Genomic DNA, 108,225 nt, shown 5'->3' with positions numbered 1-108,225 from the left:
ACTCGATTGCACGCTGAACAATATCGTTTGCAACGTTGAATTTTATAGTGCGCAGACATAAAATAACCATGACTGAAGTAGGGGACATTAAATCCATGATTATCCTCCCAATTATCAATATCATCACAGTCACGTTCGAAGGTTCTTTGAAGCATCAATAGATGATCAGGATTATTGAGACGGCCAGGGTACATATACATACGTATCGAATTGTTCATCACCACCAATTCGACGTATTTCCCAATACCTGTATGAATCTTAATGTATGTTGCTTCACAATCATAGAGCTGTTCACAAAATTTAAACGCCCAATAGCGATAGTCAACAATAGGTCTAATATGATACGGCACAACGTCAGCACGGCGAGCTGCACGTGATTCTTCCTCGCTAACGCACTCGTTCCGCAGCCGTCCCAGTTATAAGGAGAATTGGTATTGATAACGACTCTTTGTCTAGCGAAGCGTTGACCGGTTCCGCGTATACCGAGTTCGCGATCGTGAAGAAACTGCACCGGCGATATTTGCACATCCGTCAATTTCACTCCTTGATCTTCTTCACGCAAACCATCGGTGATATCTGTTGTAATACATTCCATTATTAAATCATCGTCAGATTTTGGAGGCTTCACAGATTTCTCTTCAACAAAGAGAAATTTATGAAAAAAAATAAAAACGTGCATAAATGTCGTGCATTTATAAAAAATATTTACTATAAAACAGAAGTTGTATCTTAATTATGTTTAAAACCTAATAACTAACTAAATTATCTTGGTCCCGTTATACCCTAAAACCTCATGTAAACTTATTCTAATTAAAAAAATAAACCGAACACAAATAAATATAAGATTATTTTAAACAAAGTTAATTTGTAAATTTCATTTTCACTCTCACAGGACCATATTATCTTTGCTGGTTAAACCGTTTAGAAGTATACGTTCATTGGTGTACGGTGGATCTGCAAAATTATAAAAAATAAATAAGTACATATATTACATAACAATATATATTATAAGAAAATGTTCACCGACTGTGTTGAAAAAAAGAAGAAAAAGAGAGTGAGAGAGAGAGAGAGAAGGGGGGGGGGAGAGGAAGAGATCTTACATTTTGCGGCGAAAAATGATTCACATTTATTGAAAAAAATGCACAAATTAAAGCAAGCCACAAAATTAAATGATTTTTCATGTATATTATCAACTCATACAAATGTACCGTTTACATCCATGCTCTTAAGACTTACCTAATTGGTACCACACATCTTTACCTCCCGCCTCCGCCCTAGCGGAGTTCAATGCATTACGTATCGCGATCGGAATTACGCAACTCATGCAAAGCGGTGGTTCACCAGTTGCTGCAAAAGAATTTTTAGAATTAATAGGCATTCGATTTTTCAATCTTCTCAGATCTAGTATCTCTTATGGTAGGGAGAATTTTTAATTTTAATTTAAGAAGAAATTTGCGAGATAAAATTATGAATTTCAAATTCTTTGTAATAGTTAAATTCTTGTATTCCATTTGATGTATTTTTATTAAAATATTACTTATTAATGATTAAGAAACTCTTCAAACCTCTTACGTGTGTTTTAAAATTTTTGCAAAGAGATTATCCAAAAGCTTTTCGTATGCGTACATATAGGGAATATTCAGCTCTTGTTACATATTCATGTAGGAAATATTCAAGTTTTGTTTTTATTATAAATGGAGATTCGAGAACGCGAAAGGATAAAGTTTTAGATTTCACCTTTTGAACGAAGAACACCAAATGTGTTGACCGAGTTTTTAAGCAAAGTTATGCGGAAATCCTCGGGAATATCCTTCACTCCTGGCGGTTTGTAATGATAACACATACCCAGGTTCTGTCATTCGTTAATACTCCTGTTTTAGGATCGTACACCAGATCCTCAGAAGTCCAGTATCCTATTCCCATCACGAAAGCTCCTTCCACCTGACCGACGTCGACCTCCGGATTCAAGCTTACCCCGGCGTCTTCCATCAAATCGACCCTCCTGATAATATGCTGGCCGGTTAACAGATCGATTTCAACTTCGGCAATGGTAACACCGTAAATGGAATAAGGCTTGAGCGTATCATCCTGCGTGGGCGCGTACCTGGGTGGGGGTAAGTGTAATGCATCATATTTAATGGAACAGAAAAATTCAAATTGAAATAATTTTGATAACGATATTGTTCAAGTTCATTCAGAGAAAGTACAGATGGGACATTAAGCTGCACAATTTATCGCAAGCTTCTAATTCTTACAAAAAATATGATAATTATTCTTTTCGAATAAAAAGCGGTATCTTTTTTCGGAAAGATGTTAAAGAGTTCGATGACATAATATTTGCGCACAATAACAATGTATTATTATTGTGTTAAATGCAACTTAATAATGCTTACATATGACGCGCGCATAAATCAACATCCTTTAGATATGCAGTAAAAACAAGTTCCTGCCAGCTTGGATTCTTCATATCTTTTTTTATCGGCTCGAGTCTCTTCAGGATTTGTTTACAGGCCTGAATCGTGGCCTAAAATCAATGCAACGATCGTTTTTATTAATCAATTTATTATGCATGAAATCGCGTTATTTTCCGAAGCATTGGAGGCGGATTAAATAGTGTTCTTACATATGCACTGGCCTCGCTAGTAATACTGCCTCCGGTAACCGTATTGTTGGGCGTTATTATATTATTGGTTGGTTTGACGGTGACTAAACTTAGGTCGATACCGAAAGTGTAAGCCGCCACTTGCGCAACCTAAAGAGAATATTATTTTTATTTAAATAGGAATAAAATACAAGCCACACACTAATTAATTATTTGCAAAATGTATAGGTGACTCCAAAGAAATAAAATTATGAACGTCTATAAATAACTCTTTCGAATCCATTTAATTGTGCTTAATGACATTATTAATTATCGTATAAATAATTTAAAAAATTTTATTGAATTTAATCAGGTAAATTAGGAAATAAACTTCACATTTACAACGTACCTTGGTATTTATACCTTGGCCGCATTCAATGCCACCGTGCGTCACGCAAACTGTACCATCGCGAGCGCAGACGGACACCATAGCATTGAACTGACCGAAATATCCGAGTGAATATTTCATAGGTACCAGGGCAATACCCTTTTTCTTCCAGCGATTCTCATTGTTGAACGTCTCAACGGCCCGCTTCCGCATCTCATAATCGGCCGATTTCGACAAATCCTTTATCATGGATTCTAACGCGGCCTTATCCACGTCGTTCATATTAGCCAATCTGACCTTTAGCGGATCTTTTTTCGTCACTTTCGCGATGTGTTCCATTATATTTTCAGTCATGGCCACTCCTTCCGTGGATCCTGGCGCTCGACAGTATGTGTTTGACGGTAAATCGGTTCGCACTTCGTATCCATTGAGGGTCCAATTGTCGTTGATGTAACAACTGTAAATAATTGGCAACAATAATTGTTGACGCGTACAAACGTGGAAAATTAATAAGATTAACAAAGTCTATCAACAAGTTGTAGAGCATTTTAATATTCAATTTTATTTGAGATAAAGTAATTACTCAATCACAAGTAACTATTTTAATTTTCTAAATATAAATACCTTCCGATGTGATGCACTACGACAAAAGCGTGGGGATCGTTGAAGTTGAGGCCGCAGTTGCCCCAATGTTTCGAGTCGAGATGTTGAATAACTCCCTCGTCGTCTACCCCGACTTCGTATTCTTGGCGCGCAGCAACTCTTTTGCCCTGCGATTGCATATTGCTCTCGATAGTCGTGATGAATCGCGCTGGGCGATTCAATTTGTGACACACCAACGCGCAGGTACACGAGACTGCCGCGTTCCGCGAGATTTTTGAACCGTATCCACCGCCGATTCGCCTCACAGAGACATTGATGCTACGATAAAAATTAAATTCAAGCGATTGTTACGCTAATTAAATTTTATTTCCGGCAATCTCTTTTAATTAATTTTTTTTTTTTTAGAAGAGATAGAAGCATGCCCACTTTGATTAATTCCAATTTTACACCAAATAATCTGTTTTATTAACTTTATCAGAACGTTCACCAAAATCCGGTAGACTAATATTAAATTTGTTATGATATGAAGTTTCAGTATTAGGAAAACGTGTGCAAGTACTTCGGCACAGTTTGTGTAAAGTTAGAACTATTAATGATACTCTTTCTTAAGACAATCGCGAGAGATTAATAAATTACCTATTATTTTTAACACCAAGGACATTTGCAATCGATATTTGAATGAGATCTGGCCATTGCGATGTTGGATAGACGTCCATACCGTCCTCCGCAGGAATGCATACGCAGGCCTGAGTTTCCATGGTATAGTGATACTGAGGGCCGGCATGAAAAACGCCCTTTATCGTATGTTTAACATTATTTCCTATAAAATAACAGCAAATGTTAATAACAGGAATGCGATTACTTCAGTATATCATGCGCAATTCTGACGATTAGCAGCAGCTATTTATACGACTTTCCAATTATGCAGATAATATAAATTCCTCAAGTTATATTTTCAGTTATTTTTATTCTTTTTGATTAATAATCGTATGGTCGATAGTTTTCAATTATATCTTCTATCTCGAGTGTCACTTTCTCTACCTTTCTTTTTCGCTGGAACGCTCATGCTATGCATGAATCTGGTCTCGTCTTTCGTGGCGATCGCATCCTCAACGGTTATCACCGGCTTCCTCTTCAGAGTCTCAGTGTATTTGATTTCCACTAACTTTGCGGCTTCATTGGCCAGATTATGCGTCTCGGCGATGATCACGCCGACCGGCTGACCGGCACAGAGTACTTCCTTTTCGGCGAACAACAACTCGTCATTTATCAACATCATCAACTGATCAGCAGCCGAGATACACAAATTCTTGCCAGGTATGTCTTGAGCGGTGAAGAACGCCACTACTCCCTTCATAGCAAGTGCCTTGCTCGGATCTATGCTGTTTATTTTACCATTAGCGACTTTCGTAAGTACGTAAGCGCAGAATACTTCTCCAGGATACGGTGGTAGATCATTGCAATACTGAGCCTCGCCCGATGTTTGCTGGATCGCCTCCAACTTTACCGTAGGCTTGTTCACTGGCCATGTATTTTTGTCCGTGTCATAGTCCTGCGTGCCTGTGATCAGATTTTTTTCGATTAAGTCAAAGCATTTTACAATTTTAAAAGCGAACGCAAGATATATTTTTCAATCTTTAATTTGTTTTATTTTTTATAAGAAAACAAAACGAATTTTTGAATCCTCGTGGACGTAGAAATTCTTAAACAATGTATATTCTCAAAAATTTGACCGTCACTTCATGCCTACCTGAAGAGAGATCTCGTTTTAACATGGAACCTCCACTGCGAAGTTTTGAATTCAAATTCTCCGGCTTGATGCTCAACACAAATTTGTAAAATAAACCTTCGGCAAGAGTCTTGCGAAATTCCGGCGAACCATCCGGCAGCACATGATCAGGTTGCAACTCGTTATGCAACGTTTCCAAGGCTATCTTCAGCACTTGCTTGTCAAGGATAGATTTACCCACCAGCAGTTCTTCTGTCCTTTTCGCGTGCAAGAAATGCTCATTGACGCCACCGAAGATGATGTTAGGCTTCTCTAGCACCTTCGCGTGAAATATTGTGAATATGCTGAACGAGTGACTAATGATAGTGTAATATGTGTAATATAATTCGAAAAGATTTTTTTACCTTGCCGCCGCCGTCGAGTTTGAAGAGGAAACCAGCGTTGATGTGCGCATGGGCGTTCTGAGCTCTAGGCATGATCTTGTAAGATCTGTATTCGTAATCGTCGGATAGTGCTGGTAACGCCACGCTATAGATTATCTTGTGACGCATATCTGTCTTTAAAAAATCCTGCAGCATTATGTTTTAGGAAAAGGGGGTAGAATCCACGAAGTTATTTATACGGCACCAAAATAATATATACTCAGTTACGTAAGAAAATAACTTGGACTTTTCGTGAAAATATGACAGGCGCGTACTCTGCCCCCCCCCCCTGTTTGGTCTACGATTAAATCGCGGCCGTATCTCGCATCGTGGAATGCTGACGCAAAATGAACGCGGGATTTCGCGGTGGCAAAATCTCTCTTCGCTCGACGTGATTCATTCACTGCGTCGTCGCAATTATTGCAACACGTCCAGCCGTTCGGCGCGGCGACGTGTGGACTCGGCAATCATTTTTCGCGGGGTTGAGGGGAAACGATCGCCCATCGGCGACGGGGTGTAACGAGCGGCGCGTGGCGGTCGGTGTCGCGTGGCTACAAATGCGCGCTCAAACATCGCGGCCCAGCGAAAATAAGTCCAGCCTAATTGAGGCGGCCGTTCCATTATGGAGATTAGACTTCAAACGAGGTTTGCATTGTGTAACGTGTGTGTGTGTGCGCGCGCGCGCATGTGTGTGTGTATCAGTACAAAATTACCTTTTTCAAAAAAGGTAAAAAAAGGGCGCCAAGTACACGCGTGGTTGTTACCTCGAAAAAAAAGTGAAATCTTTTAATACTGCGCCAATTACAAAGAGAATATATACCTAAAAAAAAACCAAGTGGTATGTATCTTTGTATTCCTGAGAGTTTTTCTATCAACCCAAGTGGTAATATAATAGTTTTAATTCTCCTTGATAAAATTATAATATTACAAAGAATTATTTTAATCACAAAGAATTAAAGAGGTAACATTATAAAATAAAAATATTTAATTAAAATAAAATAAATAAATTTTTCTTGTAAAAAACTTGGCGCTGCTTTGTCCAAGGTCAACCTAGACAAACTTGCATAGGTGCATATAAGCATATGCATAAAGAGATGGATTGGTCTATTTCCTTTTGCACATATACATATAAACCAATTAATTTTTTATGTTTATGCGCTATGCAAATTTGTCTGGATAAGAGCCTCCGCACAAGACTCTCGTATGATATCGTAGCGTAACGTAACGTGGATTAACGCACAAGAAACGTATCGGTTAGAGCCTCCGCACAAAATTTTCGTATGGTAACGTAACGTAGATCAACGCACAAGAAACGTATTGACGTATAAAGCGTCATCTACAATGGCAGCAGGAGTATACAGTAAGACGTAAGCAGTAAGTTATTGACTAATGGGATTTTTACAATTCAAGAATAATCGACTGTGATTGGTCAATAGAATAGTTTACTGCTTACGTCTTATTGCATACTCCTGCTGCCATTGTAGACGACGCTTAACGCCGTAACTGATACGTTTCTTGTGCGTTGACCCACGTTTCGTTACACTACGTTGCCATACGAAAGTCTTGTGCAAAGGTTTCTAAACCTTAAAAAAGCAGCGCCAAGTTTTTTACAAGAAAAATTTATTTATTTTATTTTAATTAAATATTTTTATTTTATAATGTTACCTCTTTAATTCTTTGTGATTAAAATAATTCTTTGTAATATTATAATTTTATCAAGGAGAATTAAAACTATTATATTACCACTTGGGTTGATAGAAAAACTCTCAGGAATACAAAGATACATACCACTTGGTTTTTTTTTAGGTATATATTCTCTTTGTAATTGGCGCAGTATTAAAAGATTTCACTTTTTTTTCGAGGTAACAACCACGCGTGTACTTGGCGCCCTTTTTTTACCTTTTTTGAAAAAGGTAATTTTGTACTGATATCATGCGTTTTGTAGTGTTACGCATCCTCTTCTAAAAAAGGCATGTCGTCCATACGATCTATCGAATCTATCGAAATATTGTTGTCGCTTTTCCGCTTTTCTCGTCCTGCTGCCGAGAGAGAGAGATCATCCTATAAATACTAAATAAATTATATACATGTATAATATAAATATAAATAATTTTAATTACACACACACACACACACACACACACACACTATCTGTCACGTATACTATGTTTACGCGAGCGTTTTACTTCCGTAGTAACTTATACGATAATTCCTCCACGTAAATGGAGATTCTGTAGCAACTTATGATAATTCATCCCGCGTAAACAAGTAATGCCGGGATTACGATGAATTTAACGTAACGGGACGCGACGGACGCGAAGTAACGTAACGTGAACTTAAGAAATTACGATCGCCGTAACGTGAAGCAGCGTGCATTTCAGAAATGATTTGACAGCTTGGTATGAATAGAAGGTTAAGATTATGGTTATCTTTAAATTACGGCGATCGTAATTTCTTAAGTTCACGTTACGTTACTTCGCGTCCGTCGCGTCCCGTTACGTTAAATTCATCGTAATTCCGGCATAAATTATCGTAAGTTACTACAGAAGTAACGCTCGCGTAAACATACAGTTTGACAACTTTTACAAGGCAGCATATACGTACGTGTTTGTACGATTTTGTAGATACACCTTCCTTCTTAAAGATCTCTCGGCATCAGCTCTTTACGGTCAATACTTATATATATTTCACTATCTGTCACGACGCGGCAACGGTCACGACTATCACACACTTACACTTATCCTTTTCTAGGTTGTAAAAAACTGTCACGCACTGCGACAGTGCACGAGTGCTCTCTCGTGTCAAAAATGGGAAAGTGACACACCAGCCGCCATTTTTGTCCGACGTGGACGTTTCTTAAAAAAAAATTTTCCACATTTGGTCTTTGCATTGCAATATCTTCGCTCGTAGGGCACGTAACGAAAAAAAAAGACTCTTATTTATAAATCAAACCCCAAGCTATCGATCGAACCTACTTAGAAGTTGATCCGTTCACTCGTTATTGAGATCTCAAAATCTCGGATACTCGCAACTCATGCGTTCGCGTAAAAGAGTCACGGTGCGTCTCGCTTCGCGCGTACTTGGCGCGAGACACTACCGTGTCTCTTGATGTATGTGTGTGTACGTATGTGAGATTAATTAACCGTAAGAAATATTGTAAAAAAAATAAAAAAAAATAAAAAAAAAGGATGTTAATTGGAAATTGTAAATTTGTTTGACAATTAGAAAGAGAACGATTTTGTGGTCCCTGTTATATTATCGAGTTTTGTTATCAAATGCGTCACACGCATTGCATATGAGCGCCGTTACGTCAATGGCGACGTTCGATCTGTAGCAAATATTTGCAAAGCCGACACGTCACGGCCATTCGGCACGCAATGAATACATTTGCCTGTATATAATTGCAATACTTAAAGCGGGCCATCGTTGGCACCTATTGTACTTAACACTAGAACTACCGACGATTAAAATTATGCACGACATTTATTTTTTTTTTCTTTCTTTCTACTCAACAATGGAGTATTACGACAATCTGTGCAAAATTGAATGGTCATTACGTCGTACGGCTCGGTTACATGCTCTCGACGTTCACGTATGTGCTCACCAGTGTCTGGTGAAGCGACCATACACGAATAACACAAGTTATCTGAGCCGTATTCAAAATAAAAATAAATAGCGCAACACTTCGTACGTCCATCCAACGCTAAAAATTCGGGACGCGACACTATTTTTTTCACAATTTCTCTACGGTTATTGTCTTCATCGCTGTTATAGGTGCTGTCCGGCGACAACGGACGATCCTCGTCGGATGAATCTACATCCATTGTTGCCTCGAAATTATTGTTCACTGTTTTTTGAAAAAAATGTTTTTTTATACCGATTACTTGACACAAGAACTTCAGCCCCAAGTATCAACTTTTAAGAGCCGCGATAATGTTTTTTTCTTATCGTGTGCAAATCGGGCACATATTTCGCGGAAATATCATAAACAATGATTCACGACATCTTGAACAATACCGGCTTTGCGTCGTTCCGCGTCTCTCAACGAAGTGTTTTAGGCGAGCGTACATGCCGAAATCAAGGTCCTATAGAGCAACCATACATGAAGCACATAGTGCAAGTGCACCACCCGTTGAATAATAAAAATATATTACGCAATGTTTTTCACGTAAATTTAACACTATTCTATCGATGACTTCTTTATGATTGTTGTCTTCATCACTGAAGTAGTCACTGTCGTCCGTTAACTCGCGATCCATATCGGAATTATTGTCATCTCCTTTATCGTGAAAAATATTCTTCTGTATTGAATACTTGACACAAAAAACTTCACCCTCGAATATGAACGTTCGCGTCGCGAAAACTAGCCGAAGACTGATCCACAAGATGTGGATCCATAATCATCCTGGCGACAACGGATGCTATGCGTTCGTATAATTATCGTTAGACATATTTTGTTTATACATTCCAGCAGCCGGATATCGGCGCTCGCATTTTGTAATATGCCGCGCCATAACCGAATACCGCCGCGACGGTTAAATCGTAATCGGCAGCGGCTTTTCCTAGAAAAAAATATGAAAAAAACTCCGCAACGGATAAATCGTCATCGGTGACAAATTTTATCAATTGTTTACCTCGGCTATTTTATCTTTAAGGTGATTGGGCCATCAGAGCATGTCAAAGAAAAAAATCTGATTAAAAAATATGTTGTAAAGAAAACCTAAATACACTTAAATTTGCAATTTTTAGAAGATCTGACGTCTAGTTTTTGAGATATTAAATCTCAAAGTTGGCATTTTTAACATAGGTTTACGGGAAATTGTACCGGAAACATACATTTTTCGAGGATTTCACTCACTATCTGTAAAGACACAAGTTCAAAAAACTGAAAATAGTATTGTTTGATTCTTTTAGCACTTGTTAAGTGCTAAAACAAAACGACGTTGACGTGTAATAAGTCCGAAAATTCAATGAAAACTTGATGAATTGTCGCGTTTCTTGTCGGCCCTTCGATCAGCTGTACGCGACGTGAACATGTGGCAACGTCGCGCCGTGTATATATATATATAGTATAAGAGCGGAAAATTCACATTCAAGGTATTTACACTTATTTGAACAATAGATCACCAAAAAAACCGTAAATAAAAATTTATTTATTTCTTCTTTATCTTTTTTTAAAATAATTAAGTAATAAATAAAAATTTTTATCTTTATAATAATTCAGCGCAAATTTTATATTTTAGAACATGTAGGAAAAAACTAAAAACTGTTTTAATTTTCTTATTATTTTGTAATGTTACAGATTAATTTAGGTTCAGAAAACCATTTATAAAATACATGCAAAACTGGAAAGAAAGTGTCTTTTTTAGTACAAAAAAGTAAAAATAAAAATTCTGATCTTATTAACTTTTTTCTGAAATTAGAAAGGTTGCTTTAAATTGTTTATCAATTGTTTTTTTACGAAAAAATGCAAGAAAATATTTAAAAATAATCGAAGATAACTTTTTAGAAAATAATCAAAGATATTTCGCCAAGAAAATCCATCGTAGACATAAGTTGCCAATCACAAAAACATTTTTTATTTGTGCACAGAAACTAAAAAATAAAACAGCATATAAAATAAAATACATACATTTATATAAAATAATATATATTTATATATTATATAAATTTATATAAAATACATACATATAGAAACATAAAATTATAAACATTTATATAAGAGAATATATATAAAAAGATATATTTTTTTAATTATTAGATATTGGATTTTGAAATTGTTTTAATTTCTCGGCTAAAGCATTTATTATTGCCTTGTTGGATGTAACTCTCGGACCTTTCTTTTGTCCAACATTTTGGCTCAATAAATTAGTGAGTCCACCTATACCAGACGTGGAATATATTTGTTGAAGATGTTCCAAACGAATCCCTGCTTTTGCTATTTTGGAAATCATGTTTGGGGAGATACCGACCTTGCAGTCGTTACAATTTTCATCACTTTTTTTAAGTACCTGCAATGAATTCATAGCAATCTTCAGTTCTAATTTTCTCTGTTTCGCATCTAGAATGAAAGTAACGGAGAGTGTGTTGTCTACAAACTCGCTCATTGAGATATTAATTGCATCGTTGTTTATCAACATTTGTAATACTGATACGTCAATAGCAGCATCGTGTGCTCCTTCTATTACTTTTTTACTAAGATAATCCTCAGCAAGTGCGGTTTGCGCAAAACTTTTTTTTTCAGCTTTTCTGTCTAATAATTTCGACTTAAAAATTTTTAATGTATCAGCAAAACCATTGACAATTGCCATGAATTCAGCTAGCAGCTGTACTTCTTGTATCAAAAGCAAGATTATGGGAGCATCAAAAGTATGTCCGTTGTGCGCTGCTAATATTATGCTTGGACTAATGGAGCGTAAGAATGCAATAAATTCATTTATTGCATTTTTTGGTGGGACCGTTGGTACTGGGACAGAATTCTTATACATAATTCCGTCATGAACTACGAGTCCAGTTACAGCCGATGCACCTGCAGAAAACCTACAAGTTGGCATTATATAGACATTGAAAATTTTGTCATCTGACTTTGCGGCTATTTGTACAATTTGATCATCCGATCTGCTGAACCCAGTAGTTTCAATATCGAAAATGACTATCTTCGTATTTTCATTAACTGCAGGGCCTCGAATTCCTGCAACTGAATCGTCGAGACAACCTATATCTAATTGCGCTTCACAGTTTGACTGATATGTGATACCTTCTTTTCTTTCGGTAAGCAATGTTTTTTTTAGGCGATTTTTAAAACGGGCACGACGTCGCCTTTTAAAGTCAATGGTTTTCATTTTAGCATTTTGCAATTTTCTCATTCTATCCTTTTGGAGCCTATATTGTAACGATTTGTTTTTCAATGGAGAAAGGCTTGATTTTTTATAAACATTATCAACATACACAGTTCCTAAGTTTACTTGGCATATAGCCGATCCTACTCGGAAATCATTAGAACTAGAGCTACCGTAGTGTCTCGCTTTTGGGGCTTTGCTTGCGATAACCATGTTACAATTTTCGTTTAACTGGCTCGATCCACATGGAGCTAATTTGTCGGCGTCATTCGCGAATTGTTGAAATATTGATGTAACTGAAGCTTTTAATTCATCCCCAGTTAAAGGTTTACCATTAGGAAGAATTTTATGTTTAAAATTTACAGGATCAACATTGTAACCGCACCATGAGCCGCATTTTTCATGGTTACCGAAAGCATGAGGTACTATATTTAGAATGGACTCTTTCGTAGCTTCTACTTTTCCTTTGTTAGTCTGAAGAACGCAACGAAACACGTATCGAAAGTATTCTACTGTAGTAGAAGACATTTTTTTCAAAGGATACAGAAATTTCGCCAATTTCTTTGTTGCATGGTTCAGGTCAGTCCATTTTATGACCTGCCTACCCAGCTCTCTGCGTACACTTGCTATTGTGCATGAATCTTCGTCCCCTATAAGAGTTTTTAAATATACATTCTCGGCATCAAATTGTTTATTTTTTGTAAATATTTCGACTGCCATGTCGGGTTCCATCGCTTTCGAACTGCCTTCAAAATTACGACGGCAGTCATGATCGGTTTTACTTCCAATTGAACAATATCTGCAGTTCTTATTTCGTGTAGCAAATCCAATGCATAAGCCGCTGTAATGTCCAAAAACGGTTCCGTGCCCTGTCAAGCTATTATATGATCGACCGGATCCTTTCTTTTGCCATCCAGCATCATAGGAAGCAGTGATGCCGACTGGTCCTTCGGAAGAAAGTACTACGTGCATATTCTTATTTGGAGATTTGAAACCACGATTTAATGATTACCTGGCAGACAATTATCCTTGGAAACTTGAGAATTCTCAGCAGTAGTCACTTCGACGTGTTGATCGGAGCTAAACATACCTGGTGTACTTTCTACGAGTACATTTACATCCTGAGAACTGAAACGCGAAAATATAAAACAGCAAATTATCAAAAATAAATTTAAAAACTCATAAGTAAGCAAATCGGTTTTAATACCATTTATCAAACAACAAAGGTATTGTATAATTCTCATACATATCACTGGATATTTTAAAACGTCTACTACTAAAAGTAAAAATATAATTTTTACTTAAAAAATAACATTACATTTCATGTTACATGGCAAAAGTTTCGCGGACAACGCACTTGCTGCGGACTATTTTGCGCTGAGAATTATTTTGTGCTGAGGATTATTTTGTGCTGAGGACGATATCTAATAAATAGGAATGTATTTATATAAAAGGATATATATAAAAGAATATCTTCTTTTATATATGTATATTCTTTTATGTAAATGTATTTTTTATTTTATATATTGTGTTACATATTCTTATAGACTATAGTAAAAATATCGACTTAAAACTTTCTTTTAATGCTATAAATTAACGGTATGAATTAATGCTATAAATTAACGCTATGAATTAATACTATGAATTAAAATATTTTGTAATCATTCTTATTGCTATATGCGACAAATGTAATTCTCTGCAAATGCTCTTTATCAGTGTTTTTTCGGTATCCTGATAAATCATTTTCCGATATTGATGCTAGATATTTCTCAAGGTCTGACTGACAAGAGTTGTAGATGCCTGGACACTGTGTATTTAATAATTATCAATAATAATAATCAATGCCATATTTTTTAAATTATAATAGATATTATTTAAAATAAAAAATGTAGAGTATTACCTTTCGTTCGCAATAGTTAAAGCTTTTTCTATTTTGAGAGCTTCAAGACAACTTTCTTTAGCTACATTTTCTATGATAGATCCAAGGATTCTTTCGTGCCGCTTTATTAAATTGTGGTGAACAATCGGTACATTGATTGCGGACAAGAAGGTGTTACAATGTGTTACACCAATACCACCATCTAATATTGCTGTAAGAAATAAATAAAAAATGAAAGAAATTTGTTAATACTTATATTATACATATATAAGATAAATATGACAAATGGAAATAATGTAGAATGATAAATACCTAAAGCCGCTTTTAAATTGATGTGAAATTTGCAACTTGAATTCTCAACATCGTATGTTGAACTTTGTACTTTATAGATGGTACTGCATTGAAAACATCTTATGTCGAACGTGCTGGCAAGGCCAATTATATCTTCTCGAACAATAAATCGAAATGAAAGTGGCAAGTTGCATTGCTGACACCACATATCATTTCCCAATTTCGTCAAGTCGACAATACGTCGACCAAGATCAGACAAGTATGTACTTGATTTCTTAGTAACTTGTCTCTTTTTTTGAGCTTTACTAATATTGTCCTTCCACAATATTATTCTCTTACGAGCAAATCTCCCATTATGCCGAAATTGTTTATCTTCCATTATTTTTCGATCAACACATAACCTCACTCGACACAATAACCTCACATGACACTGGCAGGATGGCTGCCTACGCGATGAGATGCGATGTTGCCACATTTCTTTTGTACAAATGCCAACTGAAGTCAAATCTTAAACTATTTACATTTATCAGTAGATGAATTGATACATGATCGAATGAAAAGTTACATTATAAAACTAGTAATTATACAAGTGTTTAGAATATATGCATAAAAAGGGTTTTTCTTAAAAAAAATTTAGACCTTATATCGACTCATACGGTACGTGGCCCAATCACCTTAAACCGTCGTCGGGCCATCGACGCTCGCTTTTGTAGTGAGACGCCGTAACCGAATGGCGGCTCGCATGTTCTAGAAGGGTGAGATCATTGCAGAGTCAAGTGTCTAACTCGCTGTTTTGTTTATATTCGCTGATAAAATTCCAACAGCCGAACGGCGCCTTTGCAATACCCCCGCGCCGATAAAGTGACGACACCCCCCCCGCGGACCACCCTCGGCGTAGAACGCGGACACCTACCCCCCCCCCCTCTCGGCGGTACCCCTTGTCAATACGAGATATGTTTATTAATATTTAATAAACATGTCCCGACACGCTCGCTGACCCCCCCCCGCTCTCCCTCACCAACGAGTTGTCCTCCCCCCTCCCCCTTCCCCCTCACCAACGAGTCGTCCCCCTTTCCCGGCAGACCCCTCGCCCTCGAGTCCTTCCCCCCGCCCCGCTCCCCCCTCGGAGCTCCCGGGGTAAATCTGTCACTGTTTTATCTACTTACCACGATGCCACTCATTTCGGGTTTCGCGTCTCTTGTCTCGCCGAGTGCCGAGTCTCGAGTTGGCCAATTGACGATGCGCTATACGTTACATTTGCGTTTATATTTACAAATTTTAATTTTTATATTTATAAATAAATATATATATTAGAAATTTATAAATATATAAAGATTGCAAATATAGTTAATTAAATAAATATTTATAAACTTAAAAATTAAAATTCGCAAATGTAATGTATTAAAATCACGGTTCTATACATATGCTTTTCTATCTAAAAAAGTCTTACATTAAAAACCTTTACTTTAGCATAATAATATTTACATGTAATATTTAAATGCATACTAATAATTATATTATTAACTATGAGAAATAATTGTAGTTTATAATGTTCTTTTACTCTTATTAAATTTATTTTACCTATGCATGTTCAATTGGCCAAATTACGGCTAAATTACAAGCAACAACAAAAGGATATTGGATAAAAATAAAAACACTTTATTAAATAAACAATACACATGAGTAACATTTTGACTGTACTTATTATAATTAGTCTTTTCGGAACGGATTACTATGAATATAAAAGAAGAAGATAAATTTTAAAACATGATAATGTTTAAGTTAACATACTAAAACATTAAACATTAGTCTTGTAACGATGCACCCCCGAATATGCATCGTTCCGGCGCAAACACCTCGCCAAAGCCACCCCGCCGACCACCCGCGGGGTGAAGACCGGGCACAGTGTGCCCATAATTTTAATAAGTAATATTAGGAAGTCCGCGAACGGACTTAACGCGGCAACCGCCTCACTGCGCCGAGCGGTGCCGAAGGTGGCCGAACACCGCCGAACGCGTCGGGGCTCGGGGCGCCGTAACAACCGATCGTTCCGCCGCACCGTCCCGGCGCTCGCGATCGCCGTCGCTACCCCCACCACGCCGCGACGCCGCCGCGACGCGTATATAAGCCCGGCGTCGCTGGCACAGAGCGCGATTCCCGATCACCCGTCTTTCCGACAACACCGATCCTGAAATCCTGCACCAAGCCAGTCCAAACGGAAGGTAGAGCGCCTCTGGCATTCTCTGTCTTCGCCGAGTGTGTTTTGCAAAGGACCAGCTCCTCTCTATTAGCCAAAGCTTTCTGGATGTTTGCATTAAGCCAGTCCGCACGTAAGGTAGAGCGCCTCTGGCATTCTCTGTCTTCGCCGAGTGTGTCTCGGCTAAACGACCAGCTTTGCGCAGTTATCCGAATCACCCGAAGCCTGTCCGGACAAGAGGATAGAGCGCCTCCGGCATTCTCTGTCTTCGCCGAGTGTGTCTCGGCCGGCGACCCGCTTCAACCGCATTACCCACGCCTCGCGATCCATATCGCCGCCGCGCCTCGCGCCATTTTTCCGCGCTCCGGGCCACGCCGACTGGGAAACCGGCACCATCCGGACCGATACCTACCACCACGCGATCCGGCCCACGCGACGAACGAAAAGCGCCGGCTCCGCCCCGCACATACCGCGGCCGAACCAACGACGCCTCACACGCACGCCCAACCGTCGAAAACCGCGCGGACACACGCGAGCGAACCCCGCCTGAGCGGTACACGCGTGCCGACCCCTTGCAAATGTCGCGAGGGTATATTGTGAAATAATAAACGTTACTATTGTCAGTTAACCGAGGCACGACTTCATTTCGCTAACCTCGCCACCCGTCTGCTTCTCCGCACCTCCTTCGAACCCAGGCCCGCCGCGAGCTAGATCCGCGCTTCAAAGTCAGGTTGTTTTAGTCTACTAGACTAAAACATTAAACAATTTCCTAATAATATAAACAAAATAAACAATAATCCAATTAAATCACAAATATAAAAACGCCGGAGTAATCGAATGAAACCATGACAAGATAAATTTTATATTTATATATTGAGTGATAAAATCTCTTCCGTCAGGAAGAGAATGTAAACAATTATTAACGGGGGTATTCTGATTTAAAATATTTTTAAAATACATATTTTTCAGGAGTTTTTTATAGGAAAACAAAGAAAGTGAATAACGTTAAACTTTGCATGTTCTCTTCATCTTATTTTAAAATTTTATTTTTATTTAAGTAACAAAAATGCTTTTCTTTTTTGTTATATCCTGGTCATTAGAAATGACAGACGGTGTGAATAATTCTAGGTATTTGAAACACAAAAAGCTAAAATTTTCTTATTCTGCAGAAGTGTGGCTATTGTCTGAACAAGAATTAAATCAATATTTTTATTCTGTGTGTGTAAAAGCGGCTTTTTTATTAACAATAATATAACTTTTTTTCAAAATTTTATTAGTAATTTATTAAAAGAAAAAACTAATAAACAATGTCTATTCTAGTTCAGACGATAGCCATCACTTATTTTAAATAAGAAAGTTTTTGGTTTTTACATTTCTGATATTTAGAACAACTAGAATCATTTACTTCATCTCTCATTTACGTCTTTTAGTGATCAAGATATAACATAGATAAGAAGAATAGTTTTCTTATTAAAATATAAAAATATATTTTTAAAATAAGATTTAAAAAACATGCAAAGTTTAACTAGTCCGGTCAAATTCTACATTCAAGGTTACAATAATTCCGATAGAGCCAAAAATTCGTACGAATGTTTGGAACACCATTATAAATAAACTGTGAAAAGTCCCCATACATCCCGTGCCTGGAAAAAATTTTATTCAAGGTCAAAGGTGGCAAAAATGGGTTTTTTGTGTTTTTCAGCCGAATGGTAAGTTTTATCATAAAAATTGCTTAAACAATAATTGTAGATCGTGCAATTATCTATAATAATTGTCTCTATACTTTTTTCTGTAAGAATCACCGTTTCCGAGATATAATCATTCAAAAAGTTGAAAAACGGTGTTCTTCATAATATGCACACGTTTCCACGCCACCTGTGAGGTAGTGTACTTGACGCGTTTTTTTTAACGTGGTTTCCCCGGTAGGCCTATTCCACGAACTATTGTGACCGTATTTAATTCAGCATTATACTATTTAATAATAAAAAATGGAAAATGTTAAAAATAATGAGAGGTGTAAATTGTAATGAATTGGGTTAAATTATTGGTCTGATTCATAACCATCAAATACTTCTGCATCTTCTTCTTCTTCTTGTTCTTCATGTTGTTCGTCTTCTTCTTCTTCTTCTTCTTCCTCTTCCTGCTGAGTGCAAATAGATTGTTCCAAGAGCGATTCATCAGATGTTTCCTCGCTGATATTGTATGAACCCTCTTCTGATGGCGATTCAACATTGGAACACGACTGGCCTTGACAATTAGTACATGCTAATGAACAAAACAATCCAACTTTTTTACAGCCGCATTTAGCATTACATCCCTTTTTACAATTGCAAAAAATTGTGTTGAGAAGTTTTTCCGGTGCAGGTGGGAGTAAAGTCTGGATTGGTTCCAATGTATTGTCGATCAACTTCCAACCCCAGTCCTTTGGATCTAGTTGATTACCAAGCCACACTTGAACTTGATAATATACCCGAAATAGATGTTGTTGAGCAGAAGCAGAGGTTGGAGGAAGACAAGCTAACTGCACTCGTTTTTTGTTACGAGTATTTCTTACAAAACATACGTAGCGGAACTTATCTAAGCAGGTAATTTTTTTTGAAGCTCCGTAGATGGAAAGAAGAAAGCGCATTCCATTGGTGATTACTTCTTGTGGAGTAGAGTTGCTATTTTTAAAAACTTCAGCACAACCAACAAAATCTTGTTTCTCAAACATTTTCAGAACTGATTTTTCATTTGAAAAATCAGTTGAAAAAATCGAAAAAATCAGTTGAAAAAATCGAAAAAATCAGTTGAAAAAATCAGTTGAAAAATCGACCCTCGCCACGCGGACAATTGAATGGGAGGCAGATGTTGCTCAAGGTTACACTGGCGTAGAAGGTGGAGGGCTGACTCGATAGACCGATAGAAAGCTATTGAAACTTGTGTTACAGCTCCAGTGATGTATGTACGCGGCGTACTTATGCATATTATGAAGAACACCGTATTTTCAACTTTTTGAATGATTATATCTCGGAAACGGTGACTCTTACAGAAAAAAGTACAGAGACAATTATTATAGATAATTGCACGATCTACAATTATTGTTTAAGCTATTTTTATGATAAAACTTACCATTCGGCTGAAAAACACAAAAAACCCATTTTTGCCACCTTTGACCTTGAATAAAATTTTTTCCAGGCACGGGATGTATGGGGACTTTTCACAGTTCATTTATAATGGTGTTCCAAACATTCGTACGAATTTTTGGCTCTATCGGAATTATTGTAACCTTACCCCTATTTTTTGGGCTAATTTGACCGGACTAAACGTTATTCGCTTTCTTCGTTCACCTAATTAAAAATTCCTGAAAAATACCTATTTTCAAAAACCTTTTCCGGCTCCAGTCGTGCTCAACTTGTATTCATGCTTAAAAAGAAAAATTTATTTTACTAAAATTAGGGCCAAAGCACATATGATCGAAAGTCGTAGTCGTGGACGTAAGTAACGCACAAGCTTTGGCGTATCCTAATCTGTCAGGTCGGGGACTACGACCGTCGTATACCGTTACGCCATGTTATGTGCTTTAACCCTTTATTGTTTATACATATACAAAATATTACATATAACAACTAAAAAATAAGAAGTTAACATTACGCGTGAGAACTCATGCGGCGTTGCCAAGTAATAACTGACGCCTCTCCTCTTCTGTCATTCCTGAACCGAGCGAAAAATTCATCAAATCGCGTACTTTACACAAGTATTTCTCGAAAACGCGTACCGCAAGGGTATTGACACTTATCGCATATTATTTCTATTTTTATGGTTTATATACTAGTTTTTCAAAAACATTTAGAGAAAACTTTTTTCACAATTCATTATAATGTCTGTTTTACAATAGCTCGGAATAGGAATTCCATGTTAAAAGTTGAAACTTTGAAGCTCAATATCTCGATTTTTAATACCGTAAGAGGTACTGAAATTTATACCACGCATAAAGCACACCTAAATTAATGTATATTCACAGTTTAAAAAAAAATCTAGAGAAAATCGACTTTCCGAAGAACGTCCTTAAGATCTTTTAAACCAGAATACACCCTTGTAATTTATTATTTGTCATTAACATATTGTTATTAATTACATACATATAAGTGTGAGGAAGCATATGGTACAAAATAATTTCAATATTCAAATTATTGTAATAATAAAGAAATCAATTATTTACATTTTCTACTGTGTGTGTGCGTGTGTGTGTGTGTGTGTGTGTAATATTATTGACAAGTTTTTTTGCACGTTTACATTTCTTTTGCAGATTTTTTACACGCTTAACTTTTACAAGTGTGATGTCAAATACAGACAAGATTTTTATTTATCTGTTATAAGCGTGACTTCAAATACAAGATTTTGATAATCAAACGTTTAACATTTTCAATCTGCAAACGAGTGACCAGCAATATTATCCACAGCATGTAGTCTTAAAATACTACGATTTTCTCTAGAAGTACTACCGTATAATTTATTCTGCGACATTACGAATTTCTTCTGCAACAATCATATAAAATATTGAACAGTTTTCTTGAACAATTATAACAACATCTGCATGCTCTTGCATCATTAACCCTCCGAGGCCACACCTCTTTTTTTAATACGCCCCAGCCACACGCGTGTGAATATGAAAATCCAATTTGTATTTCTAAACATCGTGAATATTATTAATTAAACAGACATATTTTACATTTAATTGTGTATTTTTATGTTGTGAATTTTTTATCACACACAAACGTCTTGCCGTTGATTATTATTGTCATTAAGCTTTTAAAAAATAATATTTATCATATTTAGAAAAACAAATTGCACTTTCATACTCACACGCGCATTAAAAATGCATTAAAAAAATTTAAAATATATTTTAAAAATTAAGATAAGTTTCTGTCTCTATATATAAACTCTTTCTTCCAAGTCTGTCAAAATTTTTTGAAAGAATAACATTTGAGACAGCATTTTCTTTAAAAAGAAAAATAAACATTTTTTAATAGGATTATTATTTTAGAATGAGAATGTGAACAATACCTTAACGAATTAATAATGCAAGGACATACAGACGTTACAACCATTCGAGGAAACTGTTCAACATTTTATGTGTTGCTGCAGAAGAAATTCGTAATGTCGGCGGACAAATTATACGCTAGTGCTGCTAGAAAAGATCATAGTATTTTAAGGCTACATGCTGTGTAGATGATATTGCTTGTCCCTCGTTTGCAGTTTGAAAATGTTTGATTATTAAAAACGTTTGATTATTAAAATTGTTCTGTGTCGTCGTAAATTTTTTACGATTTACGTCGTGGTTTTATATATTGTTTATTTCACTGTTCAAGTACAAGTTTACATGTCCATACACGTTTAGATGCACTGTAATATGCATGTGTTTTCGCGGCACTGTGTCTTATGCACGCACTCGTGATAACGTCTCGACGTCGCTTCGGGATCGCGATAACGCCTCGAGGCTATACTCGGATCGCGACAACGCCTCAGAAACGACTCGGATCACGACTGCTCTTCGAATGATTTACGTAATGTGTTCGATTGTGGACTATGTCCTTCGACCGTCTCTGACTAACTGACTCGTTTTCCGCGGTATCCGCACCCTCCGCTCCTGCGTTGTTGAAAAATTAAAAGTTTTCTCGATTGGTGGATCCTAGATCCGCCCACTTATTCGCTCGTCCCGACCAATCAAGCTATTCGTCAACCGCTGACTTGTTTTGACGTGATAGAGACGGAGATAGCGGAAGCCGCGGATCGAGTTCACAAGCGCCGAAAACGTCTAATGTTATGCCGCCTTATTTTTATATTAATATTGTGCATGTGTGCACATAAGTGTAATATTACAATCGCATGTTCGCATATTCGTATATTCGCGTAGTCGTGCACGACCGCAACAAAAATCTTGCATTCGAAATAACGCTTATAACAGATAAACAAAAATCTTGTCTGTATTTGACATCACACTTGCAAAGAAACTATAATTGTCAATAACATCACGCATACACACACAGAAGAAAATGTAAATAATTGATTTTTTTATTATTAATTATTACAATAATTTGAATATTGAAATTATTTTATATTATATGCTTTCTAATACTTATATATGTATATAATTAATGTTGGAGAAAATCCTGTATACGACTCGCCATCCCGCGAAAAACGATTGTATTAAAACCGTATTAAAAGCTTATATGAATTTATTAAGAATCTTATTAGAATCGAATATGCAAATCAATTATAATTTAAATATGTCATATTTAAATCAAATTAAAGTACCCCATCTTATTTAATTTATATATGGATTAAACTGGACCTTGCTTTGTTAAAATATGCAAAATCAGCCGCACAAACCAAAAGAAATGCAGAGTTAATATGGTTTTAATTTGCCAAATGTGGATTAAATATGGTAATAAATTCAAAATTAATTTGTTAAATATAATCATATAAGTGTCAAATATAATCATATAAGTCAAATATAATCATATATAAGTCAAATATAATCATATAAGTCATATATAATCATATAAGTCATATATAATCATATAAGTCAAATATAATCATATAAGTCAAATATAATCATATAAGTCATATAAGTCAAATTTGTCATATATAAATGTTATTTGATCTTATTAGAATTTTATATAATTTTGTTTTAAATTTAAAGTTACACCAATTTAAACTTAAACAAGATTATATAAAATTTTATTTTTTAAGCGTGCTACTTTATTATAAGAGTAGACTTCACGATATAACTGATACAAAAATTGTGTCGTTCCGAGACAGTGTCGTGTCTTCTTGATACCGTTATCTTATAACACTCTTTGTCAAATTTTAATTACGAGAAACAGATCACATCAAATGCCATCTATCGGATACTTTGAGATGCAATATTCTGATCTGATCATATAAAATCTTATATGACTATATTATTTTTTTTTTAATTTGAATCAAATATTTTACATGTTAAGTTCGACAAATAAAGAAACAAATTTTACCGCAAATATTATTTAAACATTATTTAAACAAAATTACGTTTTAATAAGAATCAAATTAAAACCAAAGGGCCTAGCGGAATAAGCATGTGAAATTGGCCCTTGATCATACAGAGCTGACATTAATGTCACAAGTTAGTACCAATATGATAAAACTTTCCACCAAACATTATTTTAAAAAATCCACTTTTTTATAAGTTATGCAGGGAGAAAGTAAAATAAAGAAATGTATTTTTCTCGAAAACCACTTGACCGATCTTGATGAAAAAAATATATGTTATGTAAACTAATAAAACTAATTAACAAAAAAATGTCCAAAATGTTTGTCAAAAAAAAGACCAAAAAAAATTTGAACTTTTTAATATTTTTTTAGGGTGATATTTTTTAGGTACTTCTTTGAAATTTTTACGAAAATTTCTCTTAAAGTGTCCACTATAACATATATTTTTTTCAATTTTTTTTAAATGGTGGAACATAGTTAAAAATACGAAACAAAAAGTCGTGTTTGTTCGACCCGACTGGCCAAATAATAAATATATTCAAAATTCACAACGTTTCGACCGCATTTTCGGTCCTTCTCAAGTGATTCAGCTATGCATCTTCAAAAACCGCGTACAAAATATCGATTACGTCGCTGACATCGTGCCCTAACCACATCATGCACACGTAAAGCTAAAAAAGTGAAATAAACTCACGATAGTCAAAAAGATAAAAACGTTCAGAAGTCATAAAATAAAAAGTAAGAATACAATTGAATTGTTGAGTTAAAAATAGTTAAGTTATAAATAGTTAAGTTATAAATAATGTACAAAGTAAAATGTAAGGCTTACATATTCTGTGCGTCAAAACGGAAAGTGAGAACGGTAGCGCAGAACGAAGAAACGTCGTAAGCCATAACTGCGAACACATCCGTACAGCGTGACAGACGAAGTCATACTAAATGACCGATACAATAAATAGATGTGTTCACAGGTGGAAAACGAGCAGAACAAAAGTGTAAATTAAGTGACGCCAATCAAACGGTTGTAATTCGCGGGCAAACTTTCTGTGTCTTTTTGAAGATTGATTGCGCAATCGCATTTTTTAATAAAAAACATCTCAGAGATTTCACGTTTCTTAAAGTGTCGCTCCTTATATAAAATTTTTGGTTGTTGCTAATTAAAATCGTGGTTATGCGTGAGACGGTGCTTACTAACAACAGAATGATTATCGCTGTTCTTCCTAATATCACAAAAATGTTCCTTAACACGTGTCTCTAGGTGCCTTTTTGTTTGACCAATATATGCAGCGTTGCAATTAGCACAATCAATCTCATATATCAACTCCGTTTGCTTAAGATTCGGTAGCGTATCCTTCCCCCTTTTGATAATACAATCCAACTTTTTCGGAATGGTGAGGAGAACCCTGAATTCTGCATCGCGCATTGTACGGCCAACACCGTCACTGAGACCCTTAATATACGGTATAGTGATAAATTTTCGAGGATCCTGGGCTACACTGTTACTGCTAGAACTATTATTATTATTATGACGTGTCTGTAGCTCGTTAAGTCTGATGTTAATGTACTTGTTAATTAATTTTATTGGATAACAATTATTTGAAAGGATCTTTTTTATTTCGATTAAATTAAACTTATGAAACCGTACGTCAGATAAAAGAATAGCTCGGTCAACAAGATTACGTATGATATTAGTTTTGTATTTAAGAGGGTGATTCGAAAAATAGTTTATGTATCTCCCCGAAATACGAAAATTGTAAGCGTCGCGTCACTCCGGCGCACCAGTGCAGTGCCATTCCGCGTAGCGGGTGTTCGATGTAACTTATTTACTAGCACATATGTACGTCTGTAATTAGCTTATAATATGTATACTTTTTAATTTTTATAGTTTCCAGAGTTTACAACGTGGAGGTTGCAGTACGGTTTTAAACTCCTTATTGGGGGCTTTTTTAACGTGAGTCCCCTCGCCTCTCACTATATTTCCGTAAAATCGGGGTGCTTTTTTAACGTGAGTCCTCTCGCCTTTCACTACGTTTCCGTAAAATCAGGGTGCTTTTTTAACGTGAGTCCCTTCGCCTCTCACTANTTAACCCAAAAAAAAAATTTGGATAAGGGGGCCCTTTAAAAAGGGGCATACAAATTTAGTGAAAAAAATAATATTTTTGTGTTTTTTAAAAAACCTTTTTTGATTCTTCGAAGGTCCCGGTTTGTGTTTTTCGGTCCAACCAGCTTTTAATTAAATCAATTGGTCTTTCTCCCCCTCCCTCCCTTTTTTCCTTCTTTTTCCCCCTCTCCTTCTTTTTCTTCTCCCCTTTTCCCCCCTTTCCCTTCCCCTCTTCCCCCCTTCTCCACCCCCCCTCCCCCCCTCCCTCCTCCCCTCCTTACCCCTTCCAACCCCTTCCTTGAAAATAAAATTTAATGGTGATATTACTTTTCTGATTAAATTTAAGAGTGTTTTGAGACGGATAGAAAACCGCGTATCAGTTCGAAAAAATTTGGGAAATATAAAAAAAAAATCCCCACATGAAAACATTTTTTCAGAAAATTTCGTGCTAGGACCATCTAGGGACCTTGCTTTTTTTTAATTGCTTTATACAAACAGCGGTCTTGTCAACCCTTAAAAATCCCAATTTAAAAAATTTTTTTTTCTTCTTTTGTATTTTATTTTGAACTGCAAATGTTTTTTTTTGTTTTTTATATATCCCATGTGTACAATATGTACAAAAAAAAATATTTAGTAAAAAAAAAATTCATTAAAAAACAAATTTTTAAATTTTTAAAAAAATTTTTTAAATGTAAAACTTTTTCCCAAATTTTAAAAAAAAATTTTTTTTTATGTTAAAAAAAAAACGTTTATTAAACTTTAAAAAAATAATATTTTTCTAAACTTTAAAAAAAAATATTTTTCTAAAAACGTTAAAAAAAATTTTTTCAAAACCCGGAAAAATTTAATTTTTTTAAACGTTAAAATAATTTTAAAATTTTAAACTTAAAAAACTTTTTTTTTAAATGAAAAAAAGGGAATTTTCCCCCCTTTTTTTTTAAATTTTTTTAAAAAAGGTTTTGAAACCGTTTTTAAATTTTTCTTAAAAACATTTTTTAAATATTTTTTTCCCTGTTTGGGGGGGCATTTTGGGGGCCCCGTGTTTTGGCCTTTTTTTCTACTTAACCCTTTTTTGAAAGTCCCAAAAAAAAACCCAAAAACCCTTTTTTTAGGGGGGCTTTTATTCTTTTTCTGTTTTTTTTTAACCAAAAAAAATTTTATATGAGATAGGGGGTTTTTTTAAAAATTGGGGGAAAGGGGGAAAGGGGGGGAAAATAAAAAAATTTTTTCATGCGACTTTTTTTTTTCGATTTTTTTAAAAAACTTAAACGAACTTTCCCAAATAACAGTTAAAAAACGCAGTTTTCCCAAAAAGGTGTTTAAATTTTTTTCCCCCAAATTTTTTTATATATTATATTTCAAAGGTTTTGGGGGGTCAGATCTCTCGACAAAGCACAAAGGCAGGTTTGAAAAATTTTCGGGGGCCCCTTCCGGTTTTTCTGGGCATTTTAATAGGGCCCCCCCTTTGGGGGGGGGGGGTTGGGAATTTTTTTCCCAAAAACTTTGCTTTTTTTCCTCGTTTTTTTGGGGGAATTTTTTTTGAGATTTTTTTCGCAAAACCCCCGGGGTGTGAAGAGCTTCAAAAACCCCCTTTAAAAAGGGGGTCACTCCTGGGGGGGTTTTTTTCCCGGGGTTTCTTTTTGCCCCCTTTTTTTTTAAGAGGGGAGGGTTATCCCTTTTCTCATTCAAATAAAACAATTCTTCGGTGAAGATTTTTTTAAAACAACTTGACCATTTTTAATGAAAAACAATCACAGGGGGAGGGACGGGGGGTTTTTCACCCCCCGGGGAAAAAAAAAGGGGGGGAGGATAGGAGGGGAGTTTTAAAACGAAAAAATTGGGGTAGGTACAGAAGAATTAAATAAAAAATTTTTTTTAAAAATGTTTTTTTTTTTAAAAATTTAAAAAATTTTATCTCAAAAATTTTCTCTTTTTTTAAAATCTCGTTTCTTAAAACCCAAATTTCCAAAAAAAAACCCCCTTTTATAATTTTTTTAAAATTTAAACCAAAAACCCTAAAAAAAAAAATATTTTGGGGAAAAAAAAGGGGTTTTCCCAAAATTTTTAAATAGTTGATTTTTTTTTTTTTTTGGCCCCAAGAGAAAGCCCCATCAAAAAACCCAGGGTCTAATCAACGAAAAACCCCCTTAAAGTTTGAGCTTGTGAGATAGATATGTTTTTTTGTCATTGCCTGGGGGTTTAAAAAGGCTTTTTGGGAAAAACCCCCCCAAAAACCCGCCCCCCCCTTCCCCTGCCCGGGTTTTTCCCCCCTTTTTTTGATTTTTTAAAAAATAAAAGGGGCCCCCTTTTTTTCCCTAACCTATTTTTCTGTTTTAAAAAATTTTTTATGGTTTTTTAAAAATCTCTGCTCTCTCGATTTTGTTTGATACTAAACTCTCCCCCCCGGGGGATCCCCCCCCTTTTGGCCCTTTTTTTTCCCTTTTCCCCCCCTTTTTTTTTCCCGGTTTTACTATTTTTTTTGTTTTTTTCTCTTCCATTCTTTTTTTTTTCCCCCATCCGGATCTTTTCCCGCTTTTCCCCCCCTCCCTTTTTCCTTTTCCCTTTTTTCCTCTGATTCCATTTATTTTTTTTCCCCTTGGGGTTTTTCCCCTTTTTGGGGTTTTTTAACATCCTCCTCCATCTCCTTCCCTCTTTGCCCCCTTTTCCCCCTTTTTCCGTCGACCCCAACCTTTTCTATTTTTTAAAAAATGCCGTTTTTCCCCTTAAAAATTTTTTCCTCTTTTTTTTTCCCCCCCTTTTTGGGGTCCTATGGCCCTCTTTCCAAAAAAATTTCCCCCCCCCCCCCCCAAACCCTTTCCCCTTTTCCCCCCTCCAATTTCCCCCCCGCTTTTTTTTTTTTTATCCTTCTTTCCTCCCCCCTTTTCCCCCCTTTTTAAACATCATTTTTTTTTTGGTCTGTTCAATTGTTTTTAAAACCCTTTTTCCCTATTTTTTGGGTCCTTTTTTCCATTATTACCCCCACTAGCTCTCTTCTCTCTGGGGGATTTTCCCCCCTTTTTTTTTTCCATATTATTCTTTATTTTTTTTCCCCTTTTTGCTCTTTCCTCCCCTTATTTTCTTTCTGTTTTTAGCCCCTCTTTCTCTTTTTTTCTTTTTTTCATTTTTCTGGGGGGGAAAAACTTTTTTTTGATCCCTTTTTAAGTTACGCCATTCGGCGTTTTTTTTGCAATTTTTTTGCAAAGAGTTTAGGCTATCTAAAAAGGGGTTTTAAATTTTTTAAAAAATTTCCAAAAAATTTTTTTCCCCGAGAAAAAAAAAATTTTTAAAAAAGGTTTTTGTTTTGGGGGGAAAATGAAAAAACTGAGATCCAATATTTCCAAAAAATATAATTTATAATAATTGGTGTTTTAGTAATCACAACCCCCTTTCCCCTTTTAAAAAATTTTATTTTTTATAAAACCCCCCTTTTTTAAAACCTTTTGCTTTTTTGGGGGTTTTTTTTTAAAAAAAACCTTTTTTCCCCCAAAAAAATTTTGGGGCAGTTCCCTTAACGTAAGTGCTTTTTTAAAAACCCCTTTCCCCAAATTTTAAAAAATTTTTTTTTTGAATTTAAAAACCGAAAATTGCTTGCTGTCAGACAAAAACCGTTGAAAAAATTTTTCATGAAATATAAATGCAATTAAAAATAAAAATTGGGAAAAAACAAAAAGTTTTTTAAAAAACCCCAAAAATTTTTAAAAAATTTAAACTTTTAAAAAATTTTGACTTTTTAATATTTTTTACCCCCTTTAAAATTAATTTTTTTTTTTATTTTCCATAACCCTCTATATTTCAAAGTTTTTTTTTTTTTTTAAATTTTTTTTCCCCCCCCTTCTTTTTATTTGAAAAAAAAATTTTTGGGGGAAAATTCCCGGCATTTTTTTGTGATGGAAAAATTTCTTTTTAAAATTTTTTTTACAGGGGGTTTTTAAAATTTAATTTTTTGGGGTCAGGGAGAGGTTTCCCCCCCTTTTAAACTTTCCCCCCAAATGGCCCCATTCTTTTTTTTCCCCCCCTTTAAAAATTTTTTTCTGGGGGGGCTTTTTAATTTTTTCCCCAAAAAAATTTTTCCCCCCCGGGGTTTTAAACGAAAAACCAAAAACAAATTTCATCACCTTTCAGGGGGAACCCCCCCATGTATCTCATAAATATTTTGTATGTCTTCTCCTTGTAGTCTATCGGTTTTAATCCCTTTTTTTGGGGGTCCAAAAATTTTTTTTTTTTCCCCCTCACCCCCTGTTTTTTTTGGTTTTCCCCCCTTTTTGGTCCGTTTTTGGGTCTGAAAAATTATTTTTATTTTTTTTAATTATTTGGACTAATTCCAAAAAAAAAAATTTTTTCCCCCTTTTTTTTTATTTTATCTTTTTAAAATTCTTTTTTTACTGTTTTATAATTCTTTTTTTTTTTCCCCACTTTTTGTTGCAAAATTTTGTAAAAATTTTTGGCATTTTTAAAACTTTACGGCCCCCCCTTTTGGGGCCCAACCTTCTTATCTATAACGTAAACCGAAACCTCAGATGATACCTATTGTTGATTTCTTAAAGAATTTAGAGTTTATCTTTCTTTGTTTATAATCGCGGATATAGGTTTTGAGTTTCATTGTGGGTAATTGTTTTAGTCTTAATTTCTTTAATTTCAATCTCAGGAGCAGAGCAAATATTATTGTATGTTGCTGTGATGGTGCTTAATTATAATTTGGGTACGGTCTATCATTTGTGTCATATGGCGCACCGACAATCTCATTGGTTGCCGATAATTCCTTGTTACTTCTGTATGGATTTTGCATATAGGTAACGAAAGATGGTTGAAATTGTACAGAAGTAGGTGTTGCCGCCGTATCGGCATATTGGTAAGCTTTTGGTGTCATTTCAGAGTAAAAAGGAATTTGTAATGTCTTGTGCTAGCTTGGCTCTGCCGTGCTGATCATGTTTATATTTGTGATTTCCTGTAACATACATAATTGTTGGATCCGTAAATAAGTGGGACTAAGTAATCGGATATAAAAGTATATAATTGTATTTCGTAAGCGGAGTACAGTTATATGCGTGCGCGCGTGTCAGGCAGGGAGTTACGTCGAGAGGAAGACCGGATGTCGACGGCCGTGTCGATGCGCGGGGCCTTGCGCCGAGCGCGTACTTTCGGCTCGGCCGGAGGATGGATGTATGTTTTTTAAAACGACTCTGAAGCTTCTTTCTTGCTTCAGCTTGTATGTATGAAAGGCAGTGCTCCTCTCTCGAAGTTCTCTGACGATAGTGGAGTATGCCTGGGTTGTTTTGGGTTAGATTTTGACTTCCTCGGCTTTTAACATCTTTATCTCGTATTCATCCTTGACACAGTCATTAAGCAACCCCGTTAAGGGCTTTATCTTACAAACCCGGTCCACGTAAATAGGAGGTGGCTTTGGGTCTTTTTCTTTAGATTCGTCTGTGCTCGACTACTGATTTACATCTAACACGGCAAATCTATTGCTGGTTTGCACCGATGAGCCCAGCCAATAGGAGCTGAGTTTAGTCTGTTTTAAATTCCTTGGGTGCATGTCTGGCCTACTGCGTGGTCTTTTTTTCTGTAGACTTCTTCTCATTTATCCTCCAGTTCTATAGGAGGATCCGTTTTGTTATTATTTATTCCCTTGTTAGGTTGGTGCGTACTAAAGTTTGTTGGAAAAATCGCAGGCGTGCTGGTTGACGGCGAATCATCATGATTTGAAGTGGAACGATGGAGAGGTAAATTACGTTCGGGCGAGAATGATCATCCGACGCGCCGTGTGCGACGAGCTGAACTGCGAGACGCTCAAGCTCGTCTACGTAAAAGGCGCTGAAAAGAAAGGATGGCTGGAGGAGATTCTCGGCGACGCCGTCGGTGAATTCAACGCTAAAATCGAGTCGATGGATGTCGAATACGAGGATGTATTAACGAATACGGGAGGTATTTATTCTTCTGTAGGTCCTTGTATACTGTACAGCTTTTGTAATTGGCCGGGTGATTTTTGTTGCAAAGGATACATTTTACTTGATCCGATCTACCCTCTCTGAGGCAGCTTGCAGTGGCGTGATCCCCTGCGCATTTCACGCATCTAGGTTTTCGATAACAGAAGCTACGAGTATGGCTGTATTTCTGGCAGTTTGCGCACTGTGGGATCTGCCTTTTAGGCTTTGGAGCCTCAAAAGCTATGCGGCAATTTAAGAGGTGTCTTATGCTGTAAATTGTCTTATTTTTGAAGTTTGGCTTAAGGTCTATAAAAAACATGGCCAAAGGTTTTTTGAGCCTATCTTTTACATTCCATATGTTGGTTACCTGGTGACCCAGGTCTTCAATTGTTGTTTTGAGCTTAGTAACGTCCGTCGATGGATATATGTTTTTTAAAATGACTCTGAAGCTTATTTTTTGGTTCAGCTTGAGTAGGCATACTATAGGGGATTCAGAATCAGGCGCACTTGACGGCGGGTCGGGGGCAGGAAGCGGAACGCATGGGGGCCGCCGTAAGCGGTGGGCGAGGGGATGGCGTCGGCAGACGGGGGCCGCCCCGCCGCTGCTTTTCTAACTCAGGATAGTGGGGGGAAGCGAGGGGCGCCACCACTCTCGCGTGGCACGAGGGGGCGGGCCATTCCGAATTCCCCCTCTAGGTCAATCGCGGAGTCATTCCCCATCGAGGAAGAGCACGGCGCAGGACTGGCAACATCAATAGCGATGTTAACTGATCGTGGCTTCCCTGCTTTTGGTCTTATACCATATGAGCGTCTGCGATGGCAATAATGTACGAACAGGCAGATAATCATGCCTAGTCCATAACGCTTCATGAAGATACAAGCGAAGTAGCAGAGTGTAAGTATACCTCTCCACCACAATAAATCGGACAGAACCGATGGATGTTGAGCCGAGGCAGAGACAAGCTCAGATTGGAGGACGAGCTGTCTATTCTGAACCTCAAGCTGTTGTCGCTGAACGTCAATCTGACGCTCGAGTATCTTCAGAATGCCACGCTGGATAGAAAGCGCGTCATATGGATCCACTGCATCATCACGATCAGCGAGTGTGAAACTTGTCACACTAATCAAAACACACATAATTACTGTGTTGCGCTGCATTTTGACGAACCCCACGTATACTAACAAGGCGCGAAGCGCAGCCGGTTGTTAATAAAAGAAAGATGAGAGAAAGAAAAGATTGTTAGATACGTCAGCAGCGCACAGTAAACTGTGCGAGGTAAAGAATAATAGATATCGACCAGGGGCGTGATGGTCGACTCTCTACTTTAGCGAAATCAGCCAAATTAAATTCCCTTATCTCTCAAAGCTATTTCCAGAGAGTTATATGCTGCCCTATTGACATCCGCCGAGCGATAAGCGCGAACTAACGCATATCCTCGCGCAATTGTATCGTCAGTTTGAAGTTTGCGAAGGTTATATTTTAATAATAACTACTGAAATCTACATTGCAATAATCGTACAGACAGAAACAATTTCAACAACGTACGCGACATTTCCCCGTCGTCGTCGTCGGAGATCGTCTCCGTTTGCGTGATCGCGGTTATCTCTCAAAGCTATTTCCAGAGTTATCTGCTGCCCTACTGACGCGCGAGGCGCCCCTCCGCGGATGGATCCCCCGTCGCGACGGCGGTGCGTCGGTAATCGATCGTCGTCGTCTTAATATCTGTAGCTCCCTACGCAGAGGAAAAAAAGGGCTGTTGTAGGACTAGACAGTTTAAACATTCCTGTTTTCCCACGATCGCGCTTATAAATCTAACCCAAAAAATCCATTGTATATTCTTTATTGTTTAAAAAAAATATAATTTTAATAAGAAAAAAAGAGGTCCTCTTCACGGCTGTATCTTGTAATGCCCCCATGGTAGAGTGTCGTACGAGTCGGGAACGACGTACCCTTGTCGTCGTACGGGCTGAGAGCGAGTTTCAACTCGGACACGGTGTGTACTTCGTGTGCAGTCGAACGAATACACGACTGACGCCTAAATTGCCCTATCGCGTCGTTCAGACAACACACGTAATCGTCGAACGTTATCGTTCTCGCGACCACGTTTCTCTTGATGCCCTTTATTTTCTTCGTGTCGCTCTTATCCTCGACCCTCAAGGCGTACATTTGCCATAACTATAAAGCTATATCCACACAAATTTGCATAAGCCCATAAACATAAGCATAAGAGAATTGATTGGTCCATATGAATGTGCATAAGGAAATAGACCAATCCGTTTCTTTAAGGTCTATCCAGAAAAACTTGCATAGGTGCATAACCATATGCATAAAGAAACGGATTGGTCTACTTCCTTATATGTACACATGCATATGGACCAATAAAATCTCTTATGGTTATGTTTATGCGCTCTGCAAGTTTGTCTGGATTGATTTTTATGCATATGGTTGTGCACCTATTGCCCGTTCTAAACTGGAGGATGATCCTACTTTCGGCAACAAGAGAATACAAGGTATTTAAATACAAAGTTTATATATGTATTTTAAAAGATTTAATCGCATCGCAAAGAATTACAGAGGTAACAATACAAAAAATAAAAATATTTTATTAAAATATATAAATTTTTCTTGTCAAAAAACTTGGCACTGCTATTAAATCTTTTAAAATACATATATAAACTTTGTATTTAAATACCTTGTATTCCCTTGTTGGGTTTAAATATTTTAGTAAAATATTTGTATTTTGTACTGTTACCTCTGTGTAACTCTTCATGATTCAATCTTTTATTTCAATCGAAGAAAAGCAGTGGTAATATTATACCTCGAAAAAACCTAAGTAACAAGTGGTAGACGTAATCTTTGTATTTCGAAAAATATATGTTCTCTGTAATTGGCGCTGTAATTAAAAAAGAGATATCATTTCTTTTTTGTAATTGTAATAATAGATCACTTGAAGCGCGACTCATTTTTGATAAGGTAACGTAATTTTGTGATGTGCATCACTTGAATTATAATTTTTTGGAAATAAAAATACTATTGCTTAGATTTTTTCGAAGTATAATACAACCACTTTGTTTTTTTTTTCGAGGTAAAGATACTACTGCTTAGGTTTTTTTGAGATTTTTCGAGATACAAAGATTACGTCTACCACTTGGTACTTCGATTTTTTTAAGGTATAATTCTACCATTGTTTTTTTTTTTAAGGTAACAACATATACACTACTATGCGTGTACTTAGCGCCTTTCTTTACCTTTTTTTTTTAAAAGGTAATTTTGTACAGATTATATATTACACGGTACGTAAAGTGCTAAATGGAACTCTACCACAAATTATATACTGATCGTTTAAAGCTTCATATATTAATTACGTTTTCCACAAGGTCTTAGTTCGCGTATCGTTAAATGTCTGTAATTAAACGCAGCTAACATACAACTATATTACGGGATTATTATTTGCTTCGAATTTTAATACCGCCTTAGTAGTCGTGCGATCGAGTCTACACGAAAGAATGTATGTACATAAAGAAGTCGTATATACATATAAATTTGCGGAAATCGCTGTATTTGTTTTCTATTTGCCGTTTGCGTTCATCGCCAGGGAGCTTTTTTCGGAATTCAAACGCTCAGGATCACCCCATTATATGGGCCAATCGCGTGTTTTCGTTATTGCGCGCGTAGTAGTTTCGGCAAGTACGCCGCGCCCCGCGCCCGGCTGCGCGTCGCGTAGGAATGTAAGGGGTGGGGAACAGTTCCCAGTAGGGATGGGCGATTTTGTAGAAAAAATCGATATCGAAAGAATCGATAAAAACGAAAAAAATCGATACGAAATAATCGATTGTTGCAAAAAAAATCGAAGAATCGATATATCGATTATATACATATATATATATATATATTTTTTTTTTAATATTTACAAACGGCAATCAAAAACTAAAAAAGAGAACCGTTTAAAAAACTAAATTATTTTTATAATTTTTTAATATTAACAGTGTTAATTTAACACTGTATTAATTTAACATCTACATAAAATGGTATTTGAAAAGAAATCAACTTTTTGATATAAAGTTCATTTTATTTTCATCGCTGAACAATTTTAAATATTTTAGAAATTTTTTTTGTTATTTGTCTATTGTTCTATCATTTCCTTACCAATCTTACCATATATTTCTTCAGATAATTTGAATTAGTATTGTAATTTGCCGTTTGTAAATGAAAGTGGTTCTGGAAAGAAAAACAATTGATTATTTCCGATGATATATAGAAGGGAATATGTATAATTAAGGTACATGGCAAAGTAAGTGTGCCCATGATAAAATTCATACTTGACTTGACTCGTACTCACTTAGAAAATCATCAATTTGAAATAAAAAAATCAAACAGCAGATTTAAGGTCACCAATATAAAAAACAGAATAAAGGAAAAGGAAAATTATGCCAGTATGTATTTCTTTCTAATGAATAAGTACATAGTACAGTGTTTTTGTAAAAAAAAAAAACCAACAAATGTCTGAAATGCAAATGTGATATTCACATTGCACATTGTATAAAAAGAAACATTGCACACATTGCACGTTGCATAAAAATAAACATTGCACACATTGCACTTTGTATAAAAATAAACCGAGAATAATAAGAATAAGAATATATATAAGTCAAGGTAACAGTAATATATATAAGTAAGTAAGTTAAGTTATATAAGTAAGGTAAGTAATATATATAAGTAAAATGAAAAAATTGGGAATGAATAATGAGAGTCTAAATGCAGAAAAATTCTTTATTCCAATTTCCATTCTTCTTTTGAAAGAGATCCCAGAAATAAGAGTCGATTCAAGTGCTCACCCGTTAATCGATTTCTCTCATTGCTCTTGATGTCACCAGCCTCGGAAAATTTCCTTTCTGATGGTACAGAGGTACTAATAATACTGACGTATTGCCAGTTCGTACAGCGTTGGAAACGATTGCTTTAAGGATTTCCAATGTTGAAATGGATCGTAATGTCGAGCAATTACCGATTGCTTTAAATATTGTCTTAATTCATGGGTAAGATGTTCATCTTTCGTACTCTCATCAGTACTCTTTGCCACCATATCGTCATGAGCCTTCCAAATAGTTTCATTAGAGTCTTGTTGAACTGCAGATCTTTTTTCTTGAATTTTTTTCCCACCAATCGATTTCATTTCTTTATTGATTCGTTCCACAGCAGCAGCTGCTGCACGGGCATTTTGAAAATCGATTCGTTTGAATCGTGGATCAAGTATTGTAGGGACCGCAAGAATCTTATTATTTTCAACATTTTTAAATTTATCTTGAATCGATTCAAGGAGCTTTTTCTGAAAAGAACTTCCGTTGTTTGTTGAAGGTTTAACTTGTTTAATTGATAGTGTCATACAGTGAATGATTGGTATAAGTATAATAGTACTGCAAGTAGGATATTTGCTGCCACTGATTTCTTTAATGACACATTCAATTGGTTTCATGAGAGACACGACTTCCTGTAGGACTTCAATTTGGCTATGAGTTAACATATCTGGAATGTCTGATTTTTTGCATTTCAAAGTAACTGCATAAACGTACTGCTGCAGAGCGAGAAATCTCTCTAACATGTAAAGAGTGGAATTCCAGCGAGTCGGAACATCAAGAATAAATTTCAAGACGGTTCCCTCTGTCTTCCCATCAAATATTTGTAACCGTTTTAACTCATCTGTAGCCACAACACTTCTTCTGATAAGCACGACAATTTTCTTTACTGTAGCAATAATATCGTTGATCTCTGGCATATCCTTTAATATTTTAGGTACAAGATGAGACAAAAAATGAGCAAAACACCAGATATGTCTTTCAGAGCCCACAACATTATGTACAGCAGCTTTAATATTTGCTGCTCCATCACTGGTGATTGCCATAATTTTTTTTCGATCTAATTTAAAATCATCAATGACAGAATTGAGAGACTCCGTGAGGTACTCTGCTGTATGATTTGTATGCAGTGGAAAGACTCCCAAACATCTATTTTTCATTACAAGATCTTCAGACAGGTAATGAATGGTGACACCCAGATAGCTTTGGAAAGTGCAGTCTGTCCAATTATCACATGTTAAAGTATAGGACAAAGCTTTTTCAAGAGTGGATTTATAACATTCTTTTGCTTCAACATAGCGATTATCCATTAATTTAGTTAGAGTCTTTTGATCAGGTATACGATAAAGTGGAGCTACTATTTTTATCAAAACCTTGTGAAACCTTCTTTATTAACTATGGATAGTGGTTCTTTGTCTTTGGCGATCATAAACATTAGTGCTACAGTAATTTTGTCAGACCATGCTCCTCCTTCTGAAAATGATAAACGAGCATTCGACCATTTGACTAACCTAGACTTATTAATTGTTTGAAATTTGTTACAAACCTGCGAAAGAATTTGCCCTCTCAAAGGTTTCGTCGATTCGGGGTAACTTGCTCTTCTGAAACAAATTTTAATATATTTTTTTATTATGTATTAAAAATTAGGACTGTTACTTTTTTAAAGCTTCGAAGCTTTAAAGGAACGAAGTTTCGAAGGATCGAAGTTTCGAAGGTTTTCGAAAAAACGAAGGAATCTTCGAAGGAACAACAAAGCATCAAAGGTTCGAAGTTAAAAAAAAAAAAAAAAAAAAAAAAAGTTGAATCGTAAACTATCACATTTCTATATGTATATATATTAATAATTGCATCTTTAAGCTTATTGATTAAATGAGTTTTGATAAATGATAGCATTTATCTCATGTATTTACTAAATCTAGAATTTATTGGTACTTACCTACAGTATCTGATGATTATAGTTCACGAAAGAGTACATTTTAATGAAAAACAGATCACAGCGGATGTACTGAATGGTTTCACACGCGCGGATAGGAGATAGGAGGATAGGAGAGGAGAATTACGATACAATTGTATGTACAGAAGAATTAAATCAAGAATTTTTAAAAATGTATTTTAGATCAAGAATTTAAAATTTATCTCTCTCATCTCTCTATTTAATCTCGTTTCTTTAACGCAATTCCAAATTAAAAGTCTTTATAATATTGTTTAATTTAAGCACCATACACTGAGAAAAAAATACTGTTGTGGAATCACGAGGTTCCAAAAACATAAATAGTTGATTCTATTTTAGTTGACCCAGCGAGAAATGACCCATCGAAATAACCCATCGTCTAATCAACGTCGAAATCATGAATAGTTTGAGCTTGTGAGATAGATATGCTTTATTGTCATTGCCTCTCGGCTTTACAAGGCGTTTTTACGGAACGTACCCAAACCGTTACATACTTTCTGCTCTCCTGTCCTGTCCTCTTTTTGACTCTATACAATCTAAAGGGGTCCGCTTTTACATAACCTACTATCTGTCTTCGTAAAATTTTATGGTCTATTAATCTCTGCTCTCTCGACTGTTAGATACTGACTCTATACCCTCCAGGATGCCTCCCTTGGCTCGTTCCTCCCCCTTTTTCTTCCGGTCTTACTAGTTCTTTTGATTTTTCTCTTCCATTCCTTCCTTCTTTCCCATCCCGGATCTCGTCCCGCGTTTTCCCTCCCGACTTCCTTCCCCTCGTTTCCTCTGATTCCATTTACTGCTTCCTTGGTTTCTTTCTTGTCGGTTTACATCCTCCTCCATCTCCCTCCCTCTTCGTCCCATTTCACTTCCTTTCCGTCGATCCACAGCCTTCTATTTGTTAATACTGCCGATCTTCCTTTTGATCTTTTCTCTCTTGCTTTGTTTACCAGCTTGTGTCTATAGGCCCTCTCTTCCATTGAAAGTTCCTCATCTACCCCCACTTCCCATCTCCTCCATATTTCCCCGCTTTTTTTGATTATCTCTTTCTTGTCCTCCTCCTCCTTCAGCTCCATAAACATCAGTTTGTTTTTGTCTGCTTCAATTGCCTCTACTACTTCTCTTACCGGGATTATTCTTCCTGTCACTCTTTCCATTATTATCTCCACTAGCTCTCTTCTCTCTCTCGGATCTTCCCCTCTTACTTTCCTCCATATTATTCTTCTTTTCTTCCTTTGCTCTTTCTCTCTATTTTCTCTCTCTGCTTTTAGCTCCCTCTCTCTCTCCTCTTCTCTTCTTCTTCTTACATCTTCCTCTATGTCTTCTGCTATTCGTCGCGCTTTTTCCTTCTTGTGCTTGCTTTCCTTCTCTTTGCTTCTGGCTTCTCTCTCGTTTTTATATCTCCTTGCCTCGTTTCTTTCTTTATATTCTCTGTCCTCTTCTCTTTTATTTGGTCCATCATCACTCTTTCCAACCTCTTTACTTTTTATCTCTTCTTTCCTCTTCCTTTTCTCCTTTTTATTTTCTTCCTCTCTCTCTGCCTTTTTCCACCAGCTTTCTCCCCATTCTCCGTCGTTCCATCCTTCCACGTCACTTTCTTCTTCCTCATCTACTGCCCTCTTCCCCCTTACCGCTCCGTCGCTGTATTCCCTCGCCTCCTCTGTTTCTCCTTCCCATCGTTCACTGCTCTCATCCGATCCTCTTTCCTCTGTCTCGTCCTGCCCCTTGCTCTTTTCGCTCTGCCTTTGTCGTTTTTCCAGCCTTTCCATTTGTCTTCTCATCCCTTTCATTTCTTTTTTTATTTCTTTGTTCTGTCGATCTATTTTCTGTCCTACCTCCCTTATTTTTTTTATAACTTCTTTTATCGAATCCATCTCTTCCGTTCTCTGCTCGGTCCTCGTCATCCTCTCTTCTCCTGTCACTACATTGAAATTGTTAGTGCTTATGCCTGTCCTTCTATCATTACCTGCCTCTGTTCTTCCTCCCCGCTTTCTCTTCCCTTTTTATCTACATTATTCACTTACTTTCTGTCAGCCTCTCCTTCGGTACGTTCCTTTTTCTCATTTTACTACTATTTCTACTTCTAACCTCTCGCTTATGTTTATCTCGTCTTCCGCGCTTTCCATCAGTGCGCCAACACCATCGCCTCTCCTTCAGGTCTGCCATCCCTGCCCGCTTCCAGCGCCGTCTCTCCTCCCGTCTTCGCTCTGCGCGCGCGCTTTCTCGGCTCGTATCGCTCCTCTTCAGGCCTGCCAGCTCTGCCCGCTCGCAGCGCCGTCCTGTCTCTTCTCCCAGTCTCGCTCCGCGCGCGCGCTCATCGCTCAAGCCTACACCGTTGCTGCGCCTCGACGCCCCGCAGTAGTGCCAACCCGCTCTTTTGGAGGGGCCGGCCCCCCGCGCCGTCTCGGCCGCAGCCGGTGTTTCCGCGTCTTACGCCCTCTTCTCTCACCGTTCTCGTCCTGCACTGCCGCCTTTTGATCGCGTTCTCGCCAGCACGCCTGCGCGACCCTCCGTCTCCATCGCTCTCCTCCCCTCCTTTCGCTTTCCCCTCAGCCCTAACCTATTCGTCTCTTCCTTCTTGTGTCTTCTCGTTCTTTCTTCCCTGACCGTTCCGCACGTTCCCTTCAATTTCTCTTCTTCCTTTATGTTTCCTCCGTCGATCCCATCGCTCCCCCGAGGTCCTCCTTCCTTTTCCTTTCTTTTACTCCGTTTTTCCTGCGCTTCCTTCTATGAGCCGTCTGTTCACAAAGAGGCGTACCAATCGTCCCCCCCTATCACGTGGCTGTGGTACATTTCCCGCTTGTTCAACTGATTGATGAAACGAAGAATCAAGAGGAAGCATTTGACTTTCTACAGAAGGACCCATATCCCAAATTGTTGAAGCTGAAGTGCTAGGTCTATCACGTGGCTGTGGTACATTTCCCGCTTGTTCAATTGATTGATGAAACGAAGGATCAAGAGGAAGCATCTGACTTTCTGCAGAAGGACCCATATCCCTAACCATTGAAGCTGAAGTGCTAGGTGGTTTTTCAAATTTATTTTTCATATCTACGTACTCTTTAAGTGTTTGGACGATTTTCTTATAATCCTTGCCTGTGGACTCATATAAATATATGGTAGATGTTAAATTCTCAGGTAAATGAATATTAGAACTTTCTTTGTTTATATATAAATTAATTTTTATTTCATTTACTGTCGATTTTTTTGGGGCTTTAGGTTTCAGATTTAAATATAGTTTAAATCGCCAATTTTTCCATAGGCCATCGTTTATTATTAAACATAACGCTTCCCACATTTGATTTATTTTCGACCACTGTTTTTGGTCTTCTTTATCGGTCTTTTGATATAAAATATAGTTTTTAATCTCAAAATGCTGCAACATATCATTTAGATATGCCAGGCATTTCGAATTGTTCTTCACAAACCAGTAAAAAAAAAGATAAAGAATTTTTACTTTATATACCCCAAGGGGCCTTAAAGGGCATTTTGATGGGACGTACCCAACCCTAACCTCCAATTCATCCACTACCTTACTGTTTCCTCCTTTGGACCAACGGTTTAACGTCTCTTCCGAAAGACGGAGCCTAGTTTTTTCCGCATCTTGCACGGAGGGGCGCGGTTTTTCGGAAAAAAACTTTTCCATGTTACATGGCTCTAGTGGACTCGAACCTGGTTCCTCAGATTACGAGTCTGGCGCTCTACCACTAGACCACACCGCCGCCCTTTCTTCACAAACCAGTATATATCTCTATTTATGGAAAAGTTCTTCAACAGGTTTGAGAGCTTGCCTAAAGCTCCTTTTTCGCTGGATAAACAGCAGCTTTCATATTTACCGGATGTCCTGTACAGTAAATGAATATAATTATTTGTCCCTGCAGGCAACTCCATTTTGCAATCTACTGTTGTTGTTCTGATCCAACTCAAAAGATTTAAACTATCGAACGATGCTCGGGCAATCGACGATGTACAAGAGACAGACGTGACGAGGATCGAGGCACAATACGTTTGAAACGTCTGCCGAAACGTTACTCTAGTTTGAGCTTGTGAAAATATCGTTTTGTTACCACGTAAATGTAATTTTTAAAAAAGATAAAAAAAGGCCAAGTACACATTTACAACATTATTTTATATTTATTTATTAATAATACGCGAGATTCACTTATGTGTGCAAGTTTAACGCCTATTTGTTTCCTATTTATTGAGTATAATTATGTATTTTTTTTTATATTTAAAGGCGCACATTATATGTCATCAGTTGAAGTTTGTTTGACCGAAACGGTCGTTTATTGTGTAGGAGATTTAGGGCCGTAGGGCCGGTATTGGTAGGAGATCGGGGAAATTAGCGTAGTAGTGGAGCAGTCGTGGGGTAGCAGCCTATGTGCTAGGCGTGTGAACGAAGGATCCCGCAGAGTTCGAGTCCCGCGCGCGGTCGACTCCGTTAAATTTTTCCGTCCTACAACTGGAAGTTTTAACACGATATCGTATACACGGTTTGGCGTGAAAACGTGAGCTTTTGTTACCGTAGAAAGAGAGAGAAAGAGACTAAAAAATCTCGAGGTTTTCCGTGTACATGGATTTTCACGTAAATTTAACATTGTACTTAATGACTTAACGCATTCTCATCTTTCGATGTCTTCTTTTTATATTTGTAAAGGGTGTATAGAAGGAATGATGTCTAGATTAAGGGCGTACATTTCGATGATGCGTGAATAAGAAACTGCAAAGCTCTGGCTTTCATTTCCGCTTCACAAAACCGAATTTTGTATCCGTACTATCATTATTTATAATTTGTGCGTGGCCGACGTTACTGCACATGAGCGTGAATAATAAATTACATGTTATCTTTTTTAACCCTAGGTATACACAGTTTTTATTTCTTATTATACACTGGGGTCTCGGAGACCTCTTCCATAGTTGCTATCGTAATTTCAGAAATGGATATATTTTAGTTTATTTATTTTTCAATTGATCGATCAAGAATCGATTGAAGGAATAAGCTCATAATGTATAAAAGTTGATAGAATTAAAGAATTCCGAGATATATATACGGGTAAAAAGAAAAGAATATATGATATGGGACAAAAGTCCAGAAACGCGAAAAAAGAAGTAAGGCTGGGGTCTTGGAGACTTGACTGTGTATACCTAGGATTGACAAGCTGCACTGCGCTGCTACATTCTTGATAGCAAGGAAGAAATCGATATAATTAATATTTTTATTTAAGAAACTATATATGCAGTACACATATTTTTATCATAGTCGCTAATATAAGTATAGATTACTAATGTAAAGGGGAGTTTACACACGCAATGATTAGTGGCCCCAATTGACTAACGTTAGTAAAAATGCAAGTGTAAAAACTTGATACAAACTGGCACTAGTAATATGGCGTTTACGGGCGGTTATTGGCCAAAGCATATAATTTCAAAATTTGAGGTTATATGCTTGCAGTCATTTACTGTGTGTTTAACAAATGTTAAATATTTTCCATATTATACGCCAATCACTATGTAAACACTTGTGAGTTTGCCAGTCGGTTTCTGGCGCCAATGAATGCCAGTCAGTTGGCGCCACTAATCATTGCGTGTGTAAACTCCCCTTGAAATAAATATAAAAAGAAGTCAGTTGTTGCCTTGTTTGTACACGCATTAGTCTAATAATTTTTTTATTTGAACGTTGTTGGAATATTATTAAATTAGAGAATCTTAAAATCTTGAATTTGACTGATCAATATTCAGCGGAAAGACAAATGCGTATAATAGATGAGAAGCAAATTTTTGAAGAAGTTTAGGATGTCTTTACTGAGATTACCCGGAAAAGGAACAAACAGTATCTGAACATTTTTACTTAATTCTCGTCGAGACCGTGAACGTGTTAGGACATGTTTTGTCCAAAAAAATTTTTGAAGATTGTTGATGAAATTAACCGTTTTTGTTTTTAAATATTAATTGCTTTTGTTTTATCGGATCAATTTTGTATTTATATATTATCATCGAATGGAATAATGGCTGATTTAATCCCGAAAGGGAAAGTGAGTCAAAAAGCATAAGAAGACCGTTTTTATCTTCATCAAGGTATATCAAGAGCTATTTTCGAACACATATTGAATCTACTGTACTTGACCATACATAAAGAATTGACGGATTTATGCATCTTTCTAAGATCATGGATACGATAAAGTCTCCATCGTTTTCAGAAACAGATAAATATTTAGTTTAAGTGAATGTTACGTGTCAAACTGGTTCCCAAATAAGTGTAATGAATTTTATATACGTACTAGTAAAACATTTAGCGGTTCATGTACCACTACTATAATGTATCCGCCGGAATCAGCTTTATCAAATTTTATTTTGGGTGATATATCAGATAATTAGAATCTCGACATCTATGTTTCAATATTATTCGACAAATACACTTATAATACATTGCAAGTTTGACATTTTTATGCTTTAATAAATAAAATTATATGTATAAATTTATTATCATCTACAGTGGTATTTATGACCGTTGAATTTGAATCTAAGGATGAAAAATCAGTGAAATTTATGGTAAGAGAAGAATAGTATGTTATATCAAAAGAATTTTGTTGTACGCCACTAACAGTAGCTATTTTAAGAATATATATTTTACACATGAGGAAAAAGAGAAAGTTATAACAAATGGATTAACAATGCGTAATGAGTTAATATTTATTTTAACTACCTCAGTAGATTAGTGTGATTATGGCATTTAAAATTATGTAAATATTATTTGTTACGCTATATTCCCTTCTGTGAATTGTGGCAGAAACGACAAAACGTTAAAAATGCTTAAATAAATGTTTAATTCCTTTTTGTGCAGCATGAAATCTTACTTCATTACGAGAAGGATTATTCGCCTCTTCTGACAGTAGTCACAAGAAAAATCGTATTTTTTTTGCTCTATTTAAAGCTGATGTTTTCGAAAAAACCAGTCAGGTTGAAAACAATATTCAGCACGAATATGCGTATTGTATTAAGAGAAAAGCATAGAGACATAATGAACTTTAGTACTTCTGTTGAATTATTACGCTTTCGTAACTAAAAAACAAGAGATTGTCGAAGCTTTGACTACGCATACTTTCTTATTTAAAGGATATGCTATTTTGCAGTTCATATAAAAATGCCTATTTTTATACTGTCATCATTCTTTTTCTGAACTGCAAACTCATCCATGGACACATTGTTGTTTCACGAATCTCATGTGTTGGCGTTGAACGATTCCCTTTAAGGGTTCCAAGCTCATTGAGGCATGCAATTATCTTTCACTTTAGCCGGGGAGTCGAAGTTGGCCGGCCTTGCAACGTGGGAGAAGCGGAAGCGATTCCCGTCACCGCTGCGAGTCGAGCCCCGGCGCCGGGCACATGCTTGAACCCCGTGCACTGCGTTTGACACGGATAGATATCTATTCACGAAATAACGAAATAAATTATTACTATTTATTTCTATTTTAATTTGACACGGCTACTGGGGGCAAGTCTCGTCGAGACCGTGGACATGTTCGGACGTGTTTTCTCCTGAATAATTTTTGAAGATTGTTGATTCAATTAGCGCCGAGTTTGAATTGAATTTTTCGAGTCTGTATTCATTATTTTTGACTTGTTCTTGGCCGTTAAGTGATCCCCAGGGGGATTAGGTGCCATAACATTTACAAAGAAAAAGAAGGCTACTGGGGGCTACGGTTACTCGTGCGTCAAGAGGCGTTAATCGTTTTTATACCCGATAACTGGCGCCTACTTTCGAGGGACCAGCTACGCTCTCACTGGGTGCCTCTGCACTGACCGAGTCACTACTCTCACATTGTGCACGTAGTGCTCGGGCCATCCGAGAACCTGATGGGCGTGAAGATTTATTTTTTGAGTTTTTCATATTTACTGCGTGTTGGGGAGCAAACGGATTGACAGCCGAGAGTTTCCTAGATAACCGTGCCTTTTCTTGGCCCCACACCTTACCATGGACAGCAGTACTTGGGCTCGTATCACTACAGGCCCTCAGAGGCGTAGTCAGATCACCATTGATGCTATTTGGTTACTGCAGAGCGCGCCGACCAGCCGACATTAGATCTTGCGACCGAACCGTATTGAATCGGAACAGCCTTACATTCCAGCGAGACTACTGGAAATTGGGCGCATGACTTTGACTGGGAGAGGCTATATATTTGCATCACCAGACCAGTAACTGACTCTGACTCTAGGTCCAAAGAGACTCGTGCAGAGAATCAAGGGCCTAAGAGAGGCTGACTTCTTCGATACAATGACAGTGCCCGCACCAGCGTAGTTTTCAGGTCACTCGGATCTTCGGATCTTAACACGGATCCGCCACTTTTTTTGCGCTCGTTTCTGCCACAATTCACAAAAGGTAGTAGCCTTTGAGAATCACTATTTCGTGGAACGATCACGACGGGCGTATAGCAATTTTGTTTTGCTTGTTCACGTTCAACGGCATCGCGATCTCGGTTGAAACATTACGACTTGGCCTAGCGCCGCGTGTAATCCGGCAGAACCAAGAATCGGTGCGGTCATTTCCAAGTGGTTAATACGAGATGAGCGGCGGTAATGCCGACTTAATGCGATCAAACGAGTTCACCACCACTGTTCTGCAACGTGGACGGGAGCGAGGCCGCCGTGCCATGGTCAGCGTGATTACCGGTAGTAGGTCCGACCGAGAGAACGAGTACGTGTATACGCGATCGCGTACTTAACGCGGATCGGCGAGCGACCGGTCGGTTGGCTGCGGGTCCGGTGCACGGCCAACGGTGCCTCCGATCACGTAATCTGACTGATCGTTTCCGGTTTCGCCGGCGTGAACTCGCTTCCAGTATTATGGCCACGCGAAGTAATGTTAGACCATCTCCGCCCGTTCGCCGAGCGGGCGCTGATGATACGCCTCACTCGTCATACGTAAAGGCACGGTTCACTTGTGACGATCATCCCGGAAAGATTTACCGGCAGGAGAGTATTAGTTTAAATTTTATCCTTTAATATTTAATAGTGTAGAGACAACTATACCATTTATGATTTAAATAGAGTATAAGACTAATGATTGTATGTGTATAGAATAATTTGTAATTAATTGTATAATAATTGCAAGCCGTTTTATCATAATTCGCCGTATAGAAAAAGAATTGTTTCGTAAAATTATACATTTCTATTTTAAATAGAAAAAAGTTACGCACGTTGCATGTAACTTTCTTTAACTTTTTAACCCTAGAGGCCTGTGTACATAATTATGTACATTAAAAAAAAAAAAACTAAAAAAACTAAAAAAAACTAATTTTATCAGGGACTTTTAAGACTATCTTATAAATTATAACATTTACTCCAATGGGATCGATGTGTGGCCCCTAAAGGTCCGTACTTGATGCAATAAATATGCGTTTTACTCATTTATATTGTTTACGATAATCTTATTGTTACATCTTTAATACGCGTATATGTCGATGCTGCGAGATTTATATCAATATTACTCGTATAACGAACTCCCTCCGTGAATGTATCTCCGATTTAAGATGATTTTAGTATTCTCAACGTAAATGCGTTTGTTAGAAATTCGCGGTTGACTTGTGACCGCCGGGCGTTAGTATACTTTGCCTGTTGCGTTTCGCCGCGAAACCGAAAATGGCTAATAGAATAGCTGGCATACCTATACAAGTATTGTTAGCGCCTAACCGCTGCACTTTGTTCGCTTTTGAAGGAATGCACGCGCGTGAGCTCGTGCACCATTCTGACATTGCAACACAATGCGCAGTGTGTATATCCCTTAGGGATCCTCGTGACCGGTTTGCCGGAAAGAATCGCAAGTCTGTATATTTCCCTTATTACCTGTAGCACAGCGTGACCTTGCGATCTCGTAATATCAGGAATTGAGCGCTAGCCGAACGAAAAGCATTAGAACTCTTCAACGTGGATTTACACGGTAATTATATGGAGTATATTTTGAAAATATTGCTAATTCTATGATTCTAAGACCACAATTTGATCGATAATTCTTAAATTATAACTTATCGGAAATTGATTCAAAAATAATTTTTTCAAAATCTTTTTAATAGTTAATTTCACGTAAGTTTTATTAGAATTTCAAAATGTGAAGAGTTGGATTTAAAAATATAAAAATCGAAAAGGTACGAAAGAAATTTGCATCTTGAGACAACGTTTCTCTTAAAAAACTGATCTTAAATTAATCTTAAGTTTTTAAATGAAGGAATTCGTAGAAAGAGACAGTGATGGTTCCAAGACAGTTCATACTTCTCAGTAATATAACAAATTTAATGAAAATTAAAATATTTTAAACGTGTCACTGAGAGAGATGAAAATGGAGGAAGAAGACACAATAGAAATGTATCAACAACAGACCGGTGGTTTCTCGTGTTGAACCGTAACTTCAGGGAATATTTTAAGACATGAATAATGTATTCATCTGATCGCTAAGTACATGTATTATTCGTTGAAAACTTCGGACGTGGCGATTTGCATCATTCTATCTTTCTCGTTCATTAGATGTAAACAAGGATAGAATGACAATGGCACGCTCCGCGAACGCACATTTAGAATGACTTATTTCTTGTAAAGTGTCGGTAACCTCACTTGATTTTTCGTACACATGTCCCTTATTACTGTGTATTTAACATATCAAATTTAGGTACTTATCTAATACTTGTTTTCACGAAAGGACCACTTTAACTAGAGTCCTTCTAATCAGAGTCTGGCCAACTTGCAATTCTGGCAAAATTTTGCGAGAGAGAAAGATATACATTTGTAGGGCGCGGAGGAGAGAAATCTATATTACAAAAAAGAATCAAGAGACGAGATGTGGCCTGCTCGACGGTTACTTACTTTATTTCTGAAAACAACGGGAGAGACGCGAGAGTCCTTTCGTCCGACGATCGTCAAACGTCTTTTTTTCGAAGATTCCTTGACCTCGCCGTCGCTAAGCGATCACGCCAAAACACACGCAATTCACGTGTTACACGAAATTCACCTGTTCTACTGCGTCCTCGTCCGAACGAGAAGATTCCGCGTCTGTCTCTTTTCTTACTATACATTCACTATCGCTTTCTTTTTCTTTGTCTCTTTTATCTTTTTCTCTTTCTGTTTCTTTTGCTTTTGCCAAGAAATGGCGAACCAATCAAAAGTTGGTACTGTATCACACACTATCATGTCTTTTGATGCTGAAATTTTTATATCCGATAAAAACCGTAACTATTATTAATTTTATATAAGTATATATAAGATAAGGAACATACGTATAATTGTTGGAAATTTGATTTTACTTATTGTTAGCATTATTTTAAGCTTGTTTCTTCGATTAAAAAAACTGGGACATTTTTTCCTGCGTTTCGTATAATGTTAGTTACATTTAAATAAGCGACGTAAATAAGATACGTTTCTCCGTATTTATCTGCAGTACGTGGTGAATACGAAATTTCTCACAATGACACGCCGAGGTTTCCTCGAAAGGCATTGCGATAAGCGAAAAGAAAAAGTGCACCAGATTAGTCAGTAGACAGTGTCGATCAGCCGGCTTGTCCGGAAGAAATCGAGAGTGGCTCCGAGACGAGAGAGAGAGAGAGAGAGAGAGAGAGAGAGAGAGAGAGAGAGAGAGAGAGAGAGAGAGAGAGAGAGAGAGAGAGAGAGAGCCGGGACAAGGTCGTAATCCTGCGGTTAGAAAGGGGAGAAAGCATTCAGCTTTCGATCCCGGCTCGACTCGACTCCTCGAAAGTATCGGGCGTTGCGTAACCGCGTTTGATTATCGGCACCCGGAGCGATGGACCGTACGAGCGAGCAATTGGATCTATATATTATGCCCGATAAAAGTAATCTTTGACGGAAAGCAAATTTCTCTTTCTCTCTTTCTCTCTCTCTTTTTCTCGCTCTCTCTCTTTTTCTCGCTTTCTCTCTCTCTCTCTTTTTTTTCTCTCTCTCTCTCTTTCTCTCGCTCGCGGTAACGTGATTCGGTCATTATTTATCAGATTCGACAAGAGAGTAAGAGAGAAAGAGGAAGAGAGGGAACCGATGGTCGGTCCAGACGACTCACTCTCTCTCGCGCGGATGGACGCAAGCGTGGGACGCGAAGGTCGACGACCCGACATCGCGAGGATCCCGTCAAGGCCGCGCCGAGCGGTCGAGCGTCACGAATTTCGCGCGATTATGTGAACGTCGGCTCGCCCGAGTCCAGGGTGCTTAAAGTATCGATACTCCACGTTTACACTCGACTACGAGATAAAGTAAAAAATTGTACACTAATTCCGCGATGACCACGGCTATCAGATAGTAATATTGTAATTCCTTAATGTCTAGATAATTTTAGTAAATATCAGGTCAATCCCGATGTTTACTCAAATTATTTCAAATCAGGCCGAATGTAATATGGAGGATTAAGTACGGATACAAACTGCCCAAAACTCCAATCAGAACTACTCGGAAGTTTAAACTTGACCTCGGGACTTTGAAAATTTTTGCATCGAAATTTTTTAAGAGTTTCAGGAGTTCTGATGGGAGTTTTGGAAAGAACCCTGAGAGTTCTAAAAGATATAAAACATGCACGGTAAAATATATACGTTCAAAGATACTAATATATGTATGCGTATCCAGATATCGTGTTATTAGATTTACGAATTACATTTGCTGGGTAATAAATCATTTCTGGAAAATGGGATATTCTGCGGAAGATATAATCAGTAACATGTCGCTGAAGCTAGCAACGGACGCTAGCAGCGAAACGTCTCGCGAACAGGGCCGAATATCATGTGGGATCCTCGAGGGGGTACGAACGTATCGTGGGTTAATTATTATCGGCCGCTGAGCTTTTCTTAGATGTAATTAATTAATGAAAATTAAATATGTATATATATATTGCAATATTTAAACTGTTTTTTCATCGGTTTGATATAAAAATATGTTTTAATTGTTATAAATTATTCAATAAATAACTGTAGAACATAGCAAAGAGCGATTCTCCAAATTTTTAGGGAATTACGTTCTTGTGATAACAAAACGATTCAGCAAGTATTTGCGACAAGACGCGGTTTCCTTTAATTGTTATTAATTTTTCATTAATCATTTATTTTTTAGCGGTCGACAGCAAAAAGCGATTTTCCAAATTTTTAAGGAATCACGTTCTTGTGATAACAAAAATAGAGAACGACCAATAGAAAATAAATTCTTAATAAAAAATTAATAACGTACCTATATATATATATATATATATATATATATATATATTATATATATATGTATACGTGTATAAACAAATGTTTCGACTGACTCATCAATGCCCAGCTCAAAACCCTAAACTTAGTAATATGAAATTCGGGGAGTATATTCCTTCCCTATTGTAAGCACCCACTAAGAAGGGATTTTTAGAAATTCGACCCCTAACGGGGTGAAAAAGGGTATTTAAGGGTTTTTTGTGTTTTTGTATTTTTATATTATTGTACTTTTGTTTTATTTTTTCTTATTTTTTGCATTTTAAAATATTTTTTTGTATTTCTGTATATATTTTTAATTTATATTTATTGATTGTAAATCAGATTTTGTACAGAGTTGTGCGCAGTATTCAAGTGTGCTTGAAAAACCACTTGATGGACCTCTTACCATTCGTGATTTAGTATTGAAACTAATATATAGATATAATATATATCTCGACTTTTTTTTGGCTGTTTTTGCGTCGTCGCTATCGATGAGACGGGCTGTATACTCGGACTGTGCCTGCTCGACTTTTTTCGGTTCTACAGCGGCTACAATATATCGCGCTATACTTTTCTTCGTGATCAGCATATAATCGCTGCTGAATACGTGCGAAGAACCAGTCGCTATATCGTGTACCCCCAAGTGCAAACGTGAACCCCACAATCTGCAGATAAAATTCCTTCCATTATTTGTCACGTTCTGATGCGGTATATCGTCTGGGCAGTATAACTGCCACTCTTTCCAATCAGGAAGAGTTTTCTGTACATTTAACATTTTGCGATCAATCAAAGAAATATAGGAATCAATTATAATTTGTGGTGGACGGCTATGAAGTGAGTCTATATATAAAAATAAATGTCTCTGAAGCTGATAATGAGTATAGTGACCAATGAGAATTTTTTATGTTATGGGCAATAGCCATACATTACAATTGAGAACACCGGTACGTGACAACTATTTTTGGAACCCTTTACTTATTTTTCCTGTTTCTAACATTTGCAGGGTACAAAAGATATCAAAAAGTATTATTGAAGCACTTTGAGCTCTTGCATCGTTCGTTATCGCTGCGAAGAAAGCATTCATGATGCTGTCGTTGAACCGCACTCGTCGAAACGAAGCCTCATGAAATTCGCGGGCTGTAGATTGTAACCTCCGATATTTTTTTATAAATTCGAAAAGCCAATAAGCCAGGATAAATTTGCTGAAAAAAAAATTATTAATAAGTCGTTTTATTTTCGACCCAACTGGCCAATTGAAACCAAATTGCACAACGTTTCGACCGAATTCCGGTCCTTATCAAGTGCTTTAGGTTACACCGATCCGCATAACAAATTTACTTGCATCGTTGACGTGGTGTCCTGACAACGTCAAGACAAACGCAAAACTAAGCAAAAGACAAAATAATACATTTAACAATAGAAAACTATACAAAATCGTCATAATATCGCGTTGGTCAAAAACAAAAAATTATTAGTTTCTGTGCTTGGTACCCTCGAAAAAACGATAGAATTCATTGTCAAAGACGAAAGATCAGTGGTTTCGTATTCCTCAGTGACTTCATTCGATGAGAGAGACTTTTTTTGTGATCTGTTGCAACAGGCAGGAGATTTGCTGCGTATAATGATCGGCGGATCAGTACTATCATTCGATTTGACAAAACTCGCAATTTGTGACGACACTAGCAATTTTTGTTTTTCGCCTTTCTTCGACATTTTGAAAAACGAATTAGTACGTTTGGTATTTTTGATGTGTCTCTCTTTTCTTTTATTCCATTTCTCTGGTCAGTTCTTTGAACTTGGTTGCAGTGCTTTTTCGTTTCTTTCCTCGGACTTGGCGACTTGTTTTCGTGGTGTACGATCTTTTCAACACTCGCCCATTCAATATAGATGCCATTTTTTTTAATCAGCCTAGGCACTGGATATTGTTTACCTTTCAGCCAAAGACGTTTTACAACTCTATACCAACGTTCGACCGATGCGTTAGAGTCACGCTTCAAGCCAAACTCTGTCAAATGAGTTGCCGAAAAAAATGGATAATTAGGCAGTATATAGTGCAGCAAGTAATCAATGAACTTCGGACAATAGTACTCCTTTGATTCCGTGCTTGTTTCTATATTTTTGGTTTTAACAGATTGGTATATGTCGTTGAAAAATGTAAAAAATGGCGATTTTCTAGTTGCTGCATGGTCAGTGTCATGGTTGGATAGCGACAATTGTGTGCCCTCTGTTTTGATCGGTATTTCGTCAAAATCTTTGGTCTTGAGAATGAAATCGACGCTATCTACCAAGCTTGATAGCGCTGTTTCGAAATAAAAAATTTTGACCGTGTGAGTAAATATTTCATCAGTCGCGTTTAAATTATTACTGTGAATCAGTTTCGTCATTGCCATTCCCGCAAGACGATACTGCGACTTTGTTTGAAAAATTTTTGAACTTTTCCTCTTAATGGTGTGAATCATATGTGAAAAACAGATATGCAGAATTGTCAATGAGGTTATGGTATGTGTCCTATTTGTCATATCCTGATACGAACGGTTTAGATACTCGAGCAATGAATGCCGTTCAACCCTTCCATAACCGCTTGCATCAGTGTTAAACTGAAATCAGTTTCAACTTTGTCAATCGCCGGAGATTGAGTGCTTAGCTTTTTCAAAGCTATGACGATCAGCTTCAGAAAGTGACTTATATGTTACAATGTGATGTGAATGCTGGATATGAACTCTGCTAATTGACCATAATTACGTTACATAATTATATTTACGTTTTATTTTCAAAATATTCTTATTTTTAACATTGATTCATAGGAAATTGGAATAACACATGGGAGTGGTAGAAGGTATCAATTATAGTTTATTACAGTTACACGCTTTAGTGCTAAGACTTTGCCGTGCATATACACGTTAAAATAATTACAACATCTCACCCATATACCCGTAAATGTGTCTTTCTCGGGCGATAAAAATTATTTAAAAAATGAATAAATAATGCTTGTCGCCATAACTCTTTGAAGAAAACGTTAGAACACGTTCAGAATTACGCGAGAATTATAATAGAAATTTTTGACTTTTGAGCGTTATTAATTTATTTAAAAATTATACAACATTGCCAATGCGCGCACGGAAAAAACAAGATTTGCTGTGCCAACAGAAAATTTTGCTAGCCTAGCAAATTCATAGCCGTAATGAACTATTGAAAAGTCAGAACTCTCAATAATTTGTGAGTTTCCGCAAAATGAAACGCTAGCTTCACACACACCACTTTTTGAGAAGAGGATTTCCGTGAGGAGAGCCACGCCGCGGCCACGACTGAACCCCTTTGACTCTTCGTTCGGGATCATTTTCTTTCATGTCGTGCCGGATCGAGTTGTCTATCAGCTGCTCATAGACTTGGCTCGCTTGAGTCTCCGTCCGAGTCGCACGACAGAAAAAAGAAAAAGGGACGTATCTTTTTCTTAGCCGGGTAAATACATCGTGAAAGTACGCTCGTGACTTTACCATGATGTGGAAATGCCGCTTAAAAAAAAAAAAAAAAAAAAAAAATATTGACCCGGCTGCAATTCGCGGTGATCTGAACAAAATTACGTCCATTTTACCAACCAAACTTACGATACAATATTATATTTTGCTTGTGAAGAAATGTGAAACGATTTTCTCTTTCTTTCAATCGTCTCAAGCTGTAGAGTAGTCAAGTATCTTCTATAGAGCTATAAGATTTACTTCATTGAATAATCTCGATATTTTTAAAGGTGATTTATCTAAAATTACTGACCAAATTAAATTTGATGAGATTATAATATTTTCCTACTCTAAGTTATATAAGAATAATCACGATATTAATCAACGCGTATGACTGATTTTCTAAATACATGCACTGATTTGTGATAATTTGAATATATTTTTTAAGAAATTTTATTTTTTCACGGCATAGCTGTTTATCTACAGAGCTCTTTTTCTCATCACGTGAATGTTACGTTTGAACGCTTTAGTAACGCGGACTTAACGAGTTTATGGAGCTTGAAGCTACCTTCGCATGATAATTAAACACGTCTCGATATAAATAACAAAGAACAACATGCCCCATCACCAATACTCTGTAACACTTCTCGGTTGGAAACCATTCGTCATGACCGAGCGATTACACGCAGCCTCGAGCGCAACTTAAGTCACTCCGGAGTGTCGGAGTTCAGTAGTGGGTGAAGAGGAACGCTGGATGTAAAACGTTTATTGGGCGGAAGTGGTGGCCGCGCTCTGTTCCTTCTCTGTGCATAACCCGTTGATTTACAACCAGAAATACGTCGCGAACGCGCGCAAACGGTCGTATATATAGAGTTCCAAGCGGATCCCGGACTCGTGTTGTATCCTGTGATGCTCTTTCACTCTCTTGCTCTCACTCTCTCTCTTTCAGCCGTACATCTTTCACGCACCTCCGAGATTTGCATAAATCTCGGAAACGCGAAGGAGGCGCGAAATCGAAAGTTCAGCATGTGCCGTCGGTATTAACTGCGAGGGGCGTATTTCCGTGCCTTTTACGACCGCGAGCCGTGCCAAGAGAATTCCACCCGACGCAAGATGATCGCTTCTCGGCGGCGCGGCCGCGAGGAAGCCGCCGCGCCGTAACGGCGCGGCATCGGGGATTGGGGGGGGGGGGGGCAGCGTAGAAGACGCGGTTTATGGCAAATAAAATCGAAGCGATTTCCGATTTTATTTTCGTCGTATGTATATAGAAACAATAATCACGGACCGCGATCGGGTTGCTGAAACTGTGTTGTTAAAAATCGTTAAAAATCATCTTCATGTGTCGCTTTCTGCGAGAACCCGCGGTCGTCCTCTAAATGAGTTATATTTATGCTAAGCTTTCCGTCCACAGAGTTCCATTCTAAACGCTTACAGCATCCACAGTTACCTTTATTGCATTTGCAATCATTAATATTATACACTTTCATATTAGTATCACGTCCACGTCTTGCTGAAGTACTGTCTGTCGCGATGAGGTCCGATACGTTCGATTTCAGCGATGTCGCTTCTTGCGCGCGGAGAATCACGCATCGCGTCGTGAGAATAACATACTCGAGGTCCGAGATATATAACAAATATTTTACGGGCGGAACTAATTAATCGGGCGTTAATCTCGCCCGATGTCGGGCGAGTTTATAAACTCGCGATCTCAGGTAGCACCGGGTAAAAGTGCTCTGCTCCGCTGAATGCACCTGAGCACGCACGCGGAGCGACGGGAGAGTAACCGCGGATTTTTTTCAATTAGCTTATTAACGGATAGCGCGGAATGCGGGCTTTCGCAATTACCGAGGGTATCGCGTTGGGATTATAGCGGCCGCGAAAAAGTTGGCGGTGCATTAATTGTCGTTTACCTATGCGTCGCATTAGTGTTTTTTGATAACCGCCTCGCGTGCGCGGCTATTGAAATTATTCACTTCCACGATATCTTTACATATGGCCGATACGCAAAACGGGAGATCGCACTATCCGCATAGGCCTTCGTCGCGATATAAACCATCGCGTATTTTGCGATTGATAGAACTTGCAAAAATTAAAAATTTATCGGAAAAACTGTTATAGAAAATACAATATACATAAATTCTACAATTGCGTCTTTTTACTGTGGCTTTATCTTTAAGGAACTCTCCTTTCTCAGGTAGCGTTTCTATTTTATCTTATTTAATGACACATGTATACTTAATCGATCACGTTATTCTTTTAAGTACTGTATGCGATTGTTGAGAAAATAACGAAAACCACGGCGCGTCCCATGTACGTCGAATTGTCGCTTATGTATATTTTGCATTAGTCTTACTCCGATAAGCAATTCTTGCCGACGATTTGCACCTAAACGGGAAGTTCCGATCTGTGTATAGAGAGTGTAAACGCTATACCTCGATATCTCGCGGAAGCACTACCTCGTTAAAAGACAAAGTATGTTTGCGGTTCCGCGCACACTTTAACTCGCCGGTATTATCGCAATTTCAATTACATTATTTCGAACAGCTACAGTTTTACAGGCGATTAAATACCCCCTTAATGGTTTTATGACCTGAAAGATAACGGAGAGTTACGGAAGTTAGAAATTTTCCCCTTTCACAAAACGATATATTTACCTCACTGTCAGCTTTCGAGGGAAAAATGTTTCCTTTTTGTAGTTTTTCACGGAAGAGTGAACATCGCCGTAAATTATTACGATGTCCTTTCTAATGATATACTATTATCCAACGGCCGACACCGCGAATGGTTTATGCGACTGCATGTCTACAGATTATAATTTTAATTGCTATAATTGCTATCCATGAAGACAGCACTTTAATGCCTTTGCAGTGTTTTATGACATTTATTAGCCGAATGTCGCGACTTTTAGAACACTCTGACTTAAGTACGCTTCTTTTATAATTTACTCTTAATCCGCTTGCTTTGTTATCTTGTAAGTGTGAGTTTAATCGCACGTTATTTTATCTCGAGATATTTATCGATAACGTCATCGACGTTCACGACACAACACGACGTAACAACGTTGAAATGCAGCTTGGATATCAAGGTAGTTCAAGGTACAAGTGTAAACACCGGTTTGTGAAAAGGAATAGGCGTACATCGAGCCCGTTTGATTGCAACGCACAAGTCGAAGATTACGCTATTGAGACAATCGAACGGTAGTTCTTGGAACATAAACGTGACAGCTCTGAGCCTTGAAATACATCTTGTAATTGATTAATAATGCATTCATTGTGTGTGTGTGTGTGTGCCTATATCCATCTGTAATAAATGATTCTATCGTAAGAAATATATTTTGATTAAAAGACAAATTAATTCATAAATGTACGAAAATTAATGTTTTTTTCTTTCTAATTTTTGCAATAAGTGCAATATCTGAATTTTTTTAAATTAAAGGTTGATTCTCACTATCCGATCAAAAATCTTTGCCATTAAATTCAATGCTTTTTCGAATTTGCATTTACACTGCCAGTCACCCTTGATTTTTAATCAGAACGTGACCGGACCATGACCGAACCGCGTGACTTGACTGATAGCGAGAATCGACCTTTAGTCGCGACGCAGTCGAAACCAGTTTAATTAACATTTGCAAATTGAAGTAACATATTCTGCCTACAAGCAACTCAATTTACGTCAATACGCTGTTAGAAGGCTTCTTATGAGATGTTATTGGAAAAAATCTCGAAGATAAATAGCCGAACTCTTCCTCGACACAGAGCCATTGTGTCTATTGTGCGCAGTTCTTCATTCAAGGCGCGAAAAGAAGCGAAGCTTTTCTGCGTGAATTCTCGTGTGTGAGCGGCACTGTATTAGCGTGCCGCGACGTGCGCTAACATCGTGCTTATGTTCGCCGTTCGGTAAATGAATTATTGTATCGAGCACACAGGAGGCGCGGCGGAGCGTTGTGCAACGCGAGGAGAAGGCCATTCCGGCTTCTTAGAATTTTACAACTCGCGCGGTTCACGTCTTGGGACCCTCTCCGCGGCGCGGTGCAGCAGCCTTTCATAACCGATTTTAATAGCCACACCCAAGAAATTTCGAAGCAGTCCTATCGTCCCATCGATATGCGAGACCGATTTCCTACATCGAGAACGACCGGGTCTTTCGCAACAGCCATTTTCGTCATCGGGAAGTCTATTTATGAAATTATCTACCTGGATTCCGACGCAGATTGTTAGAGCCAAAAATCGATAAGTATAAGGTCGCGAAGTTTATTTGAAGATAAACGCAAAAAATAGAGAATCTCCTCTGTTTCAAGATTTTGCGAAAACTTGAAACCGAAAGGCTGCCTCGACTCTAACTTATCATCGTACGCCCGTGATTTCCATTAACTAAACTTCCTCAAGAGCATTATTTTTCATACCGCCCCACGCTTCCGGGAGTAACATTTTGGCCAACAAAGTTTCCGCCTCTAAAGGCAAACACTCAATCCAATACCCTGTCGTAGATTTACAAATTATAAACTTTATTGTTTGCCACACGCAGATATCCTTTTCCAAATACAATATGTACTGCTTACACAGTACACATTGTGACAATACTATTATCTTGCCGCTCGAATCGACCTTAAAAGAATATGTTTTACATTAAGCAATAATCGAAAATATATCCAAAGCGAAAAGACAAATTATAGAGGAAGTATTTTCCTTACATCGAATCTCGGAATATGATAACACACATTCGCCGGACGCAATAAATCTCCCTCCCTCCTTTCTCGTTACGAGGATTGTGTATTTGTAACGAGTGCTCCCGGAGGAACGATTAAGTCTCCTAGCTTCCGGCGAATGAAGTATTCGATCGCGACTTAATATCACGTGCTCCCACTGCGAAATTGGAGCGATCTTCTTCGCAGCAGGAAGAAGAATCAAAGTAGAGATCCTGTTAACCCCACGTGCAGCTTGCAGATTGCTATTCTAGCGAGAAGCCTTCGCCACCACTGCGGATGAACGGGAACGAGCCCCGGTTTAGAAAAGTTACGAGTGCGGCTGTAATCCAAGAATAATTCTCGATCCTTCACGGTACACTCTTCGTAAAAGATTTTATCCCTTTATATTATTTTATTCTTTCGTGGAATATATAGAGCCTACCGCAATGAGAAGATTAAAGTAGAGCATTCCACAGAGATTTGAAATCCACTTATTTTTCTTTACTTATTTTGAGAATGTTTATTTAGTTGTAATTTGTTTAGTAAAATATAGTTTATAGATATATTTTCTCATCTTTTTTCTCGCGAATTTTTACGAGTACTGCAAATTTAATAAAATTACAGATTAAAAGTACACACAAAAGGCGATATATATATATATATATATATATATATATATATATATATTATATAACATTATTGTTAAAAAAAAGTTCTGCTATTAATTTAATACAGGTCTTTTATAGTACTTGATCAGTCTTCCGTGTGTCGTCGAAACTGTTCGAGAAAAATGCTGCCAAGCGTGAAATCGATATTATACTTATGGTAATCGAAGCGCAGTTCCCGCACGAGCGTTTATTCCATGAATGCACGTTCCGCAAATTGCACTAATGTTCCGGATACAGAGCTGAAGCCTCGATGAAATACCTGGCGCATAATTTCTGTTGAAGCGGAGGAAAAAGATGAGGCCGCGTGCGTGATAATAGACGAACCAGTGCAGAAGCTCAGCTTGGAAAATCGTGCCGATTCTTGTTAACTCTGTGCGCGCGTGCATATATATCGTCTCGAGATTGCTAGTATTGCTACCCTTACACACGGCGAGCACGTATTCCGCGCGATTCCGCCACCGCGGATGAGGGCTCAGCCCTCGCTCGCACATGAGACACACACTGTATAATCCCGACGATAATTCTCAACGTAGCCGGCGTTACAGCCGCGGTATTCGCCGCAGATGTAAATACCCGCGGGCACCCGGGAGCCCCGCGGGTATTAAACATGCGTTCCCCGGGTAGTCGACAAATTGCTCGCATGAACCAGAATAATTAGCATCCCTATAGCCTCCGGTGGTGTATGCCTGCTCGTCTTCTCTCTTTCTCTATCTTTCTCCCCTCTCTCTATCCCGTTTCCCGCTTCGTCCTCGCGTATCCTTTCTCCTTCTTCCTTCTCCATATCTCTCCGACAACTCTTATACCGCTTGAATCAGGATGTCACGTCCGGGGAATACCCAGAACAGAACGACCGCGTATCTTCTTCTCTCGCTTGCCAATCGGTTCTTTATCTCTCCGTCCGTCTCATTGTGCCGATGCACCACGTTCCGTGGTTACGTTTAATCAGCCCCGCTGACTTGATGCGCGCCATACCGTCCGGTCCCTGGCGTGCGTGCCGGCTGCTTAAGAATGTAATTTAATATGCGACGTTACCGCGGGCCCCGCCGTGTCATATTTATAGGTATTTATGCATCAGCTTCGCGGGCACGTTTGAGCCGCGCGCTGTGCGCGAGCTCATTGAAATGCCTCCCGAGGAGGAGGTATTGCCGTACACGTATTCCGGACTCTCGTACTATCGTACCCGCGTAGGTGGGAGGAATTTATCGTTGTTTATCGTCGGTTAGCTCTACGTATTGTGCCGATTCTCCCCGCGACGTTCCGCCGTAGCTCGACGCGAGGAAAGAAAGGGAGAAAGAGAGAGTGAGAGAGATGCATCGCAGCTACACCTGCTGTTAACATAATTTATTCCAGCCTGCCGCTCGCTGCGCTCGTCAACCTTATACATCAATCTCGAATACGTGGATTTGTTTTTTTAACAGAACCTAGTCGCGATCCTTGTTACTCTCGGTTTCGTTTCGCATGATATATACTAGCCCTTGTATTTCTTAACTCTTCAGAGACTCTCGCTGGACATATACGTATACAGGGTGTGCCAAAACTCGCGGATACGGAGTACAAAACGTGATTCTTTGTGCTAAAAGAAACAACCCTTTCCTTTAGCAAAATTGCGTCTTGACAAGTTGTCCTAGCCGGCGTTGTTTTAGAAAGACTGACATTGAAAATTAGCATATGAAATAAACATGATAAATGCAATTCTTTATGACTAACCCGTTAGCGTGACGTATAATGCGGATGATTGTGGCCCATATGTGTGTGTGTGTGTATAATATCAATTATTAATAACTTCAGATTACTATATATAACGACAGAATATTATTACAGAATAACCACACAAAAACCTGCGATAAGATAATACCTGAATACTGTCTTGGAGGGATAAAGTGCATTAACATTCGAAGATACATATGCGCTAAAGGCGGTGAATCTACAGCAGAATAATATACAAAATAAATCTGACTGGAATATTAAGTGATTATCTAACCACGTTTTCACAACTTTGCGTATTATATTTAACGCATAAAATTGCGGTTTGTTACTCCTCTAAGTTATCGATGAAAAGACGTTGTATCAAGCGAATTGTGTAATGCTAATACAATTTAGAAATCAATTTCGTACCGGTCAGAAACATCGCGTCTGTATCATACTCCATTTAGATTTTACTTTGACGTGATGAAGTAGAAATCTAATTTTTATAGCCGCGTATATGTACATACGAGTTATAAGCCGTATAACTCGTTCAAGAAACATGTGCATGAAAATGACGATGCAATCACGGCGAAATTATACGTTCGTCGAGATGTCTCGCGGTGTCAGGTCGCAAGATACAAGCGTAAGCGTCGTTATTACATTAACCATTCCCTTTTCTGGAACGACGGGGGCGTGAACGTGCATATATCGGCACCGATAACATTACGTAAGACGATTAATCGATATCCACTTTCCATCATCGATGCGTTGTTCGAGGGTGGGCGGAGAGACACGTGCTAACGACACATTGTGCCTCGCGTGATGAATACTAAATCTTACGCGAGGGACCACCTCGGCATATCGAAAATGTTCCTGATGTAACCTGTGCTGATGAATTTGTTTTATGTTGAAATTTTAATATTTTAATTCAACTTGAACAGATACAATTTATTCGATTATCTCGTCTTCACAGAGACATTTGCATTTACATTCGTTGAAATACTGATGTACATGAAAGAGATCGCCGCGGTCACAGTATCTCCCCACTGCCGTCGTATGTTATTTATAAAGCAACCTGTTTTGTCGTGTATGCAACGAACACGCGGACGCGTCGCGAGGAATATAATTTTCCGCATTTTCCGCGCGTTTTCTCAAGTGCCGAGCGGATTCATGGCGTCGACGTGCCGTCGCCGCTGGCGAAACGCCCTAATGATGCGCTGTGCATGCGCGCGTGCATTCGTCGTCGTCCTGCGATCCTGCACACAGTGTGTAATATCGTCGAAGTGTCGAACTATGTCGAAGAGCATCGCCAGCGCTAAGAGAAATTTTTTCCGTTAGTTAACTCACGCGTCCACTTGAGAGATCTTTATTCCCGACGGAGATTCGCGATAGCGAAACCACGGGTATGAAAATTGAAAACGTTTATCAATTGCCTGACAAAAGATCTCTATCCATACTCATTCCCGGAATAAGGAAAGGAAAATGATTATTTAATGTTTCTGATATAACAATTATAAAAAAATTATAAAAAAATATACTTAGTATACACGTTATATAGAAATGTCTTAAGTTCTAAAATAGAGTTTTCTATTTTCTTATTTTATGTGATATATTAAACACATGTGTTTCTTATTTTTGTAGGTACTGATATATAACTATTTTTTCAACTTTTTTTATTTCTCCTTTATAATAATTCCGCACGTTAATCAATATTTGGTTGGATTCAAAAACTTGTGCTTTCTTATTTTTGTAGGTACTGACATATATATATATAATATTAAATTTACTTTTTCCCGAAGAAAATGAAGAACAGTAAAATTATCATTGAGCCAAAAAGGATCAGAATAATTATACTAATAATATCCATATCACAGAGTTATTTTGCACATTTGGTATAGCATAGATTTAGATCGTCAGGTTCGAAATAATCGTACATCTTCCGGGTTGTCACTAATTTAAATTTCGGTCTTTTTCTGTTGAAAGAGCACAATTGTTTTTAGATAAAAAAGAATTTATTGGAAATTTCGTGATCGATTTTTTTTTTTTTTTTTTAACTAATCTTACTATTCCAAAAAAAGGGATCGTCTATCTATAGCAGACAATAAACACTCAAGGACATTACTACTCGCTTGCCAAAAGGCGGGATGGCGATTTATAGCTATCGTCAGCAGTGGAGGAAAGGGCTCGGGGAGACGTGCGCGCGCGGAGGACGTTCGATTCGAGGCTGAGATTGCCGGCGGAACCTTGAGGCACGATCGTAACTCATAATTGATGAGCGGCACGTCGAGGATCCAGATCTCCGCGGATCGGCGTTGCCGAGAAAAAGTCACCCAAGTCGGCACTGAGAATAGCACGCGTGCCCCCTTGCCCATATGATGACTTTATAATGTCGTATCGAGGGGCCCCGGCCGCGGGCAATTATTATCCGTTTCGGTCTGCACTTTTCCGCATCGGCATCGCGGCCGACAACGTTCGCGGCGGTCGGCCTTAATTACAAGGATACCCCGAGACAACGGACGAGACCCCGCGCGAATTCCCGGACGTACATTGTCGTTGCATCGCGAGTGATTACGTTGCAAATCCGCGGCGCGCGTCGATTCATATCCCGCCTCGAAAAAAAAGAGAGAGAAAGACCCACGAGTCGGTCGTAAACATGGCTGTATTATTGCAGTCGTAAAGAGGATACGATCGAGAGCGTGAGTTTCATCGTTTCTCGCCGGTCGTAATTTTTGAGATTCCCAATGAATCGCTATAAAACAAAATCTTATCGCTCTATCGCCGCGGATCGTCTCTTTCTCTCGAGCATAATATCGTCATCGCGATCGAGGTCGAAAGTTGGCAAATATGGAAAAAATGCTGCCCACATATCCACTTTTTTCCAATACGTGCGCGTGTGCACATACACTAGTTACTTTGAACCTGTTCCGTCGTTGAAGTCGTATTGCAGAATTCTGAAACTGATCGTCATTTTTCGACTTTTTCCATCGCGGATGCGGAAATCCCGAGCACCTGCATTTTCACCGACAAAACTGTCGGGGCATATTCAAGAGTCATACATACACGAAGGAAGATAATATTACGATTCCCCTTTCTTTCCCTCGTACGGAGCACGTGGGTGTATCGACACGGTTGCATAAAATCGCCAGCGGTCTTGTCTCGCGCCTTGTTTTCTCGATTGAACTATTAGACTTTTCAATACGGCTTGTCCATAGATCTGAACGCCGTGCGTAGGTTTAGACATTTTTTCAATCTTGCCAGCTATGTATTAGCATGTCACCACGTTGATGTGCCTATAGTTATAGTTATACCGGCATAAGAAAAAAAAATCTTTCCTTGTTTATCGTCCAACTGATTATTTTTTATAGTTATATCTTTTTATTTTTTTTATTTCTTTTATTTTTCTCAATATATAATCACCTCTTCAGAAACCCGCTGAAAATTCGATAAATTTTTCTCTCCGATATATAGCGAATATTTAAAGCTAGATTTACATCTATCTTGAAATTTATGGTAAGCGATCGTAATGCTCGTCGTAACAGCTATCGTAAGCTTATCGTATGAGTTGCCTCAGTTTGAACTCTTATGATTACGACGTAGTTCGGGCTTAAAAGAGGACACGACGAAGTTGACGCGAGGACCTCAGTGATTTCTGCCCAGTGTCAGACTAGAGTCAAGCTCAACAGGGTCTTCTTTCTCCGCTAATTTTTCCAAGCCCGTATCCTTGAAAGTGGTTTCGCTAGATAGTAGATAGGGACAGTGGGAATCTCGTTAATCCATTCATGCGCGTCACTAATTAGATGACGAAGCATTTGGCTATTTGTTTCGTTAAGGTTTAGTTTTACAAGTGTCGGTTAATTTTTAATCATAGATTAACTTACTCTTCGTTTTTTTCTAAGGGGGACGTTAGAAAGAGACGAAGAGTGAAGGCTAATTTACAATGTGCTCTTTGCTTCCATTCTGTTTTCTGCTCTTAACCTCTTTGCGACTATCTCGTATTTCGCAATTAAGAGCAGAAAACAGGAAACAAAGAGCACGTTGTAGATTAGCCTTATCTAAGGTTAAAAGTTAACCGACACTTATGAAACTGGGCCTAAGAGAGTTATAGTTACTCCCACCGTTTACTCGCGCTTGCTTGAATTTTTTCACGAGTTGACAGGGCATTGGGCAGAAATCACATTGCTTATCCTTTAGATAAAGGGGATCATATGAATATATATTATAGTTAAAGTTGTTTTTTGATTAAAGAAATAACAGCAAGTAAGTTTTAAATCCGCAAATGGAAAAGACACCGTGCTCCGCTTGCAAGTTGTAAATTCAACCTGTATGTTTAGTCCCCTAAAAAAATTATTCTTATGCAGCTGATTATACTTGCGTGTAATCACGCGCGCGATCAAACGCTCACGCGCGTGCATTCATGGTCGCTTCGGCGATTAATCCGCCCAGCGTATTGACCAACACCTTGACATGAATCGCTTGGTGTGTGCAACACACGGGGTTGCGCCGGGGTTAGGGGCGGACTTCGTTAGCAAGCAATTGTAACCAAACACGGAGAATTATGAGATGACAACATAATCTAATGGGGGGGGGGGATAGAAGATCAAAATTTTTCATTTCATGTATCAAAAATCTGACGCTTAACAAGCGCTGATACTTGCAAAGTATTACACAGTAACTAATTCTAACGACGACCGATCGGATTATATCGGTCTAGTGTATCTTACAATGTTTGAGGTCTTCGTTTTCTACCTCGGCCGTTTATTGTCAGATCGCTTTTACAAAGCGGTATCTCAACTTTCGCTGCTTTGCCTCGTGCGAGCGAGCGAGCGAGTCCCCGTTGCGCTCGTCGACGTAATCTCGTTCCACGCCAATCCCGGCGTCCCGTGCGTTATGTATCAGGAATATCGCGAGAGAAAGAAAGACCGGAGATTTTTATCCGAATCGATCGACATAAAGAGAGAGCATAGTAAAGAAGCTAGCTTTCGAGAATTTGAACGCATAATACTTGTTATTACTATGAGCGAATTAGTTTACGTCACTCTGTCAAGCTTTAATATTAAATTACTAATAATATATCGATATCAGTAGTTTAATAATAATACATTTAAAAGCGCTCTATTTAAAAGCAGGGCAATTCTAATAAACGACTGTAAAAAAAATTCAAGGTGGAACGCAATGGACAATCCGGTTAGAAGTGTAAGAGAAGTTACAATTAAAGCGCTCTCTTTCGAGAGGGGGCGAGATTTTTTAGGGGAATCGATTGAGACGCACTTTGAACGAGTATAATATCAACACTTTAATGTAGCAATTTAACCGATACACAAGAGTGATTCGTTTTTATTTATAATAAACAACTAGTAATAATTGTCACAGTAAATATGTATAAGGCGTAAAGCAATTAAAAATTTTGTAACACCTCACGATCGTATACAACATTAATGTCTTACCGGTGTTCTCCGTCGTCGGGTACCGGAACGCAAGACGAAAGGAAAAGAAAGAGAAGAAAAAAAACAAACGTTTTTAAGAATAAAATATACTTGTATATAAAAGAACAATAAGATTTAAAAAATAAAAATCCACGGATGATATGAATTATAATGTAACATATGTATATAGAATATCTCGTTTTTGTATGTATCACGATCAGTGATAAGCATGTTTTTCTTGCATTATGTCATGTTTTATGAATTTACATCATTTCTTCGAGTTGCAATAAACAGTTTGTTATGATATATTTAAACTAAAAAACTAAATTATAGAAACATATTATGATTCAGACTAAGAATTTGAAGTACATTTACATGATTAAAATATTTAAAATTTTTACATTATTAAATTTACATTTTTTATGTTTACATTATTATTAAAATGTATTCATGGCGGCTCATTGAAAAGAAAGTATCGTCAGGCGTTATGTTAATACGAGCGGGAGGTATTATTTTATATACACCTACCCGCGCCCGATGTAACTGAATGATACGTTATCGTGCTGTTTGTCCTTTCTAGCACGTATTTTTCTCTGTCTTTCCTTCCTGCGACTAGATTTTCTTTTCTCTCTTTTTCTCTTTTTCTTTTCCCTCGCTGTCTATTTCGTTCGATGCGCCAGGGAATCGTCGTGAGATTCGTACATTCGCATACGTTTCTGGCGCATAGACATTATTGCGAACGTACTCGCGGCATTACAAGCCGGTACGATATTAAATTATAATTCGCAACACGCTCTGCCGCGTTACCTCATGTATACCTCATACTTTGCTTCACTATTTATAGGCCGACGCTCGCGCTCCGCTCGTTCGTTCGTACTTCTTGCCAGCGAGAACTATGAACCGGCGCGGCGCCGAGAGAGTATACGCTAACACGCTCGCGAGCGCGATTACGGCCGTGAGAAATTGTTGTTGCCGCCGTGGCAGATGTAACGTGTGTGGATACGCTGCACCCGAGAAAATTGAAACGTTTCTATGTAGATTATGCGCGAGGCCACGTCTATATGTGTTTCTGGGCGTTGAGTAATACCTGTCGAACGGTCCTTGTGGCATCACGTCGCGTCGTCATTGCATTTTGCATTTCGATGTTTCACAAGAAAAAGCAGATACTAATAGATATAAAACTGAAAATATCTCGCAAAACAGTTCCTATTTTTTTAGTATTTTTTTGAGAGTCATTTTCATTATTATAGGGATCGTTAACATTTTTTCCCTGAATTTTACATCTATTGGAATATCTATTATAAATCGTTGATCAAACTCGCGTGTAGCTCACGTCGTTCCCTGTCTCAGAATAAACGTAGTTTCATTGTTAAACCGCCACCCACGATCATCTATTACTTTCTTTTGCTGAGGTTAAATCACCACTGTGCCTACTATAACTTGATTTGATTACATGTATACAGTTAAGCGTGGATAAATAAATGGACAAATGGACGCGTGTTTTGTTTGCCTCCTTGATTCACGAGAAAATCTTTATGTCGTATATTTAAATATTCGAGTCGTAAAAAAATATAATTGCACAATTTAGGTATCTTATTTAGTTATCTACTGATCGATAAAAATAAAAATTACGAATGAATTGACACGCACTTAAATGAAATCATAAACGATCTTTTTTATAATTGAAAAAGAAGCGTTTAAATATCGTAGTTGTTTGCGAAGAAATCTCTTTCGAGTCAATCCATTAGTTGTAACATACTGCGTGACATCCTGTTACGCAACACCGCAATCTTTAATCCCAGATCGGGTTTCCGATACAATTCCGCGAGCACAATCGATCATCGTGATCGATACGTCGAGTCAAAGGCCGGAATGCGACGGGTAGTTAATACCATACAGCGTCTTCGCGTGTGCGATTTGCCATTCATTATTAATTATACATTTTTCGTTCCGTATTATATTCTAACCTTTTAATCATTTATTTTGAAAGTGTACAAAAATAGTATGGATTTTATTTCTATTGGAAGATATATTTACTAGTGAATTGAAATATATCTCAGAAATTTCAAAGTACTAGAAATACAAATTATTGTTCTCTTATTTAAAATAGAGCTTAAAAAAGGTTTTTAATTTCTTCTAGAATTACATTTTTAAATCAATTGCATTTTTTAATGTTTTAAGAGAGAAGGAATTTGCTTCTCTGCTCAGTCTTATTTTTTACTAAATTCGTTGACGTAAATGAACACAAGTGTACAAACAAGTACTATTTGAGATTGTACTTACCAGGATAGCCTTCCGGGATGACTATTTCCGGTCCCACTTTGACATCGTGACGGTAACGATGCATCAGCAGCGTAGCCGTGACTCGGAGCGATCTCTGCTGTTGCTTGTACAGCAGTATCGGCCTTCCACCGGCACCTTCGACCCTGACCACCCTTGGTAGTGAGAATCTGTCCAGGAACTCGCGCAGTGGCACGAAACCACCGCCGGAACCCGCGGCCTCGGCGGTCGCCTCTCTCGAGCTCGGCAACGAGTCCTCGCCAGTTCCGGTGGCCTCGCCGCTCGACAACGTCGAAAATTCACCACTCGACGACATCGCGACACCAGTATCTCTCACAGAGTATTCGCACCAAACTCTCTTTTTTGTTCCTTTTACATTTCACTAGTCTGCGCGGTGGAATGTATATGTTTCACGTTGTCGAAAAAATTTTCTTGTTTTATAAATGTCAGAAATCAGATGAATTTACTCTCTGTCCGCATACTTGATGAAAATGAGACACCGTCTAACACAGCACTAAGTTGTTGCATAATCCTAAAGTTTAAAAAAATTACCATTATACTTCAATCGTTTAAAAAAAATCTTAATCTTGTTCGAAACAATTCTTACAACTTTAATCATTATAAAGTGATTTATAATAGCACGGGAGGTAGCGACACAAAAGTGTCAGCGATTTGATTAGTCTTGGAACAAAGTAATTTCTTTTGTTTTAATAGTGTTGTTGATGAAATGCAGAGTCTGGCTGCGCTGTCTCGCTGGAATGGGCGTTGCGGCGCCTTTGATCTTGTCGAAAAAACACTTATGTTGGAAGAATTTGATTAGTTCTGAGCATTTATATATTTATTGTTTTTTGTATAAAGAAATGTTTTAGAAGAGTCTGGCATGCAACTGACACTGGAAAATGAGTCTGGCATTCTCCTAAAGTCGTTGTAAAAAGTCGATTTGTAGAATCATTTAATGGGACGAAAAGGCGTTATAAATTGCTTTATAATTATTAATATTATTAAAAAATTTCACGAATTGATATAACGCGATTCTCGCAATGATTAGCTCGTTTTCTATTTGCATATAACGATATGCACCTAGCAATGTCAGAATAAAATGTATTTCTCCCTTTTTCTCCGTTATTTCAACTACCCTCGAAAAATTTAGTCATTTCGCGAAGTATGACAGTCTTGACAGTGATGCGCTGGCGGCAAACCGCGTGAGCTAATGAGTGATTACACTTCGGGCGCCTTGACGATGATGATGATGATGAATTTATGACGATGATTATCTTTCCGTGGCATACCAGTGTGTCGCCACCGGTGTTTGTCTTTCAAGATAAGCGGCTCTGTGTCGCGGAGAAACGTGGGCGGAATGGTAAATCGGCGTGCTCTGTTACTTGCGAAATGTCGTCTCCGTCTTGAAGTCGCTTTGAAGCCATAAGCGGCAGAAACGCGGCATTGCGCATCGTCGTGACACAGGACAGAACGTATCAGAGCGAACGATTTATAAATATCGTTACATATCTCACACAAGTCTATTACTCAATATTATTTTCTTACTCTCTTTAACCTGATACCTTGACATACCGCTAAACGAAACTGTCAGTTTTACTTTCGCTTACGACCTATTTTGCTCACTCGTACCGGCCGCCAAAAAGTCTATTACTCATATGCTCAATCATTAGATCGTGGGAGGGTCGCGGCGGTGTGCGCAGAAGGGTCTGGGCGCGAGCCTGCCTGGAGCCGCCGTCGGTGCAGATATGCTCAATCATTATACTTTCTCTGGGCTACAGACGTTTTAGATTCCGCTAATCCGATTCCGCTCTTCGATTCTGTATTCCCGGGATTTTCACGTAATTAGGAACGATGATTTGTGTCCGTTAGTAGCTCCGAGAGCGACGTGGAATATAATTTATTTATGCTCGCTGTCATAATGCTACGCAGTCCATAATGCACTTTCTTGAGTGACTTGCACCTGCGACATTCCACGGCTACGCGCATTCGCGGCGATATTGCGTACATCGCATACGAATGGCGGGAATTAATATTCTATATATGTAAGGTATGATGCGCGGGCGGGGGACTTTCCGGGCATCATCCGCGATTCCGGTCATGAATACATGAATACACATGAGAATGGGGAATTCTTTTTTTTTTGTGAACCCGCGGCTTCTTCCTCGTTATTCGCGATAGAATGTTTTCTTCCGCGAAACTTCTATAATCGCCAAGTAATGGGGTTTTAATTACCTGTGATTAAAGCGACCGTGACGAAGGTATCGTGAATTATTACGGCGACCGGCTATGACGCGTACGTACCTTTACAAACCTCCGTTTTTCCGTGTTTCCTGTGCCGTTTGTTTGTCTTACGGATCGCCCGCATGTTAGTATGCATCTTGCACGCGAACGAAAACTTGCTATTCCACGCGTGTGCACGATCTTTTTCAGAAATCGCGTCTCCACCTTCTGTTACACACGTACGTTTATAACGGACAATTACGTTTTGACCGAAATTTTCAAAGGGACTACAAGCGATTGTGACGGGAATGGAATCCTTTTGTCAAGACTTTTTTATTTCGACTCCCTACAGAGTCTGTCTCTACTATTGTCTGCGGTTTAAAGATGACGTCCGTCACGTATGATAGACGTCAAGTGTTAAAGCGTCCGTTTTGTCGAACATGATATAAGTCGACGTAAACCTGACAAGAAACGAATTGCGCGAATTCGCGATATCGAGTAATTAAGCCGTATTCACGCAGAGTTAAGCTAAAAAGCCTCGCTGCGTTTGTGTGCATAATAGAAGTGCGAAGTGAAAGTGCAGATTTAGCAATTCGCCCATTAGTGGCTATTCTAAGCTGCAAATGTTTTATGTTTTCCACGCGGCCGTTGTGTGCATTGCGAGCATCCCTGACGTAATTTTCCTACAGAAGACCTATCGTGCCGCCAAGCACGTAACCCTGCCAGCTAGATTTTAATCGAGTTTAGGAAAGTTTCTGCGTTGCGCGCAACTTTCTAATTATATGATGATTAATTAAATACAGGAACAAAGCAGGAGATTTTAATTTGAGTATATATAAGTTAATAAGAATTTTCCACGTGTGAGGATCTAATATGTTTCAGCACAGTGAAAGTAAATTGTGAGTTCAATATTGAAGATTATCGATCGTTATTAATTAACATATTGCACGTTTAAAGTGTGATAAATATAGGATATCCTAGGTTATTTATACAAACTTTAATAATATGTTCTACGAGCAAAAATATAAAAAAATGTTGTATAAACATAGGTCTCAAAATACTTTATTAGAACGTTATAGCAAAAGTACGAAATGTGCAAGAAATAATTTCACTTAAGTCTGCATTTCAAAGTGTCGTCCGCTTATTTCAATTACAAGCATTGCGTACATTGATGCAATATTGAATTTATTTTTAAGAATTTAAACCCGTTAAGCGTAACTGCAAACATTGGTAAAGACCGGGCGTGTGATGTAGCACTTCTGTTAGGAAATCTTCGTTGATCTCTAACAAAAGTCCTTGAATCCTCTGCACACGAACCGCGCACAAAATGAATATCCGTATATTTTTTTGTGCATTTTGGGATAATGTTCTAGAAGATACTTTTCATTACTTGTATTCATACAAGTTGTTATGATCATCTTTAACTATTTCAAATAGTAAGCAGAACTAGAAGAAGCAAATAAGGTAAATATCGGCATGTGTTACGTATTTATATATTAAGTCTATTATTATTTCTTTAATACGAAATTCTAACTTTTGCTATAACTTTCTAATAAAGCATTTTGAGATCTATATTTATACATATGTAACGTTTTCTCCTTATTTCTACTCATAGAATATACTATTAAAGTTTGTGTAGGGTAAAAAAACCTGGGACACCTAATAATGGTTTCAAAAATTACAACTTAGATTCTAAATTCTGTGCATATGATATAAAGCGCACAAAAAAATTTAATAATAAAATGATATATGATCTTTTGAAGTGCTCAGAATTATGATGTGATTATATATATCTTTATATATTACGTTCTTGTAATATATCCTTGTTTGTTACTCCATACCCGAGGATATGAACAGAAAGAACAACGATTATCATTGACGAAATCCACTTCGAACTTCATAAAATGTTCCATTCTAACCTTTATACATCTGTGATTTTTCACGATTTTTGGGGCACATGGTGGATTTTGGAGATTGTGCTACTCGGGTCAAATTCGATCCCATTCACTGTAATTATCTTTCTCACTCACCTCGTCGATCATCGAAACTTAACGAAGCTCCGTCGTATCCATCAAAAGCGTCAATTCATATGAAGCATTCTCACACGCGTGATGTGCAACTAGAACCGATGCACGTGTCGATTTCGCCCGACACAGAAGATGCGTAATATATTCATAAATATATTACGAAAACGCTTCAAATATTGTCATCGATGTCGAAACGACACCGAAGTAAAGATTCCGAACCACTCGTTGGATTTTTTCGTGACTCGAACGCGCAATTCTTTCGTGACTCGGTCACACGAAATTTTCGGTTTCCGGACCAACGGAGATTTCCGGTGGAGCGTTCGGCTTTTCTCGAAGGGATCGAATGTACACGGCACGATCGACCCATCGAACGACTGGTCGATCAGAGCGTAGCTGCGAGAGGCGTTCTCGACGAAGAAGTGCCTCGACACTTCGGACGAGATCGCGCGACTAAAGTTCGCAAACCGCAGAGACGCGGCCGTGCGCTAACGCCGAGCTGTGTCTCCCCACTTCGTGGATCCCCAGTTCAAATAAACTGTATCGCGCAGGCTCGCGTGCTCGGGAATCTCTCCCCGAGTCGTCAAGCCTTTTCCTTCTTTTCCCGCCGTGACTCCGCGACTCCTTTTCCTCGACCAGCTCGGAACATCCGTTTCCTCACGATTTCCGTATTTTGCGCGTGAGATCCGCATAAGCGTTCGCAGAAATCTCGACGATTTGCAATTTTAAAATTGGAATTTCTTGTTGCACTCTTTTTGTTTTTTTAATTATCAGTGAAATGGAATAACTAATGATTTAAGTATATTATCACCGAAATGTAGAATGTTTATTGTTCGATATGTTCTAGACTTGTAAGATCCCAAGAGTTCTGCTCTTTGGATTATCTTGATCTCTTGATTCTCCTTTGTTTAGTTTTTTTGTTAACTTTCAGATTGCAAATCGTCAGTAAATCCGCTCGATTTTCATTGGCAATCAAATCACAAACGCGATATTTGCTCACATAATTAACGGTTGCGTATTATACTTCGTGTGTAATCAATTACTGTGCGTTGGTACCCCGTAATTTGAAATTTCACGTTGAATTCGAGATATCCGTGACTGGTAACCTTCGTACACCTTCGTGAACCCACAAACTGGAATGACAAGATCATAGTCGCGTGACTTTTCCACTGTTGAATTTCTCATCGGCGCCGCGTTACCCCAGGCAGGACACAATATCGCTGCATCGTGGTGTCGTCTGCCGTTGTCGGACATTCAAGACAGTCAGCAATTACAAGAACGCGCATAACAGTTAATATACCGAGTTATTATAAGTATCGAGGTAATACTCGCCGACTTGAATGACTTACGCTATGTTCGCCATATGTTCACCAAGCAGATGGCGTGCCACTTTCCGCGAATCCGCGAGATGGACCGCTACGCGGCGAATTGCATAACAATGATCGCCGTCGCTAATCAAAAATATCAATTTTTATTTGCCACCGTGCTTTTTGCAACTGTATCTGAATAAGTGTGTCACGCCTGACCATTTTATTCGGTTGAGACTAAGCCTCTTGTCCACTTGCTGCCGAGGCTCGCGGACATCGTCCTCCTTCGCACAAATTATTATTTTATCGTGCGTTTACTTGCGACGTGGATGAACTCAAATCGTCAGAGAACTCCGAGAAAGGTCAAGAAATCTCAATGCTACGTGACTGCTTATTATTTCTCTGAAAAAAGGTTTTGATTATGCAGGAAATACTTGTTATTAGTAATTTTATGAATAAGATATTTTTACAAACTTTTAAAATTTGTATTTATTATATTTCTACAAACATCTCACAAATTTACTACCGCGAAGTGATCTTAAAAGTTTGAAATTAAACGCAAAGACGACTTATGCGTGTGATTTCCTAGATGGACTCTTTGCGCTTCGTTAGCAAGTACTTTCACATGCCTATAGGTGCACGCCCAGCTATCCGATAATTAGCCCGGAACGCAGGAATATTAATGTCTGTGTTTAGGGGAGAAACGTTGCGCGAGTGTCATTGTCTTCGTAATTGTCCGTTCCGCCGCGAAATGATTATTGACTTGAGAAACGCTGATTACAGCGACGAGGCACCAAGCGCCTCATTGTTTTCCCCACGGAGCGTCATTAATATCTTTTCGCTCTGTGCCGGACCGGGTCAAAGATCGGGAGGAGTATTTGCGCGCTATAGAGCCGTTTTGAATTTCATCGAGTGATATCGCGACTGCGCTTTATCTTCAGCCCGACGCACTTTGCATTTACGACTTGCGCGTGACTGTCATTTTCTTCTGGACGTATATTTGCACGCGGCGAATATATAATCGGATGTCGATGATCTTCTTTTTTAAATCGCTAGAACTCTTTTTCTAAAAAAAAGCTAAGACGTATGAATCGGCCTAACTGGCAATAATTTATCATCGTGACGATTCGACCATTGGTTTTGGTCCGATTAATCGTTAAAACGTTATTAATTATAATCTTTGATACTTATATATATGTTATAGTCAAAGCCCGAATTGCAGGCATTCCTAGGATTCACTAGTCAATCCTGGGGACGACTAAGCGTCTTGGTCAAAGCCCGAAATAAGTTTTGCGTTTCGGCTTTTGACTAGTCAATCCTAGGAATAACTAATACGGTTGGTCAAAGTTAGAAACTAAGAAAAATTACTTCGGACTTTGACTAGTCAATCCTAGGTGTGGCTTAATTCGGACTGTGTGACTGTTAACAAATAAAATCAAGATTTTTTTTACTAAATTAAGTTCTTATTGTTAACATGACGTAGCTTTTTATTTACTTTTTTACTTTTGTACATAGTTTTTTTCTCCTTAAGTTTAAAAATGGGTTACACAACAGTTTCCCGAAAAAGTAGAGGGGATAACGTTGGTACTAACGAAAATCCCTAGGGAACACAATTTAATTTTTGTAGATTAATAGCACCGCGTAAGTAGTAATCTATTAAGTTAGAGGAAGCCTTTTTCAAAATATACGCGCACGAATAAAAAATAATCAAACCTTTTTGACACATGCGTGATAATGAAAGGACAGTATTTGTTATTTGTTTTCAAACTTCTATATAATCTTTGGTATTTCTATTTTCTATTATTGTTAATTTTGTACAAATTATCAAAACTAATCGGAAAAAAGAAAATACAATTATAAATATTTTATTTTTTTTCTGTTTTTAATTTTCCTTTTCAGTAAATAATTTATATTGTTAGAATTGAAAGAATCGGTCTAACAACTTTTCCAATTACGTTGCATATATATATAAATTATTTTCCTATATGTTAAAATAGTTCACGCATACACTTTCCACGCGAAACGAGGTGCCACATGGGTTTATGACGCGCTTTACAAGCTCGTTTAAGTACATGCGTGGGCGGGGGGATTTTGCTCCCTTGCACCCCCTTCTCATGCATGTACTTTATAATTTCGCTTTACAACTTAGCATGTACTTTAAGTTGTAAAGCGAGTTCCACGCTGCTTACCGGCGGGGTGGATGCGGGGGAGGGGGGCCGAAGGCCCCCCTTCGCACCCCCCGTGTGTGTGTGTGTGTATGCATATAACATCTACAATTTAATATAGTCAGGATAGTCAGAGGATAAATTCCACGCATGTACTTAAACGAGCTTGTAAAGCGCGTCATGAACCCACCTCGTTTCGCGTGGAAAGTGTATGCGTGAACTATTTCAACATATATATTGTATATTAGTCATTTATGCTTTCTAATATTCAATTTAGCTGCTATATTTTCTAAACTTTTTTTTGTTAATAACTTTTTAACAAACAATGATTCCCGACTAAATAAAAAGCTACATTATGTTAACAATAAGAACTTAATTTAGTAAAAAATATCTTGATTTTATTTGTTAACAGTCACACAGTCCGAATTAAGCCACACATAGGATTGACTAGTCAAAATCCGAAGTGATTTTTCTTAGTTTCTAACTTTGACCAGCCGTATTAGTTATTCCTAGGATTGACTAGTCAAAAGCAGAAACGCAAAACTTATTTCGGGCTTTGACCAAGACGCTTGGTCGTTCCCCAGGATTGACTAGTCAATCCTAGGAATGCCCGCGTTTCGGGCTTTGACTATAACATATATATATATAAGCATCTTATTTTTAAATAATTTAAATTAAATTAAATTATAAAATTTTTTTTTTTTTTAACTTATCAGAAACTGTAGAACTCTTTGGGGAAAAGGGTTAGAATTCTATCAATTATATCAAAATTCCAAAATTGAGGTGCCAACTTTACAGAGATGATAATCTCGGTTTCTGGTTAATAATTACGAGTTTTAGAATGTAAATATATAGTACCACCATCATTTTTCCTTGTGTAACGGCAACGAGAGATCGCGGGGACTGATTTACGAGAGAGTTAACACGACCGTCGCGCGGTAATGATTTTTAACCCGGCATGGCTGGTTAATTATTTCTATATTAGCTCGTCCGTCGCGCTTCGTTAGGTAACGACGATTTAATTCGCCGCACGTAAGATCAATATTCCTTACCGGGCGTCACGGGGCCCTTGCTACCACGAATGGTACACGGAAGCATATCGTACATCGCTGCAGGACGGATGACCTTCCGAAGGTCAGCGCCTTTGCTCCCCGCCGTCAATGGATACCGCCATATATATGGTGTACGGGATATACCCGTCCTACGCTTTCTTATAAGGCGCACGACGGAGAGAGAAGCTAATTGGAATCCCCACCGACTAAATATAAAATGGCAGATCGGCGTAATGACATGGAAAAGCGGCGGTTAAACGACTTCGGCCTTTCTTCCGCGTGCGTGCTTCGTCATTACGCGCGATCGGAGTATGCCAATCGTTAGTCGTCGTCCCGCATAGTGAGTCTCACGCGATCGATCGATCGACCGGACGAAACTTCTTGAACCGGCTGGCCGATCGGTCGTCGTCGCCGCCGTCGTTATAACTGTTCGCGTTGGCGAATTAATTCGCGAATTAACGGCGCATTGTTTCGCCGCCGGCATAGCGCCCCGGGATCTCACGGTCGGAATCTTTTACGTAAACGCTCGTGACTGGTATCCCGAGACACCTCCGAGATGACTACCGAAGGATATCTGGTACTCTCCCCGGTCAGTCCCGCCTAATTAAAGCCAGGTAGCGGTAATCATTGCGCTAGATTGCCTTCACGTGTACATCGTTATTTGTTATTTCCAGTTGATTATTACGCTCCTACAAACAACTTAGATCACCCTTACTTGTCCAAGAGAAATTGCGCAACGGAACACGTTATCGTTCATTACTCGGGAATATCGAGAAATCAATATTGATAGCTGTAACAATTCACACTATGCACTTTCTAATATAAAAGGAAAGATTGCTGGGAAAATTTTGCATTGAACGTACACTATTTTGTATCTTGTATTATTACTATTATTATTATTATTATTATTGTGCAATTAATTGATTTGTATTATGCTTTTAATCGAGATCAGTTTTTTAGTGATAATTATTTAGTAATTATTTAGTTGTGGAACATTTCTTTTAGCATAAGTCGTTTTGAGATAATTAACAACAATAATGAAATTTTGTAACATAATTATTATATAACTCGCACAACGCATATTATTAGAACTTTTAATATGTGTATCGAATTTGCGGTAATTAACTATAGTACGGTCGATGTTCGAGCTATTTCTTTTTCTTTCTCTTTTTTTCTTTTTTTCTTGAACGTAGAAGAATCGGCACGCCTTGAGACTCGTTGATCATTCTATAAATAACCATGAAGATTCTAAAAGGACGGGCTCTTAATGAAAATGTCAGGGACCAGGCAAAAAGGTACCGGCGAGTGGATCTATTCGATACTCATACGCCATTTCTTGTCGCTAATTTTTCTCGGTCTTCTTTATTTGAGCCCTGCCAATGTATGCTTCTCACGGGCACTTCTCTTTGATTGCGCGTCGCAAATGTACTTTGCTGCATTTCACGAGTTCCTCGCGCTTTTGACATTCTCGCCGGCGAATCAGCTGCATGCGGGTAATTGGGACTCTATGGCGCCGTAGTAATCTTCTATCGATCTCTTATTATTCGCGGAAGACGTGCCTTTTCCAGTCCGAGGTAGAACTCTGCGGTTCGCAGAAGCGTTATGAAGCGTACGTCATTCCCGGCGCATTGTTGAGTCCTTTTGCCACAACTTCGCCGAGAAGATTATAGCAATTTCGCCTTTTATAAGTACCCTAAGTCGCGTTTTGTTGCGATGAGCGTTAAAAGCGTTCCAGGAATTGTAGCGAAAGAGATTGGCGTTGAAAATATTAGGACTAATTGGGAAGATTGTACGCAATGAACCACAGTAATGCACTTTCTTCTAACAAAAACACTACAAAATTTCAAAACTCGAGGAATTAATCTCGTGCAAATTATCTGTGAAAAATGATTATAAATTCTATGTGAAATTCTTGAGTCGAAATTATATCTTGTATCCTATAAGCATTTTAATCGAAATGCGTACGTTCTTATAACAAGTATTACTCAACACACCTCGATATGTATATATTTACGATCATCGCAGGTAGATGTGACCGTTTGCTCGCTTTGGAAGGATCTGTTGTCACGACAGACCGTTGGTAATCCGCAGAAATTAATGCGTCCTGGGGAAAAAACGTCGAAAGACAGATTTATGCTGACCTTCGATGTACTTTGTAGGAGCTATATCACTGCGAGTAAATGCACTGGCAAATGCGTGCCAGTGCATTTACTTCGCTATAATTATACGCATAAAGACCGTTTACAAAAATTCTCGAGACGAGCATAACGATGAGACTGCTACATCTCAATTTACATATTTGTACATGATTTATTCATTTGTACTTTTTGAATATCATCTTTCTTTTAAATCTTTTACATATTACAAATATATAATACTATAGCATACATATATCTGCATATTTTGATGTCGTTATATTATTTACTGCAAAAAAATAATATAATATCAAAAAAAGGGTGCAAATTACAAACTTGCACATTGCTTCCTTATTATTACCGGAAGCTTTTATTTTATTTAATGTATAATTATTAATATTTATTTTTTTGGCTTTCTCATAGAGGAAGCTTTGTGAGCAAAGGGTTCTACTAGACAAAATTCATATATAATTGCATGATATATAATCTTTTACATATATTTATAATTTTTTATATATATTTATTTCATATATAAAAAATTTGGTTGATTAGACTAAACTTTATCAGGGTTCTATGTATGTACGAGATGTCTGTAACTCTAGAACTAATTAACCAAATCTTAATTAATTATATATGAAATTGGGGTAGAAAAAACTGAAAACTTTAATAGAATTAGATATAGATCGCTATATCAAATATTGAGAAAGCTATAGGATAAAACACGTTTATATATATATAATTCGAATAAAATCTATAATGGTCAACCGATTTTAATAAAATTTGAGGAGAACATACTTTCTATGATACTCTATCGATTAAAAAAAATGCATTTTTTTAAATGCATTTATTAACAAATACAATACTGGTCCAGTTATATGCCCAGTACTGGTCCGTCCGTTATTGCCAGTATTGAACCAGTACTGGCGATTAACATGCCAGTACTGGCATGGCGTTACACTCCTGTGTCGAATCTGTACTGGCACAGTACTGGCGGCCAGTACTGACACAACGGCAAACGATACTATTCCAATACTGGTCCAGTTATATGCCCAGTACTGGTCCAGTTATATACCCAGTACTGGTCCAGTTATATGCCCAGTACTGGTCCGTCCGTTATTGGCGTTACACTCCTGTGTCAAATCTGTACTGGCACAGTACTGGCGGCCAGTACTGGCACAACGGCAAACGGTACTGGCCCAATGTTGGGCCGTTTTATAAGTACAAATGTTGTCGAAATTTTTATCTTATAATAGATTAGACCATTTAAGCAATTAGACAATTTAAAGGACCAATGTAAGCTTATTGATGTAAGCTAATAATCCTCCTCAGTCCTATTACTCGTGTCCGAGCGTGGTGACTTCTCTTCATATACATGTGTTGCGCACGTAGATTATACACATTGTATATGGAACCTACAATTTAACGCCGATTTCGAAGGGGAATTTTTTTATTTATTTATTTATTTTTTTTTAAGAGAAGTTCTCGTGGCAGGATACTCTCTCGGTGGTTTGCCATTGCCTTCCGAGAGGAGAACGAGCGAATAAAATTTTCTAGCTCTACCGGGAATCGAACCCGGGACCTTTTGCTCAATAGACCAGTGCGCTGTCTACTAGGCCACGCTCGGCGGGTGGATGAAGTCACTGTTCCTCCGGCTTCCCCTCAGTACGTACGTACGTCAACGGGGGTTCCGGAAATGGCTACGGATGAACGCCGACAGCCAACGAGGGTTCAGCTCTTCTGCGCGACGGTAACGAGTTCGGGACGAAACGTTATTCTGGGGAGAAATGGCGTAGGGGGAGGAGGGAGTTTATGGCACCTGGACCCGGAAACGCCAAAGTCGATTCTCGTCCATCCTGCCGGAAACGACAGACGGTTTTATGATTTATCCGTGTACTAGAAAGGGGGTTATATACACACGAGAGAGAATCGTTCCCATAGTGACGAAGAACTATGGCCGATCGAATTACGGTGAAATAACGAACGGTGCGAGAATGTTCGAAGAACTCGTAAGGGTAACGAAAAACATTGAGTAATGCGAAATGAGTTTTGAAAACGAGCAAAAGAGAAGAGATACAATGACATTTTACGATGATTTTGAAAACAAACAACGCTGTGGAAATTGCGCGACTGAATTTAGAAAAGAGAAAACGACGATGCTGGAAACGTAATATTCTCATATCGCTCGCTTACAAGAATAAATACAACAGATAATTTTATTTATAAATAAATTTTTTTATTTATTCTCATTCAATTTTATTATCTAGTTTAATTATGTGTTATCTGATTTAATTATACTATCTTATTTAATTTTATTTATTCCAGTTTTATATTTAAAATTGATGCATTTTTGACAATTCTTTTAATAACGATAAAATAATTAGAATATAATGTTCTCCGTTACTTTAATGACAAAGCAGAAAGTTACAATGTACTCAATCATTCAAACATTAAGAAAACATAATCGTTCTTTCAGCTTCCGTCATTTAAGGGAACTGAAATAATCTCTTTTTTATGACGCGCAGACCGGAGCAAGATTTGTGCACTTCCGCCTGGTTACACGCAAAAATCGGGATTACGGCATATGTAAACATACGAACGCAATAAGATGTATAAAAACGCTATCCCCATTGTTCTCTTAAATGTACAATTCTCCAGTTAATAATTCTCAATTAATAATACGTAATTGTTTCGCATTATCGACGAATTCTTTGATTTGAAAAAAGAAAATTCTCATCTTCAAAAATTCCATAAAGTTGATGCAATTTTATTCCCTCTTCCGTTTTCACGCAATTAAATATTTTATGATTAATTAATTTACGTATAATCAATTTATATACATATTTAGTAAAAATTATTTTCAAGCCAAAAAAAGTTTTTTTTATTACGAAAGCAAGTAGTGAATTAACGCGAATATTTCTTCATTTGCAGCAATATTCTGCAAGAAAGGAGAACTCAGTCTCCAAAGAACTATACAATTTCTGGATCTCGGTTGCCTAATAATATTATTCTCGCGATTTTTACGTATTATATCCTATATGTCCTACACCCGTATACATCCTATATGTATATATCCTGTATTTCTCATATCCTTGGACGTGTCATACTATGATTAAATTGATAATCAACTTAATTATGTGATTTTGCCGTTCTTGCTTTGGTTAAGATCGCGTTTAGTCCGAAAGGAACGGCGTGTTGTTTGCTAAGGCGAAGAATTGTACGTAATTATGTAATTCACTCAAATAATATTATTAGGCAACCAAGACCAACCAAGATCCCGACCGTCTATCGGCGTTTTCCTTGATTTGATTGCATATCATGTTCGGTCGTGTCCCTCTTATTTATTGTTCATACAATTTCTGTTTCAAATTGAATTTTCTCGATTTAAAAATTTTACAATGGGAATGGATTTCTTTTTGCCGAATCAATTAATTGCGCCCGTTGCACGACGACGTTAACGTCAAAGTCTTATAGAGAAAGACGCGTGTCGTCGATGACGATTGACGATACTCGTGCGCCGCGTACCAGAAATAAGAAGCAGATGAAGAAAAAGGAAATAACCCATTAAGAAATCCACAAAGGGCGCAGTACTGCCCCAGTACTGGCATTACTGGCGCGGTACCGGCAGCCAGTGTTGGCCCCTGTACTGGCATATATCTGGGGTGATAACGATGTTCTGCACTGGTTTGCCAGTGATGCGCCAGTAGTGGCAAGCCAGTATTGGCATTTAGTACTAGGCCAGTATAGGCTGAAAGTGTTGGCGCAGTACCGACGTAACTACGGGCGCGATACTGACATATGTCTGGGATTATAAAGATGTTCTGTACTGGTTTGCCAGTGATGTGTCAGTAGTGGCAACCAGTATTGGCATGTAATACTACCCCAGTATATTGGCTGAAAGAGCAGGCGCATCAGTACTGACGTAACTACGGTATTGGAGTGCGGTATTGGCGTAAATCTTATTGACTTAAATGCTTATTATGCAAAATAGAATGGTATGTAGTTGATGTAGGTATTTTATGAAAAGAGGAAAAAGAAATAAACTCCACATTTATTAAAACTCCAGATTTATTTTTATAAAAACACCTTAAACTTCAGAAATGATTTTAAGATGTGTACAAAATAAAAAGAAAATAAATTCATGTTCTTCAAACAAACTCTTTTAATGAAAAAAATAAATGAAACACTCATTTTCGTATATATTTAATGTTTTGTGAGTATTATATATATTATTAAGTATTATCCTTCGTTTCTTTGAGTCTTTTTTAAATTTCTCTCTTTTTTTCCACCTTCTCTATCTTTTGCACCCGAAAACCAACGACTAAATTGGGAGTTAAGTTCTTTTAACTGTAGTTCGGGGCATTTAGTCAGAATGACTTCTGAAATATAATATAATATATTAACCTTTAAAAAATAACTGATCATATTAAAAAAATTAGTAGTGCAAGAAAGAATACTATACCTCGAAGATATTTGTAAGTTTCTGTTTTCGAATGTACAAATTCAATTATTATGCAATGAATACCGAATCTGATCAATACGCACACGCAAGCACTGCACACGCACACGCAAGTTCACACACACACACACACACACACACACACACACGCACGCACGCACGCACGCACGCACGCACGCACGCACGCACGCACGCACGCACGCACGCACGCACGCACGCACGCACGCACGCACGCACGCACGCACGCACGCACGCACGCACGCACGCACGCACGCACGCACGCACGCACGCACGCACGCACGCACGCACGCACGCACGCACGCACGCACGCACGCACGCACGCACACACGCACGCACGCCCTCACACGCGCTCGCACGCCCGCACGCACGCACGCACGCACGCACGCACGCACGCACGCACGCACGCACGCACGCACACACACACACACACACACACACACACACACACACTCTCTCTCTCTCTCTCTCTCTCTCTCTCTCTCTCTCTCTCTCTCTCTCTCTCTCTCTCTCGCTCGCTCGCTCGCTCGCTTGCTCTCTCAATCACACCTTTGATATCTATTAATAATTCTTAGAATAAATTATAAGAACTCACTCAATATGTGTGTCGCAATGATCAGAAACAAAATATGTACGAAGAATCCACTTCCTCGTGTCTTCCTTCCCGTTCAATTTCCAGTACGCAAGGTAGGTATTTTTGATCGGCTCCGAGACTTCTTTCTTCTGTAAAAGAAACTATAATTATGTAGAAAAAACTTTGCGATCCTTCGCGGTCCGCACAAGAGACGAATACTTCAACGTGTACCGCCTTTTTCTTAATAATTTTAATAAATATTCATTGTTCAAATACCGAATCTGATCAATACGCACACGCGCGCACATGCACACGCACACGCAAGTACACACGCACGCACGCACGCACGCACGCATGCACACACCTTAAGCCTGGTCTACCTGGTCGCAGTTCGGAAAACGCAAGACACACGCACCGTCTACATGTCAATCTAACCTCTCTGTGTTTAGAGGTTAGATTGATATGTAGACTGTGCGTGTGTCTTGGCCAACAGTCGGCAGATATACACCGTTTGTGTGTGGATGCACACATAACACACACACGCACACACACGCACGTACGTACACGCACGTACGCACACGCACGCACTCTCTCTCTCTCTCTCTCTCTCTCTCTCTCTCTCTCTCTCTCAATCACACCTCTGATATCCATTAATGATTCTTATAATAAATTATAAGAACTCACTCAGTATGTGTCGCAATGATCAGAAACAAAATATGTACGAACAATCCACTTTCTCGTGTCTTCCTTCTCGTTCAATTTCCAGTACGCAAGGTAGGTATTTTTGATCGGCTCCGGGGCTTCTTTCTTCTGTAAAAGAAGCTATAATTATATGTAGAAAAAACTTCGCGACCTTTCGCGGTCCGCACAAGAGACGAAATACTTCAACGTGTACCGCCTTCTTCTTCTTCGTCTTCTTACCACGGTTCACAACAGATGTCGGTAGAGCTATCTCAAGCGACCAATAAACGCGTTTACATGTGATCAGATGACGAATCACACAAGAGAAACTCGCAACGAGGCTAAACTAGCCAATCAAACTCAACCGCGCGCACAAGGCAGCTATTTGAAGCGCCACGTGAAACTTAACTTACTTTAACGCGTAAGGGCCTCCGCACAAGCTTTTTTGTAAACGCATTACGTGACATTAAGTATACTTTACAGTTCTGATTTTCTTGTGCGTTGACCCAAGTTTAAGGTTACGTTGACTCATTGTCAGTATTGGCTTTACAATTGGCTCAGTGCTGTACCAGAACTGGTCCGTTTTCGAAGGTGGCGCCGGCGAAAGCAACACGCCGCGAGTCTAGAATTTATTAAAAAACAGTTTGATGACTATAATCATTAAAGTTTTAATATAAAATAATGATTTTTACATAGTTATTGAATAAAATGGATGCCCGTACCATTTTTTTCTATACGTTATTTTAATTAATTATTATTGGTATGGATATTATACACTATATATTACTGTCAGTATTAGCAAATTTTACTGGAAATTTTTTCAAGTCGGCTCGCGGCGTGTTGCTTTCGCCGGCGACACCTCTGGAGATGGAAAACTTAAGTCCTTTAGTTTGTTAGTACTACGCCAGTACTGGACCGATTGTAAAACTCTATATATGAGTAGTCAATACTTTGAACTCAGTCCGTAGGATGTCAGTATTCTGCCAACGCTTGGCATAGCTGTATGATATTACGGGTTTGCCATCATAAACTCAATTTCTATTAAGCCAGAATTACGCCAATACTGGGCCAAGACTTGTATGCCAGTGCTGGTATTTTGACATAGGCGCAGTACTGAAACTGAAGTGTAACCAGTACCGTGCCTGTACGGGTCAACCAACTGTGGCAAGCCATTACAGGTGTAGTACTGCGCCCGTTGTAAGTAATGGCTTAAGTCAGAATATTCCGATTGGGAAAAAGGAAAAAGATCAGCCGCGCAGATCTCCTGCAGATATCTACGTATTACTCGACTCCGGTTACATTGTACTACGATTTGGTTAAATTGACGTTACGCAACCCCGATGGAACACACGCATGAACTCCAGCGATCTCCAAAGTCTTTTAATATCTTCGTTCTCTAAATTCCCATACATTTTCACGAAATATGTGTCAATAGGCTCAAAATTAATCATTAGTCAGAGCAAACGAGCCGCAACAATGCGTATGCGTACATGTTCTATGTATGAAATACGTTTCGAATGTACCGTAATAAATTTTGCCACCAAGTCAGCCGTAGGGGTTCTTGATTAAGTCTGTAATGAAATTATATTTTATGTAGTTTTTTATTTATTTTTTATTTTTTATTTTTTTTTTTTATATGTACATAATACTTACCTCCAATTGGGATGTATCATATTTATGTGATTCGTCATATTTTCATATAGAATATCATCGCGTCCACAGAATCGACAGATTTTGAGGCACTCGCGTCGTCTATTTTGTGATCTGCCGCGATTTCTTATTTCATAACACCTGCGTACCCTATAAGGTAAAAAAATTATAGAAGTAGATGCGTGTACAAAAAATCCGTACACACACACATACACACACACACACACACACATGCATACATACTTCCGGACATTTTTTATTAATATGATTTCTTGAAATTTTGGAACATTCTAAACCTATTTCCATCAAAATCTCGAAAAAAAATTTTTTCACCATCACAAAGCTTCCTCTATGAGGAAGCAATATGTAAAAAACGGTGACTAATTATAAAGCGGTAATATAACAAGAGAGATCTCTCGAGAGATCCTATTAGATTAATACCACACCGTGCAAATAGTAGAGTTTCTTGTCGTTTCCGGCGTTTCGTTTCAAACTTTACGCCGTGTCAAACTCGATGTTGGGTGTGCGACGCACATTTGTAAGAAATATCGGAGGAAAACTTGAACTCTCTCTCTACGTCGGTCGGCCGGCTGTCTCTCGCTGTTGCACTTTAACGGCGCAGCCACGCAGAAATAAGTGCAGCGGCGCGCTGCAGCGTCGTACGTGAATCGATCCAAGGCTCGCTGCACACGATCCTTGCATTTCTGTTGCAACCGATAGGTACAACCGGCCACTGCGTTATTACGCGCGATGCACGATATATATCCGAATCAGTTCTTTATAATGAGAAATTGGGATAACCATTTTCTCACAAAATACACTATATTTAATTGTTTCCTGTTCAGAGTCGTGTAATGGCGAGATAGATTGAAATTCTAATTTTTCTGATCAACGGAGATACATTAGTTTCTCAATTAAAAGATCCTGCTACATATATGAAAGTCGTCGAGCGTGATTTTTACCATTTTGAGAGCGCGCGTTATTTACTTCATTATTATAGTGTCTTTTCAAAAAATAAATATTTTATTTTGGCAGTTTTTATTATATTTACAATGTATTACGATTTTATTATATTTACAACGTATTACGGTTACAATATATAAAGTTCATAAAGTTAATACTAAAATAATATAGGTCGAAATATACATAGATAAAACATACGTATATTGAAATTTGTTAATTGCATATATACAAGTGCAAATACATTTAATATGATAACATAAGTCAGCTGTAAAATGTGAAATTACACATAAGAAAAATAATTATACAAAAATAATATTACAGAATTTCTAGTTCAAGATAATTTGCATTAAATCTGATTCGTTTCTTAATTTTAATATTAATAATCTAGCTTTATCATATAATGTTATCAAGAGACACGGCAGTGTCTCGCGCCAAGTACACGCGGAGCGAGACCGACCGTGACTCTTTTACGCGACGCGACGGGTTGCGAGTACCCGAGATGTTGATACCATTTACGTCAGTTATGGAAAACAAATCGAATAGATCTGTAAAACAGAAAGTACATCTTGTAATTTTGGGTCATTTTTCCTTAGAGATGATATTAGTTGCTTAGCTATTTTACGAGATGGTCTAAAATAAGAAGCAAAAGAAAATTCATTGCTTTTGTATACATTTCTATATACAATGCCCAATTTCTCGCATAGCATTAGTTTCAAATATTGAGGAAAATTATTGGAGGTATATAAATCAACAGTATATTGCCAGTGTCCATGTAACGAAGTCATTCTGTATCTATCATTAAAAACGGCAAGAGCTAGAAGCAATACAAGTGGAGTACTATCTGTATGAACAGGAATAATTGAAGCGATCAATGGTAAGTAAAATATTTTAGGAAGATCAAAATTAGAAAATTCTGTAGAAAATGATGTTCCGAATAGCCCAAAGGCTATATCGCATAAAATTTTTGATCGCGTTTTTTACAGTTTTTGATATTGTTAATAGATATTTAATAAGAGGTACATCGCGCCACTCTTGAATTCTTTCAGAGGGAAGTCTGCAATGAAATGTGTGATATTGTCAGATTTGAGTTGCTGTATGTAGATTTTATAAGTATTTTTAAATATGTACTTACTCATTTCTCCAATTGGGATTGTATGTTTTTACGTGATTTGTCAATTTCCAAGAATTGTCTTCATACTTTTTGTCTGTGTACCCACACAATCTGCAGATTGTTGTACCACGTGAGCTGTTGTAATATTTTCGTATCTTGTATGGTACGGACGTACGTATACGCTTTGTATTTATATTATGGTCTGTCCTTAGGTGGCATTCCATTTTTAGTATCATTGAAGAGTCGTCTGCCTCAATTTCAGTTGTACACTTTGGCATTGTGCACTTTGCCAAATTATCACGTACATCGCGGAAGTAATTCTATAAGTCCTTCAGATTGAGGGAATTGTACCCTCAATAAATCGGTACTTATGATTTGCCGTAGCGTGTTCCCTTCATCTGTAGACGCGCAGCGCATTCTCTATATGAACGATGCTTGTCACTCATAATAAAAGAGCCCGGCTGAATTTTGGCCCTCATAATAACGTTAAGGTTAGACCGAGCCTTATTCGGAATGTTCTCGATCTACATGTCACCTGTAGAACGACTGATTGTCCCAAAAACCCACACCTGCTCACGCTCCGTGGCCAGCAGCCGCCCTCGATGATATTGCCTGGTAAACAAATGACTTTTATCCACCTCTACAGCCGCGACCAGCATGCTTTTAAACTAGACACATAGTGTACCTTACAAAGTACAAAAAAAAGACGTTTCTCACTAATCTCTATAAGTAAGATATTCCTATAACAAAACACGATAAAATTTAACTTTATTTCCTCGAAATTACTTATACTCATGGATTGTAGTAAATTTTTATTTTAAATATTTTTTTTAATTAGTCGATATTTTGTTTTTAACGGCAGTTACGCTGAACTATCCTGTGCGTGGACAATAAGGCGTGAAGACTTATGGGACTTGTTATCACGACGTCCGCGACAATCTTGCGAAGTGCCAAACGTGCGGAAAAAATATTGAGACGGAAAGCCAATTAATGCTGCGAAAAATGCAGTCCCACCTAAGATTGGAACACTGTACCGATATAAAAAGTCTGCGTACTTTAGGTACGCAGGTGTTTGAGGTCACAGGTCGCAGATTACAAAATGCACGACGACGACGCGCAATCTGTCGATTGTGTGGAGAACGCCTTTAACATGAAGATTATATATTGAAGAGGCACATAACTTGACAACATCCCAATTGGAGGGATGAGTAAGTATTATGTACATATTTAAAAAAACAAGCCGAACGCGAGCCGAACCGAATGAGCACGCGTATGCTTTGGTGTGGACGGCATTTAAACGAACTTGCACGATATTTGCTCAAGGATCTATTCGGAAGTATTCGGAAGTGAAACGGAAAAAAGAAAATTAAAAGTACAAAACAGGATGGAGTAATGTGGTCAGCAATGTCAGCATCCTTAGAAATACTTATTTAGAAATATGGATAGACTTCAAATCAACCGTCAGATGTTAAAAGAATTATAATTTTATTAAAAGTTTCAACAATCAAATTTATAAACAAATACCAACGTATTATTATAAAAATTGAAACACTTAGAAAGCACGTCAAAACTCAAGTCTAATTTAATTTTTTAAACATGGTTTTAGTTCTTTTAATAATTTTCTACCGTCTCAAACTTGGAGAAATGACGATAATCGAACCAAATCATAGTCGTATTGTTTTGGCGAATATAATGGCCAGTAGAGTCGATTATTTTTCCATTGTTGTTTATTATTTAACTGGCGATGTAAAAGAGATTTATTCTGTTTTACATTTTCCCTCTTGGGGGTCCAATGGGTGGAAGTTAAGGGAGACTACCACTACTCAACTTCTCTCATCAAGCGCTACAATATAGGGTATTACCCCCCCCCCCCTCGGGAGGGGGGGTGTTGGGTAACCCTAACCGAATTTTTAAGTTCGGAAAATTTTGGGGGAAAAATGTTTTCTTTGGAGTTCTGTGTAGCATCGAAAAAGTTTTATATCGAAAAGTATTGCGAGGCAAAATTGATCCGAATTAAAATTAAAAAGTTGTCGCCGATTTTTGAATCGTGAATCGTGAATCATGAAGTTGGTACTTCAAAATTTCGAACTGCTGTTTTTTGGGTTAAATCACTAGAACTATTTTTCTAATTTATCAAGAACTTGAAAACTTTTTAGGGAAGAGCCAGAACTCTATCAATTATAATTATAAATTATATCAAAATTCCAAAATTGCAGTGCTAATTTCACAGAGGTGAGCAACATGCATTTCATATTTTCGTAAAATTCCTGCTAGAATTTAAAGATATCCGAGGCAGAGAGAGTCAATCTGAACCAATTTGTCCGAGCGGTTGCAACAGGTTTGCGGAAATGGGGAGATAAATCAAATGACAGGCAAGAAAATGTGACGTGTACTTGGATCATTCTTGCGAGACACAGGGACTTTTTGCAATATCAGGGAGTAAATGGAGTTTAATGTAAGATGCCGATATGGTAAATAGTAGCGATTAAATTTATGGCGTATTTGTGGTAGAATTGTGCAAGCGACGCGGCCGATTTTACGGCTGACAAAGATCGATGCTTTTACGTAGACGTGACGCTTGTGCAATGTAACCGCGAGGAGACAGATGATCGTAAGGGATCCGAGGAGCGAGTCATCTTGCTCTTTTTAAGCATTCATACATATTAAACGCCTCAATTTCACTCTCGACCATGTACGCACCATCTTTGGATTTTATATTCATGTTAAATTGTGCAACTGCACGATGATGCGTCGCGTAGGTACGCTTATTTTAACGTGCGTTTTATTGCAAATTGTCTTTGATCATTTGCCGCTCTAAAACATCCTGTAGCTGTGAAATTCTCAAACAAGGAGTAATTTTATAATTTTGCTTTCTCATAGAGGAAGCTTTGTTTTTGTAAACTTGTATATGAACTTGATTGCGTATAAAGTTGGTTCTAATCAACCAAATTTAAAAGAATTATATATAAAACAGGGGTAGAAGAAACTAAAGAAAAGATATAGTCCAGTCACTATGTACATTTAAAAAAGACATAATTCTGATCCAGGATTTTTCTTTTGGGGGGTGTTGGGGGGTTCAAGAAAAGCTTAATCTCAAGTTTTCGATCTTTGTTTTTCGCTTGCTTTTTTTACGGGAGTAAAAAATGTAAAAAATTATTTTTCCACGATAACTCGGTTTCTAATAAAGTTACAATGTCGAATCGGAGCTCATTTTAAAGTTTTTTTTACGCTCTACAAATTATGTCGTATGACATTTTTACGTATGATCGATTGTTTTCGAGACATCGAACGAGAAAGGGAAATAAAAAAGTATGAGAGATATTTAGTTTTTTTCTTTTTACTCATTATTGTCGTTCAAAATTGCAAAAATGCTTCAAATGAAACTTATAGAGCGTAAAAAAACCTACAATTTTTAGTTATTATTCATTTCATTTCGTCGAAAATTACGCCTTGTAGAGCACCTCAAAGTGGAGAGTCGTCGCCATCGCGTCAGCGGTAAAGTATTTCTTTTTTATAAACTTACTTCACAAATATTGTCACTTAGATATAAAACTGCACGCTTTCATGTATTCTTCAATGAAACGGTAAGTGTAATTTTTGTTTCAAAACATCTGCAATGGCAAATACGTGTTTGATTCCCTTAAGAAAATTTGACGGTTTCAAAATAGCTACAATAATTTCAGGCTTTGCAAGATTTATTTGCAACTTTGAGGCGTAGTGCGATATGGAATTTTCAACGAAATTAAAGTAATAAATAAGAATATTTTACGATTTTTATTGCTGTGCAAGTTTTATTTGAAGCGTTTATACAGATTCGTGTGCGAAAAACGATAAAATAGAAAAAAACCAACAAAAATGCTCAATTTTTCCCTTTCTTTTTCGATATTTCGAAAACAATCGATTGTACGCCAAAATATTATTGAACCTAACTTGTAGAGCGGGCAAAATCCTATAAAAAACACCTATTATGTTACTTTTTTGCGTCAATGAAGTCGGAAATCTTAGCGAAAGCGTTCGGTGCCGCGTATCGACGTAACCAACGCGCCGCTAACGCGATGACGACGACTCTCCACTTTGAGGCGCTCTACAAGGCGTAATTCAACGAATTGAAATGAATAACAAATAAAAATTGTAGGTTTTTTTACGCTCTATAAGTTTCATTTGAAGCATTTTTGCAATTTTAACGACAATAATGAGTAGAAAGAAAAGAACTAAATATCTCTCATACTTTTTTATTTCCCTTTCTCGTTCGATGTCTCGAAAACAATCGATCATACGTAAAAATGTCATATAACATAATTTGTAGAGCGTAAAAAAAACTTTAAAATGAGCTCCGATTCGACCTTGTAACTTTATTAGAAACCGAGTTATTGCGGAAAAACCATTTTTCACATTTTTTACTCCAGTAGAAAAAGCAAGCGAGAAACAGAGGTCAAAAACTTGAGATTAAGCTTTTCTTGAGCCCCTCAACACCCCCCAAAAGAAAAATCGTGGGTCAGAATTATGTCTTTTATAATCCGTTTTTTTGTACATAGTGACTGGACTAATAGTTTTTTGAGTTTTTGATGTCAATATGTTCAGAGTGTTTTCGTCGAAATATTGCATTAAAAAAAAAGGTATGTAGGTATGTATGTATGCATGTGCCAAATTTACCGAAATTTCTATAACTCCAGAACTAATCAACCAAATCTTAACGAATTATATATGAAATAGGGGTAGAAGAGACTAAAGAATATAATAGAATTAATAAAAATTGTTAATAATAAAGGGGTTACCGATTTCTGTTAAGAAAAACCAAGTTTACTGAAATTTCTATAACTCAAGAACTGATTAACCAAATTTTAAACAATTATATATGAAGCAGGGGTAGAAAAGACTGAAGAATATAATAGAATTAATAAAAATTGTTAATAATAAAGGGGTTACCGATTTTTGTTAAAAAAAAAACAGCCAAGTTTACTGAAATGTTTATAACTCAAGAACTGATTAACTAAATTATAAGGAATTATATATGAAATAGGGGTAGAAAAGACTGAAAAATATAATAGAATTAATAAAAATTGTTAATAATAAAGGGGTTACTGATTTCTGTTAAAAACAACAGCCAAGTTTACTGAAATTTCTATAACTCAAGACCTGATTAACTAAATTTTAAAGAATTATATATGAAATATATAAGGGTAGAAAAAATTGAAGAATATAATAGAATTAATAAAAATTACTAATAATAAAGTTATCGATTTTTGTTTAAAGAAATCTACGTAATTGCTCTAATTTCCGCAACTTTTAAGATATCAAGCTTAATTTTTTTTATAGATAGAGTATCATTAAAGATAAGTTGATGTTGAATTTAGCAAGGATCGGTGAAGGGATTACCGATTTCTGACAATTTTTAGAAATGTCCGTGGTTGCTCTAATTTCCGTAAATTTTGAGATATCGAGCTTAATTTTTTTTATGGATAGAGTATTATTAAAGGTAGGTTGGTGTGGAATTCGGCAATGATCGGTGAAGGAGTTTCCAATTTTTACCTAAAAAGTATACAAGTAATACATGTAATCTTATATACAAGGTATCATTAAAGGAAGGTTGTTTTGAATTTGACGAAGATTGGGGTGAAAGGGTTACTGCTTTCTGCTTATTTTATATGTGATCTGAAATCACGTGTCCTATTTTTTTGATAACTTAAATTTTTTATTACATACGTCGCACGTTGTTTCGTTTTCGGCTTTATTTACTTTAAACCAGTTCGATATTTCTGATTTATCTGTTATAACGATTGTTACAATTACTTCCGTCTTCTATTGTAGACGGTTAAATACTAAGCGCGGTACAGAAATCGCGTTAATAAGCGTTTGAAAAACTGCTCAGCAAAACGAAGAGAGAGGGATGGTTTATTTACTTTATTTATTACTTAAACTTTTTTTTTTGATGTATGTGAATGTGGATATACGTATAATTTTTTGCCCAACATATCATATCGTACGGCTCTATCTTCTTTCTTCGACTACTAAATTTTAACTTATTTTTAAGTTAAAACACACGCAGCGCGTATGACAATTAAAAATGTTGAAGTTAGTTAGATATATGGTAAAAATTAAAAATCAGTTTAGTCTATGAAACGTTCTCGTATAAAATGCTATTTCTTGACCTGTACATATGTTCCTTTTTTTTTAAGAAAATAATATGTGTATAAATAAATATAAAGAAAACATATAAATAATAAAATATTAAGGAAATTTTTCTAGAAATACTTTTTTAGAAATATGAATAGCTAATGATTCTATCGTCAGATTTAAAAAATTGTTGTTTTTTTTTAGTTTTAACTTAATCGAATTAATATAAAGATACCGGCTTTCTTCTAAAAATTAACGCACTTAAGAAGCACCTAATAACGAACGATAGACTTAAGTCTAATTCAAATTTTTTTTAACTATTTGTGATTTTTTTCATTTCTGCATTTTATTGGTTTTCTAATTTTTTATGTCCATTTATGACGTTGATGTGTAACGCTAATGTCATCTGTTTCTTTTTAAGACAGTGTTGTTACATGTTATACGCATTATTCTACCGATTGTATAATGTACGAAATATATTTTTTTGAATTATATGACTTGCTTTGATGTCGGTGAAGTTATATCATTTTCCAGCAGATCAAAAATAAAAAGGAGTTCTTGTCGCACGCAGTTGAGTTTTATAGTTCCTGATACTTTTTAGTAATAGTTTTGATGATTTTATCCAAAAAACAGTCGATCGAAAAAATGATCTGCTAACTTCCCGTAGCAGATCATTTTCTAGCAAATAAAGAATAAAAGAGAGTTCTTCTCGCATACATTCGAGTTCTATAGTTCCTGATACTTTTTAGCGATAGTTCTGGTAATTTTGCCAAAAAAATTTATTTTAAAAAATCATCAAAACTTACGCAAATGACGTTCACGGTAGATCCAGACATAGATACGTGTCTAGGTCCAGGCATTGGTACTTTTACCTAGTCTTAAGTGTCCGGGTATTAGTACCTTTATACCTTAATTGGATCTGAAAATTAAATAATTTCCCTTCACACGAACCGAAATAATAAGATTTTTTCTTTTTTCTGTTATATGCAAAATAAAGATAAACTTTATATTCTACAAATTTAGATTTTATATTGGACATAATGATTAAATGTCTAATACAAAATCTAAATTTGTGCGAATTTTTATTAGAGAATTCGATAATTTGTATACGACAATTAAAATTAAATCCATATAATTAATTGCATCTTTAAGCTTGTCGGTTAAATGAGTTTTGATAAATGATAGCATTTATTTTGTGTTTTTACTAAATCTAGAATTTATTGGTACCTACAGTATATGATGATGAACAGTTCACAAAAGAGTACTTTTTAATGAAAAGTAGATTACAGCGAATATACTGAATAGTCCGAGCTTGTGAAAATATCGTTTTGTTAATGATACCACGTAAATGTAATTTTCAAAAAAGGCAAAAAAAAAAGGCGCCAAAAGTACACATTTATAATATATATACATTAATGATATGCGAGATTCACTTACGTGTACAAGCTAAACGTTTATTGTTTTCTATTTTGTATACATTGAGTATAATTATGTATTTTTATTTTGATATTTAAAGGCGCACATTACGTCATCGGTTGAAGTTCAGCCGAAACAGTCGTTTATTATAAGTTTTAATACGATATCGTAAAACGCGATTTGGCGTGAAAACGATTTGAGTTTTCGTTACCGCAGAGAGAGAGAGAGAGAGAGAGAGAGAGAGAGAGAGAGAGAGAGGGAGGGAGCGAGAGAGAGAGAGGGAGGGAGAGAGAGAGAGAGAGAGAGAGAGAGAGAGAGAGAGAGAGAGATTGATTGATTGATTGATGGTCTTTATTATGCCATAGTCTATGACTTTAGGCAAAATGGCAATTACAAAGAAAAAAAGAAGTATATATGTAAAATAGAGTTAGCGAGTAGACAATTAATAGTAACAATTAACAATAAAAACAAAATTAGATCTATAAAAACAGTATTACAACAGCAGATGCACGCAAAGCTGCGGGTGATGCGCAGACTGTAAGCAACGGAAAGCAAACTACAAAGCAAAGTCGCTAGAATGGTTGGAAAGAAAAAGTAGATAAAATAGAGAGAGAGAGAGAGAGAGAGAGAGAGAGAGAGAGAGATTATTCAGACAGTATCTGAACATTTTTAATCCTTTAGGGGCCTGTGTACATAATTATGTACTAAAAAAAAAAAAAAAAAAAAAAAAAAAAAAAAAAAAAAAAAAAACAGAACAAAAAAGAAAAAACAAAAAAAAACGAAAAAGAACAAAAAGAAACAAAACTAAAAAACTTTCATAAGGGACGTCTTTTAAGACTACCTTTTAAATTATAACATTTTACTCCAACGGGATCGATGTGTGGCCTCTAAAGGGTTAAAAAAAGAGAAAGTTACGACAAATTGATTAACAACGCGTAATGAGTTATATTTATTTTAATTGGCTTAGTAGATTATGGCATTTAAAATTATCTTGTGAACGTTATTTATTACCTTATATATTACCTTTTATAAATCGCGGCAGAAAGGACAAGAGGTTCATGGACACATAGTTGTCTCATATGTTGGCGCCGAACGACCGATACAACTGCACGTGATTTCGATGTTCGTTCTGATCATTTCCGTATTTGCTTTATACCTTACATTGACGGTATCGGAGAAGAAACGTCGATCATCGGAGATGTTTCTTCAGGATTTAAACAACGCACTGATGCTACTGGAACTGAATATGCAACTGGCATCGCCATTCTTCGCACAGTCACCGATCGCTCTACAACGCAAATTAGGTGAGAGGATCGAATGTGTATTTTAACCCCCATTGCTGCGCGGAGTCAATGTGGAGTTGCTTAATCGAAACCTCTGGCAGCAATTCTACGAGAATGATACAGAAATGATAATTACCAAGAGCGGTCGGCGCATGTTTCCGTCCGTTCAAATAAACGTAAACGATTTGGAGAAACGTGAAAATTATTATGTTCTCATGAAGATAGCACCGGCTTCCGATCGTTGCTACAAGTACTGTGGATACCAGAACGGGGGCGAGAACTGCAATATGGGTGGCTGGAGTTTCGTGGGGCCGGCAGAGCCGCAACAGCCTTTTGGGTATAGGATTTATAAGCATCCCGAGAGTCCGGCAACGGGGAGCCACTGGATGGACAATCAGCTTCAATAAATTGATGCTCACGTACAACATCAACGACCCCAATAATAACGTGGTATTAACATCGATGGGGGTTCTAAGGGGGCAGTGCATGCGTAATACACGGCGCCGTTTTCAGCTAACACCGCATAGCCTCTCCTGCTCAATTCCGACTCTCACCTCCAAGCAGGCGTTTACGCTGGTGAACCCTGGAAGCCTGAGCAACCATGATGGAGATCGGGTACCAACCCCGGTGGAAGTTGTAATCAGGACTAACGAGAGTGGGAGAAATGGCCCTCTGAAAAGGGGGTTGGCGAGGGGCTAACAACCTTTCCCGTAAAAAATTACAAGTTGTGAAGCCATTAATAGAGAATGCCGGACCGAACCTACGGAAACGACCCACGCTTCCGGAAGCGTACTCTCAACAGGGAGCCAGGTGGCAGGAGAAGACCAGGAAGGCCAAGGCTACGTTGGGAGGATGGAGTCGTGCGTGACGCAAAGAAGATCGGCGTTAGAAACTGGCGCAATGTGGCGCAGAACGGGGATGTGTGGCGTGAAAAATTAAAGGAGGCCGAGATTCGCATTGGGTTGTAGCGCAACTGATGATGATTAATATCGATGCACAAATACTTTCCTAGGATCTGGATAGTCCGTTGCTTCGATGCGAAGAACTACAACGAGCTCTTAACTCATTCAATCGCGTTGTTCGCTTTCAAGGAGACGAAATTTATCGCTGTGACGGCATATCAAAACGAGAACATCGCGAAGTTGAAAATCAATAACAATTCATTTGCAAATGGTTTTCGCGAGATGGGTCAGTCACGGTTCAAGCGAAAGCATCATTCGATCGATCATCAGGCCCAATCGTATTCCAGTCCCGACGAAGGGGTCTCATTGACATACGACTCCGAATCGAATCAGCCGAACGACCCTTCCTTAAGGGTTCCAAGCCTATTAAAGCATGCGATTATCTTTTACTTTAGCCGGGGAGTCGAAGTTGGCCGGCCGTGCAACGTGGGAGAAGCGGACGCGAATCCCGCCACCGTTGCGAGTCGATCCCCGGCGCCGGGCATGCTTGAAACGCAGTGCCCGTGCACTGTGTTTGACACATATGGATATCCATTCACGAAATAACTAATTATTATTTATTTTTATTTTAATTTGACACGGCTACTGGGGGCAAGTCTCGTCGAAACCGTAGACATGTTCGGACGTGTTTTGTCCTGAATATATTTTGAAGATTGCTGATGCAATCAGCGCCGAGTTTGGATTAAATCTTTCGAGTCTGTATTTATTATATTCGACTTGTTCTTGGCCGTTATGTGATCTTGAGGAGGATTATGTGCCATAAAATTTACAAAGAAGAAGAAGAAGAAGAAGAAGGTTATTGGAAGCCACGGGTACTCATGGCATGAGTTTCGTGCGTCAAGAGGCGTAATCGTTTCTATACCTGATAACTAGCGCCTACTCTCGAGGAGCCATCTACGCAGTCAGTGGGTGTCTTTGCACTAACCGGTTCATCAATCTCGCATCGTGCGTACAGTGCCCGGACCAACCGAGAATCCGGGCGTGAAGATTCATTCTTAACTTCTTTATATTTACTGCGTGTTGGGGAGCAAACGGATTGACAGCCGAGAGCTTTTCAGATAACCGTTCCCTTTCTTGGCTCCACAACTCACCAGCGGTACTTGGGCCCGTATTACTACAGGCTCTTAGGGGCGCAGTCAGATCACCATTGACGCCACTTGGTTACTGCAGAACGCGCTGGCCACCTGACATCAGATCTTGCGACCGAGCCGTACTGAATTGGAACAGTCCCATTGCAGCGGTCCAGCGAAACCACTGGGCGCATGACTTGACTGGGAGAGGTTACATATTCGCATCACAAGACCAGTAACTGATTCTGATCCCAGGCCCAAAGAGACTCGTGCAGAGAATCAAAGGCCTGAGATAGCCTGACTTTTTCGATGCAATACGACAGTGTTCGCACCAGCGTAGTTTTCAGACCACTTGAATCTTGAATCTTTGGATTCTAACACGGATTCGCCACTTTTTTCGCGTTCTTTTCTGCCACGATTTACAAAAGGTAGTAGTTTTGCCGCTTCGCAACGCGGACGGGAGCGAGGCCGTCGTGGCCAGCGTGATAACCGGTAGTAGGTCCGAGAGAACGAGTACGTGTATACGCGATCGCATACTTAACGCGGATCGGCGAGCGATTGGTCGGTCGGCCGCGGGTTTGGTACACGGCCAACAGTGCCTCCGATCACGTAATATAACTGATCATTTCCAGTTTCGCCGGCGTGAACTCGCTTCTGGTATTAGGGCCACGCGAAGTAAGATCATCTCTGCTACTCAATATGTCGTTAACCCTTTAAGGACCTGTGTACATAATTATGTACATAAAAAAAAAACAAAAAAAAACAAAAAAACAAACAAAAACAAAAGAACAAAAAAAACAAAAACAAAAACAAAACAAATAAAGAAAGCAAAAACCACTAAAAAGAAAAACAAAAAAAGACTAAAAAACTCGTCAGGGACGTCTTTTAAGATTATCTTATAACCTGGCCTCTAAAGGGTTAATTTAACTAAAACAATTTTAATTTAATTATTAATTTGAATAGTCAATGGAGTTAAAATAACATTATTTGTGTTAAAATAATAAATTTCGACACATGGTAATTAAAAAGAACAAAATGTTATTTAACTCAAGGTATTGGTTTAAATTTTATCTTTTGATATTTAATGCGTAGAGACAGTTATAGTAACTATACCATTTTTGATTTATATAGAGTATATAGACATGATTGTATGTATAGAACACTTTGTAATTGATTGTAATTGCAAGCCGTTTTATCAGACACTGTAAATTCAAGTGTGTTATTTCTACACGCATATACGTTTAAAAATGACACATTTGACTGAAGCTCGTTTTACATGTTTTGTTGCGTGTTAAATGGCATCATTCAATACGACAAGAAATGTGTAAAAGAGCTTTAGTTAAAATAACACACTTGGATTTGCAGTGAATTAGCCGTATAGAAAAAGGATTTCTCATTATATATCATAAAATTATATATTTCTTTTTTAAATGAAAGAAAGTTACGCACGTTGCACGTAACTTTCTTCAACTTTTTAATACGCCATGAATGTCTGTATTTGATGCATTAAATTATGCGTTTTATTCTTTGATATTGTTTACGATAATTTTATCGTTAGAACTTTAATCGATTTTACGCGTATATTTCGATGCTGCGAGATTTGTATCAATATTACTCGTATAACGAACTCCCTCCGTGAATATATTTCCGATTTAAGGTCGATTTAGACGTAACCGTGCCGTGCCCGTACCGTTTACGGACAGAAAGATTAAGACGTTTTACACGTAGGTATCCGGCACCGGACTACCGATGCTGGGTACCCGATCGATTTTTTTTTATTTTCACAAATCGGCTCTCGGACAAATCTGTAAATGCGCACATGTTAATCCATACACTTCGCGATCGGATACCCAGCGTCAGTAGTCCAGTGTCGGATACGTGTGAAACGGGTTTTAGTCGAATTTCATCCATTGCATCTTCGAATATTTTCTTAACTAGTGGCCGGATCACTAGTAGTTAGTGGTAGAGTTGTAGGCGTTTTGATGGGAGTTTTAAGGAGAGATTCGACTTCGAAGGTCTGCCGTGATGTCATTTGCGTTTTGATGATGATTTTTTAAAACAATTATAAGGTTTTGCAGTTTTTTACTTATCAGGAACTCTAGAACTTTTCGAAAGAAATCAAATGAGCTACTTAGAACTATTTTGATTTTAAATCACTCCTTTTTTTTGTTTTTTGAAAAAAAAAAAATTTTTTTTCTTTTATTAGGCACTTTAGTACTCTTCAAAATGCTTCAGATGAGCTATTCAGAATTATTCGGTTTTAAAATTATATACTTTAATTTTTTTCTTCTCCTTTTCATAATTTATACACATAATTTAATGTATATCAAAATTGCAAGCAAATTACATTTTTTTCGATAAGATTCTTGAAACGCGTGAAATGTATTCAGATTAAAGCATTATTAAAAGAATAATTATCAGTAATCATTGTGAAACAATATCTGTCCATATCATTTCCATAAAAAAATTAATCGTGCGGGATAACTGTTTTAATAACTCATTATACGATTATTTAATTACTCGAACTAATTACGTAATGTAACAATTAAGATATCTCAAAAATACTGAAGTACTTTCTTGTAAAATTCTGCAATCTTAAAATAACCCATAATATAGTCTATTAATGTGAAGAGCTTGATGCGTATTTATATCAATATATATATATATATATATATATATATATATATATATAAAATATTAAGTTATTAAGAAAAAGTAGAAGGAATTGACATGTTTCGTCAGGCTTTGTGTTCTTGTTATGTAATTCTTTCTTGAGTATTCGCATAAGTTGCATTTTGCAAATTAAGCAACTAATTAAATTATTAATATTAAATATTAATATAATAAGATATTTGTATTTACATTTATCAAAATAAAAACAAGCTCAATTATGAAAATAAATTTAATAATTGGACTTATTAAAAATTAAATAATTTGTTCAGATATTGCGCTCGAATTCTTTTCGCGTTTTACAACGCTCGATCGTTTCACATTAGATGGCGCGACGCGCGAGTCGTCACCACGGTCTTCTACTCAGGTCTGGAAACTCGCACTATTTGATGGTGGTGGGGGTGTCTCGCTAAACAAAGCCTTTTTCGGTAGTTCGCTCTGTCTCCGCACTAGTCGTGTCGATCGGAGGATCGTCGACGCGCATGCGTACTTGTCCGTTGTGACATGGTTTGAATGGCAGATGACATGGTTTAAATTTTTAACTTGTTTTATTGATTGGACAATTTCGAAAATTTCCTTTCAGGTATAAATTTCTTTTTGAGTTTTTGATTTAATCCTCGAGATCGCAGGTCTACTAGCGTTGACTTGAGTATGGGATTTTTATCGGGCTTAAGGATAGCCTCGGAGCAAATAAGACAGGATTTAAATCGGCGAAGGACTTGCTTGCACAGATATCCTGAAATATCCCATAAAATAATATATTAAATGAGTATCTCAGCGAGAACAACATACTCTCTTGAGTAGCTGCAGTAGATTGAACGTTATATGGACCATCCCATTGATGCTGCATTAAAGAAGCCACGGAAGCCTCGCAGCAAGGAAGATCCGCGGGAGGCCAAGGCACGGGACCGAGCTCGGATCCCCGGGACCGGCGCGAGAACGCCGATCGGTTCACCTCGCCCAGGCCCGGCACGTCAGCCAAACCCGCTTCCCGACCAAGCCCGACACGCCCCGCTCCTCAGAGCCAATCCTTATTCCGAAGTTACGGATCCAATTTGCCGACTTCCCTTACCTACATTAGTCTATCGACTAGAGGCTCTTTACCTTGGAGACCTGCTGCGGATATGGGTACGAACCGGCGCGACACCTCCACGTGGCCCTCTCCTGGATTTTCAAGGTCCGAGGGGAAGATCCGGACACCGCCGCAACTGCGGTGCTCTTCGCGTTCCAAACCCTATCTCCCTGCTAGAGGTTTCCAGGGAACTCGAACGCTTATACAGAAAAGAAAACTCTTCCCGGATCTCCCGACGGCGTCTCCAGGTCATTTTGGGTTACCCCGAGATAAAAATTTCGTTTGCTCTCATAACAATAATAAGAGTGAAAAGTAGTTAAAATGCGCCGAATGAAAACTAGGTATAATGCAAGGAATTTGTACAGCTGTAAGCGACGCGATAACGCAGTAATATTTGAAAATTGAGATCAGACTCTTATCTACATCCGACCTTAAAATTCGTAGTGGCGAAGCGTTAATTTTATGAGAAAGAAAAGGAAATGCAAATTCACGTGTATTCTAAATATTTTATATATGTCCGCGAAATAGTTATATATGCCACCGCCGCGCATACGTAAAAAAATAATCGATAAAATGCCAAGAAAAAATGCAGCTGTTGCAGCTGTACCGTGTTCTCTCTCGGAAAGGAAACGTATACGGGATCGCGTGTCGCGTGAAGCGGACAGTCGCAGTTCGCGCTAAAAGTGCACTCGCGCGACGGATGCACTCCGCGGCGCGAAGTGCCGTTACGGGCGACGCGACGTTGAAGAGTAACGTCCGTTGAGTAACTCGCCGGCGTAAATGGATCTGTCTTGCGAAAATAGCCGCCGCTCGAGCGCGCTGAAACGCGCGAGAAACGACGCGATCTGGCGAATTGCATCATGGCGGAAAAAAAATCTCGCGTGACACTTTATCCGCGAGTGCTCGTGGATTCCTGCTGCGTGTATGCTGAGATTTAAAATTGTCTTTTTACGACAGTCTTCTGCACAAAATAACATATAGGCATTTCGGAAATCTTTGAAAATTATATGACATTATGAGACAGATGTATCAACTTCTTTTATTACGAAAAAAAATGAGTTTAACCCTCAGTTACCTCACCAGGGTCTGAGAGACCCCTGTCGTTTTCTCTAGCTTGTATCTTTATAAGACAAATGCATCAATTTGAAGTCGTTTTATTTTTTAATCGATGCGTCTTTTAAAGATCTACAAGACTGTGCAAGTTAGATTATTCTAAGTTAAAAAATGTAAATGTTATTTAAAAAAAAAAGGAAGACGTATTTTTCTGAAAAAGCGAAAAAGATTGCTTTTTTTCAAGTTGACGCAGTACTGACTAAAAAAAGATGCAAGGGTTTTATGAACGTTTTAAAGACCCTGCACGTTTTAACAATGTGCAGGGTCTCTCAGACCCAGGTGAGGCAACTGAGGGTTAAATAAATAACTCGACATATAAAATATTATGTATCTTACTAAATACACGCGTTACATCAACGCGCACCGGGCATTTTTGGGCGGACGACCAACCTGACTATACGTCGCGAAAAAGAAAACAGCGCATTATTCGAGAGGAAGAAAGTGTGTATAGTCTCGTGTTGTACGCGAATTATCAGTCTGTGCTAATATTAGGTCGTTTATTAATTATCATAGAATCGGTACTAGAACTCTCACATAAAGAATTAAATCAAGTCTCGTCTAAATTATTTTAATCTCAAATTATTTAAATAATCGGTCAAATAAAAAATATGCTTGGCAATCGCGAATAAAATAAAGATTCATTATCTTTTTTTCTTATTTGTTATTCGCTAACAAGACTTTTTTGGCCATCTCTCCGCGATTCGTGACTTTCGTATGAATCGATCGTTAGACGCGATGCACCCTCGCCTACATTCGCCACACTGTAAAAAATTTTTATGTAAATTTACACCATTTATAGTAGGTAATAAAGGGACCCTCACAAATAGGGTAAATTTCCTCGCGTTTGTAATTTTACAATACAAAGTAAAAGTAATATCTTCATGTGTAATGAAACAGATTGTAAAAGTACATTTACAAAGCACGGGAATAATGTAGAAACGGTAATGCAATAATACTTTTCTTAGTAGTATTATTAAACAATCAAACATTAAATTTACGAACCGAATCGGAAATATACAAAATGTTATGTAAAATTGAAATGTAAATTGTAATTTAAGGTTACAGTACTGTAAAATTACAATAACTTTTCGTGCAATTTCGGTTCGATTCGTAATGATACAGTAACATTTCGTACATTTCCGGTTCGATTCGTAATGATACAGTAACATTTCGTACATTTCCGGTTCGATTCGTAATGATACAGTAACATTTCGTGCATTTACGAATCGATCCGTAAATGCACGAAATGTTACTGTATCATTACGAATCGAACCGGAAATGTACGAAATGTTACCGTATCATTACGAATCGAACCGAAAATGCACGAAAAGTTATTGTAATTTTACAGTACTGTAACCTTAAATTACAATTTTACATTTCAATTTTACATAACATTTTGTATATTTCCGATTCGGTTCGTAAATTTAATGTTTGATTGTTTAATAATACTACTAAGAAAAGTATTATTGCATTACCGTTTCTACATTATTCCCGTGCTTTGTAAATGTACTTTTACAATCTGTTTCATTACACATGAAGATATTACTTTTACTTTGTATTGTAAAATTACGAACGCGAGGAAATTTACCCTATTTGTGAGGGTCCCTTTATTACCTACTATAAATGGTGTAAATTTACATAAAAAAACTTTTTTTACAGGCACGGGGACGGAAATGCTTGATGGCTATCTACAGTTGTCCGCATCATCAAAGCACATTTAAAACGCGTGCAATGTTTTAACTAATAATACATCGTCATGTCTCAAGAATGGCGATGCATATTCGTTGTTTCAACAGTAATGTTATGAACAATTACACGCGTTTCGAGTGTGCCTTGATTGTATGCGACCAACTTAGATAGCCAGGCATTTCTGTCCCTGTGCCTGTAAAAAAAATTTATATACAATTCACGGCATACCGCATGAATTAGGGAAATATATATATATCCTGTTTTAAAATAATTCAATTATATTTTATTATAAATATTGTAGCATACATGA

At 37.7% G+C, this 108,225-nt stretch overlaps 1 protein-coding gene, 2 long non-coding RNA genes and 2 pseudogenes across 7 annotated transcripts; 1 reads left to right on the top strand and 4 right to left on the bottom strand.

The window, feature by feature from the left end:
• Window positions 1-697: 697 nt before the first annotated feature.
• On the bottom strand, window positions 698-5,901 carry LOC143906412 (xanthine dehydrogenase/oxidase-like; annotated as a pseudogene). Its single transcript, XR_013259508.1, has 11 exons — window positions 5,706-5,901; window positions 5,323-5,620; window positions 4,614-5,132; window positions 4,209-4,392; window positions 3,594-3,890; window positions 2,991-3,426; window positions 2,624-2,752; window positions 2,394-2,524; window positions 1,738-2,104; window positions 1,237-1,347; window positions 698-954 (listed from the first exon to the last, which is right to left on the bottom strand). The product of XR_013259508.1 is annotated as a xanthine dehydrogenase/oxidase-like (transcript).
• Window positions 5,902-11,352: 5,451 nt separating this feature from the next.
• LOC143906444 (uncharacterized) lies at window positions 11,353-15,397 on the bottom strand. Its single transcript, XR_013259517.1, has 3 exons — window positions 14,754-15,397; window positions 14,463-14,652; window positions 11,353-14,369 (listed from the first exon to the last, which is right to left on the bottom strand). It is a non-coding gene; the product is annotated as an uncharacterized LOC143906444 (long non-coding RNA).
• Window positions 15,398-36,051: 20,654 nt separating this feature from the next.
• LOC143906414 (uncharacterized) lies at window positions 36,052-74,858 on the bottom strand. Of its 4 annotated transcripts, XM_077422505.1 has the most exons (4): window positions 74,421-74,858; window positions 70,174-70,702; window positions 38,372-38,426; window positions 37,922-38,298 (listed from the first exon to the last, which is right to left on the bottom strand). In XM_077422505.1, the coding sequence occupies exons 2-3, from the start codon at window positions 70,484-70,486 to the stop codon at window positions 38,392-38,394; spliced, it is 348 nt and encodes a 115-aa protein (XP_077278631.1). In that variant the 5' UTR covers window positions 70,487-70,702; window positions 74,421-74,858; the 3' UTR covers window positions 37,922-38,298; window positions 38,372-38,391. The 4 variants fall into 4 exon arrangements, with proteins under 4 accessions (XP_077278630.1, XP_077278631.1, XP_077278628.1 ...); XM_077422504.1 differs by lacking the exons at window positions 37,922-38,298; window positions 38,372-38,426 and adding an exon at window positions 36,052-36,190; XM_077422502.1 differs by lacking the exons at window positions 37,922-38,298; window positions 38,372-38,426 and adding an exon at window positions 45,905-46,193.
• Window positions 74,859-85,660: 10,802 nt separating this feature from the next.
• Window positions 85,661-86,925, bottom strand: LOC143906415 (uncharacterized). The gene is made up of 2 exons (XR_013259509.1): window positions 86,806-86,925; window positions 85,661-86,270 (listed from the first exon to the last, which is right to left on the bottom strand). It is a non-coding gene; the product is annotated as an uncharacterized LOC143906415 (long non-coding RNA).
• Window positions 86,926-96,862: 9,937 nt separating this feature from the next.
• Window positions 96,863-103,334, top strand: LOC143906432 (T-box transcription factor TBX5-like; annotated as a pseudogene).
• Window positions 103,335-108,225: the final 4,891 nt, after the last annotated feature.

Source organism: Temnothorax americanus, unplaced genomic scaffold, assembly GCF_048541705.1.
Source record: "Temnothorax americanus isolate GAGA-0224 unplaced genomic scaffold, ASM4854170v1 Scaffold70, whole genome shotgun sequence".
In the NCBI taxonomy this organism is placed as follows: Eukaryota; Metazoa; Arthropoda; class Insecta; order Hymenoptera; family Formicidae; genus Temnothorax; species Temnothorax americanus.
This window is presented reverse-complemented; position numbering and strand designations above follow the sequence as displayed.

Coding starts and splice junctions, on each gene's coding strand:
- LOC143906414 (XM_077422502.1), bottom strand. CDS start 70,486: ATGTCGTCGAGTGGTGAATTTTCGACGTTGTCGAGCGGCGAGGCCACC. Junction 46,194..70,173: donor CATCCCGGAAGGCTATCCTG/GTAAGTACAATC, acceptor TTTCGTGAATAG/ATATCTATCCGTGTCAAACG.